The sequence below is a fragment of the Streptopelia decaocto genome, assembly GCF_964273445.1.
Source record: "Streptopelia decaocto genome assembly, chromosome: Z".
Classification (NCBI taxonomy): Eukaryota; Metazoa; Chordata; class Aves; order Columbiformes; family Columbidae; genus Streptopelia; species Streptopelia decaocto.
Genome location: NC_138657.1, coordinates 81,562,895 through 81,699,891, shown reverse-complemented (window position 1 = coordinate 81,699,891; position 136,997 = coordinate 81,562,895). Strand labels below are relative to the sequence as shown.

Below are 136,997 nucleotides of genomic sequence, written 5' to 3'. Positions count from 1 at the left end.
TCCCGTCCCCAGCGCAGGACGGGTGGGTTTCGGTCCGGAAGCGCTGGAGCTGTGTGCTGCGGCTCTGGCGGGAGCTGGAGGCCGGGGATCGATGCTCCTGCTCTGGCGGGGGACACGGGGAGGCGCGTGCTGAGAGCGGCAAAGGCATCGTCTGCCTCTCGCGGCTCCTTCCCTCTCCCGCTCTGAAATTGGACAGAAACCGATCGATTTTTCACTCTTTTCGGGGTGAGGGGAAATTGCAGGAGGAAGATGACTTGAAAGGCTGAGATGGATGGGAGCAGCCGGAGCTCGTCCTCCGTGGGGGAGACGGCAGCGGCGCTGGAGCCAGCTCTGCGTCCTGCAGCGGGCGTGCGGCTCCGGCTCGGGGGCGCTGGGGCTCCGCTCCTGCGGGAGCTGCGCGGTTCACAACCCTGGGCCAGCGAAGAGTCACGAATGGTAACCGACTTAAAGTGCCCGTGGGGCTGTCTGGGGAAGGGGGTGACTGTGCCCGGTCCCCTGGCTGTCCCCCGAAGGGGCAGTGTCTGTGACCAGGCTGTGACCCCAGCAGCGAGGGGACAGCGCCAGGCTTTGGTAAGGACTTGTTGTGGGGGGCAGCACCACCCCCACCGAGCAGACGGGGCCATTGTGACCCTGTGCCAGCTCCTTCTGTCCTCTCCTGCTGGACAGGACGTAGTGGTAAATTATAATGTGAAGAAATACTGAGCTTAATGTCCTGCTCAGGTGACGACGGGGAGGAGCAGGGCTGATGGTCATCAGTCACCAGGTCCCCTGAAGCCGGGGTAGTTGCTGAAGGCATTAAAGATAGAGGAGCCGGGGAGGACGGAGGAGGCCATAGGGGACAGGGATGAGGTTTAACACACGGGCTGTGTCAGGAAGGCTCTCTGTCCTGTCCTGTCCCGTCCTGTCCTGCCCCGGCTGGCAGGGCAATGACAGCCCCTGCGGCTCCTGATGAAGGAGGGACGAGCTCTCCCTGGAGTTAGAGCTGGATTTACTCGCTGGACTTAGAGCTTCGAGGGCGGCTGCTGGGGCCAGGGGAGCCCCGGTGGAGCGTGTCCCCGGGGTGTCCCCAGCATGCTGCCCAGCGCCACCGCTGCGCTGCTGCTGAGGGGAGGGATGAGCTCTCCCTTGCCGAGCAGTTATAAATTCCCAGCTTAGCAGGTTTCAAGCTGATTGCCTTTCCTCGCAGTGTCTCTCTGTAAATGAGGCTTTTCACAGATGACAGATAGAGCTGCTCCGTCGGAGCATAAATCCTCCCCAGCCCCGAGAGCCGCCGCAGCCCGTTTAACAGCCCGGCTCCCAGCCAGCGCGAGTCCCGCTCCTCGGGGTGACACAGCTCTGCCATGGCAGCTCCTCACCAGTTAGCGCTGTCTGCACCACGGGCCGCCCCGCAGTCCCTGCTCCGCACTGAGCCGGGTACCAGCCCCACACCCCAGCAAACCTGTGCCAGGGTCTGTCCCTCTCTGCTCCAGCCAACCTGGTGCCAACCACCACCGAGGGACGAGGGGCGGGGTCCCTTCCACCCGCAGCCTGAAACGGGGGTTCCCTTGTCTGTCAGGTTTTGCAGTAATTAGCGCTGAGGGCCATCTACCCCCATTAGCGACCTCCTGCGCAGCACCAAACCCTCCATCGCTGTTTAGGTTCTCCAGCTCGTCTCCACCACGCTCCCTCGCCGCAGGGCTGCGGGGACGGGGACACCAGGCGGCTGCCCCCGCAGACCCCGACCCTCTGCCTTCCTGACACAGCCCGCGTGTTAAACCTCATCCCTGTCCCCTATGGCCTCCTCCGTCCTCCCCGGCTCCTCTATTTTTAATGCCTTCAGCAACTACCCCGGCTTCAGGGGACCTGGTGACTAATGACCATCGGCCCTGCTCCTCCCCATCGTCACCTGAGCAGGACATCAAGCTCAGTATTTCTTTGCATTATAATTTACTACTATAATTTATACAAGTTTCATCTTCTATTTATTGTTTAAGCATCTTTCCCCCAGAGGATCTCAGGGTAGTTTAAGTCTCATGGCCCATTTTTGCAGGCTTTTGGGGAGCTTTCTCCACGTTATTGGCTTTATTTATTATCTTTGGTTCTCCTATTGGTGCACACAGATTTTTCCCAGGATTTCAAACCCAAGTGCTGGAGGAGGAACCTCCAGTGTAAGTACCAAGGTCACCTCGTTCAGCACAGGTACAGCCCGGACAGGGTGGTCCATATGCACCCATCACCTATAGGTACACGGATCGGGGGTGATGCTACCGGGGTGCGGTCTGGAGCAATCGGTCTTCTGCAGGACTGTGCCACATGTAAAGTTTGCAAAGGGAGCCAAACATTCACAAAATCAGCCCCATGTTCCAAGGGGAGCGGGTTAGGAACCCGTTTGCGAGTGAGCCGCATTCCTGCTGCGGCCGGAGCCACAGCCCGGCGCTCATTACTCTGCTCCCAGATGAACAGTAAGTCTCTGGAACAGTACTTACAGCCTGTAATAATATTACTGCTCGGTCTGCTACATGGTCCCTCAGTCATTTTTTCAATTAAAAAAGGACCAATGCTCTATTAACCTTTTGCCTGCTACTCCATTCTTCATACAGCCGCTGGCCCGAGATTGCGAGCCATGTATTAAAAAAGGCATATATTACTGTAAACCATCTCCAAGTTTTCTGTCGTTAGAAAGATGAAGTATCATATTTTCATTTAAAAATACGAGACAGTTTATCAAATTCACAACCTCTGAACTGGCAGGGAAATCTCTTTGTTAGCGGGTGCGCAGCGCCTTGCACCCCGGGGCTCGGGACGCTCGGCCCCGCTGCTGACAGCCCTTCTGCCGCCCATAGACGAGTCTGCCTGCACAGTCCTTTGGCACGAGATGTCAGCAGCTTTAGCAAACGCTATAAATAAATATGCCTCTGTCCATCACGCTGGTGTGCGGGTCCCAGGAAGGCTGGCTGCTAGGACCTGCGGTTCCCGGCTGTCCCACGGCAGCGTGCCCGGCGGCCCAGCCCGCCCCTTCCCCACAGCCCTTCCTCGCACCGCCGAGGCTGGACAACCTCGTTTCGCTCAGGATTTCACGAGGGGTTTGGGAGGCAGAGTCTGGCACACAGCCCTGGGGATGGCGCTGCTGTCCCCACGGCCGCGGGACCCCATGTCCCCACCGCCACGGCCAGCGCTGCCGAGCACCCAGCCTGGCCGGGCTGCCAAGCGCTGCTCTGAATTTTGGTTCCAGGTTGATTTGTTGCTTTTATTCCTTCTCCCAAGGCACCAGCTACCGGCTGTGACTACAGACACCCGTTAGACAACTGCTGGTATATAAGCATCCCAAACACAGCCTGGCTGATCTATCACCCCTGGGCAGCAGCGGGTGCAGCCGCAGGGCGATCTCCCGGCACAGTGCACGCAGGGGAAGGGCACACGTACAGACATACAACACATATGTAGCACGCGTAGGAGACCGGCCGCACCATACACGATGGTTCTCACTGCCCTGGCCCCGCTCACTGTCCCCCGGGACGTCCTGGTTTGGGGACACGCTGCCTGTCCCACTCATCCCAAGGTTGTCTTTGGTTGTTTTATACTTTTCATGGCATCTACAGTAAAGTACAAAAATTACCTGTGAAACTTTGAAGACCTTTCCCGCTGTTGACACAGGGAATGTGTAACAGTGCAAATTCCTGATCTGGGCTTTTTCTTTTTGCTGACACTGCTACATCTGCCTTTCCACCCTGTGTTTTAGGGCCTCTCCTCTTTGTTGCCATAAATCTGTGCTGGCCTCCTCCATGCTGACTTGCGGCGTGAAGCCATAAACACATTTCAAACAGTGTCACTGGGCTGGCGTGGGGCTGTGCTGACGGGCACGGGCTGTGCCCCAGCCCTGCCGCGGGGCTGCGGTTTGCCCGGAGCAAACCCCATTTCCCAGGACATTCCCAGGTTTGTTCCCTGCACCGACCCACAGCCAGGGCCCTCTTTAGTCCGGCATTTGAGATGAAGTGACCCCTTGCTGCTTTATGTCCCCATTCTCTCCAGTCCTCTCTCAGGGCTGCCCTTGCCACTGGGCTGGCGCTGGTGCTGGGCGAGCGATGCACACTGCGGCCATGGCGACGGTTCGGCTTTTGGGCAGAAACATCATGGCAAGTCCCAGTTTCAACTGAATGGACCACAAGAGCTTTAGGTGGCCCAGCCACGCTTTCCCCTCGTGTTCCCAGGGACAACGCGCGGAGCCAGGAGAGCAGAGAAAGGATGTGGTTTATCTCACGATAATCAATGAAGCCCCCATGAGCTAACACACTGGGTCACGGCAAACACGCGGGCACGGTGCTGGCGCACGTGTGTCCCTCCCGGGGCTGCCGGGATGGTGGTCAGGCTCTGCCCTGGAACACCAACACCAGGATGACGGGTCAGGTTCTGCCCGGGAACAGAAACACCAGGACGACGGGTCTGACCGCGCTGCGGATGCCGTGGCACCGCCATCGAACGTGCCGGTTCGGTCCCCGCTCCCACCGCTGCCTGCCGGGCTGGGCAGCCTCTGCAAAGCCCCCGAGCCCGTGGCACCGCCATCGAACGTGCCGGTTTCGTCCCCGCTCCCACCGCTGCCTGCCGGGCTGGGCAGCCCCTGCAAAGCCCCCGAGCCCGGGGAACCGCTCAGAGCCGGGACGCGGTGCCGGCTGGAGCCAGCGCTCGGCAGTGTCAGTCCTTGCTGTTCCCAGCTCTCACGTGAAATGAGAACAGGGGTTTATTTTCAAGCTCTGGGGCTGCTCCTGCGCACCCCCTGCCCCGTCTGCCTCTTACGGCAAAGACACCAAAAGCGTTTGTGCATCAAGCTGACGTGCTGGGCAGCGACCAGCTCCTCTTACCAGGGTCTGCTCTTAAATAAGTCTGTACTAGTGAGACCCAGACGCTGCAGTTTGATTTCCAGGATTCACAAATAATGGTGTACAATATATTGTTGGCTAGAAATTACCTGAAGCTCAGCCCTTCTGAGATCGCTCTGCTGTACAGAAAATAGACCCTGCTGCAATCAATAGGCTTTCCATGCTCGCTGACTGTCCGCTGCCCATTAGTTTACTGGGTTTATTTTGCTTACAGTCCCAGCTGCATCAATATAAGCATTGCAACTGTTTCTGGGTTTAATTGTGGTAGCAGTGAGCAGGGTGGCGTGGGTTGTTGTTTTAAGCTCTAACCCTTCCCCTGCAAGGTTTCAGGCCCTCCGTGTAGAGACAGGGGCAGCAGGAGGCAGATGGAGAAACGCGCTCCCCGAGCAGCATCACCTCCGTTTCGGGCAGTTCCTACACATGTCTGCTTCCCAAGGATGCATGAAACTATTCAGATTAAATGGAAGTCAAACCAGTCAATCCTGTGCACCATATATCGGGAGATAACTCAATATGAATGTTGCTATCGAGCTTTTATCCTACAATGCTGCATTGAAGTTCATAGATTGTTCGTTTATGAAAGGTCTTTGAATTTCATTCATTAATCCCACGTCGTGCCTAACGGCTCGTGCCTGCGTGGAAGGTCCGTGGGGAAGGGCACGCAGCCTGCCAGGAGGTACCAAAGCTCCTGCTCCCTCGGGTGGTTTGTCCCCATGCCTTTACTCCATTTGGGGCCCTTTTGCTTCAAGCAGCTTACCTCAGGCTGAAGTTGTGCTGTTATTCCGTCGCTATTTCCAGCAGAAGTCCCCATGTTCTGTAATCAGGGCATCTTTCAGCGTCTCCTTGACAAGCTCAACACACCGGGCTCTTTTAGTTGGCTTCTGTGCGGTGTATTTTTGGCTTGCAAGTAATTTTTATGGCTATTTTCTGTTCCGTCCCCACTTTCTCAACATCCTTTGGAGCCCTGAGTACCGCAACAGGCTGCAGCCCTGCAATATCTGTCTACAAGTGCCCCATGCTGAGATAGAGCTGCTCGCCTCCTCCTCACCCACCGTGTTCGCATTTACCTGGGGCTTCCATTAGTCCATTTTCCCACAGCAGCTTTTGGGGCATCATGTGCCATTATTTATTTGAGGATAAACACCTAAAAGCTGGATGTTTTTCAGAGCCGTTGCTCCCCAGAGCCGCCTCCCCTCCAGGTCCTCCGCTCCAGACGATGCTGAAGTGCGCTGGGCCCAGCGACCTTGCCGTGGTGGTTCTGCACACAGGGCAGTGGCTGCTGGGGCACATCATAAAGGTTTAACGGCACATAACACGGGTGGGCAGCCTCTTGTCGCTGCCCCAATGTCACTGTCCCCCCACGGGCTGGTCACCTCTCTTCATTTCTCCCCTTCTCTCTAACCATCAGATGGCTGGCGGTGAAGATCAATGTGCCTGAAGGAAATTTTATTTACTTTTTCTCCTGCGCAGGGAGACACTGTAGCCAATATCCCTGGCAATAAATTGAATTCAGGTGCTTGCAAGAGCTAACAGTGCTCAGGAGAGGAGCGGCTCACACAGCGAGCGTTCAAAGGGCTCCTTTTCACCTCCTCCATTTGGCAGGGATGCTCGGCTCTCCCCCGCCGAGCAGCTGCGGTACCCAGGGATGCTCGGCTCTCCCCCGCCCAGCAGCTGCGGTACCCAGGGATGCTCGGCTCTCCCCCGCCCAGCAGCTGCGGTACCCAGGGATGCTCGGCTCTCCCCCGCCCAGCAGCTGCGGTACCCAGGGATGCTCGGCTCTCCCCCGCCCAGCAGCTGCGGTACCCAGGGATGCTCGGCTCTCCCCAGCCCAGCAGCTGCGGTACCCAGGGACGCTCAGCTCTCCCGTCCTGCATCTCAGACACCACCTGGCCCGATCAGGCTCCATTTCCCAATTTTAGTCCTATTCCCCATCTCCCTCATAATCTCCTCTCTCTCCAAGGGTTTGCATGGATTAGCAGGACCCTTCATATTAGCTGTAAACCTCCTCGATCCCCAAATGACTCCGCTAATGGGACCGAACCCACCTTTGCAAGCTGGCTGTGTACCTTTTGTGTCTCAGGTTGACGTCCCTGGCTGTGCCCAGGCCGTGCGGACCCTGGGCTGCCCCTCCTACGCTGATATCCCTCCTTTTACCTCCTCGCCCCCAGATTTATTATTTTACAGCGATTGTGTTGAATTGCATTTGAAATCAATTAGCACAGGTACTCAAAGATGAATGTTCGTGCTCTGAAAAAAGGTGATGAAAACATACCATTTAAATAGAAATCAATTTCCCTTTCATGTATTTCTTCCTAGCTGCTGCCCGAAATTAATAGTTTGTAGATATTTGTGTGCAAAGAGGAGACTCTCCCCTCGTAAAGCACGTCCCTGTGCCCCCGCAGCCGTCCCCGCAGCCGTCCCCTTCGCACGCGGCGCACGAGGCTCCTGTTTTGCTGGGCCGGAGCCGCTGTAATCGCCTCCTCCCTCCTCATATTTGAGTGACATCACTAGCCATTTCTCCGTGGGAAACTATTTAATTCGAGCAATAATAAACACAGGAACTGCAGCAAATGAACTCCAGGCAGCTCCAGTACTTGCCGTTACCCGGTGGGCTTGATCTTTATCATAAACCTCCATGTACCAATTAGACTAACAATGAGCAGAGCGCCCAAAAGGAGAACAAGAGAGGGATTAAGCGGTTGTCCCTCTGGATCTTGGGGACAGCGCCAATCTTCCCAGGCACGCAGGCATCACCGCGCCTCGCCAGAGCCCCGCTGTGGCCCGGCACCCCAAAAACAAGTGGCAAAGGTCCACCTCGGTTCCAAGCCGCGATGGAGCCAGCGATTGGCACTGTTTGCCAGCGTCACCGCCTGCTGGGACGCTGCATCTCCAGCCCCGTTCCTGCGCTCGGGATGGAGGGCACGGTGATCAGCAGCGCCCTGAAACTCAACCCTGCCCTTCCCGAGGACCTGTTCCCTCACCCCTGGCTCTTAGTGACAAGGCTCTTTCTAAACTGCTCGTCCACTGGAGGACCAATATTTTAATACCGTAATCATTTCATTTATTATCGTCTTTAGTCTACAAAATCTAATCCCCAAATTTAAGCGAGCATCTGTCCTCTTCATTCACCGCAGAGGCATCAAATTATCGTTCAGCCCCTCTGTTATGTCCTGATCCCTTCGATCTGGTTTTCTATCAGTGTTATTATTAATCTCCTCCAATCATTTCCTCACCATCTGTTTTACAGCGGGAGTCCCGTGCTCAGCCCGGCTCCGGCGAAGGACCGTGAACCGGGACTCCCCGCTCTAATCCCGACGGTGAAAATGAGGCACTCGGTGACGCTGCCCGAGCCTGTCCCTTGACCTCCTTGTCACCCAGATGGAGCGGCGTGGAACTAGGACAGCAGGAAAGCCGAGGTGCTGCAGCGCTGCTGATGACTTGCCGGGAAGATTTAGGTTAATTTTCTGGGACATGCAAGCCAGAAACACCATCTCTAGGCACTGCTGCTTTAACCCGAGCTGTGTGTATCATGTAACGAAAATAAACAAGTTGTCACACTTGCACCCATGTGATGTGGTGGGCTCAGCGCTGCGCTTCCCCACACGCCGCAGTGGGGGGCACAGCTCGTGGGCAGGGCTGGGGGACACGACGGTCACAGGTGCCCGCGGGACCCCAAACCTCGGAGGCTGTGTCCCCTTCACTGCCAGGGCAGCAGCAGCACGGGCCGGTTGCTGGTTTGGGACAGGGACACGTTCCCTGAGCGCGTCTGTGTCCTCAGGGCTGGGCCAGCCTGCGGGTGTCCCGGGGCCACCTCCCCTTGGGTCAGGAGCCCAGGGGACCAGCAGCCGGGGCTCAGGGGTGCTGGGTGCACTGTGGAGACATTGCGGTTCGTGCCCTCATTTAAATCTGGGCCGTTTTCTGACCGTGCCTGCGCTTTCTCTGCGAGAAAACAGCTCTTCGGTTCAGACCCCTGGTTGCATCAGTCAGGAATGAAAACTGTTCGTAGTTCTCTTGCTGGTCTTCAGGTATTGATCATCTTCTCCATTTTCCTCACTCTCAGCTCTGTTCCTGACGCTGCCTATTTTTGGTTGATGCTTCTTGCCAGCAGCTCCTTCTGAAGCTGTTCCCAGGCTCTGCTTTGCCTCCCACAGCTCTGCAGCCCCGCACCGCCCTTCCCGGGGCTCGCTGTCCCTGTGCAGCCCCAGCTCTGGGGCTGCCCCTGTCCCTCGGGGCTGTCCCCCTTCCTCGGGGCTGTCCCTGTCCCTCGGGTCTGTCCCCCTTCCTCGGGGCTGTCCCTGTCCCTCGGGGCTGTCCCCCTTCCTCGGGGCTGTCCCTGTCCCTCGGGGCTGTCCCTGTCCCTCAGGTCTGTCCCCCTTCCTCGTGGCTGTCCCTGTCCCTCAGGGCTGTCCCCCTTCCTCGTGGCTGTCCCTGTCCCTCAGGGCTGTCCCCCTTCCTCGGGGCTGTCCCTGTCCCTCGGGTCTGTCCCCCTTCCTCGGGGCTGTCCCTGTCCCTCAGGGCTGTCCCCCTTCCTCGGGGCTGTCCCTGTCCCTCGGGGCTGTCCCTGTCCCTCGGGTCTGTCCCCCTTCCTCGGGGCTGTCCCTGTCCCTCGGGGCTGTCCCCCTTCCTCGGGGCTGCCTCTGTCCCCCGGGTCTGTCCCCCTTCTTTGGGGCTGCCCCTGTCCCTCGGGGCTGCCCCTGTCCCTCGGGTCTGTCCCCCTTCCTCGGGGCTGCCCCTGTCCCCCGGGTCTGTCCCCCTTCCTCAGGTCTGTCCCCCTTCCTCAGGTCTGTCCCTGTCCCTCGGGGCTGTCCCCCTTCCTCGGGGCTGTCCCTGTCCCTCAGGTCTGTCCCTGTCCCTCGGGGCTGTCCCTGTCCCTCAGGTCTGTCCCTGTCCCCCGGGGCTGTCCCTGTCCCTCAGGTCTGTCCCTGTCCCCCGGGGCTGTCCCTGTCCCTCGGGGCTGTCCCTGTCCCTCAGGTCTGTCCCTGTCCCTCGGGGCTGTCCCTGTCCCTCAGGTCTGTCCCTGTCCCTCGGGGCTGTCCCCCTTCCTCGGGGCTGTCTGTCCCTGTCCCCCGGGGCTGTCCCTGTCCCCCGGGGCTGTCCCTGTCCCTCGGGGCTGTCTATCCCTGTCCCCCAGGTCTGTCCCTGACCCCCGGGGCTGTCCCTGTCCCTCGGGGCTGTCCCCCTTCCTCGGGGCTGTCTGTCCCTGTCCCCCAGGTCTGTCCCTGTCCCCCGGGGCTGTCCCTGTCCCTCGGGGCTGTCCCCGGCCGTGCTGGGAGCGGCAGGCGGGTTGTGCTGCTGCCTGGCGTTCGTCACTGCACAGAGCACACCTGCGAACAGCCTTTCGCATTGCCATCCACTCATCCCCTAACTCCTCTGTCTTGCTGCTACTTGGATCTGCATTCCCTTCTTATTTTCAGACACAGATGTTTGTAAAAAGCATAGATTTTACCTTGGACTTCCATGTGGACCGGTAGTCACTGGTGGGCACGGGTAGGGCTGCAGAACTGAGTTATTAAACCTTTCTGTGCCCATGGTGCCACGTCCAAGGATAATTCTGGGTAATCACCTGGGTTATGTTTGTCTGTAGGGGTGTAAGTGGCAAACTGGTACCAAACCTCTGCTCATCTTCCATCCCTTGTGCTGCGAGTGTGCTTGATGCGTTTGTTTTCCCGTGACTGTAATCTCCTTTTTGATCTCCTAATTTTTCCTTCTCTTCCCTGTGTTATTTGTTTCCATCTTTGGCTGAGCACAGACTGGCAGCCTCAGAAATCAATTCAGCGCTGGAGTTTCAGTCTCGGCAGAGCTATATGGGGAAGGCCTGCCACCTTCCCGGGACGGCCGCTGACAGGAGATAAATCATCGCGCGGTTTTTGCCAACATGCCATATTTCACACTCATAATCAGTCCGCTATCACCCTTAGGTTCCCTTTAGCAGTGCGCGATCTCCTTCCAACTCTGCGTGATTTATGTTCCCAGGTACCGACACCAATTGTACATTTCTAATCCTCTCCTGTACAATTTCTCTTTGCTGCATTTCCTTAATTACCCTCTTTCTGACCTTCCTTTGCCTTCCCTACTCCTCCTCCCAGCTCGCTCTTGGCCTTCCTTGCCCTCCCTTGACTCCTTCCCTGCATTTAGAATCACAGATGGTTTGGGTTGGAGGGTCCTTACAGCTCCCCCAGTGCCCCCCCTGCCATGACAGGGACATCTTCACCAGCTCAGGTTGCTCAGAGCCCGTCCAGCCTGGCCTGGGGTGTCTCAGGGATGCTTCATCCACCTCCTCTCTGGGAACCTGGGCCAGGCTCTCAGCACCCTCAGGGCAACAATTCCTTCCTCCACAGCCACCCCAGCTGGGCTGGGAGCGGGAAAAGCACAACACAACTTTAAGGAATCACTGGAACATCTTCTTCATAATTAATAAATGACAAATGTTACTGCAGCTAATCAATAAAGTTGTTAGAGGGAATTGATCGGAGGGGGAACTCTTTTTGTGGGTACAATTTTTCACCTATTCAGAACAAAAAGCTCCCTGGGGTGCCATCAAACAGATCGGCGCTTGGGAGCCCGACCCAAACAGGGGAAAAATAGAAAGGCGATTCATTAAAACCTGCGAGAGCGACGTCCCCGAGAGGCGCAGGGGGCACGGAGCCAGGCGGGCACTGTGCGGGTGTCCCAAGCCAGAGGAGGCAGCGGGTGCCGGGCGGGGGACAGGGGTGGGGGCGGTCCCGGGAAGGACCGCGCACCCTTGGGTGCCGCCGGAGCCGTCACCCGGCACGGCCACGTCCCCAGCACATGTCACAGGGTCTGTCCTGCTCTGCTCGGCAGGAAATAACCCGGGAGTTTATAGGGTGCTAATGAGCATCAAAACCCCCTTGGGACTGACACTTGACATGCAAGTATTTGCCTTGGGAAATGTAATGTAAAGATCTAGTGAGGCTGGAGGGTTTTTTTTACTGAAGTGTTTTGATTATTTCTCCTCTTGGAAAACCTGTGTTTGGGTCACTCCAAAACACCAATCTATTTGCGGGTCAGCGTTTTAGGCCTTGTTTTTGCTCTTGGCGAGGGCAGATGCTCCCTGACTGCACACACGGCAGCTCCTGCTCACACTCGCGCATCCCCCTCCTGCTCCGGAACGGCGCGTGAACACGGGGCTGCTCACACCCGCCACAGCCTGGGCGCCAGCCTCCGCAGTTTCACCCTTCCTGACCTATCCGCTCAGTTGGCACCCGCTTTTCCTGGGCTTAGGTTTTCTTCGTTTTATACACAGAGCAACGCAGAGCTAGAAGAAAGGTGAAGAATTAAAAGAAATGTTTGGTTTAAGCTTTACCGTGATACCAGGACTGTGCGATGAACGCTGTGATCGAGTTGTGAGAGTCCCTGGGCAGCGGATGCGGTGCCGGTCCCTGTTCCATAGGGATGCGGTGCTGGTCCTTGGTCTGCAGGGATGCGGTGCCGGTCCCCGTTCCATAGGGATGCGGTGCTGGTCCTTGTTCCGCAGGGATGCAGTGCCGGTCCCTGTTCCACAGGGATGCGGTGCTGGTCCTTGTTCCGCAGGGATGCAGTGCCGGTCCCTGTGCCATAGGGATGCGGTGCCGGTCCCTGTTCCGCAGGGATGCGGTGCTGGTTCTTGGTCTGCAGGGATGCAGTGCCGGTCCCTGTTCCACAGGGATGCGGTGCTGGTCCTTGTTCCGCAGGGATGCGGTGCCGGTCCCTGTGCCATAGGGATGCGGTGCCGGTCCCTGTTCCGCAGGGATGCGGTGCCGGTCCTTGTTCCGCAGGGATGCGGTGCCGGTCCCTGTTCCGCAGGGATGCGGTGCCGGTCCCTGTTCCGCAGGGATGCGGTGCTGGCCCTTGGTCTGCAGGGATGTGGTGCTGGTCCTTGGTCTGCAGGGATGCGGTGCCGGTCCCTGTTCCATAGGGATGCGGTGCTGGTTCTTGGTCTGCAGGGATGCGGTGCCGGTCCCTGTTCCACAGGGATGCGGTGCTGGTTCTTGGTCTGCAGGGATGCGGTGCCGGTCCCTGTGCCATAGGGATGCGGTGCCGGTCCCTGTTCCGCAGGGATGCGGTGCCGGTCCCTGGGAGGGGACACTCCTGCCAATGTCCCTGCTCCGGTCCTCACCTCGAGCGGCAGGGGCTGAGCAGCACCTTGGCAGACCTCGCATCAACCTGGGGGGATCAATGAACAATTAATTACTGTCATCAGGCAGGACTCTGCTCGGGGAAGACGGCACGCTTTTATTTATCAGTTACTAATTAGTAGCTCCTGCCTGGCTGGCAGCTGTCTGTCAGCCAGGAGGAGAGCGGTGGCGGGGCTGGCGCGGGGTCGCTTTCTTAGTGGTAATTAAGGATGGATAAACTTGTTTGGAAAAGGCTGGAAGCCTGAACTACAGCTGGGAGGTAGGAAAAAGATCCGAACAATTAAGAGCCAGATCTTTAAAAGAGCTTTTAGCTGTCAAAGCCGCCAGCGTTTCGCTTGGGTTAAGTTCCCAGCTCCTGCAGGAGCACGGAGATCCCAGCCCCGGATGAATGGTTCAGATGTGCGTTGGCTCAGGAACAAGGTGGTTCCTTCACGCCCACTCGCCGCCTCCTTTCCTGGAGGGGGCTGCCCCCCGCATCCTGCTGGGATGGCACCCTGTCCCAGCCCCGGCGGCTGGGGACCCATGTTTCTTGTAGAGGAGAATAACCTCACCGAGGTGTTTTTCCCTTTCATAGCATCAGGAATGATCACTGTTTAATCATCTCCTTCTGCTGTTGGAAAACCAAGTCCTGACCTCGCCCGTCTCAAGGAAGAGGCGCTTTAACTCGGACTTTGCTAAATCCTCTGGCCCCACATCAGGTCGGTTGTTGATGGTGACAAGTAGTTTATCAGCCGCGGGGAACTGACCCCAAACCAGGGGTGAACCAGACACGAACCAGCATCTTGTCCCCTCGGTGGTGTTGCTGTCCCCGGCCGCGGCAGCAGGACCGGCTGCCGGGCTTCCCAGGACACTAAGTTATTGTTTGTAATTAACTCGATCAAGCAAAACTCCTATAAATCAATCATGGCTTAGCTAATAAATAAATCTTAGATCAATTGCTACCTGCAAAACGTGTAGACAAGGGTCAGTATCTCTGATTTACCACTTCCCTTGTGCTGCATTGGAAGATCAAAGATTAATGCCAGGAGGGACATGGGCGATCTGAATGCAATGCATTATTTAAAACTTCAGAGATAATAAAATTTTTGAGGAGACTGGCCTATTAGTTCAGCGTTCATATTGACATTTCTCCCACTGTATTAGGGGCTTTGTTAATGATTTTATATTCCCCCTGGCTCTCCACTCATTTTTCTTTGTCCTTTTGTCATTTTAGCGTGTTCCCGCAGCGACACCCACGTGGCCGAGCTCCCACGGCGCCCCGGCTCTGCTCCGGATGCCCTGCTGCCCTGTCCCAGCACCACACGTGCCTTTGCTAGCGCCAGGCCCGTGGTTCTTAATCCGAGGACTAGTTCCAGGAAGCTGGCGGTGCCGTAATGCGCCGCCGCCCCCGGGGACCCGCCGGGGCTGCCGGCTCTGGCGCTGCGGCAGAGCAGCGGGGCTGGCTCCAGGGCAGGGAGGATGCTGCTGGGCGTCAGGTGGAGAGGAAACCGGCCAGAGGTGCCTCGTTAGCTCATTAATTGGCTAATTGTGGGGTGTTTGGTACAGCCCAGAAGATTTCCTGGCAATGGAGGAGGTGGAGGGAGCAGCCCGGCTGTGATGAGTGAGGTCCCATGTGCCCGTGGGAGGTGGCGCCTGTGCTGGGAAGATCTGACGAGGCGGTGTCCCCCAGGAAAGGGAAAGGCCCCGTCCCAAACGCACCTTGTTGCAGGGACGGGTCCGCGGGTGGTCCCCGATGCCACCGGCTCCGCGGTGCCCACAAACGCAGGGCTGCTCTCTGCTTCCCGCAGCCGGCACGGCCAGGCGTCCCGGCAGCCTCGGGGAGGACCTGTGCAAACGTGAGCATGGTAAGAAACGCCGTGGAGAGGCGGGAGCGCCCGAGGAGCGCGCTGTGGGCAGGCCCTTCACACACGGTTTTCTGCTGAACCCCTCTGAGGGTCTGAACTCCCTCCCTCCGGCATCACCCCAGACACAACCCCGGCACAGCAGCGAAGCGACGCAGCCGAAGCCCGAGCGGCTTTGGGAAGGATGCGCTGGGGACACGTCCAGAGCACGGGTGATGCTCCCTGGGGACACGTCCCCGCCCTGGCCAGCCGGGGGTGCCGCGGGAGGCCGGGTCGGTGGCACACAGGCACGGCACCGGGATGGCATCGGCACACAGCGGAGCGCAGGAGCAGCGGCCGCCGTTATCCCCCCTCCAAACAATGCAGCCCTGGCTCATATATTTTTCATCCCAGTTGAGGGTACAGTGTCAGCCGATGACCTTTGTCACACCCCAGCGCTTTCTGGGATGTAAATTAGGGGCTTTTTTTCCCCATCTGGGCAGATAAGACGGACTCTTACTTGTACGTCTTGGAAGCAGATATTTATTGTAAGCCCACTGCTATTCTCAGCAGGTGGACAAAGATAATACTGTCATTATGTGCTCAGAAAATGCTTTGTAAAATTTGGTAAAGTATGCAGCGGGCTCTGGAGCAGATAACATCTGCCTTAAAGGACTGTGCTGCTGTAAACAGGGTTTAGAAAAATAGCACCCACTGCTTCTCCACAGGAGTATTGATTTTTGGTGTTGGAAAGGGTCAAATTCAAATTGCTGGCACAAAGAGCGGCTGCATCTCCTCAACTGTGTGTCTTTTAACAAAGAACAAAGTCAGGCGGCGGAGGGAGGGCGGCGAGGCGGCTGCACGCCAGCGCGCCTTTCCCACGGGAGCCGCCAGCTGCTGCCCGCGGTGGCACGCGGGGGACACGAGCGGGGACAGCGCTGCCGGGGGTCCCGAGCGCCCCAGCCCTGGCCCGGCCCAGCGTCCCGCCGGGACAGCCGGCCGTGGCACACGGGCTTTCCCAGCCCCGGCAGAGCCAGAGCCGCGCCAGCCTCAGGTTCTCCAGCTCCAGAATGGGCTGGAAACCCCTCCTGAGGTGGGCTGTGGGGCACCGGGCGCGTCTGTCGCTGCAGCCAAGGAGGAGGGAGATGTCCCCAGCCGCACCACGCCTGGCAGACAGCTGGGAACGGTGACATTTCACAGCTTAACTGCGAGGAGTCAAGGGTAAAGGGTTTTCCCTTTCTCTGCGGGTCGAGGAGAGCTGGAAGTGTCTGTGTCAGCACTGGAGAGCCTGGGCGAGCTGCTCAGCGGCTGGGAGAGGGTGAAAACCTGCCCGGAAGGAGACTGCACGCTGCTCTGGGCAGCCTGGGCCAGGCTCCGGCACCTCCCGGCAAAGGAGTTTCTGCTCATGTTCAGATGGACCCTCCTGTGTTTCAGTCTGTGCCCGCTGCCCCTCACCCTGGCGCTGGGCATCCCTGAACAGGGTCTGGTCCATCCTGACACCCACCCTGGAGCCCTTTATCAGCACCAGTACGGTGCAGCTCAGCTGCTCCTCCCCAGCTGGCAGCCAAGCGCCGCGCCGGTGCCACGGCCGCAGCGCCGCGAGCGGACGGAGCTCGGGCTGCGGGTCCTGCAGCTCTCACAGCACCATGTCAGCCCTGCGCATCCAGCGCTGGAGCTGCCGTCCCACAGGAGCGCCTTGGAAAGGGCTCCCAGACGCAGCCTAACGGGAAGCAATAGCCTCCGCAGCAGAAATAAAACGCAGAGTGGCACATGCAAAGGCTAATGTTTAAAGTAAAGAACTTTACCCGAAGAGCATGTGGCAGATCCAAATCCCCTTCATCCAAACGTCATTATTTATTAATATTCACATTGTACATACTGGTGATTTGTAAGAGAGACACAATCGATTGCTCCCTCTCATAAAGCACAAAAAAAGGAAACCTGCTATGCAGGGTTAGGCTGGAAAGTGGAGGAGAAATGGCAAAGGGAGCTTGCAACCCACGTACCGAAAACTGAAAGTGACACGCAGATTTTCTGCAAAAGACAAAATGTCAACGATGACTGGTGCTTGTAAACATTAAACAAATGAAAACCCAACAACAAAGCACACCGAAACCAGCAACACACCCGGCACTGCTGCTCTAAGCCTGCGCTCAAATCCAGCCCACAAACACCCCTGGGATGTCCCCGTCTCCTCAGGGCAGCACAGGCAGCTCCCGGGGCCACATCCTGCCCAGGGCTGCGGGGCAGCTCCCGGGGCCACATCCTGCCCAGGGCTGCGGGGCAGCTCCTGGGGCCACATCCTGCCCAGGGCTGCGGGGCAGCTCCTCGGCAACCTGTGCCGCCGCACCGCCAGGCACGGCGCCGCAGGACAGACAGACGCGGGTGCCACTGCACCGCCAGGCACGGCACCGCAGGACAGACAGACGCGGGTGCCACTGCACCGCCAGGCACGGCACCGCAGGACAGACAGACGCGGGTGCCACTGCACCGCCAGGCACGGCACCGCAGGACAGACAGACGCGGGTGCCACTGCACCACCAGACACAGCACCACAGGACAGACAGACACGGGCACCACAGGACAGACAGAGGCAGGATCGCTGCACCAGGGTACCTCAGCATCACAGGCATCAGGTACCACAGCACTGCCATACTTGGGTACCACAGCATCACCAGACTCAGGTACCACAGCACTGCCATACCCAGGTACCACAGCATCACCAGACTCAGGTACCACAGCGCTGCCATACCTGGGTACCGCAGCATCACCAGACTCAGGTACCACAGCACTGCCATACCTGGGTACCGCAGCATCACCAGGCTCAGGTACCACAGCACTGCCATACCCGGGTACCACAGCATCACAGGCATCAGGTACCACAGCACTGCCATACTTGGGTACCACAGCATCACCAGACTCAGGTACCACAGCACTGCCATACTTGGGTACCACAGCATCACCAGACTCAGGTACCACAGCCCTGCCATACTTGGGTACCACAGCATCACCAGACTCAGGTACCACAGCCCTGCCATACCCGGGTACCACAGCATCACCAGACTCAGGTACCACAGCGCTGCCATACCCGGTTACCACAGCATCGCCAGACTCAGGTACCACAGCGCTGCCATACCTGGGTACCGCAGCATCACCAGACTCAGGTACCACAGCACTGCCATACCTGGGTACCACAGCATCACCAGACTCAGGTACCACAGCACTGCCATACCTGGGTACTGCAGCATCACCAGACTCAGGTACCACAGCACTGCCATACCTGGGTACTGCAGCATCACCAGACTCAGGTACCACAGCGCTGCCATACCTGGGTACTGCAGCATTGCCAGACTCAGCACCGCGCCACCATACCCGGTACCACCACCTCATGCACTCGGGTACCCGGCATCGCAGCGGTGTATGTGCCACAGCAGCGGTTTGATGGCAGCCCCTGCGCAGCCTCCTGGGACCCCTCGCAGACAGAATCATGTCACCTCTCTGGGGTGCCCCTGTGTCCCCCAGCCCCGCTGGGCTCAGGAGGGCACGAGCAGCAATACAAATGGTGGAGAATCACTGAGCACGAATGAGGCGGCTGCATCTAGCGAAGGTGCAGGAAATGCATGACTGAGGGGCCCATTGTCACCCCGTGGCCGGAAGCCCGTGCGGCACACAGGGTGCCGCAGCTCGAGCCGCACGCGCGGGCAGGGCACCGTGTCCTTGTGCCACTGTCCCGGCGGCGCAGGCTGGGCCGGCGCAGCTCCCGCTCTGCCGGAGAGCCGGAGCGCGGCTCTGCGGTTACTGCAGGAAGGAGCTGCTGTCTTCTGAGGGGAACAAATGAACGTCTTTCCCACTCAATTAAATGTAACTCAGGGCACTGGAAAAGAAAATGGACTTCCATTTATGGCTTTGGGATGGCAGGAGGGCAAGTGTTTGGTAACAAAATCGTGACGGGAGCCCATTTGAGCAGCGAGTTGTTTGTTTAGCGCATCGATTGGCTTTTATCGTGCAAGTAATTAACACGCATTACTCAAACTCCACATTTTTCTACAGCGGGCTGCTTCATATGATATTTTCAAGCGATGCATGTTAGCGGCTGGCAGCACAAGCCAAGAGCCGGAGGAAAATAGTGGTGAGAAGAGCCCAGCGCACGGCTGCCTGCACCCCCTGCTCCTGCCTGCACCCCTGCCTGCACCCTGCCTGCTCCTGCCTGCACCCCTGCCTGCACCCCTGCCTGCACCCCTGCTCCTGCCTGCACCCCTGCCTGCACCCCCTGCTCCTGCCTGCACCCCTGCCTGCACCCCTGCTCCTGCCTGCACCCCTGCCTGCTCCTGCCTGCACCCTGCCTGCTCCCCTGCTCCTGCCTGCACCCCTGCTCCTGCCTGCACCCCTGCTCCTGCCTGCACCCCCTGCTCCTGCCTGCACCCCCTGCCTGCACCCCTGCCTGCACCCCCTGCTCCTGCCTGCACCCCTGTTCCTGCCTGCACCCCCTGCCTGCACCCCCTGCTCCTGCCTGCACCCCTGCCTGCACCCCCTGCTCCTGCCTGCTCCTGCCCAGAGAAGGGCAACCGTTCCCCTTCCGAAAGCGAACCCCAGGCAGGTCGCCCCAAATCCCGCCACCGCTGCCGTGACAAGCGGGTTTAAGCCATTTAAAAACTCCATCTCCCCGCTCATTATTATGCGGACCAATATTTCATTCATCGGGAATCCACGGCAGAATTTTAATGCGAGAAGCTCCCTGCTCTGTTTCTCTTCCCCTGAAGAAAAATAGCTTAATTTCTCCAGTTTGATAGATTTTCCTGATCCTTCAAAAGGTAGAAAAAGACTCTTGAAAATCGGTCGTTGAACTATCCACAGGCATTTTATAATGGCCGTAAATAGGCCTATACTGAATAGCTCTCCAGGCATCAAGTTGAATGGTGTCCTTGACACTGTTATTATTATCCCCACTGAAAAAAAAAGAGACGAGAAAAGGCAAAGGCAGTCGGTGAGCCCCTGCACCGGCGGGCTGCGCGGCTCCGGCTGCCAGACGCTGGCACAGCCCAGCTCCGCGCGCCGAACATCGGCCCCAGAGATGGGCAATCCCTGCCACTCCTCACTTCCCCCAATTGTCATCAATTTCATGGAATTTCATGCATTAAAAAAAAAAAAAAAAATAAAAAAAAATCAATGCACGTGAGAAATTTTGCAAAGTCCAGAGCAAATGAAATATAAGGGGGAGAGGTTGGGGGTACTTCATTTTCTGTCTTTGGCCATTTGTCCATCCAAATCCCCGGCTGGCTTCCGTGGGAGAATACGTTTCATCACGTCTCGTGCTATCGCGCCGTGTCGCTCTCCGCTGACGAACAGCGCCTGGGCTCCGGCTCCGGGGGTTATTCGTTGGGAACCATCTCAGAGCACTGCAGCGCATCTCCGCACTGAGCAGCTGCAAGAGCTTTCCAGCTGTAAAACCCATCTTGGCCTCCGCCACACCGTCTTTTCCCCGGAACCTGTCCTTTTAACCTCAGCTCTCCTGGGATTAAGTCTCATGTCATGAGAGACCCTGCGGAAAAGCCCGAGGTTAATCACTAAGAGCTATTTTCTCAGAATAAACAAGGTGCTTTCATTTCTTGAAAGCCACTCTGATTTTTCCAGCCCACTCATAAGGCAAAAATAGCGTGCCCTAATAATGTCACCGCGCACGTACAGATGGCTCTGGATTGGAAACGAGCGCAGCGCCCGGCGCCCCCTCCCCAGAGCCCCCAGGCTCGTCCTCCGGAGCCAGGGGGCCCTGCGGATGGACACAGGGATCCCAGCTCAGCTGGGCTCAGCTCAGCCAGGCTCAGCTCAGCCAGGCGCCCAAAGCCGCTCCCCCGACGCAGCCGGTCGCTGCGGGTTGTCCCACTCGGGTCCAGGCTGAGCGCTTCAGGGCTTTGTCTCCGGAGGGTGGGAAACACAAGGTGCCTGTGACGCGTCCCCAGGACCCAGCCTGCTCCCCCGTTCCCGCCTCCCTGCCACGCTGCCTTGGCCCACGAAGCCGTGCCGGGAGGCACGGTTATCCGCCCGAGAACCAACGGCAGCGCAGGGTTCTCTGGATCTGTTTTGTGCATCATCTCCACCTCCCGCCCATCCCGTTTTAGCCCTGGCCGAACGCTGGAGCCAGCGGCGAGCACGAGGCGCAGGCTCCGAGCCCCACGGCGCCGCCAGCGCTGCCGCAGCCCGCGGCACCTCGGGCCGCCTCGTGCTTCTCCATGCAAACTGCTCCGAAGCAAAACAAGAGAGCAAACACAAATCAGCTCAATCGTCCTAGAATATGACAGGTTGACTCGTGACCCGGCCCATCTGGTAGGTGACAACGCCGTTTGCATCCCATTAAAGCGGATGACTCGTGCGCTGCTCGCGGCCAGCAGAGGTTCCTCCCGGGGACAGCTCTGAGTGGCGGCGCTTCCCTCATGGCACAACCCACCGCCACATCCCGCTGCCCACCGACCTGCGGGCGGCTGTCACCGCAGAGCGGTTCGTCCGCAGCCCCCCAACGCCAGCGGATTGTTCCGTGGCCTTCGCTGTCCCCAGCGCGGCCACCACACCACACCGCGCCGCCACCCCCACCGCGCCCCGCACTGCAGCCACGTCCCTGCACGCTCCGTCCTGCTCATTTACCATTCGAGATCCACGGTAAAATTCACTTTGTTTTTAGATCCCAGGTGCGTTAGGAACTTGTGAAGGTTCCTTGGTTAGACGAGGTCAGCTCTGAACAGGCTGCCCCACCGCAAATCACAGATTTTCCACAGGCTAGTTGGAAACCATTAACTAGCAGAACCCGACAAATCAAAGTCGCTTGGTGCCGTGCCAGCTTGGCAGAGCAGCCGCCCTTCCCGTCAGCGACAGCTGCTAATTGCTCCCGGTTCATTAGGGAGTGCCGGGCTCCGGCGCTGCCGTTCCTGGAAGTTTCCCCTCCCCTGAGCCACGTTTGCCCATCCATCCATCCATCCATCCATCCATCCATCCATCCATCAGCCCCCTTGCTCGTCCTTGTCCCCCGAGGGGCACTGGGACACGTGGCTGCGTCGCCCCCACGGACCCCTCGGAAGCGGCCGTGGGCCAGGACCCCAGGGCATGGTGCCACCAGCCCTGCCGGAGCAGACGGCATTTGGTCCTGGGTTTAAACCCAGGAGGATTTAGATTAACCCAGAAAGAGGAGAATGGAGAGCCCTCAATTGGGGCGTTAAGCTCCGAATGACAAACTTCAGGCGACAAAGGGCCGGGCGATGGCGCTTTGCCCCAGGCGGGTGTCCCTGCGCCGTCCCCCCCACCCAGCACACATACAGCCAGAGACAAGCAGAGCAGCTTGCTGACCCGGCTTTACCGCGCGGTGTCATTCCACCCCCCCACACCAAATCTGGGCCCAGATTTGGCAGCTACCTACTTGACATATGACTGGGAACTGAATTTTCAGCTGTGTCAATCCTCTGCCTTGCTGGGAAACCTCATATCCCAAAATAAAAATCTATATTTAATACCCTCAGCACATCCAATAGTTACATAATTCACATCTATTAGCTAAGTACAGTAATGAGCGCTCTACATCTTTAAAACACCAGTTAATTGTCTCCCTCAGAAGAACAGCCAGAAAAGGCACAAAATGAATCCCACAAAACCACATCTGACAAGTTTAAAAATCTATTTTCCTACAAGGAAACGTAGGAAGGGCAGGTGATTAATGGGAGACCATGAAGAAAAGGTTTTATCCAGCAGATTAATTTCTGTGTGTGTTTAAATCCTTCCCGGAGTTGGAGAAGATGCTCAGAGGCGAAGCCACAGGGGCTCCCAGGGGCCGAACAGGCAGATGTCCTGTCCGCTTCACATCCTGCCAGCTCCATCACCACCACCCTGCCCGCTCCATCACCACCATCTTGCCTGCTCCATCAGCATCATCCTGTTTGCTCCATCAGCATCATCCTGTCCGCTTCACATCCTGCCCGCTCCATCACCACCATCCTGCCCGCTCCATCACCACCATCCTACTCGCTCCCCATCCTGCCTGCTCCATCACCATCACATCCTGCCTGCTCCATCACCATCACATCCTGCCCGCTCCATTGCCCTGCACTTCTCCACGTATTTTCCCCTGCAGAGACAAAAAATGAGAGCAGGAGAATAAATGTGGCCTATACGGAGGGCAATCATTTAAAGCTTTCATGTTTAGGGAGCAATTAATTATCCAAACTCCCAGTTTTGGAGAAGAAGATATTTAATCTCTTTTAATCCCCCGTGGCCCGGACCTCTGACCTGAAAACGGTGGCCTTGGGCATCCCGCGCTGCCTCCCCCGGGATGGCTGCTTTGCAGACAAGAATCTAGAAAAACACACTCAGATTTTAGGCTCATCTCTTTTAACAGGCGGCACTACCTGTGCTGACACCGGCCTTACCTGTGGGCTGATGCGTGAACATGAATCGCTGTACGTAGCCAAAGCATCTTCTGCAGGAAACGCGACACGGGGATCCAGGCGAGGAAAAGGGAACACTGAGCGCCGCTCTCGTTTAACTCCCCCGGGAACCACGGGGTGGACACCGACCGTGGCCGCGGGAGCTCTCGGCAGCCGACCCGTGGATCAATGCCGCTCAGTGTCACCCTCGCTCTTGTAGAGGACGCGGACGCGTTCACTGCGTTTGCTTTAAAACAAACCCATGCTGGGGAAACAACACCTCCAGCCCACCTCCATCCCACCTCCCTCCCTGCCGAGATTTATTTCTGGAAGCAATTTAATGGTTTGCTGATAACTTTGATTGGTTTCGTGTCGCGTTGGCTTTTAATCTCTGCTCTGCTCCGTTCCTTAAACCGGCTGCGCGATGGAGGGACGCTGGCGCAGCCCGCGGCTGTGCCAGTGCAGATGGCTCGTGCCGGCTGCCCCGTGACCGCGGCACTGACCTCGACACCGCTCTGTGGGCATCCCAGCACGGTGAGCCCTTGGACACACGCACGGCTGAACATCAGCACGGGCTGGAAAGAGTTTGGAAGGATGGATTTGGGGTGCAGGATGCCCCTGTGCCCCTGGGACAATCCCCTGCACCCATGGGGCCACCGAGCAGCCCCTGGGCAAGGGCACCGCGCTGCTATGGCTCCACCGGGACCCCGGCACAGCGCATCCTTCACACCCAAAGCGAGTTTCCTTCTGATGCAGCAAATGGCCCCATCCTTGACAAACGCAGCAGGAGAGGAAAGAAAACCCAGGGCACACCGACGGTTCCCTTCCCCGCAGGGCAGACGCGGATTTCAATCGGTGAGACTGAGGCGAGCGCTCCTGGCTGCGGGGATGGAGGAGCCGCCAGCCCGGCTCCCCGCCAGCACCCGCTCCAGCGCCCCGCGCTCGCCCCCGCATCCCGCAGCCGCGGCAAACGCTCTTCGCCAGTGTCCCCTCGACTGCGCCAACAACCCGGCTGCGTTTTCCAGAACAACAGCCATTTGCTGAAATGACTCTGCCTGGCCCAAGCGTTTTGGCAGAGCTTGCGGAGACCCAGCTGCCCGCTCTCATCAGAAACCATCACTGGCGTTGGAAGCGCGGCTCGCTGAGCGCAGGAAACGGCTCGGCACGGCACGGCTCGGCACAGCACGGCTCGGCACGGCCCACGGCGCTGGGACGCGTGTTGGGCCCAGGGCTGTCTGGTGAGAGGAAACACTCCTGTAACACCACTCAGCCCCGGCCGCACTCGCTTCGCCCACGCAGGAAGATCCACCTCAGGGGAACAAGCGCAGCAGCTTCTCCCCGCGGCCAGTGCCACCGGTGTCCCCAGGACAGCGGTCACGGGAGGGCGGCAGCGCGCGGTGACACCGCCAGCGCCGCAGGGACACGCGCCTGCAAGATGTGCAAATTCCACCACCAGTTTTGTGACAAAACCAGCAGTTTTCTTTCTCTGTATTCTCAACTTGGAGTAGCTCTACAGGAGCAAATACGTGTCTCTTCCAAGCTCGTTCCTTCAGTAAATACACACCTAACCTTCCCCCCATTTTAAGCTACTCCAGTCCTTGCAAAGAGGTTTCCAATCTACAGAAATCAATCAAAATCATATATTCTAAATGTAACAACCAACAATGATCTTCCCGTAGATGTCATTCCACCTTCATTTTAAAACCAAAACTCAACATTCAAAAGCTATGCTGCTGCAGCACAAAGTTTCACCTTTTAATTTTTCATACGGGATTAATTTTTAATTTGCAGACATCAGAGCCAGAGGGAAGTTCCCCAGGAGCCCTCCTGTTCAAAGAGCACTGCAGGCAGCTATTGCCACCGAGAGGCAGCGGATCAGCTGAAGGCTCTCATGCACCTTTTCTTACTGAAATTTTTTGTTCAGACAAAAGCGCTATCGCTGGGGCACGTTCGGTGTTTGCTAGAAGGGGCGCGGAGCCGGGCGGAGCCGGGCAGAGCCGTAGGGGAACAGCAGGACGCCGTCCCCCGGAGCCCCGCGGACCGTGCAAAGGGGCAGAGCTGCCGCCGCAGCCGCGCGGGTGCCGCTCAGCGGATGGATTCTGCTCAGCGGATGGATTCTGCTCAGCGGATGGATTCTGCTCAGCGGATGGATTCTGCTCTGGGTTCTCCTGCACCCTGGTTGCTCGTGAAGTTCCCACAGCATCCAGAGGACAACGTACCTTTTGGTCCCCTCTGGTTTCTGCTGCTCGTGCATCCGCTGTGCCACCAACATCCCGCTTGTCCTTCGTCCTCCAGCCGCAGAGAGTCATGTCCCCCGTCCCCCAGGGTTATGCTGCTCGGCTTTACGTGACACTTTTGGTACTGGGATCAGCATTAAACAAACCAGGGCAGCGTCCCAGCCGCACACGCTGATCTACATTGTGTTCCTCAAGCAAAACTGCCCTCCGTGTGGCTTCACACCTCCTGGCCAAAGTCTGGTTTGATGTCCAGCGCCAGCCAGTGCGGTGTGAAGCCAAGGAGACAAGCTGCTCCAGCACACCCCGCACTCCCCCATTGCACCCCGAGCTTCTCCATCACACCCCGAGCTGCCCCATTGCACCCTGAGCTTCTCCATCACACCACGAGCTGCCCCATTGCACCCCGAGCTTCTCCATCACACCCCGAGCTGCCCCATTGCACCCTGAGCTTCTCCATCACACCACGAGCTGCCCCATTGCACCCCGAGCTTCTCCATCACACCCTGAGCTCCATTGCACCCCAAGCACCCCCACTGCACCCTGGAGCTTCTCCATCACACCCCGAGCTCCCCCATTGCACCCTGAGCTTCTCCATCACATCCTGAGCTCCACTGCATCCCAAACTTCTCCATCACACCCAAGTTCCATTGCACCCCAAGCTTCTCCGTGGCACCCCAAGCACCTCCATGGCACCCCTGGCCCCGTTGCCCTAAACGGCAGGCGCAGGTGCCGCAGCGCGGGCGCCCGGTGTGCGCTGGGGCCGCAGCGCTGGGTCGTTCCACGCAGAACTCGAGTGCACAGCCAGATATTCAATTACCAAAAAATGATGCTGCAGAAATGAAAAAAATATTGATCTTTTCGCATCAAAATGTAATCATGCCAAATCAAAAACAATTAATGTCCTTGAATGCAGATACATGGCAGGAAATTGGAACATACTTTTTATAGGTAAATTGCTTAACATATAATCCAGGCTTTAGTATATTTTCATTTCTATTAAATGAAGAGCCGGTGGTGAACACCGAGCTCGCTGCATTTCACCATCTCTCTGCACAAATCAAAGCAGTTTATATTTTGCGAAGTAAACAGCAAACCAGCACATCTAATTTTTGAAATTCTTCTGGCTTTTCCTTCTGACCTTTGGTATTTGTCCGTATCGATGCTCTCGCTGAGCCATTGCACAAAAACACCTTGAAGTGTCAAGCTTTAAAAATGAGTCTTCTTTCCTGCTTCTCCCGTGCAGCCTGGATTATCTCGGCCTTGTCAAAACACATTCTCTAGTTAGAGGTTGGACATATTTCCCTGCTGGCTCCCCGGTATTGATCGCGCAGGCCGGGCTGCGCTGCCGCAGGGAGGGAGGACGGTGCCGGCGCTGCCCCCGCCTGCCCGCCCAGCGCCCCGCGACACCGACCCGCACACCGGGCTCTCCTGCTCTCACACCCATTGCCAAATGGAAAGGAAGAAGCTTCTGAAATGGTGGAAACAGTGCAGCTCATGGGCCAGGAAATCAGCGGGAAATCAGTGACACGCTGTCGGGCTGAGGCCACCGCACCAACGCTCTGCAACGCGGCTCCGGTTGATTGCACGAGCGTATTTACACCGGGAGGTTTAATTCACAGAGAGGATGGGGAGCGGATTTGTCAAGAAGCTGCTGGAGAGGCCGACACGTGAACCATTCACATATGTGGGGACTTCAGTCATCACAACGTTGTCACATGGGTGCCTCATCATGTCACCTTTTGCTTGTAAACTGCCAATGAAGCCACATAGGTCTCCACGTCTACAAGGACAAGCCCAAACGCAGTCGATAGAACACTAAAGGTGACACTGGGTGACAACACGGTGCTGGGCTGGGCTCAGCAGAGCTGCCCTGGCTGGGCTGGGCTCAACGGGGTGCAAGCAGTGGGGCGGGACAGGGACACGGTGCGGACATGGCGGGACAGGGACACGGTGGGGACACGGGGGGACAGGGACACCAGTGTCCCCCACCAGGACTGCGGGGAACGGACCTGGTTCCACTCCGCGCCCCAAGCAGCATGTGTGGGATCCCAGCTGCATTTCGTTTGGAAAATGAACACACACATATAAGATGTACCGTACACATACAAGATGTACCCGGGCCGCGGGTACAAGAGGATCCCGGGCCGCGGCAGCCGCGGTACAGGTACCTCGGCACCGCTCCAGCCCCGCACTGACCACCACAGCGTCTCGGTCCGCGGATTAAAGGTCTCTCTTAACCTTCTTTTTAATTTGTTTTTAATCTGCAGGGTTACATACACATCTGTATAAACACAATGGACATGCACGTTGCGTTAGTTCACTTAGAAAAGACCCTGATACTCTACTACAGAGTTCTCCACCAGACACCACATTCCCGCCGGAGAAGAGATTAAACTCGATGGCAGTTTGTGTTAAACATTCCTAATGGTCTTCATTTCTTGCTTTTTCTATATATAGATTTATTATTTTTAAACAGCAAGCAGATATGTATCTCTGGACTGTCAATCTCACCTCCATGTACAGTGTACTACACAGACACCTAAAAAAATCCATGTTTTTTATATTTAGAAGCCATTTTTAAAATTCATTTATTCCTTTCTGGGGAAGGGAGGATTCCACAAGTACCATTTGCACTCTATTATGTAAAGACAGCCGCCCTCGGTGAGCTTTTCAGACAAAAACAGCAAAGAAAAAGCTATACAAACATATACATCAATATGTTTAAATAAAATAGTATTTTATAGATTTTTTTCTTTCCTGTGAGCATAAAGCAGCACACTTGCACACTATTAAATATTTCACAGAATTAGATATGTGAGAAGAGGGAACCACAGACAGCTACCGTTGCACAGGAAGAACACGTACCAATACACCCACTCAATAACTCACCTCTCGCCGTTTTTCCAGCCAGAAGGCTCCCCACCGCCCCGCACGGCCCGGCACAAACGGCGGCGGCTTCAGGAAGAAAATGCTTTTTATCATTTTTTTCTTTTTTTAAATAAATACCTGCATTGGTAAAGAAAAACACCCTTATATATAAATACTCCTTTTTTCAAGTTTGCTATTCCACCTTCAAGAGATTTTTTGTTATGTACACGAGGACTGTTTCTTGCAGACGACAGCAAACAGTGACTGGGCACGGCAGCGCTTCCCGTCCTCGGAAACTGAAGCTTTGGGTGAGAACCCCGGCACGGAGCCCCCGCGCACCCCGAGGCTCCGCGGCCCCGCTGCTTCCGCGCTCACTGCAGACAGTACATGTAAACACCAGCTGTTTGGTAAACACTGAGATTCTGCGAGTGTCCAAGGAAATGTGTGGTTAGGAGGGCAGCGGCGGAACCCGCATCCAGCGAGGGGCTGGATTCGGCCGCTGGCACAGCCAGGGTGATCCCAAGGATGCCGCCACGGTGACACCGGTCCCGCTGCTCCGTGCCGCGCAGGAGCTGTCCCCAGCGCCATCCCCACCCTCCCGCTGCAAGGGAACCGCCGGTGTCAGCGCGGGCATGGCGAGGAGCGCCGCGGCACCAAGGGGGCCCTAGACCATGAAGCGGTGCTCCTTGCCGTCATGCTCCATGAGGATGATGAGGGGTTCCCCTAGACCATGAAGCAGTGCTCCTTGAGGATGATGAGGGGTTCCCCTAGACCATGAAGCGGTGCTCCTTGAGGATGATGAGGGGTTCCCCTAGACCATGAAGCGGTGCTCCTTGCCGTCGTGCGCCATGAGGATGACGTTGCGGTTGGAGGTCCAGATGAGCCGCGCCAGGCGCAGCGCGTTGTGGGAGCCCGGCGAGGCCGGCTGCACCGGCGGCACCTGGTAGGTCTTGATGCAGCGGAGCTGGGGCGCGGAGTTGAGCATGCCGATGCTCCCCAGGAGGGACGTGTTCATCTGCAGGGACAGCACCGTCAGCCCCCGCCCGGAGCCTCCCGGACCCCAGTGTCCCCTCGCCGCCCCAAACCGCGCCCATCGACGTTTGCTCGAGCTGGGCCAGCCGTGCTGTTTAATGCCCCGTTGGTGGGTAACGGCCACGATGCACAACCAGGCACACGGGAAGCCCTGACCGGCTCCGTGCGCTCACCTTACTGCGCCGCTTGGGGAGTTTTTAAAGGCATGCTGAGCATAAGCGTACGCGCTCAGAATTTCAGGAAAAACTGTGAAATATTAATGAGGTTGTATTTACGCTAGACTGGCATTTATCAGAATCACAAACACACTAGATGTGCAGAACAAAGAGCAGTCGTGGTGGGTACGAACAGGAAAGCCCAGCAGCGGGAGCTTCTCCTTGCCCGGTGGCTGAAGGGCCGATGAGCAGGGATCTCCTGAGCCCGGCTCGTTGTGAAGCAGCCCCGGCACCGCTGCTGCACCCCGTGCAGCTCCGCGACTCGACACATGCATCCTCTGATGTGCCCCAGCGGGAGACACAAACCCTGCCCTCCCGCAGCTCCAGCGCCCCGGGAGCCTCGGCGGAGCGGGGCCGCTCCCGGCGCCGCGGCTGCTGCCACGTCCTGCATTCCCATCAGGACAAAGTACAAGCCATTCCTTTTTCGCGGCTCTTGTCGGCAGCCGCGCGGTGTCAGAGGGTGTAAATCACGGCATCTCTAGCAGGGAGCGTGCGAGCACCACTGACATTTTCACAATTTAAATCATCTTGAGTAATAACCCTTTTAAGATGACTAATGCTACTGATTTTCCTGCATTAATAATAGTGCCAAATAGAACACAGAAGGGAAAAATCACTAGTGCACGAGGTCACATTTTAAAGCTAAATGTGTAAGAATATTTAACTCTTTATGTAAAAGCCGCTTTAGCGTGCACGTTTACACACCTGGAGGAGCGCGGCAGATCACGATTTACAAGTCACGCCCGACTTTTTTCCTGCCAATTGTGAAAGATCTGGTCTGACTGCTTCCCAGATTCTCCCTGAGCACTTAAATGGAACAAACACAGCTGATGGATGAAGATTCCTGCTCTTCTCATTTACCGTCTCAGAAAGCGCACAGTACAGTGATGGGTAATCATTTACTAATTTTTTATGGCACCTGTAGAAATACTGAATGACACAGAAACTGGGGAAGCATGTTAAAGAGCGTATCTGGTACCTATGGGTATAACTGAGTTGTGTTCTATACTCTGATTACTGTAAGACTCAAAGATTTCGATAGCGCACGTTGCTTGATCACATCGGTTGCTTCCAAATAACAAATTAAGTCTAAAGCCATTTGAAGGAAGAAAAAACTCCTGCTTAGAGGATACAGACAGCAGCCTACAGCTGACAAAAAGCATTTGTACCGACGTGAGGTTGCCAAGAAAAAGATCGCTCACGTTTTAAAGAAAACAAACCACCAGATAGCTCACAAAATGGTGGCCTGACTGGTTCAGACTCAGCGTCTGCACCTCGGGTTCCCCGCTGCCGGCGTCTCCTCGCGCGCAGCCCGTCCCAGCGGTCAGGGGCTGGCCAGGCCGCGCCTTACCTGCCAGAAGCAGAGGTGGCTGTCCGAGTTGGAGTAGGTGGCGAGGTAGCGGCCGTCGGGGGCGAACGCCACGGCCGTGATGGGGCCCTTGTGCCCGTGGATGGTCTGGGGAGGGAACAGGAACAGAGCGGTCACCACGCGGCCCCGCCACGGCACAGCACAGTCACCACAACACACGAGCGCGGGGACTTCTAGAACCCTCATCCTAAGAGTTCTAATAGCTGCTTAGTCAGTAAAACGGAATTAAATCGTCACAGGAACACAATTCCTGCCAAACTCAGCTTTTACACCAAAGCGGTTTGTCAGGTACATGCACATACTCTCAGCAACACCCGGCTGTGGCAGCAGAGCAGCCCCGCTGCGCCCATCGCCGGCACGGCCGAACATGGAGACCGCTCGGAACTGCAGCTAGAGCTGGCCCGATAGACTAAGAACCCCTTAATATACTCATTTCTTCTTTATCATGTAAAAGGCATGTGAGCTCCAACCTGCCCCCGTAATGTAATCACCACAACATGGGAAGAAAGTTTGAAAAGGCAATTAATTAGGTGATCCCATGCTTGGACCCATCAAACTCTTTAGCACTTAACAAGCAAGTAATACTTGTCAATAAAATATGTTTTGGTAATACAAAGGTAGAAAAATCAATAGTACTAGCACACTTGTTGCTCTTTTTACTACTGAAAATGTGTTCTAATAAGTACAATCCTTAAGGGAATTAATCTGCTTTGTTATTTAAAGGAAGTGCTTCTCTAATTGATGCTAATCCTTTCAAGCCAAGATTTATTTTTCAGCGCACTACGTAAACAGGCGCTTCACAACGCTCATCTCCTGTTTCCAAGGCCAGCGGGTAAGCCTAACAAAACCAAATTATTGCTGCTCATTCCAAATACTCTGCTTGCACCCAGGCGTTTGGTGCTGGGGCTCCTGGACACTGCGTTAATGAACCGCAGCACTAACGAGCCGGCAGAGAACACGCGGCCAAACGTGCTTTCTGTAGGATGGCTTTCGCCTTGCTGCCCCCAGTTCTCCGGCTCCGAAGCGGCTCCGTTAGCACGCGATGGGAAGGACGCGCAGATCCCGGAGTCTGGGTGGTGGAGCGCGGGAGCGGCTGCAGCCGCGGCAGCGCCGGCGCAGCCCCCGCGTCCTGAGCCCGGCGTCCCCTGAACTCCACACCCAACCGCTAAAGGTGACCCAAGAAATAAACGCTGCATCACCGCGGCAATTCCGTTTGCAGAAACGAACTGAAACGCATACTTTAAACTGATAAATAACCTATGCACTCCTATTGAGACATACTAATACTTTACTGACTTTATTATTTGACGTTTATCTCCCCGATAACCCCGCTCGCCGCCACCGCTTAGGGCTTCACTACAGCTTACAAAGGTTAGAACAAGACTACAAGAACGTGGGCAAAGAGAACTTGCAACGAGTGAGAGAGACCTGAGTCAATCCCAAGCCAGGGCCACCCTACCAGCACACAGCCTGCTGTAAATTAACGAGCTAAAACTTCAGGACAAGGAAGAACATCTACACCCGCACTATGCCTTATTTCCCCTTGACAAGTTTCAACTTTTTCAAGCCGCGTTTGGCCTAATTCAAATGCCACGTATATATTTCAAAAGAGAGAAGGATTTTAGGATGCCGGCTCACCTGAAACAAATGACCAAGAGCATCCCAAGCAGAAGACGTGAGATGTCCAGGGTGCACCGGCACACTGAGCTCCGCACCTGTTCCAGAAGCTTCCCCATGGCTGCAGAATTACCAGTGGTGCTTTTGGGCGCGGGTGCGTTATTTCTGGCTCAGACGGTGCCCGGCTTCTGCGGGGCTTTGTCAACCAAGGCCACACTTGCAGATGGAGCGGCCACAGCTCTGCCGCACGCACAACTGCTTTCCAATTCACCGCGAAACATCAATTATCTTTATCAAATAACAGTATCTCATCTCAGTCCATTATCAAGATGGAGTCTTATTTTAGCCGGACTGCAGCCCTATCTGTATATCAAGGCTGGCCGCAGTGCCAGAGTGAGTGAAAGGCTGCGAAATAATCAATAATCATCATCAAATTGTGGTCGACAGGTTGCGAGGATGGAAGTTTTTGATGCAACCTCCCCTTTCAGCGCGGTGACAGAGCTCGCCCTCCGCGGCGCAGGGACGCGGCACCGGGGGGACGGCGCCCCGGCCTCCGCAAAGCCCTGCGGGTGCGGGCAGCGCCGGGATCCCGGAGAGAAGCGCACTCGGTGTCCAGCTGCACCACGGAAAGGGCAGCGAGAACGGACGCAAACGGGAACACCACAGGCCGCCAGCAATGTGTCTATTTAAACACAGCCAGCTTTCTGCTGGCCAGGATAAAAGTGGGATGAGATCCCCCACATAAAGGAAAAAAAAGCATAAAAACATACATTAGGCTAATCGCGGAGCAGCCTTTCTATTCAAGCTGTTAGCTTTATTCAGCGCTTTTCTTAGGATAATTTATTTTTGAAATAGAACTAAGGCACAGAACGAGGGTGCAGGCGTTTTGTGCCGGGTTTTCGTTTCTGAGCATGGCGTGAGCGACCTGCAGCCAGAACATGGGCGGCCCAGCCACACGCCGCCCTTCCCGATCCTCCCGAAACAGAAACCCCAGCAAATCTGCCACGGTCACATGGACCAGCAAGTTATTGTCTAAACGCCAAACCTGGCCCTTTCCTGCACCAATTCTGTTATGTCGTGTTGCCCATGTCGAGATCTCAGTCTTGACCTCTGAGATGCACACGGAGACACTGGAGGATTAAAATGATAATTCGTGTCTATTTCCTGGCAAAACTAGAAGTGATGTGCAAGATTAAAGACTGATTTCTACCGACTACCAGCTATTTTCAGAATCCGGCTTAAAACTGCTGCATTTCCTCTTCAGGCAAAAGAATAAATTGCAACAAAACCATTTGCTTTTCCAAACCAAAAATTCCTCCCCAAAGAAAGGTGCATTTCATATGAACTTGATGCTAGTGAAATGTTTACACAAATATAATACCAACGCTGTCAGTGTGAACCCAAACTGCTCCAGAGCCTTCCTCCCCACAATCTCCTCCAACACATGGATAATTAATAGGAAATTATAACGTGAAGAATTTGAAACCACCTGGTAACCTATTAGCTAAAAACAAAGCAGCCCAAAAAATACTGAATACATGATTTGATAGAAAAGGGAAAAAGAGAGAACACCTAACCTCTCCCTAAAAATGAGGTTAAAAAAAACCCCACAATGTATTTGGAATTCTCAAAATACAATTAAAAAAGGCTGTAATTTTAAGTCCGATTTAAAGTTTTAACAATTAACTGAAATCCCAAACCCATGACATAAGAAATTTCCTTGAAAGTGAGATTTAATGTAGAACGGTCTAGCAATTGTAAATATTCACATTGCAGTTAATAACCTCTCTTTTAAACCACGAGGAAGAAGCGCGTGTTAACAGGCACATCCGTACAACGCGACAACGCGGGCCAAGAGCACGGCACAAACGCACGGAACTTGGGCGCCAGGTACCATCTTCCCGGCTGTATTAATAACTGACACCTTGTTAAATAAGAGATACTAATACTGTAAATTTTACTGGAAAAAGCCTGTCATCTCTAAATGTTGATTTATGGTTTGTTAAGAAAGGTGATCCCTGGCATCCATCATTCTATTAATCATTCGGTGTCATTTTCCAGGCCGTACATACAACCACCTTTCTTGAAAGCAACATAGGAATGTGCCAGAAGGAAAAAAACCCCACACAGAAAATGGTTTTGTTCCTTATCAACGCAGTTCAAACGCCTCCCTGTTTTTTGTTCAAGCGGATCACTAGCACCCTGCGTCACCTGCAGTGTGGAAATCAAGCAACCATGCTCAGAGCATGGCTGAGAGACCAAACCCAACGTGTGAGCCTCAGCGCAGTGGAACGGCGCCGTAACGCGCCGGGGTGAGGTCCCACATCGGATTGCCATGAATTATTCAACGCCACCATCCCCAAACAAAAGCAGCCTCTTCCTTTAGCATTTCTGCTGTTTTCCTCAGCCACCTCCAGCGCGGTGAGACTCCAACAGCCAGAACCACAGCGGTGTGGGGAGAGATCCGTGTCCCAACTCACGCTCGACCCAAACGTACCAGGGCAACTCATGCATTTTGATAACCATGGTGAAAGGCTCTAACTTCTGAACAAAAGCACATTAAAAATGGTCAGCTTTCTCCCATTTCAAAACTTTCTTCTACACAATCCTGAGTTATTTCACGTCTTCTGAGCAGCCTGAAATCTGCCGCTGTGAGAAATAGAACTTAGAAGATCAGATTTGGAACAAGAAACCTGTATCCAATAGATGGCGTTGCCCCCTAATAGTCATGTACCCGGCACGCTCCTAATTTTTAGATCTTATGAATAATAAGACGTGCAAAGGAGCCTGCCCTAATTATTGCAGGAGCCCCAAAGTGTATATCCATATTCAGCAGTTTTTATAGTTCATTAATAAATCACGATCCAAGTGACTAAAGCTCAAACAAGACAGAGCAGCCCATACTTCCTACTTGCCTGCATTATATAGCTATTGATAAAAGAAATCTGGCCATTTTAGCTTGCAGAGGACATCTGTCTAAGCAAAATCTGCCAGAACATGCCATTCAATGGTGTCAGGTACCAGCTTTGGGAAGGAAAGCCCAGAATTTGGGCAGAGCCGTGCTCACCCCAGCGGGCGGTTCTGCCGGCCAAGTTCTGCGGATCCGCAGCACGAAACGCCACCTGCCCTCCAACGCACAGAGCTGGTGAGGACTAACGGTAGCGCCTCTTAGACACAACTAAAATGTACAGCTACACACACAACACAATAAGGCTGATCCAAAACACAGATATTGTATCCGAGCTTCACATAAAGACCAGTGAAATTCACGGAGCTGATCATGTAGTACAAGGAGTAAAGAATATTACCAGAGAACTTTTCTGAAGAGATAGGGCAAATACTTTGTCGTGTAAACATTTTTAACTCCAGGTGCTCGTTTCAACATTACCTGTAAGTATATGTTCTCCTAGGGCACTGGTGACCCGTAAGAAAACGTGTATCTTATTTAACGTCAGAAAAGCGTAAGTACCTCAAACATAAGCATCGTGGCATCTTGTAGGGAAGAGTTTTAGGAAAAAGCCCAAACTGCCTGTGGATTTTCTGTTAGGTAAGTGCACTGCTACAACCACTAACTTCTACAAATCGTGTGTTTCAGAGCAGGGCTTCACCCAACCGCAGGTGTTGGTCACCAGCCCACCCTGGGAATGAGGACAGGAGGGCTCTGTACCGAACCGTGGAGCCCCGCGGCGCTGCCCCGGCGTCGCGGCTGCTTTACCTGGCACTTGCCGGTGCGGATGTCGTAGAGCGCCACGGAGCCGTGCCGCGCTCCCACCGCGATCCGGTGGCTGCGCTCGTAGTAGCTCACCATGTAGAACCTGCGTGGGATGAGAGCGAGTGACAGGTGAGACCTGGGTGTTCGCATCCATCTGCAACGCCATCGCGTCATTAGTGCTGGAGCGGAGTTTGATTGAAAAATCCATCCGCTGCCAGTTTCCATACGCGGCATCCAGCAAAGCCAGCTGATGTTTGATACATTCTGCAGAATCACGTCACATTTATTTATTTCTATTACACAGTGCTGAACTCTTCCGATGAGTCTGGGAATGACGCAATGACCGCCGGGTCCCCCCGTGTCCCCGTGCCTGTCCTGTGGACGGGGAACACAACAATGCTGGATGGCAAACGTTAAACCAGGCAATCCTGACACCCTGAATGACTGCAAAGCACCTTTCCTTGAAAATCAAATGAGAAAGAAAGAGAGAAAGCATAGGGAAAAATATGCAACCTCATACATGCTTGTTTGGCATGGGGGGGCGCAAAATGAAAATTTACCCAGCACTCCCTTATCTAATAACATCCTGCAGGTGAAAAGGAACTGGGAAGTATGTGATAGTCCTTAACATTCAGGCACCAGTTTGAACTCCAACAACAGCAAAATCCAAGGGATTTCTACACCGTGAAACACAGGAGAGTCCAAGTAAAGGAGAGCAGCAGGTCCTGCAGGAGGTCAGCAAACAGCACCCCTCGCTCCTCACTGCCTTCCGACGCCCGGCGGGACACGGCGCTGGCTCCGGATTGCTCTTGGAAGGAAGGATCCACCAGACCACACAACAACAGAGGGTTCGGGGAAAAAAGCTTAAAGGAAACAGCTGGTTTTGGGTTCCATTTTCTAAAAAAATTAATTACTCCTTAAACTGACATCCAGTTGTCAGCTCTTTAGCCTCATTCTTTATGTTAAACGTTCATTACAAAGAGCCCGTTGATTAACATCATGGCTTAATTAAATCTTAGTTTCAAATTTCAGTATCTTGCAATAGCCAGAGGGGTTGTGGATTACACTTCTGACACGCTTGAGGATTATTTCACATCTCATTATTTTGCCTTTCCACGCAGTGAGGCGCTGGGCGCCCCGAGCGTCACCACAAGAGCTGACGGACCCGATCCCTCCAGCTTCACCCTCCAAACCCTGGGAACAGCCAACCTCAGCCCGGCAGAGACAGCGCTGGGCTATTCAAAGAGTTACCATCGGCATTATGGCAAAGTGCTTCCACTTGGAATCTCTCCAGAGACTCAACTGTTCGCTGAAATCCAATGAAAATTTCCATTGGGCTGAAGGAGCACATTGGTGGGGTGCTGTATCATTTTTACAATGGCTATAACTATGTAGAATAGGAAATATTACTAGTAATCTAACAAAATTTTAAGAGAAGGTTTCACTATAAAAATACAACAGGAATAAGGAGATTTTTGCATTAATTCCCACTTAGCCTCGCATTTCTCTTTTAAGGTAAGCCTTTTAAAGTACCGGGAAGAAGGAAGATTACCTCTATCAGTGGACTACCTGTCAACAAGATCATTCTTCTTTTTTTGAAACTATTAAATATTTTAATAGCTTATTAAATTAAAAGGTAACAGTTGACAGATGATTATTGTAATTTATTGGTTGTACAACTTTAATAGTATAACTGGGATATTTATCACGGTCTAAAGATACTGTAAGTGTTCCCATTTTATAAATCACATTTTACTACTTGAAGTCCCGTTTTCAGAGGGCGGCAGAACGAGCCCAGGACAAAGACAAGGGCTGATGCTGAAATCCCCCTGCGGGTCAGCAAGGGACAGTGGCTCCGGGGCCACTCGTGCCTTTGGGCGCCCGGTGAGCCACCGGGTCACCGGCAGCACCAGCACCAGGCGGCACCGCGCTCCCCGGCCCCAAGATTCTGGGCAAATTCCTGTTTGTTACCTTCCCGAGCTGCCTCTCACCACAAACGGAGGATTTTGAACGCTGCCTGAGCCGTTTCCACGGGTCGGGATGTGCGGGGCAGCTCCACACAACCAGCAGCGCTCGTACGCTTTGCAGGGGAAAGCATCGTCTAAGAGACTGTTGCGCGCTTGAGAATGAAACACATCCTGCTGGTGGCCCAGCGGCCTTCCTCACAGTTGTCTCACCTGCAGATGGCTGGAAAGCATTCCTGAAGACCCTTCTTCTTCACCAAAGACCCTTCCAGGCAATACATGATGATATCCATCACCTTGGAAACAAAAAGTTAAAGTCATTTGATATATGGGATTTTATGTTTCATAAGACAAGTTCTAACTGGCAAAAATAGAGCATTTCCATGCCTGACTGCATCTTTGATATCCAACTTTCAAATATAATTGAGATAAAACAAATGAGAACTGTCTTGCACGTAAGAGTTTACACCAGCGATGTTACTGGTAACCGGAACCATTCAGAGCACCCATGAACAGTTATAAACCAACAAATCAGCAGTAAACATCAGTGACGGAGCTCTATAAGCAGCTCTGGTTTGAAAAAGGCCTCTGGGCATCAGTATCAACATTACAAATCTGTTACATCATTTGTACCACTCCTCAACAGCATCCATCAGCACCAATGAATGTGCCAGATCAACCACGCGCAGGATCCCCAGTGACACAAGCACCCCCGACCTCCAGCAAGTCCTCTTGCTTGGGGTTTTGCCCCAACAATGCAATTTAATGCCATTTAAATGCAATTTTAGCATTTAGAGTTCAAAAATGAGCTGGGCAGTATAAAACAAACCCTCCTTGTGCACAGCAAGGTTTGCGGTCCACACAAAAGGGAACTCCAGAAGCCAGCGAAGGCCCAGCAGGGCCGGCAGCGCAGCCTCACCTCCACCAGCAGGTCCACCACGTCGGTCGGCATCTTCTCGATGAGGATCTCGATGACCCGGAGGATCTCCCCCTTCGCCCGCGCCAGGGTGGTGGTGTGGATGTTCTGCTGGGACTGCGTGTTGGCGGCCAGGGCCGTGTGTCTGTGCACCTGCGGACAGCGCTCACGGTCAGGTCTGCACCGTGCAGGATGCTCTGCTTCACCTGGACATCTGGGGATTGTCCCTCATCATCAGCGGAGCCACTAATGGTTACCCTTGGCAGAGTTTGCAAGCTAGGCCTTACTTGCTTTATATCATTCTGAGTCTCACAAAACTAAAGGCCAAGGTAAGGGAATGTCTGGGTCTTGACGACATCTTTCCGCATGCTTGTACATCTTCCCTTAGGTATTAGATGGCTGCTTCATAACAGGCTTTTCTTGGCTGAACATTGCCCACCCTATCGCTTTGGCTCAGCCCAAGGCTGGACCTGGGCTCAGGCTCAGCCAGACTGTGCCCAGCCCACACCAACCCCCGGGGCTCTGCCCCACTCCATTTTAACTCATATTTAACGTGGTCCTGTCTGCATCGCCCAGAAAAAGCAGGATCTTACACACCCTATTGGAAGTTTCTATAATCAGCGTCCAATGATTAAGCCAGACACAAGTCATGGGACTGCTAAATACATCTCAAATGCTGGGTGATTCGGCCACCTGCAGGAACACGAACGTCCCGCTTTCCGGGAGGGGCGGGAGGGGGCGCGGGTCCCGGGTCACCCACCTCCTTGGCGATGGTGGTGATGAAGGCGGGCGGGCGGGCCGTGGCGATGAGCGACAGCGCGTGCCGCGCCGAGCGCGCCGAGTCGGCCGCCGGGCTCAGGGGCAGCCCCATTGTGATGCTAAACGGGCGCCGGACAAAGCGGCAGAGAGAAAAGGAGCATTAGAAATATGGAGTGAAAAGATTAGAAACAGCTTATAATGTCAGTTCAAGGTCAACGGGAGCACTCAAACAGTTAGAATATAATGGACTTCCAACAATGAGCGGTGATTAGGAGTCAGGGTGTTCTATCATCAAATACAAAATCGAATAATCAACCATGAAGATTGAAAACAGTATGCGCATCTGTCTAAAGTGTTAGAAAGGCCTTGTTAACAAATTATCTGTATGTGCTGAATACGTATAACCCAACTGAGGACAAGGCAAACGCGGAACGTCTTCCCGAGAATTTACAGTTTCTTCTTTCACAATGTTTTAAGCACAGGCTGCAAACATCCCCTGCTCATGGTAATTGTCCTGAACTGAGCTCGGCACCGGTCACTGGGGAGAAGAGCTGCCGGCAGAACTGCCACCACCGGACCCACGTGGGCTGATTCGCTCTCCTGCGTGAGCCGGCGGCAGCGGCACCAGGTGACAGAGCCGTGCCCTGTGCCGCCCAAACACCGACATCAGCCACGTGCTCGTTAGAATCTCTAACGCTGAGTTTGAACCACTAACTGGCGGCCCCACGAGCTGTAAGGGAGCTGCTCACAGCACCAGCGCCTGTGAACGCAAAGTGTTCACAACAGCAAAGCTCTTCGCTCCAAAGCCTCAGAGGCTCCTCAAGACTCTGTTAAAGCAGGAGGCTGCAAGCAAGCTACGTAGCAGGCAAAGCTCGCAAAAGAAAAGCACAGTCGTGGAGAAGAGCAGAATCATTCTGCGCTTCTATCTCTGGCATCTCTATGTGCTTCTATTATAAATAGGTAACCCTGGTTTATCAGATTCATTTGCGCTGAGAACAGAGTCAGACACAACCTGCTCTGAAAAGAAATGAGGGAAAGGAGACATTGCCACATCTTTGGGGTGATTTCGATCACAACACACATCGTCTGCTCCAAGCCAACGAGGCGCCGTCACCGTTTCCATCTGGTCTCGGCACAGGGCCCAGCTGAGCGCCAGACCTGCAGGACCCGGGGCGGCCAGGAACAGACCGGTTCATCGGTCCCAGCTCCAAAAACACTGGAGCTAATCTGCTCATTCACCTTGCAGCATTAACATCCCAGAGCTGCTCTTCTTCTGGGCACCCTCCCTTCCGAGACGCGCCCCACCTTCCCCAGGCCCCAGTCCCCACAGCTGGAGGGTTTGGGAACCCATACACTGTTCAGATCATATCTTCAACTAAATATACATTCTCTTAATAGATAACTTGGTTATATGTGTAGCGCAATTTATCACAACCAGATGTCCCTATATAAAAGTAAAGTTTTCCACTAAACACAAAACTAAAGAGATTTAGCCTATTTCAGTACACACATATATAAACATGTAGATCAATCAGAATGCAATTTGCTAATTTGGGTATATTATATCATAATCTATATCAAACTATAGCTTGTAATTCAATGAGCAAAACAACAGACAGCAATGATCCCTATTGTCATCGTGCCAAGAAATGCAAGTCCAATAAAAGCTAGAAAACCCCTCTGAACCGAGGGGCTCCACTGTGCTGGGGGCACCAGGGTGAACCGGGGCAGGGAGCGCTTATACATACTGAGCTTTGGGAAACACCTCAGATATCTAGTTAATTCAGAAGGGAAAAAGAAAACCATGGCTGGTTTTTTGGTCAATAAACGTGATTTTTTGTTTGAAAAAGCAGCAGCTTGACATAAAGCTCTTTCCTACCGCACCCCCAGCAGGAGGGGAGCGGGGGGCAGGTGTTTGTGTGCGGGGGACACGCTGAACCCCCCCGCGCCGCAGCGGCGCCCAACGGGCCGCTTTCAATCTACATCTCGTTATGGATTAATAAGCAAACCCTTTCTCGCTCCTTGTGCCATTTCTCAGGATGGAAATGGCGCTGGGCTCCTGGAGGCCGCGCGCTGACGCGGACGAGCCGCGCTGAGCCGTGACAGCCGGGCCGGCACCGCGGGAGGGAAACAGCGCGGCTGCTCCCGCGCACCCCAAAACCCACTCAAGTCCACGCAAACAACCACCTTCATCCGGCTCCTACAAACGGGTGACATTCGGGCCTCACACCAAAACTCATGGATGCTCCACAAAAACGCTGCTCGTGTCCTGCCAGGTTGCACACATTAAAAAAACCCCAAACAATAATAGTCAAGAATCCCATTATCGTAACACCAAATGCATTAAGAGACAGGATTTTACCTCTATTGCAAAGGCACCGTAATGACCTCACTGAAGCATTTAGCCATAATTATTGGATTTAACCATAATAATCTGCTGGCACGATTGATAGCACATTGCATTATCAAGTGTAAAAATTTGCCTACATGTTTGTGTACATATAACTAAAAGTTGTACAATAATAGTAATTTCTAAGAAACTAAACAAATACACACTTAGAGTTCCACGCACCAAAAAAAAGTATTCCATTTTTTCCGTGTATTTTACGTCAAAGTGTCAGACTTCCTTATGAAATCTGCTCCTTCCTCCAACCCCAATTACAAATCCCTAATTGAAAGAAGATTTTATTTCAAAGAGGTTAGAACGGAGGTACAAGGCAGCATACCATATAAATCTTGATTCAGGACACCTTACTAAGCTGTTCTCTGACCCCAGAGACAGGCTGTGCTCTGCTGAGTTTATCATGTCTGAGCAATCCTTAGGTCTACAGGTTACCTTGGTGCTATGAACAGCGACGCTGTTGAGAAAACAACCACCTTTTCAAAGGGCACTTTCCAAAACAATTCACATCCTAAGAGCTTGAGCTTGTAAAACCGGGGGGAAAAAGAATCCATGTATTCAGACACGCTGGTGGAAATACCTTCTGAAAAGACTGTTTGACAACAGAGAAAGGGTACAACATCGTATAGAATCACAGGGTGTTTTGGAAGGGGCCTTTGGAGGTCACCCCGTCCAAGCCCTGCCGTGGGCAGGGACGCCTTCACCCAGCGCAGCCTGCGGGACACACTGATGGATTTTAGATAGAAAACGTTTAACTCGCTTCTCAGAATAACTGGCACTACGACGGGAAGCCGAGCGCCACGTACCCCCGGCGCAGAGGGGGGGACGCGGCGTCAGGGGGTGCCAGCGGCGCGGTATCACCGGCGTGGCCAGACCCTCTCCTTTCCTCGCTGGAAATGGTGAGTTGAAAGGCCCCACTGGAAACCGGAGCCACTCCACATCCCACCCGGGGCAGGATCCCACCCGCAGCCGCGGGGCTGGTTTGGGGGCGAGCACCCGACACCTACTTGGCCAGCTGCTTCTCGGCGTCGGCGCAGAGCTCCAGCAGCCCCATGAGCACGGCCGACACGTCCATGTAGGGCTCCCAGACGGTGAAGCCGCGGCCGATGAGGTCGATGGCGGTCCTGCGCACCGTGCTGTGCGCCGGCAGCTTGGCGCTGGGCGGCTGCAGCAGCAGGAACGTCAGCGCCTTGCCTGCGGAGGGAGAGAACCGCTCAGCGCCACGCCGGCACCCTCTGCTCACGCGGCCCCGCAACGGCAACCGCGGGCGCCCAACCAACGCACCGCGGCGATGCTGGCTGCCCCGAGCCTGAAACCTAGTGTTGGCAATACAAAATAAATAGTACCAGATGCAGTTTTGGGAAAAATACACAAAGTTTACATACCTACTGTTGCCTGCAAAAGACAGAATAAATCAACACAGAAACAAAGTCCTCCCTTCGACAGACGCTTACTGAGAAAATCCTGAAAATCTGTAATGTTAGCAGAAACATTCAGAAAAAACCAAATAATTTTGAAAGAATTTCTAATAAAATCAAGCTTAAAAGATTAAACTTGAGAAAATACTAGTTAAAATAAACCATGGTGAGATTACAGGCTTTTTAGTTGGTATCTCAGCTCCTGCTGGATCTGCTCAGCTGAGACGCGGTGAAAACCAGGCACCGAACTCACCAAAACTCCACCAGAACAACGGCTCCCTTCCACATGTGCTGCATGCACTGAAGGAATGTGATTAATCATTTCATTTAGGAGACTATTTTTTTTTGTAATTTCATATCTATAAACGCAAAGGAGGGCTAAACCAAGCAACGCTCCCAGATAATTTATCATAATCCCTACATAATCATTTGTTACCTCTTCATAACGCTCATTCAGCTCGCTATGGTGGCAAAGACAGCCTGGTAACAGGTTCTTCTCCAGCTTTCAGAACCAGGCTCTGAGCTGCTCGTTTTGTGTATTAAATAAACCACCTGTGGTGTGACGCTCAGCAAAGCCAACAGACACTTCTCCAGTCCAGTCCAGTCCAGTCCAGTCCCACCAGCCCCACACGTCTAACAAAAGAACGGAAAGATCCTTCTTGAAGCGGACACCAGGCCACGAAGCTCTGATTTACGTGTATTTCGTGTCTCAAACATCAGTATCTTTTTGGAAATCGTGCTGACTCAAACGTGAGGGCAGAGAAATCCGCCCCTTGTCCCAGGGATCTCCGGGCATCACTCCCGCTGCAAACGCAGCTCAGGACAGGAGGGACGAGCCCACGTCCCTCTGCCGCCCGCTCCTCAGCCTCCACATCTTTGTTTAAGCTTTGACTTGGCTTAAATGAACGAATTAATATTGACAAAAACATCAACTAAGCTAATGAGTTGTTAGTTAAGGCAATAAACATGTCACATTAGAGTCGGCGCAGTAAAGAGGTAATTAGCCCGGAGCGGCTCTGCCGGGGGCACCGGGGCGAGCAGGACAGCGTCACCGGCGCGGTGCCACCGGTGCGGTGCGGCACCCGAGCAGGGCCAGCGCCTGGCTGAACTGCTGGAAATCCACACAACACCCTTAAACCAAGAGATCCGCCCCAGTGAAAACGGAGCTGTGCTGATCTACACGCGCCTTCTGCTAACGACAGCCATTAGGAAACCCAGTGACAGAATATTATACAGAACAGAATAAAGCGCCCTTCTTTAAAAATTAGGCTGCGACTTACAAGATGGAGTCACTTCAAGCAGTAACTCAGCAGAAATGCAGCTCAGGAGATGAAATACCTATATAACAAAGCTCTACATGCAGCAAACATGGTGCAGTTAAACACCTGCCTGCTTTTCCAGGGGTTTGCTGAACACATCGAGGTTTGAGTCTTTGCTCCTTATGGCACCTTCATTAATGAAGACGTGACATGAATCCTAAAGCTCACCAGTTATTTCCGATGCATGCAGCCCCTGGGTTTCCACGATGCCTTTCCTTGCTGAGTCTCCAGAGCTGTGACCACATTACATCAGTCAGCATTGTTATCCCCGATTTGCCCAGAGATTGAAAAAATTACATAATTTGCTGAGGCAAATCAATAGCACAGGCACGAAGGAGACACTGGTAACTCCGACTCGGGCCTCACAATGAGCCACAGGATCCAGTTCCAGCTAAATACAAATGATGGCCTCGGGAATATGAGTTAGCTTCCTTTGCATCTCGTTCTGGTTTTGTACGAGGTGCAGAAGGGCTGCTCTCATTTCCAGCCCGCCCTCTCGATTAAACCAAATTGTCACCCCTTCGGAGGGATATTTTCCTGCTTTGACAATATCTGTGTGACATGCCAAGAAAAATACAGAAATATAAATGTGGAGAGTGGGTTAAAATCCACATCCCTTCGGCCCTCCCTGCTGTGAGTGGATTTTGATTGCGTACCTTCTCTCATCTTTCAGACAGGTATCAAAGCAGGGACATCCTTAGGCCTACATTAAAAATAAATAGTTGCATTATTGCAGAATTTGTTCTAAAGACTTCATGATGAAATGATTTCTTTTCAGTCACACTCAATGCCCCATTTAGTAGATGTGTTTACAGAATTCATGTTCATGTTGGCCTTTAAAAATCTCAGTGTCAAAATGGTATGAAGTGAACTTCCCTTCACTCTGGTCTCTTCGAGCCATTTAAACGTCGTCCTGGTGACAGACCCAACGCCTGCAGCTCAGCCCGTTCCAGCATCGACACGAACAACGTGTGAACTCACTTTCAAAAGTACGGCCTCAGAGTGTATTAAGCAGCAAAGCAGCCATCAGGCACAACAGCAGTGAGATCGTATCCTATTCAAAGTAAGAAACCTCAGAAATGTCGTTTAATCTGCAGGGGAACACTCCCTCCATGTTAACGATGCACGTCACTTCTGGAAACGTAACGAGAGGTTTAATAGGTCAGAATGCTCAATGTGGGTGCAGTGAATTGCCAGCGCTTCTGTTAAACACCATAGCACACAGTGCTTTTCCAGTGGAGAATATCCGTGGGGGGCCAAACGCTGCCCCTGCATCGGGTATGGTTCTGGAAGACTTGGCATCCTTCAGGAGGAAGGAGACAGAGGAAAAAGCAGAAAATCTTTCTAAGAGCTGGTTTCCCAGCCTTTTTGGTCTAACCCCGGCCTAGTTAAACCCACCTACCAGTGCCATTTCTCTTCCTCTCCAAACCTGCAGTGGGGGAATCAAATGTGAAAGCAAGATCAATTCTGTTCCAAGACACTAAATGAGGTTTAGATCAGACTTGTTTCAATTTATGGAGAGAGCCCAACTATGCTGCCTTCAATGCCGTCTTCCTCCAACTCTGAAATTACATTACAGAGCTATAGAAAGAGTACACTACCATTATTTTAATCCAAAATTTGTTTACAATCTAGCATGAAGGAGAAAGCCAATATGACTCAGGTCATAACTGTGCATTAAACTTTGTATTTTCATTCCTGTTAATTGCATAATTCCATTAAACCACGCTATTTATTTTAATCTAAATTATGTAATGTTTTCTAAGGAAAGCTATTTCCATAGAAGTGATCATTTCATAGGAAGTAGCTGTTTTTTCCATCCCAGTACTGACCACACTCTATGTTAATCTTGGAAGTTTTCTCCTGTTGCCCATAATTGTAACGAATCTCCTCAAGCAGTTGGGCCAACTCGTGACCTACACGACAGTGGAAGGTGCACAATATCCACGAAATAAGCCAAGTCACCACAATAACTTGAAGGAGTCAGGGTCACAACTTCACCTGCTCTATAATTTTACCATTGTTCTCCATAGCAATTTATTCCAAGCAGCTGTGACCTGTTATCTCAGATTTGATACTTGTCACACATGTTTGGGTTGATTCCGTGCTCTCACGTTATGATGTTTCACAAAGATGAATGCAAATGCTTATAAAACAAAGAAATGTGAAGTTAACAAGGGATGTATGTATCTAAACTGGTGTCCTGAATTTCCCAGCATGCTGACAAACGCTGATCCAACAGCAGCGATGTGAAGCCAGCCCGACGAGCAGCTCGCTCTGCTCGCGGCCTCCCGGAGCGGTCACACCAGCTACGCGCTGTCACCGCAGCACGGGATCCAGCGGACCTGGGCAGGTCTCTGCGGCAGCGATGTGACCCAGCGCGGCGAGCGGCTCGCTCTGCTCGCGGCCTCCCGGAGCGGTCACACCAGCTACGCGCTGTCACCGCAGCACGGGATCCAGCAGACCTGGGCAGGTCTCTGCGGCAGCGATGTGACCCAGCGCGGCGAGCGGCTCGCTCTGCTCGCGGCCTCCCGGAGCGGTCACACCAGCTACGCGCTGTCACCGCGCTGTCGTGGCGTTGGTTTTGTCCGAATTCAGTTACGGAGCCGGCGGCTGCTCCGGTGCTCAGCTGGCTCATCGCTGCTGTGAGCACTGGGCCGTGCTGACTGCTGCCCATGGGCACGCATGACCAGCAGCAGCCGCCTTCCTCCTCCTCCTCCTCGCAGCGCTTGTCGCAGCACACAACTAATGCACCTAAAGACACTTAGAAGGGGTTTCAAGGCAGCTGATGGAGTCAAATCCCACATTCATCAAGAATCTCAGGTCTACCCCATGTTAAATTCTATTTTCAGATGAAATATATTTGGGATACTGTAATGCTGGAAACCCCAGTTTAACAGAAGGCATGAAATACCTGACTTTACACCCCACATCATTCTGTGCTTGCGTATGCTTTGTGTGCCTGCGTATGTGTAAAAATGGACTGCAAAGCCACAGCGCAACCTCTCTAACATACAGACACAGCTCCAGCAGCAACAGGATCACGGGATCCCAGGTCTAAGGGACCGCGAGGATCCCCCTCCAGCCTTTCTTGGCTCAAGAAAGGTGTCACGTCTTACAGACACGGCTCAGCGATGGGGAAAGTATCTGAACAGCAGCAACCTCACAATTACACAGACAGGTATATTTATTTCTGTGCGGGAATTTCAGCTGCTCGCCCTCCTGCCAGCAGGCAGGAAGGTCAGCCGCTAGCAATTTGGGACATCATAATCAAAGAGTGACAAATGGCACCACAAGTCCGCGTTCGGAACCCAACCCGGCTGTTCATTAACCCGCGGACCTGGAGCCGCTGCCACGGACCGTGCGACCTGAAACCCCACAACGCGCTTTGCGAGGAGGTTATGCACGTGTAGCCTGAAAAACAGTATCAGTAACTCAGTACCATGAACATGCTGTCGTGTTTGACACTGACTGAGTTAAAGGGCAAAACACTTACCATTAATAACTATACTGATGGCAGATGCTTTGAAAAATATACTGCATTAACAACAGAATCAAGTATTTTCATATTCAGGACAGAACAGTCGTTCAGATTTATCAGCCCATTAACTTTATAAACACAGCATTAGCTGCAGTTTAAGTGTGATGTGGTGCATCTGTAATGAGAAATTCTTCGGGTGGCGTTTTATAATTAAATATCTCATGAACTATTTGTAAGGTCAACAGAGATTAACGCAGGATGGCAGGCGAGGTCACCACGGGGATTTCTAGAGAATTCCACCCTCTCAAAAAGGGTCACGATTATTATTTTCTTAATTACAGTAAGAAACCACAGGCGCAATTTTTACAGCAAAAACTCTGCGTGTGTTAACAGTGTAAATGAAGGAATTCATTTTGACAACCGGTAACTTATTCGAGTGCTGCTGAGTCCCACCATGGCTGCCATGCTATGGCCAGGCTGCACCTACCAACTGTTAAGCGGTCACTGGCACACAGAACAACTGCACCCATTTTACCGTGGGGTCTCCAAGTTTTAACATACCAATGTAAGTCTGAGCGTGCACTAAGAATGTTGCTTTTTCTTGCTTGAAGAACTGAATTTAGAATAGAATCATTTTGGTTGGAAGAGACCTAAATGCACCTGGCTCTGATTTTCCATCAGACAGCCTGCACACTTCCCTGCACCCTTATTGTCAGTACGGTTTTCTACAGCTCCGCATCCCGAAAGCTCTGTGTGCGAATCCGTGACCTGGGCAGCGCTCAGCCCTGCGGGAACGACTCCACCGGGAGCAGGAGCCGCACGTGCTGAGCGTGCAGGGGAGCCCAGGGCAGACGCGTCCCACCCTGCCCGAGCCCCGGGGCTACTCACACGTGTGCCTCGCCAGGGAGTAATTGGAGCCGCCGCTGGTCAGGCCGAAGCCCTCGGGAATCTGGCTGGAGCTCCGCGGCCGCGTGAGCAGCTTGGGCGGCTCGATCTCGGCCCCGAACTCGGCGCCGATCACGCCCAGCAGGACGATGGCCGTCGCCTGCTTGCGCCGCTCCTCGTACGACGTCGACATCTTCTTCATCTGGGGGAGGCCGGACAGACAACCTGCCACGAAAAGGAAGAAACGTGAGGAAAAAGCAAAAGCAGGGGTTCCCATTAATATTGCAAACAACGTTGTGTTTCCCAGTAAAATAAGAGAGGTTTCCATTTAACTTAAATCACATCTTCAGGACCGTTACTGCCCTTACCTGGATTTTTGGCTGGTGAAGATGATTCCATTTTACTTTTCAAAACCTACAGCGCATGACAAAAGTCTAAACACCAGCTATTTCCAGGCTTGTCTCCAATGAAACCCACCCTCCAAAAACCATCAGGATATCACCGGAAAAGAGAGCCACCAGAGAACTGCCTCATTTATATTTTAGATCCACAGAATCCTGCACTGCACGTCTGCCTCCGCTCCCTCTGCTCCCGCGGCTGGGCAGGAATGGTGCAGAACCCACCGAGAAGGGAACCAGATTCAGAACCTGGCTCTGAAAGCCCTCCCAGTGCAGGGGACGCGCTGCGCAGGGACAGCGACGTGCGGCCGCGGCAAGGGGAACGACGGCCGGCTCAACAATGGCGGGGGAGGAAAGAAAGGAGAGGAGAAAATCAATAGTAACTGCCTGGAGAGAAAGAAAGATGAAAATGGGCTGTAACAGACAAAGCCAAACGTGTAACAGCTTTAATCGGTTAGCGACGGCTCAGCCCAGTCCCGCCATCTGCACACAGCGGCTCCTCGTTACCGTTCGCACATGGGCCCCGCGCCGTCCCCACGGGGCACCGGGGGCCCCGCACGCCCCATCCGGGGTGTCCCCACCCAGGGCCACCGCCAGGATCCGGAGGGAAACCGGAGCCGACTCCCCAGCTCCAGCGCCCGGACGCGGAGGAGACAGCTCTTGAGGAGCCAAACAATCAGTTCCAACCTGACCACGGTAGGAAACGTGCTTAGAGGGTTTCCTGAGCGATGTGGTGTGACAGTGTCTATCCTGCCCCCTGCTGTAACGTGGCATTTTCTGCCTCAAAAAACACCCAAATAAAACCAAGAAACTATAAAAACACCAAACCAAACCAACACCAACCCTCTCCCCAGTAACATCCCTTCCCAAAACCTCCACGTGACAGAGAAAAAACCCTCTAAATATTTTTGCCCTCCATCCCTTTTATTTTTTAATTACTAGCAGAAACATAGAGTTAATTGCAATGATTTCCTACAAATAAACTGACAGCCAGTTGGGAGATGTTCAAATGAAATAACGCCTATAGAAGCAGTCCTTCCCACACTTCCATTTGTCTCAGGAAAATGCGGTATTTTCTCAGCGCGACGTGCCTCCGTTTAATCATGCTAAAGGGTGACACACAGATCCATTTTCTTGACAGGACGGTTGATCACCCTATCACAGGGAGAAAATTAATAACCTCAAATAGCTCTATGTGGAAAACAGAAGCTGCCCTGCTGAAAGGACAAAAACCTCCTGCATTTCAGCTGTAAAAATAACACAGTTCCCGCCGCACGCACCCAAGAGAAACCGCGGCGGCCACCTTCCATAGTCCAAAATACCCCCATCTGTGAGAATTACACGTGCACAACCGCTGAGAGGAGCCACCCCCACAGATACAGCAGGAAGCCTATTTAGGAAGCATTTAAAACACAGGTAAAATCTTTCTGAAGTTTAAATTGTTTAAAAGGCTGTGAGGTATTGATCACTTCATTTAAAAAACAGAGTGCAGCCACGAGGTCAGGCTAAACCTAACAGTTTGAAGCACTTTACTAAATAACTCTAAAGATCGCGTTAATTGGCTTTGCACAGTTCCTGGGTAAAATTAATTTTATCCTAGCTTACAATAAAAGGATTAAAAGACCAATGAAGTTGTGCGGGTTTAAGTGGAGCGGGGATCAATGGATTTGAGCGCGGGCTGAGCGGCTGCGGCCGGGCTGGATCTGCTCGCTCCTGGGACACCGACTCCTGCGCTTCAGCCCCTTCCTCTCTCTCTCAGGTCTCACAAAACACACAGTTCAATCCAGAGAGTCCTCGGTCCTTCCAGGCGACGCCAGGGAGGACACGAACACCCAAAACGGGCTGAGACAACTTATCGGCAACAACCGCTCACCCTGGGATCTGTCAGCGTTCCTCTGCGCTGGAGGGACACGGTGAAAGAACGCACAGGAGCTATGGAGAGAGCTCTGCTTCATCTTGGCTGGCAACAATCGACAATACTTCATGTCAAGTGTACCGTTTTCTTACACTAAATACAGTCACATAAAGCTGCTTTGCTGGTCACCTAGAGAGGAAACAGCAGAAACCTTTCAGAAAACTGTACGCTAAACACGCCTAGAGAAATACCTTTCCCTTTAATAGCTCAGGGTTCTTAAACCAGTCAAAGCCATGCTGCGTGTCTGCCTACAATTCTAGTTTTTAAGCTACCTACGGAAGAACAATTAGAGTCATTTCAGCGCCTCCTGAAAGCTCACAAGAAATCTGAACCAAAAAATATGATGAGGAAATAACACCAGAAAGCGATCGGGAGAAAAGCGCAGAACGGCTGCTGGTTGCTGCAGAGGCAGCTCCCTCCTCCGGCGCCGCCGGGAAGGGCTGCGGACGCGCTGGGGACACGCTGGGGACACGCAGCCATGCCCACGGCTCTCCAAGGAGCTCCTCGCAATATAGCGCTACACAAATATTCAGTGGCCCCACACAGTTTAGCTTAGTTCACAAAGTTTTTTCTTTGGAGCATCTTATTTCTATTTTCAGTCTTTTCTTCATTGATAGTGAAATAATACCTGTGAATACGGAAACCTGACGTGTTCCCGAAGCTGTGACCCTCACCCTTACAAACCAGAGCCACTCCATAGGCTTCAACAGACCTGAGATCCACACAATCTAGTTCGTAATAAATCTTGTTACTGTTCCTATAATTGAGACAAGAACTAAAACCAAACTGCGCTGCAGCTTTACCAGATATAGTTGAAATACGCACGGTTGGAATGACACCTATGCAATAACAGAAGCAAAGGCATTTTAGTGTCATAGCAATTAGTATTTTTCAATGAAATCTGTTTTCCAAAGGTATCTGCTAAAGCACTGTCAGCCAGGGAAGGGGCCACACGAGAACCAACACGTTCTATGAAAACTTCCTGCACGTGTCTATTGTTCTCACTGATGAGGTACAGACACTTGAAAATAGAGATATGTATGTGTTTAGATAGCCAAAAAGGGCTTGGTAAAACCCCTTGAAAACGGATTTAGGTAAGGATGAGCGGAAGAACTGCTCTGGAATAAAACCAAAGGCTGTTTTCTGGGGGCTGGTTTTGTTTTCCTCCCTATTGGCACGCCAAGCTGATTTTTTGGATAACATCTGTCCTGCTATTTTCTTTTTGTGTCCGCACAAAGTATTTGAAAATGGCCCACGTCATTTTCGTACCGTCTCACAGGAACCGTCCAGCAGGCAGGGCTGTGTGCTGAGGGCAGGACACGCGCTGCTCCGCTTTGGCACAATATTCCCAGTGATGCCCGCAATGCGGCTGCAGACGGGAGACCCAGGAACCCCTCATGGTGAACAATGGCACTGAGCAGGTAAGCACTGAATACTGTTTTTAGAGATGGTTGGAGCCACAAAAAGATTTACAGAAAATGAAAGAAGGTTCACCTTTGTTAAGCGTTTCCTGCAAGGCCTTGTCTCAAACCAAAGGTCTGAGCACAGGGAGGTTGGAGCCCCCAGATCATCCTCACCATACGCTGTGAAACACGCTGCTGAAAAACCCAACATGCTTGTTCATTAGAAATGGTCACTTTCAGGCTAACAAACCCTGTCGGGAACCCGTTCGCCTCCAAGCCAAGCGCTACAGAGCAGCTCCCGGCAGCCCAAGGGTTAAGCGCTGATTTTCTGCTGTGGAGGTGGTGCTATTTTAAGCCAATGGTGTGTTTAAATGCAGCCCCACGCCATTGATCCAGCTGCTCTGCTCAAGGTGAGACCAAATCAACCTGTTGGGAGCTCTGAGCAGCAGGCCTGGTGGTGCTCAGCGTCCCCAGCCCCGCGCCCGCGCTAAACCAGCAGCGCATCGCACCGGAACCAGCCCAAAGCCCGGCTCAGCCCAAAGCCCCGCTTAAACCTACCCATGGATTATACGTATTAGCTCCTTTTATGCAGTTACACACTGGCCTCGCCGCAACTTTTCTGCAGGAGGAAACACTGATGTGAGCGCCAATTAGTACCTTCTAACGAGGCGATATGAAGCCAGCAGCAAACTGATTCGGTGTCCACAACCGCGGGTCAGTCACCGTCTGTACGGACTGAAAACCCCCGCACCTTTAACAGCTACACCTGAAGCAAGTCAAGCAACACCACAGTTGATTTTGGAGCACACCGAGAGCTTTCCCTGCTTTCTCTCACCAAGAAACAGCCCTTTTTCAGGGGTGCTCAAAGAGTCAAAAAGCAAGCGTACTAGAAGTATCTAATCAACTAAAGCCTGATGAATGCAAATATAAGGTATTATTTTCAACAGCATTTAACAAGCTGTTCACAAGAGATAAATGTATTGTTGAGTTCTGGATCTCTCTAGACATAGGTAAGACTTCAGGAACACCAGAACAGATCTGGACTTCACGTTCTAACGTATGATTACTATTTTATTGAAAGGAACGTTAAGAGTAAAACTATTTTACATGATAACCATTTTGAAACCTAACGGCAACTTTTCTGACGCTTTATGAAAAGATGTTGCTCCTATCGGAAATCAATAGGAAGGCTGAAGAAATTAGATAGCTGTGATTTGCCAGGAAATCAATAAGAAATAGAGCGATATTAGAATCCACGTTCTTTCACTTCTACATATTAAAATTCGACCCGCAGGTGAACAAAACTTCACGAATTTATGGGTGACGTGACGTGAGGTGCCATTGTATTTTTCTGAGGTACCTATCGTACCATGTCTGACAATGTAAGGTATTTTGCTTTTAACATCTTCCTGATTTTGACAGATTAAAATACACTCCTGCTGCTTAAAGATGTTATTTGAAGTGACTGAATACCTGTTCACCAACACGCTGTGGCACAGCAAATCCCCGCTGACTGTCTATTTGCGGGTGTCTCCTCTTGTCAGTTTGCACCAGCCATCCCGGGGGGTGTTTCAGGTGCAAAGGCACCGAACCTGCCTGCGGGGACACCCCGAAATGTCAACGGACAAAGGGAAGCTCCCAGCAGCCCTCAGCACGGGAGTCCACGGACACGGCCAGACACAGCCCAGGGTTCATTTGTTGCTTGTTTAGCAACACGAGAGCCCTTAGACCAGTATTCTTTGATAGGCACACACATGCTGTTCAAGCTGTAGCAGACCTCACCTCGCAGGGGGATCACCCGAGCCCGCGATCCCGGGGGTTCCCGACGCGGGGACGTGGGCCACACTCACACACCACGCTCCCTTTGCCTTTCAGTCAATTAAGCTTTAAGCTGTCAGCAAACAAGACTTTTAAGTTAATTTTGAATGGCCACAAATCAAGCTGAAGGTTGTGAAAGGGCACGCTCGCATGCCGGCATGAAAAAGGCACTTTAATTGCCTCTGAATAGCTATTATATGCTGCAATTTGCCTATTGAATCTTAGATGATCTATTTATTTAGCAAAGTGCAAAGACTGGTAAAAGAATTAAGTGCGTCAACTTTAATCACCTTCTCTCTTGCGTAAGTAGGTAACATTCAAGTTTTTGCGTATAAGAAGCACAATTGGAACGATAATGTTTTAGCGCAGTTCAATACGGTTGCATTGTATTTTATTTTTGAATGGTTACAGCTGTCCAAACTACAGCTGGAGTGTGGAACAAGTCATTTCCAGTGCTATAAGGTATCTCTGTTTTTTTAATCACAAATAATTGGCTGATTAACAATTCCTGCAGTTCCTAAAGCACCCGCAGCTTCACTGAGTGGTGAGATGCTCCATACCCACACAGCAAAGTCTGCCCACGTTTGGGTCTTTTAATAAGCTATATGTAATTATTAATTAAAACGGGGCTTGACGTTTTAAACCTTATTTAACATCTATGGCACTTTTCAGCAGCAAGTCTAAAACTGTAAATTAAACAAGCGCAGAGGTTTCAGGTCTTTGCTCTCCATCAGCACTTCACTGCTGGGGAACCAGTGTCACCCAGACACCTCGGCAATAGCACCGCCAGCGCACAACTGTTATTACTCCTGTCACTGCAGGAAATTCATATTCTGCAGTGAAGTTACCGGATTACAGGTGGAAAAGACCTTACTTGTTGCATAAAGCAGACAGCGATCTCGAACCACAGGTGCCCAGTAAACTTACACAACAAAAGCCTTCCCAGATTTCAGAAGTTAGTTCCAACACTAAGGGAAATCTTAAAGAACTCATAGGTTATATTTACTAATATCCTGGTCATCAATTACATGTTCTGTGTAATAGTAAATAGCACAAGATATTTGCAATCTCCACACGGAGAGCCCAGGAAACCCCACGCTGCAGCCTCTCTAACGGCACCGAGCGAGGACGAGCAGGCAGAAGGGAACAATTAAGGTATGAACAGTTTTCTAAGACAAAGAGAACTCACTTTTCCCATTCAGCGGGATTTCTGAGAGCAGCTGTGGCACAAAGGGAGGGGGCAGCGCTGGAAGCGGACATCTGCCACCACCCACAGCACACACCGACCTCCGCGTGCACATGGATAATAACAACATCACCTAAGAACTACTTTAAAACTACTTCAAATGGATGCTACTGGAATCAGCAAGTCTAGACAGCGCAGGTAAAGTAAGAAGTGCTCAAAAGATGAGAAAATGCCGGCATTTGAAAAGGCCTGCGGATGCGTTGCAGGCGGCGCTGCAGCCCAGCAGCTGCATCACTTCCTTGAAGTTCTTCATTTCCAAACCAGCTCCACAGAGTAAACGCGGTGGATTTTTAAAGCCGGTGTATTTATGCAGCTCTGTCACCATAGATCTGTTGGAGACAGCGCCGTGCTGCAGCGCTGCCGCCCCCGCCTGTTGTGTGCTCAGCCACGGCCTTGCCTCACTGCCCTAACATGAAACTTAGGTGCTGTCTTGGGTCCTAAAATTACACAGAGATTACAAGATCTAAAAAAAAGAAAAAGAAAAGCCAATCGCAATGAATCGTAAAATGCTGACCGCTAAAGCCAGTAGATTTCATGTCCCGCTCGGAAAAAATGCTGTTCTCCATATATGGATTATTTCAGCGAAATATTTGCTCTATTTTAGTTATCCGGAGATGCCGCTCAGGCCCTATGGGCGGCAATAAATACGGCTACTCCATCGCGATACCGCTCTTGTATTATTTTCAGTGCATTTGAGGACACGGCGCGTGTTTCTCAGCACTGCAGAGGCACCGCGGTGCGTTCCTGAGGCACCTTCAGCCCTCGGTGCTTTCCAGCCGGCTCAGCTAAGGCGCTTTCCTCTCTAAACGGGCTGCCGGGAAAGCGAGCTGTTGAAACATGATTTGGGTAAAGAAAGCATTTGGTGAATCTCTCCGGAGCACCGCACAGCAGTGCTGCCCTGTGCAGGCAGCCCGTCAATGCTGCCCTTAGCAGGACCACCGCACAAAGAAGCTGCGTCGTCCTTTTAAAACAGGGTTATGGTTCATTTGTATCAAAACTCTTCTCTGTATTCTACCAGCAGTAATTCTGTCTCAGGCAACTTCCACCAGAGACTTGACCCGAAACTAGAGCTGCCGCACAAACTGTCTGAGGTCAACAGAAAGAACCAGTTTTCTGTTGGACTTCCCAAAAAGCTGCACAAAGCCTCGTCCATAAGAAGATGGTTTTCACGATCTATAATCTGCAGTACGCTATACCAAAATACTGCGGTCGTTCTGATTCCAAGGATATTGATATTTAGCATATAGGTATTTTGCTTACGACACTGTGTAAAGAAGCATGAAAAAAGATCAAAAGATAACGGCTTATAATTAAAATGCCTATTTTGTATGGTCTGTCACTTCAGAACATGCCCTTGTCTGTGCTCACCTGCGGCGGTGCCGTCCCAGCCCATCCAGAGCCGGTGTTCCTGTGCTGGTGCTCACCTGCGGCGGTGCCATCCCAGCCCATCCAAACCCTTGGTTCCTGTGCTGCTGCTCACCTACGTACGGTGGTGTCATCCCAGCCCATCCAGAGCCGGTGTTCCCGCACCGGTGCTCACCTGCGGCGGTGCCGTCCCAGCCCATCCAGAGCCGGTGTTCCCGCGCCGGTGCTCACCTGCGGCGGTGCCGTCCCAGCCCATCCAGAGCCGGTGTTCCCGCACCGGTGCTCACCTGCGGCGGTGCCGTCCCAGCCCATCCAGAGCCGGTGTTCCCGCGCCGGTGCTCACCTGCGGCGGTGCCGTCCCAGCCCATCCAGAGCCGGTGTTCCCGCGCCGGTGCTCACCTGCGGCGGTGCCGTCCCAGCCCATCCAGAGCCGGTGTTCCCGCACCGGTGCTCACCTGCGGCGGTGCCGTCCCAGCCCATCCAGAGCCGGTGTTCCTGTGCTGGTGCTCACCTGCGGCGGTGCCGTCCCAGCCCATCCAAACCCTTGGTTCCTGTGCTGCTGCTCACCTACGTACGGTGGTGTCATCCCAGCCCATCCAGAGCCGGTGTTCCCACACCGGTGCTCACCTGCGGCGGTGCCGTCCCAGCCCATCCAGAGCCGGTGTTCCCGCGCCGGTGCTCACCTGCGGCGGTGCCGTCCCAGCCCATCCAGAGCCGGTGTTCCCGCGCCGGTGCTCACCTGCGGCGATGTCGTCGTCGGCCAGGTCGTGCTCCTCCTCCTGCGCCTTGGCCTCGGCGCCCAGCGTGTCCTGGCTGGCGCTCGCGGGCTGCACGGCCTCCGTGGGCACCCCCGCTGAAACAACCAGACACCGCTACAGTCAGTGAACAACACCCTCAGAGCAGCAAAAGAAAATTGTCTTGTGCTACTGTGAACCATGCAGTGCAACCCCACAAAACAGATAAAGCAAAGAGCAACCGTCTTCCCGTTTCCCTTCATACTGTACACACAAACTTATCCTTTAAAAGTCCTTTCCACACTGTAAATAGCTCTCGGGTTTTATTCTTTTTCTGACATCTTCCAGCAGCATTAAAAATATTAGATACGCATATTACACACTAACAACTGTATACACTGGTATTAGAAACTTACACCTTTATTACAATTTAATATTTACTGCAGCACCCTAAGCTTGTTATTCATTTGATACACTGAAACGCTGCAGCACAAAATTATTTGCCTTATCCCTTTCTGCTCTTTTAAGTCAAACCTTGCATGAGCAAGATGATCAACCACCAACATAAACAGCAAGGTCTTTGGGGTCCAATCAAACTACCTTTAATTCAATGAGATCTTCCATTTTAATTGATGGAAGTTTTACTCAATTAACCTAGCTCTAAGTAAAACTTTCTAACAGAAATATAAGCCTACCAGAAATACATTCATAATACTGAAACCAGCACATTCGTTATGACAGACTTTTCATGTCTATTTTGCTTTCCAGTGATAACGTGAATGACGACCTGAAGCAGTCTAAAGAGCCAGGGTTTAAGGCTGTTTATCTAAATGCCTTTAACGGTTCGGCAGCGCGGAGCGGCGCGGTGTTTCTGGCACACGGAGGTGCGGGGGCAGACCCGCAGGGACCGGCATTCATTCCCCCCACGCCGCGGCCATCGATCTGACCCGCCGGCTCCAGCGCAGCCCGCGCACAAAGGCCGGGCCCGGAGACCCTCTGCCCTTCCATTAAAGCCACAGTGGCCATTTTTCTACCTGCAGCAGCGTCACAAATTTGAGAACGTGTCTGTTCCTCATTCCAGAGCCAGCACCCCGCGTGTGCCATGTCCCACCACACAGCCCAACCCAACCAACGTTCACGCTGACCGAGGTAAAAGACACTAAATAGAAGCATGATATTCAGCAAAGAAATCCCTGGGAAAAGAGAATTTAATTTGCAGAATCCATTTGATGCTGAAGATGGTCCCTGCTCTTTAAACTCAGTAGGTAGGGAAGGGCAGCTGCATTTTCCCTTTCTGACGTCACCTGAAAACACGTCCCCGTGGCAAACGCCCCAGGACTATCAGCATCTCAGAAACAATGGTGTGCTGTGAAAATGAGGGGCAGACAAGGCCAGGGCAAATATTTACAGTCGAATGACATAATCTTGGTAGCTGCAAGATGAAGCTTTGGAAGCTTAACTGTTCTCCCTGCTGCGGGAGCCCGAAAACCACCCGGCCCTGCAGCATCTCGGTGAGGTTTAACTCACAGCACCGCGGGGTCGACAGGCTGACACGCCAGTTTGGGACTGCAGGGCCCAGCCAAAGCCCAGATTCTCGCTCCCCGCACATGACGATGTGAAGCTCGGGGCAACGTGTCCGTGCAGGAGCCGCCTGTGTGCTGGAGACCAAAGGGGAAAGAGCCTCTGCCCCGTTAGTGATCACCGCTTGTTTTAATCAAAACAAACCTGTTAATGGGTAAGGGAAACACTCCACGTCATGCACGTGAGAACTACTGCAGAGTAACAACATATGCTGCTATTAACTTCTGCCCCTGCATCCAGAGGCAAAACAGAGGGAAGTGGAGGATGAAGGAATCAAAGCAATATTTATCCTTCATATTTCTTCTCCTTTTGTGGTATAAAACTACCCTGCTCGGAAGTTCATAAATAATTCTTCTCCCCTTCAATTCCTCCCCAGACCTTTTTAAAATCCGTCTTGCAATGTAACCAATATGCACACTTTACTGACAGCAGCACCTTTGGAGCTCCTTCTTTTGTTTCTCATATCATCATCATTATTCTTCAGGGTGTCGGCATCTTTACATCCATTCATACGGACAATAAGACTATTAACTGCCTCCTCAGCCCTGTCATTCAGGAGAACCAAACTCTAACCTTCATTCACATAGTTTATTTATATTAACTGTGTTGAAAACTAACTCTAGTTTGCTAGTCGTGAGCTGTTTGACAGGTAGCAGCTACTCCCGAGAGTAAAGGGCAACTCTAGTTTATTCTACAAACTGAGCCTGGCTGACCTCAGAATCAATTACAACCGACCCGAACACCCAAAAGGGCCCGCACACCCGCCAAGGTGAACGGCAGCTCCGTGCCGGTGCACACACCGCACTCACCGTGCGGCGCACACCCACCGTGCGGCACCGTCCCCGACCGCGCACACGCTACCAGCCACACGCTGCCATCAGCAATAGCTCCATCTCACCAGCAAATCCTCAACATCGCTTTAAATCACTGCTTCCGTGTCATTTACACATTCCATTTAGATTTAATAACATTATTACGCATCTCTCAAAAATCAATTGGTGTTTAATAGAGGTCTTTCTCTGAACAGAAACCACACTCGTCGGTGGAAAGAGAATCTCATCTTCAAGAAAGATGAACACCTACAACTTAGAAGCAAATGTTCTCATCCATGAAAGCATGAATTTTTACCGGTTTGTTATGTCAGGCAGATGCTTTTGGACATTATTCTATAAAGGCAAGTTTCTAGCTGGATAATTGACTGAAGTATCTCATGATGCTGACAGATCTTCCAAGAACAAACTCTTAGAGGCTGTACAACCTCTGCTTTAATAGCAATTAATAAAACGAAAACGCTTTGGAGAAAAATACAGCAGCTTAGTGGTCAGCAGCTATTTAATGTATTAATATCTGGTAAGCAGTGGCTACAAACGCCAGCCCAGGCAGGAGCTGTATCCAGTGCTGCACAGATGCTGAGGGACACACACGGCACCAGCTCCTTCCAGAGGCCTTTCACACTCCTGGGGTGCCGAAGGATCCTTTATAACAATTCCTGTAATCTAACTAGACATTATTTGAAAAGCAACGTCAGTGTTTGCCCACCAGTACCTTGTAATGTTATCGGCCCTTTTCACAGCAGGTTTCTTCCCTGAAAACTCCAAAGCACAGCCCAGCCCCGCGATGGCAGGGATGGTTTGCAAGAGTCTCCGGTCCCGAGTGGTCCATTTACCTAACCAACATCAGTGACTTCATGATTGTGAAATTACTTGGAAAACGTCAAGAAACTTTTCTATGTAACCTTAGATTTTTTCCCCTAGATTGCAGCACTGCTCATGAGTGTACAATTAGTTTTCTAATTTTTTTTCAATTCTAGTAAGCGAGTTATTTAGCGGTTTACCAGGGCGTTACTTACGCGATATGACGCTGTCGATGTACTGCGGTAAGTAGGGCGCCCAGGCGTCGATGGTCTCCTTGCGGCCCGCCTGCTCGATGCGCCGCAGCTCGGCCAGCAGCAAGGCCTGCGCCGCCTCCCGCACCTGCAACGCAACCCAGCTCAGACACAGACACGCTCAGAAACACGGCAGTTCTAGTCTAAAACATTCAACATGCAAGGAAGTGAGCGATAAAAACACTTGTGGCCACATGGAATATAAACACACTCCGCTGATGCATAAGGATATGCGGTACCGGACTCGTGCTGCTCACACGTTGCAATGAGCTCACAGCAGTTCCCCCATCTGAGCGCACATCCCTCCCGCACAGGACCCCCCGTGTCCCCGTCACCCAAACACCCGCTGGCAAACCTTCTACCGGCTCCTGCAGAGACGCTCCAAAATGGAAAGCGACTCAGCAGCCTCTTGAAAAATAGGGGTAAGGCTTTTTTAATTCTAATAAGATTCTTAATGGAATCGCCGTAGTTTTTAATTTCTGAAAATACGTACAGTGTCCAGAAAGTGGAAAAAAAAAGTATTTAAATGTGATAATTTCTTCAACATTTTGACAGGTTAACTGGAAAATTAACTTACTGAATCTGATATAAAAGCTGCAGGAGCATGTGCTGGAAAATGTTTGTTGTTTTATATTAAGGGTGTCCTGGTTTTGTTAAAAACAAGTTTCTCTTTTAGCGAATTTGCATGTTGGCTTATTAAATGCGCTCTGCTGAAGGCCAGATACATGTTTTGGCAGACATAGCAGTGGAATGCGAGGTCATTGATAAGGATGGATGCACATCTCGCAAGAGGGACAGTGAGAAACAGGGGACCAGACACCGACCAACTGAGTAAAACATCCCATTGAGGTGAATACTTCATACAAAAGTGGGAGATCACGAGGACCTCGTCCCTTTTCCTTATGGCCGACTTTAGGAGTCGTCCCTGCGAACTGAGGCCGGTGACAGACTGAATCCAGCTCCGGGTGGCTGCAGAGTCCAGTCCAGGACTTCGGGTGCCGGCTCTGCAGTCACTGAGACTTTCAACATCGGTTTTGTATATTTTGTATTATTTTCTCTATTTAACACCTTTAATTTTTCCAACTCTCTTCTCTCTGTCCTCCCTTCCCTCCCAATCACCTGTCCTGAGTGGGAAGGGGGGAGCTGGAGGGGGAGAGGGGGTTAGCAGCGCAGCTGCCAGGGTTTCTTGTCCCCCCGCGCACAGGGAAGGCGCGGCGCTCACCTCGAGGCAGCGGTCCTGCCAGCGGCGCGCCAGCATCTCCAGCAGCGGCGGGCGGAACTTGTCGAGCCCCAGCAGGTCGGGCAGCATCACGCAGTGCATGGCGGCCAGCTGGCTCCAGCCTGCGACGAGGGACACGGTCAGCGGGCACCGCCGGCACAGCGGGCACCGCCGGCACAGCGGGCACCGCCGGCACGGGGGCAGGAGCGGGAGGGGAAAGCCGCGCCGGCGCCACAGCAGAGCACCCCAATGGTTCCTCTGCCGCGGGCTGCCCGTCCTTGTGGTGCAGGAGCCGGTTCACACGCTCGGCTGGTTAACTTGCACACTTATGAACACACTCAACATACGCACTAAATACAACAAAGAGCCCCTACAAGTATTATGGCCATTTTTTCCCAAAAGCCTAAGCCGTGGTTCTGAGTTCAGGATTTAGATGCCCAGTTCAAACCACAATTATTGTTACTTATTGTGACATTTAATGTCCTACATGCAAGTGTGATATAATTCTATTACAGGAAACTTTGCATATGAATTACCACACAGGGCTTTCTGTCCCATTTGAAAGGTACACAAATCTATACAATCATGTTTCTCTTCCCATCTAAACTGCCCTTCACCAGGCGTGTTTGTGCTACAAACCTGCAATGTTTCACAGCCAAACCCGTGGTGAGAAGCACATTGAACTCAAACAACACAGCTGGCAAAGGTGCTTGGAAAGTACTCTATGCAAAAGCATTCTTTAGTATTATGCTGCTTTACACTGACTTGAGAAACTGGAGAAATACTTCAGGTGAGCATATAGATCTATATTATTAGATTGTCACCAATACTGAGCATAAAAATCTAAATATTTTAGCTAATAAAGCTCTTCATGGTGCTACAAAGAAATCATTATGTCAATTTTCTTTAAAGAAAAATGGATTCTAAAGAAGAATTTCCAAGTCGAGAGAGCAGTGTTTCTACTCCTAGAGATGCACGAAAGCAGGAATTTACAGCTTAGTAGGAAGGGTATAAAAATTGTGATTTAAAGCAGCTTGCCTCCAGGGATACAAGGGGGGGTGGGTGGTTTGTTTGGCTTTTTTTCGGTGCCAATCTTTTGGGCAGAAAGACTTTCTTCAAAATGTACCTAAATATTTATTAGAAAAAAATCTCATCCCCAACAGCAGACCCAGGTGAATAAACACGAGGTTTCATCAGCACCAAACGTGACAAGCAGTCAGTTTGAGGGTCCACGGGGACATCCCGCACGCCCCCACGGTGGCTCCTCCCGGTCAGAGAGCAGCAAACCCAACCCGAGCCCACTCCAGGCAGCCCACGGCACGGAGCCGCTCGCCCCGAACCCACTCCAGGCAGCCCACGGCACGGAGCCGCTCGCCCCGAGCCCACTCCAGGCAGCCCACGGCACGGAGCCGCTCGCCCCGAACCCACTCCAGGCAGCCCACGGCACGGAGCCGCTCGCCCCGAACCCACTCCAGGCAGCCCACGGCACGGAGCCGCTCGCCCCGAACCCACTCCAGGCAGCCCACGGCACGGAGCCACTCGCCCCGAACCCACTCCAGGCAGCCCACGGCACGGAGCCGCTCGCCCCGCTAGCGCTGCCAAAAGGGCTCCACCATCAGCTCCTCCACAACAAAACCCTACCTACAGCAAATCAAAGCCATAACAATGATAAGGGACATTAGTTGAAAGTAAAAGACAAAATAGATAGAAAAGTGAGGAAAGAATACCTTCATTGACTAAGAAACAGGTATGTAAAGGAGGAGCAGTGTCAGAGCCAGAGGGCCCAGCTTCAGTGCTGGAGGGAACAGCAGGAGCGACTTGCAGAGGAAAGAAGAAGAAATAAAGAGAAAAACAAAAAGGAAAGTGAGGAGAGCAGCTTCTGAACAACAGATTAGTATCACTGAAGAATGAAGAACAAAGCTGGAGGAAACTGTGATAATATTAACTTAAAAAAACCTCTAGGATTTACAAGAAGTGCGATGCCAGTGAGAAGAAGACATGCAGCTGCAGAGAAACACACACACCAAGTCGCAGCTCTGCAAACAAAGCCACCACAGACGTGTCTTCAGATCGCTAGATTGGGACTGACAGCACGGTTCACCAGGAATTTAAAACAGGAGTTTTCCTGCTGCTTCTTGTGCTTCTTTAGACAGATGTGGAATTTGCACTAGTGGTTAAACCCCCCGAAATAACCCCTTTGCAACCTGGGCCACCCGCCTGCCACTCGAAAGCGTTACAGCAGGTGTTACCGATGGCTAGCTGTAACATACGTTCATTTGTGTCCCCAGCCAAATGACTTTAACCCCAAGCACGGCAAGGACTAAGAACTGCAGGCAGAAGCAGGCAGGGCACAGCGCGTCGGAGCACAGGGGGGCAAACAGGAGAGCCCAGCTCGGCCCGGTGCTCACAACACCAACCCTGGCCCGTATTGTACGGGCTGCAGCGTTTCTTGGTGCAAACGTCGTTTAAAAGCAGTTCTAAACATTATACTTCCACTAACATTATCACATGAAAAGATGTGCAGACCTTATGGCACACACATGCCACAACCCGGGGTCAACGCAGAGATTTAGGGGTCACTATCCAACACTTCCTTCCTATAGAGAAATTACCATATGTCATGCACAAGCATCTTCAAATTAGTGCCGCTCTTTTATTCCGTTGCAGAACAACAATGGGCCGGAGCTGCCGACCCGATGCAGCATTGTCTCGGAATGGTCTGTTTGCTTTCCCCGCAGTGAACTCCCTTTGTCCCGGGGACATCTGCATCACAACCGCTGTTCCCACCGCGTCCCAGGGCACGTGCGGCCCAGGGACAGCGGCCGTGCCCTTGGGGGCGGCACGGCCTCCCTTCAGGACACGCGTTCACTAAGCTGCTCGCTTTATGAAATAACCTGTTTGTAAAAGCACAACCCGCTCCGTACCAAAAGCGAAGCCTTGCTCTGAAGCTTTTCTCTGGTTTTGTTGCAGTTCTCAGCTCTCCCGCAAGGTCAGGGCTCATCCGGGACACACACGGGTCACACCGACCCACAGCAAGGGTGGCACCACATGCATTAATTGTCTCGCTAATTGACTTTTAAGAAGACTAGCACTAGAAATGTCTGAGTAGCAAGATGCCGCCGTGGTGCACAGGGGATGCAAAGGTGGGACATGGGCAAACACCTTCCCCAGAGCGGGCACCACGGGCCACCGGCCGTACTGAACGTGACAGTTTAGGAACAGGAGCGTTTGTATATGTTTTTGATAGCACACTGACTTTCATTTTGTTAACTGCCTCTCCTAAAGTTATATATATAATTCTACCAGGTCACTGAAGTATGTCTGTCCCCCAAATTAGCAAAGCTATGCAAAAGAGAAATGACTGCGGGCCATTTGGGAAAGGAAAAACCAGAATGGAACAACATCTTTAAAAACAAAACACAGACCATCTCTGTGACAAATGTGTCTTTTCTCCCATTGAATTTGCCATAGAGACACTATCTCCGAGAAACCCTGACCTTCCGAATAATTATCTTTCCAGGAGGAAAAGTAAACAGCTATAAAACAAAGAAACAAACAAAAACCCCCACAAAACCAAAAGAGCCACAGATGTCAAGTCAAGAGTCCCGATTTCCTTTTCAATTTACGCATTAGTCGCTGCCTGCTGGTTCTCTGTTTACGTAGCGCCCTCGAGCCTCAGATAGCAGCTCTGCCCTTTCTGGCACGCAAGTGAAGCAAAGCACAGGGCCGATGTAAAAGTCACCTGCTGTGCTTCCTCGCTCTGGAACACAACAGCGGTGGCACCCCGCAAAGGCACAAGGCAGCCAGAGAAGCCTGCAGTGGCACCCGCCGCCACCCGCATTACTGCACGGGACGACAGCACCACTCGTGTTCAAATAGCTTCTTCCCCTTTCATAAAAAGGAGAGGAAGTGTATACATACCACGTAGATGTGTTTTCCTTAATGCTGTAGCTTATAACATACATAAACACTTTGTTTGTAAAAATGCTTTGTCAGGGAATGACTTCATGACAGTATCAGCATCTTAGATTCATTCTTAAAAAGACCTTAATCATTAACATTTTTACCTAGAATGTTACAATTCTTTTTCTTCCCATATAGAAGCTGGCAATATTTTAATCATTTGATAGTAAGGTGATAACTACAGTGTTAAGAGCTGAAGTGACATCAAATTGTTCCAAAGCAAGTGATTTCTTACCTTGCTTGATTTGTCCTTGGGCCGCAGGACTGGAAACGGAAGGGGGCAGCTTCGCTCTGGACATCTCGGGGGTGCCTGGCCTAGGAGGCCTGAGCACAAACGGTACGTGAAGGAAGGAGGAAGGGAAACACAGAAAAACATCATTTGCTGGAGATACTATGACTAAAACTTCAAAAAGCAACCCTACAAAAACTGTCAGTTTGACAGGGAAAAAAATAGTATTGTTTACAGTTCCTTAGTAAGCTTATTTTTGGTCATTAAAAGTTCATCTGCTTGTTTTGATTTATTTAGAATCTGGCCTCATTATAAAAACCCTTTGGAAACAATAAGCACTAAAAAGGAGGATAAAAATAGCCTCTCAGTGGTGCGTATGTTAATACAACTCTACATTCTACTAACATTGTAACTTAAGTAACTCCATTCAAAGCAATACAGTTAGGCATAAGAAAATACTACATTAGGGAAAGATATATGCTCATGTCCATCTAGGTCCCCGGGTTGTCACAGCCATTCAAAACACCAAACCCCCAGTAAAATTAAACAAAAGCCAAGGCTGTATTGCAACAGAGCTCAAGGGAAGCTGTCCCGCCGGAGCGCTCGCGGTACCTGCTGGGCCCCTTCTTCATGTGGTCCCCGATGAAGGTGGCGTTGGTCATGCTCATCAGCGTGTTGGCCAGCGAGATGACGGAGAGCAGGTGCTGGGTGGTGACGGCGCGGGACACGCCGTACGTACCCTTGCCCAGCCCCTCGGTGAGGGACGCCTTGCGCCCCCCCTCCGCCCCGCACGAGGGCTGCCCCACCGGCTGGTTGTACCCCGGCAGCATCAGGGACATGTGGCCTCCCCGGGACAGCAGCCCGAAGGACACTGAGCAGTGCGGCTTCAGCATCCCGAGGCGATCGAGGCAAAGCTCATCCAGAACAGAGTTGAGGCCCCAGGCATGAAGACAGGACATAAAAAGCTTCGCTGTATCCATGGTCAGGTTATACTCTAATAAAGTTAACGGTTTAGATTTGCTGGAGCGATATTCTGGGTCACCGTCTTCTCTCCTCTGTCTTATCGACTCTTCATCCTCATCCTCATCATCAAGAAGATGCTCTTTGATGTTCTCTTTGATGGTTTCCTTGACCTGCTGGAAGAGGACGGCTGCTCGCTTGCCGGTCAGGAAGGAGCCTCCTTTGTCGGAGGCTCCGGCCGCCTTCTGCAGGCTCTCCGGAGCCGTGAGCGCCGTGTTGGGTCTGGAGGCCTCCTCGGTCAGCAGCTGGATGATCAGGGCTTCCACGTCGAAGAACAGCACGTGGATATCTGGGTCCGTCAGGTTGGTCTTTATAGCTTGGACCATCAGGGAGTTATGGGAGTATTTAGGTAAATTCCCCTGAAAAGTCAAAGAAAAAATTTAAATTTCAATTGCGTCACTTTCTTAACACTCTTCACTAAGTTAATTAACAAATTAAGCTGTAGATAATCAAAGTTTAGAAAAGTCACATGATAAAATACGTTATGACAAACGTGATAGAACAGCAGTGACGCCCTCCGCACCGCAGTCCCTCGCACCTGCACGCTGTATTGGACTAGCTTGGCTTGGGATATGGGCCATATTGTACTCTAGTTGCTCTCAGAACAAGAAAATATTTCTCAAACCGTAATTAATTTTCAGCACTGAAGTTACTTTGGTTCCATTTATATCTATTTACACACATATTTCAGTAATACTTTTTCTGAACTGTCACACAGCAACAATTACCAAAATAAAAGCAAACCAAGCTCTAGCTCCACCTTCAGCAAGATGTGCAGGAACAGATAACAGACGTCCAGCATGGGGAAGAGGAAAACCAGCTCAACGCTCATGCCGGTCCTCAGAGGCAGAACGACGTGAAAGAGGGGATTTGCTTGCGATGAATACGGATCACATGCAGACGGACAGGGTTCCCTGTCTGCTCACCCATGTTACAGACCAGCAGAACACGTACAATGGAGCAAAGACCTCAGGCTCTAAGAAATGCTGCTAAACCCAGATTTGAACTAAACTGAACCGGAAGACCCACAGCAGAACGCACACTGAAGTGGGAGGTGGCATCATGAGCAGTACCAAACTGGGGAACAATGTTCAGAGACACGTGGAAGTGATTGTGTTGGCTGACATTAAGATATATTATTACCCATCTAGAAAGAGGTCAGCTTATCTGATGCACAAGTTCTGTCCTTACTGACCCTAGAGAAAGATGGTGAAGGCAGTAGAGCTGTGAAGAGGAACTTCAAAGTCAGACTCCAGTAAGAAAACCACAACCACTAACAGCACGGAACAGAAAGCACTAAGTGAAACGTGGTTTTGCAGTGTAGCTCTGGATAACACCGCCTGCGTTAGGAACTGCACCACGAGGCTGAAGAAGGCTCAGTTTTTCTTCAAGGCCGGTGAACTCCTCGGACTGAGCCAGGCCAGGCGAAGCTCGCTCAGATAAGAACCCTTCAGTTACAACCATGAAGACTTCCCATATTTAATGCAATTATTGATAGAAATAAACGTTTCGGGTGCTGCATCAACACCAGACAAGCCAAAAGCCCACTTGCCTTGTCGGAGGCCTCGGAGGCGAGCAGGTTGGTGGCCAGCGTCTGCAGCTTCTGGTGCGCCACGTTCTTGAGCGCGGCCAGGCTGCGGCGCGTCATGGCCTGCTTCAGGTTGACGGCGGGGTGGCTCAGCGCGTCCACGGCCGCCGGCACCGCCTCGTCGCAGGCGTTCAGGATCTCCACCGCCGTGATGCCCATCACGCACCTGTCCAGCGCTCCTAGCGGGGCGGGAAGAGCGACGGTCAGCACACACTGCTCCGGATGGCCAAAGTATCACTGCTACAACAACGGGTGAAAATGATTTACGCCCTGCGTCCTGTGATGTAAAAGTTTCTGTTGTGTTAACAGCGATTTTTAGAACTAATGTTCCTAAAGGGATGCAGTTTTCCTACATTTCCATTAAGCTACAGTGCGCTTAAGGAAAAAACAAATTAACAAGAATGAAGACAAGTTTAAAAAACCCACAGCGTGACTGCGTGCTGCCCGGAGCGAAGGCTGCGGCCACCAGTTCTACTGGAACGCTGTTCTCAGTCACTGGGAATTCCCTAACCCACCACCTACCTGTGCGGATTAAATTCCCCACAGCTTTCTCAGGTTCCTCTTTGCTTCCTAGAGCTTCAATTAAAAAAAATTCTCATCTAGTTTTCACAGGAAGCTGAAAATAACATTCAGACATTACTGCAGGTTTGTGGGTTTGGTTTTCTCTCTCTTATGTGAGTTAGGAGTAATAAGGAAATTGCATACACATATATTTTGATGCATTTTTTCCTCGCTTTCTCCCTTTCAAATATCACAAAATTTTCTACAAAGCTGTTTCTATTCAACGCCTTGTTGCCTGTTCCATTAAGGCTCATTTTTAGTTTCTTCCAAACTAAGCATCAGTCCCTTGAAAACACAAAAGCACCAAAACAAACAGCAAAACCCAACAGACAGACACCTTCTTCCCTCTGCAGACCAGAGACTCCCGCAGAGCGGAGCTGCTGCCCTTCCCGCAGGCGCTGGGGCCAGTGGCCACGGAAGGCCGGGCACCTACACACCGCGGCCACCACGGCAGCCAACGCTGCGCCTGCTCCAGATAACCAGCACCCGCAGGGGAGCCGCCACAGCACGCTGCGCCCGTCCAAAACCAAACCAGCTCCTCCAAACTCTGAAATCTGTATTGAACCAAAGCTTACACAATTACACTTTCTGCAGAAATGCTAAGTTTCTGAATATAAATGTATAAAAACATTTAACTCTTCTCTCAGACACAACTTAGAGAAAACTGTAACCTAATACACACGTATATGGAACTGTTTACTGGATGCCTTTGAAGCGAGCCTCACCAGTATCCATCTGCCAGACGTACACGGACCCATCGGAACAGCCCACCACCAGGTAGTCGTCAGAAGGTCTCCACTTGATCACCTGGATGGGGAAAAGGTGGCGGGACGCCAGCATGATGCATTTCTTCTCCCGCAGGCTGAGCAGACCCACCGAGTGGTCGCTGGCGACAGAGCAGATGCAGTGCTGGACTCTCGCCTAAAAAGAGAAAAATAAAGAGAAACCTTAATCATCGTGCTGACAGGTTGTGTATAACAATTCCTTCTTCACTGCGCCAAGCGTGGCAACCAACAACCTATTTATAGATAAAATACAGGCACACAAGTCTATGGCTAAACTTGCTAGAAACAGAATTGCACTTGTGGCAATTCTCTTAAATCCAATCTCTTGCACATCATGAGGAGCAAACAGGTATTAGAACCATTTTGTCGGGCAAAAAAGAAATAATTACTGTTTCCAAGCAAATCAGTGTTATTTTGTTAACTAAATTCTACCCACTCATGCAAGTTACAGCAGACTAAAGTGCCTTTAACCCCCTTGCCTGGCCTAGCTATGGTTCAATATCCAGGTTGTCCACTATTTTTAACCCTTTATGTATCTAAAACATGATGCAAACAAAACCATGATTAACAGAACAACTGAATTCTTTTTAAGTGTCTGCAATGTTATACATGGGGTCAGTGCTAGATTGTCAGTATTTCACATGATATTCACTTTCTCAAGAGGGATTTGAGGAGCTGCACCAGTTACAGAAAGCGTGAGACAGGTTATCAGACGTATGATGGCAAACTTACGCTACAGTTTTCTGGTGGAACTAGAAGCTGTGTAATTTCTCCACCATGCACACAGAAGATATGTTTCATCTCGCCAGAAAATATATCCCATATGATGACTGAGAAATCCACACCACCTGAGATCAAATACCTTTGATCATAACGAGAGGAAACCTGATGAGGATACAGTAAACATGTAATTTTGTTTCGATGGCCGCGGAGGGTCCGGTGAGGTGGCCAACCTGAGAAATGGGGTGAGGGGCAAGAGGGAGAGAGAGAGGGGAGGAAAGAGAGAGAGGAAAATGTAATTCAACAGGACACTTAACAGGCTGGGTTTTTCTGGACATGGACTGTTAGGCACCTGGGGGTTGTGTATAATAGTGTAATGACATCAAATCTAAACTGGACAATAGTTTTTGTGAACACAGAGCAATAATGGCAAGTATGTTCACTGAGATCAAATAAATTAGTTAAATCACTCTCATCCTAACCTTCTGTCTCTTACAGAAGGTGCTTAGATAGCAAATTTGGGCCCAGTAAATTAATTCCCAGAACTGAGCACTCTGTACTGCACGATGCAGTTCAATGTCCTTCCTCTGCGTGACTACAGCTTCCAGTGAGCACAGCAGACCGTACACACAGAGCACAGAGCCACTTCTGCATTTCTACAAAAGGACATCACCAGTGATTATTTGCAGAAAAACGCAACAACTTTGAGGCAATTCAGGATAAAAAAAAATCCAACACTCATTCTTGTATAGTTAATGGAATCATCAAATAGCAGGTTGGAAGGGATCACAATACTCATCTGGTCTTTGCCCTCCTTGGCAAAAGGTTATATAGAATAAATCAGTTATAGAAAGGAAACACTACAACCGACAGCTCTATATGTAACTGACAAGTTCAGACGTGTTTATAGACAAGTATTTCCATGTCTTTTCTGTTTATCAACATTTGTAAAATCAAACCCCAAATATTTGTTCTGAAAGTACAATCACAGAAGTATGAAAACAGCATTATCTGGGACCAAAACACACACCAGCAGGCCACCGCATGTCACCCAGCACGCTCCCCAGCGCACAGGGGAACCCTGCTGGACCTTCCCACCGCGGGCGCAGCTGCCGTGCCCAGAGCAGCTCCGGGAGGGACACAGGACGTGAGCTGCTCCTAACTGCGATGTACACGGGACGTGAGCTGATCCTAACCGCGATGTACATGGGACGTGAGCTGCTCCTAACCGCGGTGTACATGGGACGTGAGCTGCTCCTAACTGCAGTGTACATGGGACGTGAGCTGCTCCTAACTGCAGTGTACATGGGACGTGAGCTGCTCCTAACCGCGGTGTACATGGTGCATGGCATGGGCTGTGGTCTTACATCTGGGCAGGAACAGCCCCAGGTTCCAGTATAAGTTGGGAAATGACCTGTTGGAGAGCAGCGCAGGGGAAAGGGACCTGGGGGTCCTGGGGCCAGCAGGGTGACCATGAGCCAGCACTGGGCCCTTGTGGCCAGGAAGCCAATGGGACCTGGGGTGGGTTAGAAGGGGGTGGTCAGTAGGTCAGAGAGGTTCTCCTGCCCCTCTGCTCTGCCCTGGGGAGACCACACCTGGAATCTTGTGTCCAGTTGTGGCCCCTCAGTTCCAGCAGGACAGGGAACTGCTGGAGAGAGTCCAGCGCAGCCACCAAGATGCTGAAGGGAGTGGAGCATCTCCCGTGTGAGGAAAGGCTGAGGGAGCTGGGGCTCTGGAGCTGGACAAGAGGACACTGAGGGGGGACTCATTCCTGGGGATCAATATGGAAAGGGGGAGTGTCAGGAGGATGGAGCCAGGCTCTTCTCAGTGACAACCAGTGACAGGACAAGGGGCAATGGGTGCAAACTGGAACACAGGAGGTTTCACTTAAACATGAGAAGAAACTTGTTCCCAGTGAACATGCCAGAGCCTGGCCCAGGCTGCCCAGGGGGGTTGTGGAGTCTCCTTCTGTGCAGACATTCCAACCCGCCTGGACACCTTCCTGTGTAACCTCAGCTGGGTGTTCCTGCTCCATGGGGGGATTGCACTGGATGAGCTTTCCGGGTCCCTCCCAACCCCTGGCATGCTGTGCTTTCCAAAGGGACCCACGCACCTCTCCTGAGCATGTGCTCCCCCTGCAGCAGCTGCACGATGGCCGTCTGCGTGGCGGGCACGATGACGATGCTGCCGTCCTCGCGGCCGCACACCAGGCGCCCGTGCGCGGGGATGTACACGCTGGCCGTCACCCGCAGCGGCTCGCTCGCGCTCGGCACCACGCTCAGCTGGTCGATTATCCCCGCGGGCCGAGGACTGAGCTTATCAAAGGCTTCCTGCAGGGACACTGAGGTCGTTGTTGGCAGTCCTGTTCAAAAAGGGAACAAAAATTGAAGAAGGGGTGAGGTGGGATGATTTAAAACAGTAATAATAAAAGATATGAAGAACAGAAATGAGGAATGCTTTTCTGAGAAGATCTCAAAGCTCAAATGCACCATGTCACAACACTTTGAACAAAGCAAAAGGTACATACTGGAGATTAATCTACTGTGTAACATGGAAAAAACATGTCAGAGCTGGAAAAGTAGAGGATTGAAGCTATAAAGGGAAGTTCTGCCCGCAGACAGCAATGACCACAGCTAGTATTCAGAATAAAGCAGTTAAAACTTAGTACCTAAAAAACAGAGTAAATTAAGATTTTGCTCATGTAGGAAAACATGAAGTTACCATAACTCTTACAGGTAGCTAGCAATTAAAGAAACCTTAGCTTCGTGGATGTGTAGGAAAAGCAGCAGAGCTTCACCCAGCCGCAAAGAGCAGCCAGAACAGAGCCGCCCATGGCCAGGCGCGGGAGGAGGCTGTTTGGGCTGTACCTTTGGCGCTGCCCGGCTGCTCCGGGGCCTCCGGCACGCTCCAGATGCACAGCCTGCCCGAGGAGTCGCCCTGGATCAACAGCTTGTAGGAAAACTGCCCGTGGCCACAGAAGAACCGAGTCACTGGAGGACAAATCAGTAGCTGGGAAAAGAAAAAAGTAAATGAACAACTTCAGAACACATGCAAACCATGTACTATCCTCAAAATGTACTTTCCCCACATAATGCACTGCACCTTTTCAAAGCAGGACAAAAACTACCTACTTTATGCTTTACTTTTCTTGAAGCAGAAATAAGAAATACAGCAATACAAATCAGGAGAAACTGTGGTTAGTCACAAAACAAGCCACAGGTTTAGGGGAGAGAAACAAAGATTTCTGCATATATTTGGGTTTATTCTAAATATGGTCATATTTCTAATACTTTATGTGTGTGTATATTCTAAAACTGTTAACATTCTAACTGCAAGGTGAGCTGAAGTTACACTGCTCAGTGAGGAATGTGGTCTGCAACAGAAGCACAAAAGGTTTAACATACATATATGTATAGGAACTGAAGATTCATTTGAGCAGAGCCCGAGCTCTGCATTCATGTGAAAACCGACAAGAACCAAACCAAACGGCAGGGAAACCGCCTCTTTCTGCTTTCTCTAGGGAAAGAAGAAATCCCCAAGGTCTACTCTGAAAAGAATAACTAGGCACAATGTAAGCGCGTTTCAGTTCTCCACAAGAGAAACGCAGTCCATAAAAGCAACGCCAAAGAAATGCATTTTACCTGTTTATGTGCTCTGTCCAGCACACTGTAGAGTAACGGCGGAATTGCATTTTCTACTGCTTTCCCCACGTCTCTGCGAAACGAATCACTGGCTGGCAGGCAGCTGGGGCGAAGAACAAACCCCCCCGGTTACGGGAGTGTGGTTAGGACATCGCTAACTAAACCAGACTGAGCAAAACCAACCCCCCAGCCCTTAACCAGGACACTTTTTCAATCGATAATACAGTGCCTAGGTTTTTTATTTTACTTTTGTCATTCTGCATTTATTTAACCTCTTCAATCCCTAACTTCAAATTAATTTCATCTTTTCACATTTAGGTGCACAAACTCAGCTGGTCGTAACTTCCCTTAATGGGCTGAAAGAGCACTCTGGTACAGTAATACAATCACCACTTAGTCCATATAGTAAAATCTTATTTCTTCCTTATTTGGACCTGGTTGAGGAAATATTTAAGTGCATCTGTTCCCATCACACAGCTCCAGCAGGACGCGGGAAAGACTTAGCAAAGAGATGAGAAAGCAGTGAAGGAATCCTGCTCGAGGAGATCCACATTACCGAGCATTGCTGCAGCGTCACAGGGGGCACGCGCTTGAAAATGTGCTCATGGGACACTGGTGTCTGCAACATTCATGGGATTTTGTAACCAAATAAAAGCCACATACTCAATATTTCTTCAAAGCTGCTCATGTCTTTGTCCCAGAAAATAAGTTACCTGGCTGGTAATTTATAGATGAAGCTTTGTCCATCTTCAGTCCATACAATCACTTTATCAGCTGACACGAAGTCACCACCAGTCCAGGTCTGATCGTTTTCACTCGGGACGGAACACAAGAGGGAATAATCTCCCGCATCAAAAACCTGAAAAGAAACAGAAAAGGCTGCTGTGATTAACCATCTACCCACTAAATGGCCAGAGACGGGCTAATTTCAGTGTCAATATAGCCACGTCAAAGGACCTGGAGCCTCTTGATGTAAATGTCCTACTGGGCACGTATGGAAATGGGGCTCTGCAGCAGAGCTCGGCCTCACCCGCCAGTACTTGGAGCACACCACGAGCAGCGAGCGCTGCGTGAACGCGCACAGGGAAACGCTCTGGCAGTTCTGGCAGTAGATCGGTTTGGACTCCTCTTCAAATACTGGTGTTGTATCCTGAAAAAGCCAGCAAACCAAATCAACGTTGAATTATAAGCCTGCAATTAAACAGAGAGACATTAGCTTCTGCAATCTCATCTTCAAAAAAAGCATTTCTTGATGGTTTTCAATTTGCTCAAGTCATGAGCTTGTCAATGTTCCTGCAAATTCTCCCTGGATAAGCATGTTTTATTTTGGCAGTTCTGTGGGTATAGCATCTCTGCACAGCAGCGTTCCTGGGATGCAGGCTCCGTACAAGGTGCAGTGCCACTAGAGCACCTTGTTTCTGGAGGCAGGCGGGAAGAGCTGGCTCGCCAGGCCACTGCGGCACCAGCAGGGACTCCGGTGTCCCAGATCCCAACTCCTCGCTCTGTCACAGATCTCCGCAGCACGACAGGATTTTCCTGAAGTATTAGTTCCTCATCTTCAGGACGGGGAACAAGCGTTGTGTCCTGCACAGAACCATTCCAGCGCTCAGACAGCACCCAGCACCCGAGACCCAGCCCAACGCGCAGGTGGAGACCAGAGCACAAGGAAACACCAGCTCATCGCTTTTCTTGCTCAAACTGAACTTAGAGCCATGACAGCGAGCACACGATGAAAAAGGGACTATGCCATTTCATAAGCCACCAGATGGCCAACCTCTGAGGACAAACCAAACCCTCGTAGCAGTTCTTATTCTATGATTCCTCATAAGAAGATCTGCAAGAGCATGAGGCATCCTCCTTTGCCACCTGAGTCTAACAAATCCCCCACCTGGACGGACTAGCGGCGCCTATTTAGCATCAGCACCCGCAGTGATCACCTTGATCCCAGCAGTGAGCTGGAACCAAGCGGAGTCAGCTCACCTTTCCTTCTTTCTGGGCTCCCCACACCCCAAACAGACTGAACTGGGATAGGCTCCCGTTTAGTCCTGGCTTTGCGCTGCTCAGTTTCACAACAGCCGCTCTCCACAGCTCAGAGCTGCGTCTCCAGTGTAACCGTGAAGTGACGTGAGCTAAACCACAGCGAGCTGCAACAGGGCTTCCACACAGGCAGCACAGCTCCTCTAAGGCTTTCTTCATTAGTGCACAGGAAGGCAGGAACTGCCGAATAACACAGAGCTGTAGATAAGCCCTAATAAGGAAGATTCCAAACCCCTCTATTCTCCGCTCAGCAAGCCCTTCAGGCATCCCCACCTCACTTGTGATCTTTCTCAAAGACAAGACTGCAGATACACAGATACCTTTAAGAGCACAAGAAACACAGCTGCAGAACGTCATCTTACAAAAGGAGTATTGTGATAAAGTCCTTTCTGTAATGCCACCACCACATTAAAAGACACTTCCTATGCAGTACAGGGCAAGCTTTAACTCTGTGACTTATGCCTTGTATCTACTATGCAGGGTAAACATGTATTTATTAGCATCATCTCTTTCAACTAATGAGCTCTTATAGCGCAAGCTCTTGCACGTAGCAGTTTTGCCTGTCCTGAAGTTCTGCATGCGATACAGCATCCCTATCGGTTTGGAAAGTTAAACACTACAGTAACAACCTGTGTTACTAATTCCCTTTGGAACTCAGAACTCCTGTGAAATGTAGCACAAGATGACTTCACAAAACAACAGGACTTTCAAAGCAGGGAAAGAGAAAAATATTTATATGTTAACAAGAATATTTGTTTATTAACACAAAACACTACATGGTACAAATAAAAAAATAGATTTGTAGAAAGTGGAGATGATCTTATACTTAATTTTGAAATAAGTTCTCAGTGTTGAACATGAAAAAAGATTAGGAGTTCTGCTGGTAACCTGAAGAATCAAAGCAAATTTGAGGAAGCTGATTTTCAAATAGCAAAGAGGAAAAAATATAACATCATTAGGTGCTGGAAGAACAAGAAAGAGCATCACTGAAAGTTCTGCTTTTATCAGAACAGGCAGTACCATTAATTCAGAAGCTTTTACCTGCATGCGACTGACTTCGGAGGTGATGATCCACACTTTGAGGATGCCAGTCACCGAAACCGCCACAACCGTGTCCTCTGGGGAGAAACACACGTTGGCTGGTGAGGACACGAGAACAGACACTCCAGTTTCTCCCCGAGTCCTTGGGAAAGCTGACAATGTCCCTCTTACAAAGGCAAAGCCATAACAAAAGCAACAAAAATAATTACCTTGCGTCCTCTCGGATCGAATGATAGTCATGGAGCTGATCCAGTCGGGAGATATCTTTGATAACAACGAGTAGAGAACTTCAAGGCTGGTGGCATCCACAACTAGAATTTCCGGATAATGCCCGTGGCACAACAGCCTCCCCTCGCGCTGAGTCCCAACGGTAAACTCATAGAACTGCGAGGATATTAACAAAATACAGAAGTTATACTCCACGAGATATCGATTCCTTTGTTTTTAATCAAAGCCACAATGTCATAGGTACGTTCTGGTGATGCCGCGCGGCTGGGGAGGCTTTGCCAGGCCCCCGTCCCGCACACCTGCTCCCAGCAGCGCCCCCACCTCCCAACCTCATCCGCATGCTCCCACCTCCGCAAACATGCTCCTTTCCTCCTCTCTTGCCAGCTTCTGTCATTTGTTACGATGCATTTTTCCAAATGCTGAAGCACAGCACATATTTCAAGCTCTGATGGTAGGGTGTAAGCTATTTATGAGATACTTCAGTATGCACACAGTGTCACCTCGCGTTGGTAGCTGCTGTGCAGCTGTCCCTGCGCCGCCGCACAGAACGGGAGCTCCGCGGCTCACACCAGCGCTCACCTGGATGCCCGTGTGGGTACAGGCCAGCTTGGTGAACTCTATGCACCTCCCGTCATTCACGTCCCACAGACACATCTCCCTGAAACACAGAAGGCAGATTAAAACTACATGGAAAATATTTCAGTCTTCCAAGGATGTGCAGATCATTTACCCTGGGAGAAACTTTGCCATTTGAACCATTTGTCAGTGACTACATGAATTGTATTTAGGAAAAGGAAACTCAAAATCAACTTGAATTTCCAGCCCTTCTATCCCAACCTACACAGTCTCTTCTTCCCCACAAAGATAAAGGGCAACAAGTGAAATGCCAAGGTTCATCACCAACGATCAATATTAAGTAGACACAAGTACATAACTGAGCATTTCTCGCTTCTCTCACAAGCGTTTCAAGTCATTCTGTAGTTCTGCTGCCTGAGTTGGGAGGTGCTGAGCGGGCTCAGGAGCAGAGCGCATCACCTCTGCCATCCACCCCATTTACAGCGTTACCCTTCAAACTTCCTTAACAGCTCATTAGAACAGACTCTGTCAGCTGCTTCTCACCTTCTTGCCCCTTTTACATCAGATACATAACTCAACAGTGAAAACACATTTTGGAAAAGATTACTTAGTACTGAAATCAGTACGAGGTGGAAATGCTGAGTTTTGACACATTCTACTCTCAACTTCCACTTTAAAAGGTTGTTCAGGCATATTGTTCCCCACCTTTTCCAGACAAGAACAACTTCATTTTAACTGGATACATAACAGACATATACCTGGCCAGATACATTTATACAGGCAGAGGTTAAAAAATTTCTTCCTCAATCAGAATTGATCAAATTTGCCTTATCCTGGAGGTCCGACCTTCAGTAAACAGCCTTTTAAAAACACAGCAAATGAACAGAAAAACCCAAACTCCAAGTCCTTTTTCCTTTTATAGGCCTGTTTTGCACAGCAGAGAAGTCTGTCATTCAAGCAGCAAGTTGCACACACGCCTGGGAAAGCCAGGCTGGAGGGCAGGCGGATGCTCTGGGAAGGAACAGCTCTGCAGACACAAGCAGCCGCCCCCTCCTGCAGCCCACGGCACACGAACAGCCGCCCCCTCCTGCAGCCCACGGCACACGAGCAGCCGCCCTCTCCTGCAGCCCACGGCACACGAGCAGCCGCCCCCTCCTGCAGCCCACGGCACACGAACAGCCGCCCCCTCCTGCAGCCCACGGCACACGAGCAGCCGCCCCCTCCTGCAGCCCACGGCAGCACCAACAGCCGCCCCCTCCTGCAGCCCACGGCACACGAGCAGCCGCCCCCTCCTGCAGCCCACGGCACACGAGCAGCCGCCCCCTCCTGCAGCCCACGGCACACGAGCAGCCGCCCCCTCCTGCAGCCCACGGCACACGAGCAGCCGCCCCCTCCTGCAGCCCACAGCACACGAGCAGCCGCCCTCTCCTGCAGCCCACGGCAGCACCAACAGCCGCCCTCTCCTGCAGCCCACGGCACACGAGCAGCCGCCCTCTCCTGCAGCCCACGGCACACGAGCAGCCGCGCAGGGGCCGCGCGCAGGCCCTCACCCGCTCTCCGAGGCGCTGACCATGTACTGCTTGTCGCTGGAGGCAGAGGCCCTGGACAGACACGTGATGGAGGCCGTGTGCCCGAACAGCAGAGCTCTGGGGTTGATCTGCAACGGGGAAACCAAACGGGAGGTGAGGACAGGCACGGGAACTGAACCGGAACACGCACAGTCCAGATCTTCACTTGATGTACCAGATAAATACAAGTGTTGATATACACACACACAATTAGATACATAACCTTGAAAGAGTTTGCACAGCATGCTGCTGTAGTACATGAAAAAAGAGTTTCTACCTATTCCTGTGAAGTAAATCTGTAGAAAAAAAAGCATTTTGCAAACTCATATATGGGTAATTTCAATCATGGGTTGAATTTGGCCCAGCTTGAATGAAAAAATTGTGTTCTACTGCAACAGTAGTTTCCCCCCATCAAGTATAGTTCACAACCCTATATATTCATAAGTAAGTTTATATAAAGCCTACGCAGAGATTAAAGATAAAAAACTGCCCTTTTTATTTGTCCTTTCTAGAAAGAACCAGTTGCTCTCTCATATTCTTTCTTTTTAAATATTCCAGACATAAACATAATTTGTGGGGGTAACTCACAGACATAACGATTTTTTGGTATTCAGCATAAACTTTTCCTGAAGCAGGCTTTTCATTTATGTATTTGACAAGAAAGGACTGGTTTGCTATTTGTACCAAGGCAAACTACACGATCACAAAATAGGCACTTGCAGATTTCAACTCTAGGGCAGCCGCTGGCATAAAACAACGATCATCAAGCGCTGTCTGTGCCACTGGCCTTTCTTCTCTTCCAGGCCTCGGGGTTGAATAAAACAGCAATGTGAAAAAGTTCCCCAAGCACAGCCTGCTGAGCAGGGGAATCTGTTTGCACAAAACAGTATCAAGCAGCTTAAGTTTAAAGTTACAACTAGTTTAGAGCAGCTCCAGAAAAGAGGAAATAATTACTTAAACTTCATTGCTGCAGTAATTTAAAAAGCAAAAGGGTCTCTTCCTGCAAGGAAAGCTCCAGGGCGGGCAGCAGCGTCGCTGTGGGTATCACGGGAGGGAACACAAGGGAGCGGGACGCAGACAGAGCCGCACGGCAGAGTGGATCCTGTGGTACCGCAGAATAACATCACAGCGGTTTAAACAAAGGCAGACGAGGAGGACAGGGACGCCAGCCTTACCTCCAGGTGCAGCGAGAGGCCCCAGAACAGAGCGCCATAGCACAGAATAACATCCCAGCAGGTTAAACAAAGGCAGACGAGGACGGGGACGCCAGCCTTACCTCCAGGTGCAGCGAGAGGTCCCAGAGGCAGATCTGTCCGTCGTGGCAGCCGGTGACGATGACGGGCGGCTGGTCCATGAGCAGCAGGGAGGAGATGCAGTGGGTGGGCGCGCGGCGGCCCCACAGCACGATGGGCAGCACCAGGCTGTTCCCCGCCATGGCGCCGCCGCGCCTGCGGGAGGGACGAGCACCGGTCACACCACAGAGCCCGCGCTTAACGCGTCCCGATCCTCACTAACTCACACTGACTCTGGAATGACTCTGTACACATCACACACAGCAGCGCACAGCCGCCTCTCCTCAGGAGCGCCTGCATCTTCAGACACGGGTTAAACAACATCCTCCAAACAGCCACTCGGAAAACACAGTGAACGTGGGAGGATTACAGCATCACCATTTGGATTTCTTGCACGTTTTGCAAAAGATGCTTTTCCAAGTGGCATTTCCCTACACATACAGGCAGCACATTGCACCTCCCTATGTGCACAGGCGCTTCTGCCAAAAATCACTCTTAGTAATTGTAATAAATGGCTGGAGTCCCAGGCTGCGGCAGCTATGACATGCCCAACAGAGTTCATCCCCATCACAACCGAATCAAAAAGCAGCTGTGGAGCTTTCTGGAGCCACCTGTGCGCTGGTCAGAGCGCCGCTGTCACCCCAGCGTCACGCTGACACGGCTCCTTCAAACCCACAGCTACACTGGAATATCTGGTGCCCGCGGTAGGTGACAACAGGGGAAACGTTTCCAAGGTCAACACCGCTCCTGGATTCGTCCTCTGGCAGCTCGTTCCCCCTCACACCCCGCTGAAGAGGCTGACTACGCAAATAAGAGCTCATTAGAAACACCAGTAGCCTAAATTAAAGATGTACATTAGTTGGGAACCTCTCCATTTCTGGTTTCTAGGCCCTGGTGGTAAACATTTTCAAAGCGTCACCTCCCTCAAATCAGCACAGAAGGAAAGACTCTTTCAAAGAGTCAAGGTGTACTGACACCAAGGAACTGTGGATCAGCCAGCCCCGCCGCATTGGCTTGGACTGAGCCGCTCTGCGGCTGGGAAGCGGATCAGGTGTATTCTGCATTTCATAAAGAAAAACGCTGATTTTTAAGCTCTATTTCTACTGTACTAGTGGTAAGTTTATACAAGACATACCTAGGATCCATTCCAGTTCCCACTGCTCTCAGAAACAACTGAAAAGTGGCCTGCGTGGCCGTCCGGCACAGCAAACACATCCCTGATGCATTCTCATGTGTCTCCTGTTCCGCGCCCCAAGGGCTGCGAGCCGCTCTGCTCTGCCTCCGGAAAACCGGGAGCTACGGAACCCTACTGCTTGGAGCACTTGTGATAAATGACTGCGGGAAACCCTTGTGCTGCAGAAATAAACGCTCCCAACGTACAATATCACGGAGGTTTATGTTCTGAAGTTCCCAGGCTCAAAACAGAACAGAATTTCTCGTTTAGAGAAGGAGTAGAAACACAAACACAAGCAGAATTCAAAGAAAGATTTTTAAATGCATGTTGTTCTGTCCTTCTACAGACAGACACCTATTCTTCTTCTGCTTGCCCGACACAGCAATACTTGCATTTGTTCAGACCTATGTAAGCCTATTTTACAGCGCTACAGAAGAGGGGAATTGTGCATGATGAGCAAAGGAAAACAAAGGTGATCGTGAGCCTGAGCCCAGCGATGCAAACGGAGGAAACTCCGCAGATGTTGCTCGCGCCAGCCATGGACCTGACCCTTCCTCATCCTGTGTCACCCCGGCGGGGACGCCCACGCTTCAACAAGTGCTTCAGCATCACAAATACCTTCTATTGCAAAACACTATGCACAGCTCAACGTAAATTCACGTCACCTTTCATCTATATAAAGGTTACAGTGCAATTTCTACAAGAAAGGAGTTGTTTGTTGATTTGGCCAAGCGCTGCCTGCAGCCCCAGTGCAAAGCACCTGTGCAGCCAGGAGAATCCAACACCACAATGTACACCGACAAACGGGACAGGACGGCGGCAGGAGCAGAATAATGAATAACTAAGTATGGCAAGTGATGAAACAGCTCCTGAGGCCTCTGAGCAGCAAAGGACACACTGCGCTTCTTCACGGATCCGTTACACAAAACCCGCTACTTCACTTACTGCAAAGTGCCATTTTAGGCCAGCTCTTTTCTTGCATCTGATTAGACTATCTTGATTAACAACTACTTCTTTGGAGTTGTTATTTAATGGAAAAGTATAAAACAAGGCCATCAAGCACTTAGCCCAGTGCGGCCCAGCCTGGCACGAGCAGGGTACAACCCGCCGGGCCACGCAGCGCTCCTGGTTATGCAACGGCAGATCAATTGTCCTGTCTGGACGACCACGCTGCAGAACGGCACAATAATTACAAAATGCTAACGAATACACTGACCTTACTAAGAGCTACAATTCTAAAAATACTTGATTTAGAGTGAAATAACCATACAATAGAGTGAAAACCAGAAATAAAGTGTTAAGATGTAATAGAAGGAAACGTAATCATAAACGATAACAAAGATCACCAAAGCAAACAAACAAAAGCACTCATTTAACTCTTTTACCACCCGGTTTTTGTGATGAAATAAAACAAAACGCTGCTGAGTGACATAAACACCTCTCCCCATTCCTTCCCCCCCGTGCTGCCCCAGGCCAGGGACCAACGTCAGGACTTGCAGGAGCGAGATGCCAACGGCTGCACTTGGCAACGAACACAGGAGCTGCACCCGCACAGCCAGCCCGTGCGCCGCCAAACTGCAACGCTACAAACCCTCCGCGGAGCTTCCAAAGCAACGTACAGGATATCAACACAGACTGAGGTATCAGCACATACACATATTTAGATTTTCCATGCAGCAAAATGCAAGAGAAAGCACTGAAAACATGAACAGCAAAATACTAAAGGCTCACATGTATTCACAATTCAACACTTTCATCTAAGCGAAGCAGAATTCTTAGAACATTTACTACCAACCCTTGGGGGAGAGAGAGAGTAAAAAGGAAAAACTACCTCTTTCCGTCTAGTTTTTTATTATGGTACCGCAACAACTTCATTAAAACCTTCATTTTCAGAAAATACCACAAGCTCATTTTATCAGCTGCAGAATTCAGTCCACAAAGAGCAGCCCTTTGCTGTCACCAGCAAACTCCAAATACCCCCCCGCAAAACCCAAACCTCGCTGGCCGTAAACAATCGATACTTCATTTTTACATCAATGATGACAAACTACGGTAGCGAACAGACACTGTCCCATTGACAAACAGGCAAAAAGGCAGCGAATCGTTACCAATGAAATGCCACCTTTGAGTTATTTATACCGGCCGAGAAAACTCTGGCTTTGCAGAAAAGGGAACTGAAGGTGGAACTGGGAAACGGAGCCATCACGCTGAGCTCCTCGTGCTAAGGACCCCTCTGTCTTCACCGGGACCGCCAGGCTTTTCTCCACCACTCCCACAAGCACCGCCATCCCGGTTTCTTTGCCCCAAACAGAATGAGTGTGTGGTTTTGTGTGGTTTTGTAGATAGGGGGGTGTGTATATTTATTTGTGTATAAAGGCATAACTGTATCTATTTGCCAGACACAGACATCTCAGTTATGTTCTTTGTATTTAAAGTGATACCTCAGACTAACAGATGATCCAAAAAAACTACAGCTAACATGCTAATCTGGTAGAATAGCCAAGTGACTCTTCCTGCACTGCTAAGGCTGCATTTGGGCAAATTTCATAATCTGGGATAAATTCCTATTTGAGTAAAGCTATTAAACTGATTTCTCAAGTACAAGATACTAAGTACTGAATCAGAGCCTCACATAAACACCTTGATCAAGCCATAGCCCTCTAAACACCACCGAGCCCCTCCGGGACTAGTAAGCTATGGCAAATCCCAGCTCACTCACTGAACCGAACCACAACCAGACGCCAGTAACTTCAAGGCCCAGTGCGCTGGTGCAGTTACACGCAGAGGCACGGACAGCGCCGAGTCAGCACTGGTCACTGTTCCACCCGCTCAGGTGGGACGGGCAGGGTACAGAGACAAAGGCAGATTCACGGCCTTATGACTATTGCTCCTGTCCCAGCCACGGCACCCGCTGCTCCTCTGCCTCCTCCGGCACACAGAGGAAACCCAGCAGACCTCACATCAGAGCGACAGCGAAGCGCAAAGATCCCGCACACACCCACAGGAGGATTCAGAGCTTTATCAGAGGGGCTGTCACCTTCTGCCGCAACTCACACCTGCAAACTAACTCCCGTGTTTTAAAAAGCACTTGGCGCTCCTGCTTGTCCGGTTTTTGCATATACTTTTATCTTTCAAAGTGACAGCAAGACCAGAAAAAAACCACCCACAAGCCTTGCTCCACCTGTACACAAACTGTTTGTGGAACAGGAACATTTCACTGGCCATTTCCTCAGCTTGTCCCCCAACTGCCAGCCATGATGGGAAGCCCCAAGTTATATACCCTGAACCTGCACCCAGAATAAGGATTGTTACAGCCAGAAAAAGGCCCCGAACAGAATTACCATGGGGTGGGAAGCCAGCAGTGACTTCCCCATGCACAGGGACGCTCTGCAGCACCGCGGGGAGGGCTGGGAATGAAGCCTCCTTGGGGGAAAATACAAAGGTAGGTACAGCTGCCTTGGGTTGAACGGAGCACAGCAAAAGCCAGGAAGGGCTCTTTCCAAACACATTTGCTTCAATTAAAGCACACACATATAAAGAATTCATCTCAGGATATGTGTGGACATTAGAAGAATTGGCCAAAAAAATAAATCCATGAATTGACTGTTTCTTTATCATATATGCTCTCAGTATGTAACAGCTCCAAAACGAACCATTACACACTGCCAAATGAACATCTGCTTTTAAACAAATGTAACTGTGCTCGTGTTCAAACAAAGCAATTCAGAAAGGTTAAGAATAAATCATTCCTCTCCCTATCAATGTTTACCACATGTTAATGCCATTTTTCCGTATTTTCAGCAGAATTTAAATGATGTTATTATTCAGCTTTGCCCCCAGTAAGTACAGAGATGGCTGCCATCCCTGACACCGGGACCAGCCTCCTAAGTGGATTGCGTATTTTCAAATGAACAGCAATTTTTATGCCTAATATTTTTCACGCATATGGAATCTCTCATTCAAAAAGACATTAGTTAAGCATTGTAACACGCCTCCTAAAACCATTTACATAAAGACAATCGTGCATTTACGGTGAAGGCTCATTTCTGTTACATCATGGCTTGCATTTGAATAATCCAATGCATTTTATAAAAATGTGATGATTTTAAATTTAATTACAAGTTACCTTTTCCCGTTTTACGCTTGGGGATGGAGCAAAGGGATTAATGAGCTGTGCGGGGAGCTGATGATCCCTCCGTACCCGAGAGGCACAAGGGCCCCAGTTCCCCAAACGCAGCAGCCCTAATGTTACCGCTGGGAACATCCACACTGACCACACCAACCCCGCTCATTAAAGCTCAGCCCCACACCCCCGCAGGACAGAACTAACCTGCTGCTGTGCACTCGGTCTGGACTGTCCCACTGCACTGAGGCTCACGTGAAGTGGGCAGGTGATTTCAGTCCAGGTGACAACGACTAACGAGCCAGCCCATCGTTCTAGTTAGGCTGATTGGGGATTAACAAACCAGCGGCATCTGGCCACCTTTTATCTCCACGTTCTTTTGTTGATTCAAAACGCATCACCTGAAGCCTTCTTTGCTTCTCCTCTAAACCAGGAGCTTCTCCACACCTTCAGCTAGCATCTCTACATCTCTTTAAATGGATTTATGCATAACAGCCATGTCCAACCTGCAGTGCTACAGCACAGAACCTCTGTGTTTCAGCGCAGTGCTTGTTGCAGGGCTCCCTGCCCTGAGCTGACCATTATGTCTGCAGGAATCTACATAAAACGACTGTAAACATTGCTGTCGAACCTTCCCAAAGCACTCAAGATCAAAACCAAAGTCAACAAACACAAACTTGTGTTCCAAACCAGAAACAGACAAGTAACCAGTTAGGACGCAAGTTCTTCCTTAACCTTCAGCTGGCAGTAACAACAGGGACAGCCCAGTGACACATCGCTGCGTGTCCCTTGCTACGGCTGAGCAAGTAACTACAAACAGCTCGTTTTCAAGTATTTAACAATATGAACATAACGTGGGTTATCCCCCAAAAACACAACTACTTCTATATGAAGAAGGTTATGAAACCAGAAAGAATAAGAAATAATAATTTAGGGCTCTAAATCCTTCATTACAGTTGATACCTTTGAAAGCCATTTGCAGGTTTGGCTGGCTCTTCACTCGATGACACATTAAACCCGCATGTTTTTCCAGTTTAAGCCTGTCACGATCACATGGACAGTTATCACAAGCAAACCACATCACACCCCCAGCTACTGTCACAGAAAAAGGGAACAGGCTGGAGAAGCCACGACATAATGAGGATTTGGCAATGAAAGAAATCCAGGTCTCTCCGCAGGCCTGTTTGTGTAGGGTCAGTAACTCCGTTAGCGGGGAAAGGGCTCCGGTCAGTGAGCAGGCCCCCCTGCCCCAGAGCAGCCGGCGGGCACTCACCTGTCCCACGGGCGGCGCGGAGGGTCCCGGTGCGCACGGCCCCCGCCCGGTGCGTGACCAGCTGACACCGCCGGCTGCCGCGACTGTCGCAAAGCCCCCGGCCGGCGTGACTGACGGCAGGCAGAGGCGTCACCATGGCAACCGCGCGGCACTGGGGAGGCGGCGGTGACGGGGCCGCGAAGGGACACGCGGAACAGCCTTGTGCTGCCCGCCCCGGGCCCGCGGCCGCGGGCCCGGGGCGGGCAGCACAAGGCTGTTCCGCCGCCGTGGGGATGACAGTGCAGAACCTTCCAGGTGAAATAAAGCAGAGTGACCTACCTGAGCCGGGTTTGCTCCCAGGGCGGTGTCAGCGGACCGTGCTGAGGAGATAGAATAGGTTGCTAACTCTATTGCTTTAGCAAAAACACCGTTTCTACTGCTGGCGTTTTGTCTGTGCAAACAAATGGCTTAGTGACATAGAATCCGCGCAGCCACCGCCTGCCCTACACCAAAATGGCGCTACGCGCCGCGCTTGCCCCTGACTAAAATGGCTTCCGCTCTGGCGGTGGCTCCGCCCCCTCGCTCTCTGCCCGCTCTCAAAATGGCGGGGGCCGGGCCGCCCGCCCCGCCCTCAAGATGTCTGCCGGCGGGCGCGCCTGCGCCGCGCGGTGCATGCCGGGCCGTGCATGCCGGCCGCCGCTTCCCGCCGTGACGCTGCAGTCGCCAGGCCGGCCCCGCGCCCGCCGCCCGCCGAGGATGGTGGGCGTGAAGGTGATCGCCAACGACACCGAGTTCCAGCCCGAGCTCAGCGCCGCCGGCTCCCGCCTGGCCGTGGTCAAGTTCACCATGCGGGGGTGAGTGAGGCCGGGGTGTGGGCTCCCGGGGCCCTGGCGGTGAGCGCGGGCGGCCCGGGCGGTGGCCGCCGCTCCGCTGTGTCCCCAGCCCCGTCCCCACGGGCTCGGCCCCGCTGCGGGGCGGCGCTGGGCCTGACCCGGCCGGGCCGGGGCTGCGGGGCCTCGGGGGTTCCGCTGGTTGTATGTGGCTCTGGGGCGAGCTTTCCGAGTTGGGCAGTGCAGCTTGGGGACAGAGTGCTGTATTATTTAGTCATTGACCAGCTGCTGTGGGTAAGTGCTGCGAACTGTTGTTTTTTTAGCACTAGTGACACCCTTTGTTAGTAGCGTGTAAGTATAGTCATAGTACCAGAATGGTGTTTTTTTTTTTTTTTCTGGTGTTAAATCTGCCGGTTTGCAGCTGAGCCAGCTGCCCTGTCCCTGGAGTGCTAAGCCTGGCTCTGGGCTCAGCCCCCGCTGGCCCGGGGCCGGTCTGCAGGCCGGGTGTTTGCAGACCCTGCACCTCGCTCCGTGCCTGCTGAGAACGGCTTTTCCTCCGTGAAACCTCACTGCGTCCTCATCCTTTCTGCCCAGGGCACACCCGTGTGCTTCTGCTGCTACTCAAGAGCAGTGTGGAGTGTAACGGGGGTGAATTGGTGGCCAAAGGCGAGCCTGACAATTCTGTTAGTCACAGTGATTTGCAGAATTAGGGAGAATAGTGGTAGCGCTGGGGGTCCTGGCCTTCAAAGTGCACCTGTCAAAGCCCTGGCTTTAATGCCAGTGATCTTCATCTTTATCTTTCCACTCTGTATTTAAAGGTACAGTTGAACCATTCCACTTCTAATGGCTGTTTGGAGCTCAAGAGAATTCAGGTCTAATGTTCTGAAAGGTGTTATGTTCAGGTAGAAGAGGCGGCAAGAACCGCCAGCTGTGCGCCAAATGGGTGCTGACAAAAGCATCGCTACCCACGTCTGAGATCTGGTCACTCCTGTTTGGTTCTGGGCTTGGGCTTCTCCCTAAGTCAGTGACTTTCATGCCGTGCTGCAGCGGTGCCGGTGAGCCCTGTGGTGCCGAGTACTCGTGTGCCCAGGATGTGTCCTGGCTGCTGACAGCCCGGTATTTAGGTTCCCGTTGGTTTAATGACTTGGTGGCTCAGGATATAAATCCCTATGCGTTGGCCTTGCTGCGCCGCTGCGGATCCAGACCCGGGACGTCAGGAAAGCTGGAGCAGGTCTGGTCTTGCTGCCCTTCTTGGCACGCTGGCATTGACAGAGCTCTCTGCTTTAGATGCGGCCTGTGTTATGTGCTGTTGGAAGGAGTTTCCATGGGGGTTTTTTGCTGTTTCATTTCTTAATTGCTGCTTTCACAGCGAACTGAGTTGTGAGAATAGTCCTTTGCGGGATGGTTGTGTCTGTACACTTCATCTGTGCCAGCAGAGGTATAATAATTAACAAGTCCGTATTTCCAGCCAGGTTGACACAGTGAAGTCAGCAGAAGGCAGGTCTGTTCGGCCAGGGCCAAATGAAAGTCTGGTACTAACTGGTTACACTTGTAGTAAGTGAGATTTAACGAGTAAGGATTTTATCACTCCTGGCAAAGGTTTGATACATTACTACTGTTAAATATTTCAAATCACACATAGAGATTTTACTGTGGACATTATTTTCTCACAGGTGATAAGTGGAGTGCTGGTACTAGTGTTCTGCTAAGAGCTTTTTTGCTGTTACAGGAAAAGCAGGCGACTCTTGGCCCTCCCTTATGTCACTGCAGTTAGCAGGACTTTGGCTTGTGGTAAAACAGGCTGGAGTTAAACCCATTAGCTGGAAAATATGAAGTTGGTATTAATTAATAGGCGAAGCTAATCATGTGACATTGAAACTGTCTGAGGAAGTGGGACTTAACACTAGGTGATGTGTTTCTAAATGTCACTCTTAATTGTATCACCAGGATTGCTCACCATCTGTCAGCCAGGTAGGAAGGTTATTTTTACATGTACCAAGGATATCGGTAAGAACGTGAACGTGCTAATTCTATTTGGGGCTGATGTTTTTCAAGAAAAGTTGCAGTGAACTCAAAGTGCTTGTTTTTTTGTTTGTTTTCACAGCTGTGGCCCTTGTTTAAGGATAGCCCCAGCTTTCAATGCGCTGAGCAACAAGTATCCCCAGGCAACTTTTTTGGAAGTAGACGTACATCAGTGCCAGGTTGGTAGTCAAACCCACATTTTCGGTTACAAGAGAAGGAGCAGACAACGGAGTGAATGGGAAACTGAAGGAAAAGCGTTCAGCCCGTTGTCTCCTGTGGCTGTTGACACGTTTGGTGAATCACAAATAGCCATACTGTGAAGTTCTCCAAACTGGGAACAGGCACAAGATGTGAACAAATACCACTTGGATTTAGAAAAGTATTCTCGTAGCTACCACTGTGACATCCTTCACTCGGGCTTGAACGGTTCCCGCTGCTCGTGCTATTTACATAATACTGCTAAGTGTGAACGATTCAGTGTGGATTAAAGAGTAAGCCTTCCCAAACAGATATTGATGTCATTCTTGAGCACAGTGAAGAATGCAATAAACTGATATGATTAGTGGGAGCAGATTCCACTCAAGTGATACTCAGCTGTTTTCAACAGACAACAGTGGTGCAGGTGAGCTATTGATTGACTTAAGGGTCGTTAACAAAAATCAACAATGGTATGTTGAAAGGAAGTGTCTTGAGTTACTACAAATTATAATGGAGATGAATATGAAAGTGGGAGCAGTGTTTGCAAATGACACTAAATTATGGAAAGGTTTGGAAAAACTACCGTGGGTGCATAACAGTGACGGTGTGAAGTCCATTCAGAGAATGCCCAGATCCATAACCATTGGGGAGGATCTGAAGAAATTAAATGAATTTAAAGTTGTTGTCAGAGTTGAAGCTCTTTATAAAATAAGAACTATTGTCTCTGATGTTTGAGGTGATGGAGCTTGATGGGTATCTGGTATGTGCCTTCGTACCTAGGTAAGCAAGCTCATTTTTCCTGTCTGATGTTGGTAATACTCTGTCAGGTAACACCTGTAACCGATTTCTGCGTTCCAGGGAACGGCAGCCACCAATAATATATCGGCAACACCAACATTTCTGTTTTTCCGAAACAAAGTGCGAATCGACCAATACCAAGGAGCAGATGCTGTGGGTTTAGAAGAGAAAATCAAACAGCACCTGGAAAATGACCCTGGAAACAATGAAGATACAGATATTCCCAAAGGATATGTATGTATCTCTTTAGATTGATCCATTGTTTGTTTGCATAACACAAATGTTTAAAAAGTATCTCTTGCTTTTTAAACATACTTTTAGTCAAATAATACTGCTTTAGGCAAAACCGCAGGTTCCCTGTGGCTTTAAGAAGGTAATTTGCCTGGGCTTCCTTTTTTCAGACCAAATTCATTAAAATGTACGTATTCAGTAACTGTCTTCCCCAAATGTTTTTTAAAGCATAAAAATGTCCATGGGAAAAGACTGTCAAAAATGTTGAAAAGTTGCTCTGGTTGTTCCCTTGGCTTTTCACGTTTGGACTGTCCTACGACTGTACACAGATGTTGAATTTGCGCTGTTGTGGTGTGATATTCAATAGGCTGTCTTCAGGCCTTAACAAACATATGAAATAGGTGATTTTCAGCCTGGCCCATTGTGTGCCAGTTGGACTTGGTTTGCTGCAGCTGCAGGTAGAAACTTCTGGTTATCTGGGAAGGGATACAGGTGATTCTGGCTCTGCAGTAAAACCGCCTGTTAAATGGCTGAGGTGTGGAGCATGGATAGCGCTCTGTGTTCATTCCAGAGTGTGTATTTAGAGCTTTTAGTTGGACTCTTTACAAAAGAGCTGAGCAATAAAACAACTAATTCATGGTGAATTGTGTTTTCAGTTCTGTGTTTTTAACAAGGTGTATGGAGAAAGGAGCAGGGAAAGGTTTCGTAAAGTTAATTGGTATACAGTGCGGAAAAAGATGTAACATAAGGCTAGCTTTGCATATAGAGCCGGTAGGAGCTGTAGTGGTGATCTGTTAACTGGTTCTGCAATATGTAGTAGATTTTTGGGGAGGCCCGTTTGTGTTCGGTTTAGGGTTCTTTTGGTGAAGCTGGTGACAGCTCCAGCCTGGTGGCAGTGTCTGTGTTGTGCTGTGGCTTCACGGCGCTGTGGTCTCGTTATCTAAAGGGCATCTGAAAATCCGCCCTGAGCCCCATTTGTTATTCTCGGAACAGCAAGCGTGTGTTGCAGGGGTGGGGATGTGGAATGGAGGGGAAAATGTCATTCGGTTGTGAACAGGACACATTGAGTACTACAGCGTTCGTAGCTTTTGTTCGTAATACCTTGTGAGATAAACCCCTGAGGTTTTCTGAGTGTCTTGTTATTTTAATCTGTTGAATGAAGAATTTCATTCATTCCGATGCTTACTAATCCCAGAGGAGCTGATGGCACACTTGTCACGCACTCAGCGACGCTCTTGCCTTTCCTTTCAGATGGATTTAATGCCATTTATCAATAAAGCCGGCTGTGAATGTCTTAATGAGAGTGATGAGCACGGATTTGATAATTGTTTACGTAAAGACTCTACCTACTTGGAATCAGACTGTGACGAGCAGGTACAGTAGATATTTTTCAGTGACGTTTTCAACGATGGTCTGTTCTGCAGGCATTTTTTGAAGAACTTGTCTGCTTTATATCATTATGGCAGTGTCAGAAAGACTGGGAGATGGTAGTAGGATATAAGTAAAATTAGTATACAAAGGTGGTTGTAGCCTTTCCAGTTTCACATCCCTTTATGTATGGAAAAGATTCTGAGCTGAGCAGCACTTGCTGATATGTTAAAGTGACAAACGAGTGTATGTGTGGAATATAGCTGAGGTAATACTTGATTTCAAAGCTCAGACTCGTTTCTAGTTAATTATTGTGCTGTGTTTGGTTTTAAGCATGGAGAAGACAGCATTTAACAGCAACTCTTTTCTCCACAGCTGCTTATTACCGTCGCTTTTAGCCAACCTGTCAAGCTTTATTCTATGAAACTTCAGGGGCCAGATAACGGTGAGTGAAGTGTCTGTTCAGTCATATTTTGAGACTAAAGCTTTGCCTGCATTTAGCTGAATTTTCTAAACGTGACACTGTCCCTGGAACCTTCTGAGAACCCCACAATAGCTTCAGCAAGTTTGTTGTAAATGAACATCCTGCATGGGTATTTGTATGGCACAAATATGAGTAGTTACTCTTGTTCCCTATGCTGCAAAGAGAAACTTTCATTTGCTCTAGGAATTAATGTGGGAGCTACTGAAAGGCATAGCTTTGTTTTTCTGGTAACTCCGTTTACATTATAAAGTTCCATGAAGTGTTCAGTGTCATGACAGCAAGACTGTTACTCGTAGGGGTTTTATTGGATGTTTTGTGTGGAGTTGCCTGTGACGCGGGTGAGCAGCACAGCTTGGGCTGTGTTCACTGGCCGGGGCGGCGCCGGGGGATCCGCAGGGCACGTACCGGAGCTGTCGGAACTCGGGCTTTCCCCGAGCAGGACCTGGAGGCTGTGATGAGCGAGGGCTTCTCAACCAGCGGTTTGAAAATCTACTGAAACACTGGAATACCGCTCCTGTATTTTAACACAGGGCAAGGTCCAAAGTACGTAAAAATCTTCATCAACCTTCCTCGATCTATGGATTTTGAAGAAGCAGAAAGAAGTGAGCCCACTCAAGCCCTGGAGCTGACAGCAGATGATATCAAAGAAGATGGTATTATCCAGCTGCGCTATGTGAAATTCCAGAACGTGAACAGCGTCACTGTAAGTACCAGCCCTGCCCTGAGGGCTCAGAACTTCGGGGCTTTGGAAGCTGTGCGTGTGGGGTTTGAACCAACTACCAGGAAAGATGAGCATTCTGTATGATCGTTGCTTCAAGTAAGAGGATTGTAGCTTCTCTAAAGGTTGCAGAGACCTTAATAATTGGAAAAAGTGTTGGTTAGTTCAAAAATCTTGGGCACCTAATGTTCATATGTATTAATTCAAGGATGGACAGTTTACCTTAATTCCTGTGTTTGGGTTTTTTCCTTCAGTTGTTTGTCCAGTCCAATCATGGTGACGAAGAGACAACAAGAATTACATACTTCACCTTTATTGGAACTCCAGTCCAAGCAACAAATATGAACGACTTCAAGCGAGTGAGTCCTTTCTTCACAGCACTTCTGAATGTTTTAAAATCTGCTCAAAAACGGGTTGGCAGAACACATGCACTTGGCTGGTAGTACAGCTCCACAACTTAAGGTGGTTTTGGCATCCAAAAGAAAACGTGTAGCTTCATCCTACAGCTCTTTGGTCTTACTTACAAGTGTTTGTTCATCAGCTTTGTCAAAATAACTGCTAAGAATGTACGTATGGAAACTTGAGGGACTGTCCGGTTGTATATGCTATAGCCAGTGTTGGGTTTTTGACAGCTGTGGGGTTTATGCCTTGATTTTGAAACTTGCTTTCTGATGGGGTTTGCGAAGTGGAGAAGCAGTTGCACGTACAAACTAAACAGGCTTCTTGGGACTGACTTGACTCCTACCTTGAAGGGTTTTATTCCCCAGGCAACATTAAGCTTGAGATCTGGTCACAAGATGCCTGTCACATTAAACATCTGCTTTTTAAAGAGGAAATGAAGGAGGAAACAACTTGCTACAATATGATTTTAGACACACCAGTGCTGAACAACAGGGCACTCGCAATTGGTGATTTTTCTTCTTTCGAGAATGTGAAATGGGTTTGAAAAGACTGAAACTTTACCACTACTTAGAGGTTTTTCACAATGTAGTTAGGTCTTTTTAAAGTAAAGCGCTTAGTAGCCTTTGTAAAAGGGCAAATGCTGCTGTCACACCTGCCTACGGACTCGCGTGGAGGTGACCAGTGACACTGAAATGCCACAGAATTTGTAATGTCAGAAGGTTAAAAACACCAACGCTCACCCCCATGTCGTCTACTTGCTACATGTAAAACTTAACATCTTTGCAGGTAATAATTAGGTTAATAAGTAGACGTTTAACAGGTTTTGCTGCTTTTCGATGACACTTGAAGTCTTTGAAAAAGTCATTCTCGTGTCCTGAAGTTAACTAGATATCAATTTTAGACCTTCCTAACATAGCACTTCCAGTTCTCCCCAAACTTGAAATATGTTAATTGATTTACAGTCTGCCTACCTTTTTTGTTTGATACAGCTCTTTTGCGCTGAGCTGTGCAGTGAACGTGGTTAATCTGCAGTGCTTCCTGGTGCTGTTGGGAGGGGGGCAGGACTGGCTCGGGATTTGTTCTGTCTCACTTTCGGTTCTCTGTGGACTCTGCACGTTAGTTTTGCTTTCCAAAGTACTGGGAGTTTATTAGCTGATCTTCCCGGGCTATGGAATTGTGGAACTGGAATTGTTTGGCTTGGAAAAGACCTTCAGTATTGTGTAGTCCAGCCGTTAACCAAGGAAGTGGCTAATCCTGTCTCAATTCAGATCCTCGTTGATGCTACATGTAAATTCCCGTTTGCTTCCTGAATGTGTAGTTTTAGTATTAGGCTGTTGAAATATTCCATAGTAACAAATGGGATGTGTAGTCTGACAGAGCTGCAGTGCTCCTAGGAATTTTAATTTTGGTTTCCTCTCTTCCAGTGATCCTGTCAGCTATGAAACCTTAATATAGTGTTGGGCACTAATTATATTTAGGTTTGTAGATTAACTGGGAAACCTTATTGTTCTTTTCATCTCCTCGAGTAGTTACCCACACTACTCACTGCTTTCATCTGTCTCACTCCCTCGCCTCAGTCTGTCTCTGCTGTTCACGTTGCTCTTCTAATTACGATAGAAATAGTGTTGCAATGTGATTAGGCAGGTGGAGTCCGGTCGCAGCTGGGCCCCTCCAGCGGTGGGGGCTCTGCCGCGTCCCTGCGGGCTGTGCCGCCGATTCACGGCTCGCACGCTGAAAAATTCTTTGCATGTAGTTGGTGGTGCTGGATTGAGTGAGTAAAGCTATAAAAGCTGCTTTCAAACCTGTTTTAATATGTTGTGTGTATCCTGTGTGTAACTTTGATCCTCTGGGAGGAGAGCAGGCTTTGGAGTGGTGGAAAAGGGGGACGCCAAGGGGAGAATTCCCGCTTAGAACGGCCCGCGGTGCGGGGACTGAAGCACCGGCAGGAGTGGGGACAGACGGGGTTTTGCCCATTCCGGCAGAGGGCTAGGATGAATGTTCCATTCCTATACATATCCAGTATATTCCAAAATTCTTGATTTAAAGGCGTGTTTGTTTTTAAAATGTCTTTAACGCTAGAAGAGTTCGTGCTGCTGTTTCTTGGCTGCGCAGGCTCTGACTTAGGGCATAGCTGGTCATGCAGACACCCCCAGTCGAGGCTGTTTGGGCTGCAGCAGCTGGTGCTGGAGAGGCGCTGCCGCTCGGCCTCGGGGCTCTGGGAGCCGGCTCAGGGTGTCAGGGTGCTGGGGGGTTACTCTGGATTGGTAAGTTAGCGCTGGGTTCCTGTGACTTGTGGTGAACTCGAGCCGTGCTTCTGTGTGTGGGGAGGCCTGCAGCCACCGTGTCCAGGTACTTCTGCTTGCTTTCTGGTGTGAATGAACCAAGCGCACAGCTGCTCAGGGTTGAGGCTGCGGGGTGCTCTGTCCCCTCCTGCAGGAAGCCTTGCTGTCTGCTCAGAACTGCTCATTTGCACTACATGCTGCTGCTTTTTTTTCTTGTAACGTTTTGTTTGTTTGTTTTTCAGCTTAACTTCCCATTTCTAAAGAACTAAAAAGGCAGAAGAAATTAAACAGTAATACTAAGGTTGAAGTGGTCTTGCAGTGCTCCCTTGCTCCCTCTGCTCATCTCGCGTCTCTCACCCTTCCCAGCACCCAGCACTGCCGCGGTAGCCGCCTTCTCCGCACCTCCTGCCGTCAGGAAGAGCCTTCTCCACCTTCTGACTCGACTCATCTTTCCCCTCCGCTCCCAGTCTTACCTTAAACACTTCTCTTTACCTCTCACTCTTAACCAAATCCCTTCCCACTGTTATCTTGAACTTGACATTTAAAGGCAAACCATGCAGTACTTTAAAAAATAGCTGGTGAGTTTGTACGTGTGTGGCGTGGGCAGGGCTCTCCAGCATCCCGCCAATCTTAGTTGCTCAAGCTCTTTCTTTATATCTTAAACACCACCACGTCTGCTCTGGAAGGTTCAGTCGCAGAGTGTCTCCAGTGCTGCTCTGGTACCGGGCCCTGGGCTTGGTTTGTGTGTCGTGGTTGAGCTCTGGGCCGGTGTGTGGGTTGGCGAGCAGCCTGCTCCGGAGCCGCGTCCTGCTCCGGAGCCGCAGCCTGCGCGTGGGGTGGCCGTGGCTTCCGCAGCGGGAGGAGGCGGCTCTGCTGGGACAGGAGCAGTGAACTGCTTGGTCTCTGCTTACGTGTCCCGCTTGCTCTTGGGAAGTGGGGTGGTCAGAGATGGGTTTCTTTGAGCTGTGATCACAGAATATCCATAGCGGTGTGATTCATTTTCACAGATAATACACATGGGCCAGTTGTCCCTTTCTGCCTCAGACTGGTACAGCAATATTTTCATGTTCCACACTTGCTAACACCTAATCTTTTAACTGTGTTTTTTCTTTCTTTTTGGCTTAATCTGTGTGTGAACACAGTTTAGTGCTTTGGAAACACACAACAAATAAATATTGCTTCTTGACAAGTTTAACTTTTTTTTTTTAACTTCATTAATTGGATCTTAATGCAAGTGTTTGGGCTTCCAATTTTTATTCTTCTTGCCTCACATTGTGGGTTTGGAATTTTCCTGACCTGAAGCATTAGCTTGAATTTACAGCTTGGAAAATGTTCCTGGTCAAGGGTTCCTTGTAGGTGAAATGGTCTTTAAAAGTACTTTTTGTGGTTAGATCTCACTCACTTTGTGACGCTGATAACTCAGCTGACCCAGAGCTGCTGCGTAGGGAAAAATGTGGTGAAGTTTGACAAGAAATGCAGCAAGGGGAAGGATGAGAAGATGAGGAAGGGCGGTTTGGTTTTCTGTCACTACTGACTGCGTGAGTCTTGTGTGGTTTATTGTCGCTTAACTGCAGAGGTGGTTAATACCGAACGCACTTTTGCTATAGGAGTCAATTGGTTAGAACACAGGGAAGGTTTTACCCCTTTGTTTTCAGCGTTATTACGAGCACTACAGGGAAATTGTTTGCAGCAGCCCCGGGACGCGGGGACAAATCCTGATCTGACGAGGAGCAGCTGAAAATCAGGTGGCCCCGGGATTTCTGCGTAGGTTTGAACCCCGTGACAGGGGAGGTGTTCTCAGTGAGGTGCATAGCAAGGGTGCCGAGGGAAGCGAGCACACCTCTGTTTGAGCACCCAGGGGTTCTCTTCCCCCTGTCATATTTTGTACAGTGTATGAAGGTTGGATGCTTGGTGTATAGCACATTAAGCATGGTCTGTTCTGTTGCAGTTCCTGTCTCCTAACTCTTCTCCAGATGGGACCGATGCTTTGCTGTCCCTATGGGGACTAAACAAAGTTTGTCGTGCATCCCTCTTAACGGTTCAGAGGGACCCAGGCTTTGCCAGCGCTACAGTAACGCATGCTTGGGTGCATTCACCTCCTTGACAATTCGGTTGCACTTGCTTATTTTGAGACTTGCCTTAAAAACTCCGTGGCAGGACTGTTTTCAGTTCAGCAGCGTTTCTGTGTTTCTCTCTTATCAGGTAGTTGGCAAAAAGGGCGAGAGCCACTAGGACGCAGCAGACACTGGACGGAAGGAAGGAAGGAAGGAAGGCCTTATCGCAATCAGATCTCCTCTTACCTACAGCTCCTGGATAATTGCTTGACCATAACCAGAGACTGTCAGTCTGTTTCATTTAATGCCATTACCAATAAATCATTGCTTTTGTTGAGACAGTTTCCCTAGCGTGTTTCTGTTGTAATCCTCATACATGTATTTGTAAATAAAATGCGTTACTTTTGCCAAGTTTAATATTGCTACTCTAGTAACTGTGGCTCTTCCTTTGTTCGTTCAAACCTCAGAGCTCGACTGGCTCGTCTGTAGAAACAGAAGACATAATGCAGCTCGCATTTGTTCAGAGAGTTTAAGGTGTGGGCTGTAAGTAAAACGTGCCGTTCAGAGGCCGTCTGAGAACCCCGGCTGCTCGGGGTCAGACCGAGTGACCCTGGGCCGTTGTTCTCACAAACAGACACTGCTGGGCAGGGGAATCTTCACCTGCTCCGAAGTTCCCGTGTCCTTCCCGCCTCGAAGGGCGCGGGCGGAGGCGTTTCAGTCGCTTCCCCTGGGCGTGCAGGTCGGTCACGAGCTGTTCAGCACCGACAACTGACTCTTGTGCAAGTGTTTGCTGCTTTAATATTATTAGAAAATACTGACCTTGCTTTTTGGGTGGACTCAAGCGAGCTGTGCAGCTATGGGGCTACAGATGTTTGTGCACCCCACCTTAACAGAAATTCGTTATTTCTTTTATTGGGTTATTTCCTTCTCTCTGGATCTTGATAAGGAAATGTTTCTTGTGAATATTAAACATCTTAATTAGAATTCCTATACTGCTTTGGTAAATTTTCTTGGAAGTGTGCCCTAAGCGATGTTAATAAATCGGGCATTGATCAGCACTGTATACATATAATATTGTATAAATTCCCAGTAAAACTTGTTAAGTGTTTTAATTGGCATAATTAATTTCTTTGTAAAGTTAAATTTGTTACATTTCTAATTACCATAAATCCCACTAAGGCTTAAATCCTGTCCTAATTGGCATTCCTTCCTTGAACACAGTGGGGTGGTTCTGCTCTGGCTTGGCTGATCTGTGTGTTAATACCAAGTAATGTGTCTCTGTTAGCGCAGATATTTTCTCCAAACGGGAAACTGGGGGTTGTCTGGAAGAAGAGTCTTTGTGAGCGGCGCTTTCCTGTTCCGTGTCCCGGGATGCCCGTCTGTACCTGCACCTGTACCTGCACCTGCACCTGTACCTGTACCCGTACCTGTCTGCGGTGGAAGGCGGCCATGGGCACGTGGCGTCTCCCGCTTCCTTCATGGGCCGTAAGGCACGGAACACTCTGTATATAGAGAATCATTTTAAAATAGAATGGAGGACAACATCAACAACTGTTCTCTTTATAATTTTGTATACTAATTATCTTTTGGGTTATTAAGTGCCTCATCTTAAGTATTGCTTACCTCATAATATTTATACCTGAGAGATTTGATAGCCTGGTGGTTCTCATGTTTGTAAAAGATTAGTCAAGTTTCTATTGTGTTTTTTTGGTTGCATGGTGCGTACCTTCCATAACGATGTACAGAGAGCCCAATAAATGTTTCGAGGTGACTCAGGTGTCTCGCTGAGTGGCACATGGGGCAGAGCTGTGCTCGAGCAGCCGAGGCTCCTGAGCCGGAGCCGCCGTGTGCTGGCGGCGCTGGGTTCTGTGGGTGAGCGCTGCTGCGCTGCAGGCTGGTGGGAAAGTCACGCTGAGGATTTGGTCCGATGGGTAACGGAGCCGGAGTCTGAAGAGAGGGACCTGCAAAGCGGAGGCTGTGGAGCTGACGTTCTCACCAGCCCGGGCTCCAGGTGAGTGTGGTTCCCCGTCCTCGGGGTCACTCATTCCCCGCTCCCTTCGGAACCTTCTGTACATCCCGGGGCTGTGTTCCCGTGGGACAGGAGAGTGAAAGAAGCTGTGGGACCGCTCAGGACTCTTGCTGAGGTGAGTGGGGTGTGTGTGCAGGACGATTTCTGCCCTGGGTGTGCCAGCGAGCTCAGCCCAGCCCAGGGAGCAGCTGTGTCTGCGCCCCCCAGCTCCTGCCGCTCTGTGCCCCTCAGCTCCTGCCGCTCTGCGCCCCCCAGCTCCTGCCGCTCTGCGCCCCCCAGCTCCTGCCGCTCTGCGCCCCCCAGCTGCTGCCGCTCTGCGCCCCCCAGCTGCTGCCGCTCTGCGCCCCCCAGCTCCTGCCGCTCTGCGCCCCCCAGCTCCTGCCGCTCTGCGCCCCCCAGCTCCTGCCGCTCTGCGCCCCCCAGCTCCTGCCGCTCTGCGCCCCCCCGCTCCTGCTGCTCTGTGCCCAGCAAAGCTTGGGCTCTTGGGCTTCCAGGGAAGTGCTGAAAAGCTGCAGGTGATCTGTGGGTGCACGTGTGTTTTACAGCAACGCCCCGGTTCAGCCGGTAGGTTAAACAGCAGTTCTGTTACTTGTGGGCTGAGACTGTTAAAGCGGTGTTACCGGTGCTGTGTTGGCTGGCATTGACTGTACTCTTGGCTATCTTTTGCCAGTCTTCAGGCTGGGTGAATAGTGGTTTTCCTACCGCTGAGTGCTGCACCTTTTTCAGAATGGCTGCCCTTATTTACATGAAGAGGCAGGTTTTAGTTTTCCTATTGGAAAGACCTGCAGGAGCGGGTTATGCCGCTCGGGGCCAGCAGGTGGCGCTGCCGGCCCGGCGGAGCGCGCCCGGCCGAGGGGGCGGGGCCGGCGCCCGCGGGACACGCGTGTGAGTGTCGCGGGTGCGGGGGCCGTGCGGGGGGTTCCGGCTGTGCCGGGTGGATTTGTTCCGAACAGACAGTAAAACCCCGACTCCCGCAGCGCCGAGCGGCGCCGGGGCGGACGCGCGTCCCGCGTGGGGTCCCATGGCGGCGCTGGCGTGGGCAGGTCGGTGTGTCCTGCCTCGTCCGGGGCTGCCGGGCGGGCTGAGGGCGCTGCCGGCGGTCAGCGCGGCAGGAGTCAGCAGGCGAGAACGAACAGTCAGGGAATGGTTAAGGGTACAGGTTGCCACGTGGCCAAAAAACCCACAGCACAGCGTTGGGAAGGCTTAGGGGATTGATTGAAGTCTGGTTAACTGGGTTACCTTAAAGTGTGTAACCTGAATCTTCCATGTTCCAAAACCTTGCAAGTGTAAAACTTACCGTACAGTTTGTCTCCTCTCGCGTTGTGTTTTGCGGTGGTTTGTTCCCTTTCCCCGCCACCTCCTGTGGCTGGATGGGCACACTTCAAACATTAAAACGAGAAGCCCCACGCGTGTCCTGTGAGTCGCTGGACACTGCAATGAGCTGATGCGATGAGCTGATGCGACGTGCCATCCGAACCCAGCGCCGCCGGGGCCGCTGCTTGCGGACCCACCTCTTGCTGGAAACGCTGCTCGTTTTCTCCTGCCGGGATCTGCGATTGCTGCTCTGCCAGGTATCTGCCAACATGCTCTTTCCATCTTTTTCATCGATTTTCAGAGTGCTGCAGGATGCCGAAGGGCAGAGAAAAACACCCCGCGTTTAGTAGCAGCGGGGTTTGGCTGCGTTTAACTTAGAGAGGCCTGAGTTTTAATCCAGCAGGAGGCATCACAATTAATCCTTCCTGTGGCGTCCACCAGGACAGCTTGAGGAACTTCAGCAGGTGCGTCCGGCCGCGTGTTTGCAGCCGCCGCTCGGTGAAACGGGGGGGACGCCGGGACCCTCCCCATCAGGTACCCGTCTTCTCACCGACACCCGCTCATCAATGAGATCTGACCACTGCTTAATCAGTACCTGATCACCTTACGGACATTATTTGCACTGGATGCGGGCACCGTGGGGGTGTGTACATGTATTGATGCAAAGTGCACAACTAGTGCCACAAAAGTTGCCTCAATTGAAAAATTATTATGTTCAAGATTTAATTTGTATAGGCAATAAGAATCACCTTCCGTTCCCCGCAGTCTGTTGGAAAGAAAGTGAACCCCATCTGGGGTGGGATTTGGTAACGTGGCCGGAAAGCCCAGGTCCCATTTAAGCCCCGAGAACTCTGTCCTGAGCCGTGGGTTGTTCATGGGGCTCAGCAAATGTATTAATGGGTCCGGCACCCATTGGTGTGCGCGGCGCGGTGTGCGACTGGAGTGCGCTGACACAGAGGGTTAATATTATCAAATACATACTGCCGAGCCCTAAACCGTGGGTGTCCTGGTTAGATGCTCAGTCAGCCCCACTGGACCCACGTTTTACCCGGTTCCCCGGTGCGAGGGGCAGCTTTGGGGTCCCTCCGTGTGCGCCCCAAACGCAGAACTGCGAGAGCTCGCAGGGCTCAGGGCTCTGCTCTCACAAATGGCTGATGGTTGCTCTTCTGGACGCTCATTTCATACAATTAACCTAACGCATCTTGAGGGAAATGAGCACGTGCAGATGCTGTCATTTATCACAGTTATTTGAGGAGCCCTAATCCGGCACGTCGTGGAGTTCTCCACGTGCAATCACGTGCTGTGGGAGCGTCTCTGCCCGTGGCAGCATCGTGGACTTTGGGTGCTCAGGGGGACATGGAGACACGGGGACAGTGGGGGTCATGGGGACAGCAGGGACACAGGGACAGCGGGGGAATGGGGACAGCAGGGGACATGGAGACACGGGGCCAGCGGGGGACACAGGGACAGTGGGGGACATGGAGACACAGGGACAACGGGGGACACAGGGCCAGCGGGGGACACGGGGACAGCAGGGGACACGGAGACACGTGTGTCCCCGCGGGGCCGAGCCGTGAATTGGTGTGAGAGCCGGGCAGGTCCCGCGCGGTTTGCAGGTTCCGCAGTGCTGTGAGCCCGGGGCAAAACCTGCCCACGTTCCCTGTGAATCAACAACTGCAGGGAGAAGAGCTTAAACCATCAAAATGTTCCTCTGTGAACCCTGTAGCGCTGAATTTGGATTTTTGACTTTTAGGAAAAAAAAAATGGTTTATAATTAAATATGTCTTTAAAAGCTGCTGGTTGGAAAAAGCTGAAAAAATCAGTTTTCCCTAAAAGAAACAGATTTTCCCCTAGATAAAGAACTCATGATAACGAGCTGAATGGTTAAAACTATTATCCCCCAGAAATTCCCTGAGCAAAGCGCAGCAGTTAAATCTGATGGAAAAGAACGAATTTGAACAATTTTTCATTGGAAAATATACTTTTGATGAAACTGGAATGGTTTAGAGGAACATTGCGCTTTTCATAAAACTTTCAGGGGAAGAATTTCGAAAGGATTCCTGAACGACACGGGAAGCTACCTTTCCAACTGATTTAAGACGGCAGAAGTAGCTGTTTGCCTTTAAGGCCATCTCATAATTACGTGTTTAACTGATCCACGCTCCAGAACCTTTTAGTGGGAACTTTTCATCCTGCTCCGTTCAGAACAGAAATGCCGTTCTTTGGAGGATGTTACAATTATGGCTATTAGTGCACTGTGTCGCTTACATAACAACTCATGGTTGTGTTGTGTTCACGATATATGTGAGGATGATGAGGGTCGCGTTCTCTCCTTGCAGAACCGGGAGCAGCGGTGGCTGAGGAGGAGCAGGAGGAAGCTCCTGGCACGGGGCAGAGAGCAGGAGGAGGAGGATGCAGCGGGGCCTGGGGAGGGTGGGCGAGGGGCTGCACGGAGCAGCGATAATTACGTGCGAGCACATATGTGGAATATTTTCTGAAGTGCTTGAACCCGGGGAAAGTTTTTCCTGAAGGGGTTGGTGCGAAATCAAAGACAAGGGGGGACTCACAAATTTGGGATTAATTTGTGGTGTATTTTGAGAGCTGGCGAGACCCGTTTGGGGCCGTGAAGCGTGAGTGTGCTGAGCCCGTGTTTCTGAGAGCTGGCCCTCGGTCCGGCCTTGCGGGCTCAGCGCTGCTCCAGCACCCCGGCCATTTCACACGGGACGTGCCTATAGACCTGGTCCCTCTGCGCTGGGCTGCTCCGCTGCGTCTCCAACACCAGGTTTTACCAGCCATCCGCAGGACTCGGTTGTCACGAGGGTTGCTTTCTAATAATTAGCTTTTATTAACGAGTGAGAGTAGGTCTCTGGATAACTTGGCGCGAGAGGAAGCTGGAGGTGCTGTGCCTCGCTGAATCGCTGCTCGTCGCTTTGTAACGCTGATGGGAAAAGGGAGAGAAATGGTGATGGCGTTTTTGTGAAATTCCACCCGTTTATGGCCATATGAAATTAAAGCTTTTATACACTTAGAAGCTCCAAAGGGAACAAACGTGTTTTCCCCACTGAAGTCTGCTTAAAGCATATAACAAATGCGATTGCACAGCTCGATATTTCACCGAAAACAATATGCTCTACCATTTTAATTTTCCTGTACAAAATTGTTCTTCATATGAATTCATGTTGCATTATTTTCCGATTCCAACTAAATTAGAACTATATAGATATAAATGATATACATTACATTTATTATACAACATCTAGGTAAAGATGAACTAATTCCTCAGCCATACCTCAGCTTTCTTATCAGTTATCTCTGTGGCGTTTTTGCTTTTGTGCAAAGTCCTGCAGTTGAAGGATTATTTGACTGTATTTGTAACTATTGCAGCATTAATTGCATTTCTGTGGAAGAATTAGTACTGGTTTTTCATAAGAAATATGGAAAGCAGGGAGGAAGGAGGTGTGGCAGGTTTTAATTTGGGGGGGACGGTGCCAGGATGTGGGGTGACGGTACCGGGATGCGATGGGGATGCTGCTGGGGTGTGGGGTGACAGTGCTGGGGTGTGATGGGGATGGTGCCGGGATGTGGGGGCCGGTGATGGGGATGGTGCTGGGATGGGGGGGGCCGGTGATGGGGATGGTGCCGGGATGTGGGGGCCGGTGATGGGGATGGTGCCGGGGTGTGATGGGGATGGTGCTGGGATGGGGGGGACCGGTGATGGGGATGGTGCCGGGATGTGGGGGCCGGTGATGGGCATGGTGCTGGGATGGGGGGGGCCGGTGATGGGGATGGTGCCGGGATGTGGGGGGCCGGTGCCGGGGTGTGATGGGGATGGTGCCGGGATGTGGGGGGCCGGTGATGGGGATGGTGCTGGGATGGTGGGGGCCGGTGATGGGGATGGTGCCGGGATGTGGGGGGCCAGTGATGGGGATGGTGCTGGGATGTGGGGGGCCGGTGCTGGGGATGGTGCCGGGATGTGGGGGCCGGTGCCGGGGTGTGATGGGGATGGTGCCGGGATGTGGGGGCCGGTGATGGGGATGGTGGGGGCCGGTGATGGGGTGTGATGGGGATGGTGCCGGGATGTGGGGGACTGGTGATGGGGATGGTGCCGGGGTGTGATGGGGATGGTGCTGGGATGGGGGGGACCGGTGATGGGGATGGTGCCGGGATGTGGGGGGCCGGTGCCGGGGTGTGATGGGGATGGTGCCGGGATGTGGGGGCCGGTGCTGGGGATGGTGCTGGGATGTGGGGGCTGGTGACGGGGTGTGCTGGGAATGGTGCCGGGATGTGGGGGCCGCTGATGGGCATGGTGCCGGGATGTGGGGGCCGGTGCTGGGGATGGTGCTGGGATGTGGGGGCTGGTGCTGGGCTGTGATGGGGATGGTGCCGGGATGTGGGGGCCGGTGCTGGGGATGGTGCTGGGATGTGGGGGCTGGTGCTGGGGATGGTGCCGGGATGTGGGGGCCGGTGCCGGGGTGCAGCGCAGCCGCGGGGGCAGCGGGGGGGGCAGCATCTTGCGGGCGCGCTGCCCGAAGCGGCTGGGGGCCAGGCTGTCATCTCCATCACCGGGAAATTGGTCTTTTGGTGTAATTTTCCTCCAGTAATTAGTCTCTCTGTGATTTTTAGATTCTGTGTCATGTTGTGCATGCAACGTGTTTGACAGCATACCTGCCGGGGAAAATATCTGCTGCGACGGGTAAGGAAGCATCATTTTTTATGGAAGACATCAGAAAGTGGAGTGCCGAACTTGGGCACGGCTGGGGGCACGGCGCCTCTCCCTGGCGGGGAGGGCTCTACCGGGCCAGCGGGCGTGCGGCAAACCGCGCTGTCCTGCCCGCTCCTCGGCCGTTTGACGGCTGCTCCGGGGTGCGGGTGGGACAGTGACAGTGCAGTGGCGCGGTGTGGCACCCACCGGAACGGCTCAGGCCTCTTCTGGTAAAGGGACGCGGCAGTAGATACCCCAGGCTGCTTTGACGTGATTCAGGGGAAGTCAAAGTACCGTGTGCGTTAGGGCTTGCAGGGTGCTATGGCATTTTTAACACCCACACGTTTGTAGGAATTGTGACTAAATGTGTTTTCCAGCAGGAACAGAGGTACAAACAGGTATTTGCAGAGTGGCAGGTGTGCTAACGTGCTTGGCCAAGCGGACGCGCAGGTGCCGTGAGCGCGGGCCGGGCTTTGCTGCGCCGAGCGCCGTGTGTGGAGCGCGGGGGTCCCGGGCTCGGCAGGATTCGGGGGGTTCCTGGGGATGCTTTCCCCGTGTGTCAGCGGATGGTACCTGCACAGAAACCCGCGGCATCCTCTGGCTCCCGGCGGGAGGTTTGCGAAAGCGTCTTGTCTCCTGGCTGGAAGCGCGGGGAGGTACCGGGGTGTGCCAGTGAGCAGGAAAAGCGCCTCACCCTCCTCTGCCTTTACATTGCGCCTTTTTTAGCCATAATTAGAAGAACTGATTTTCAGAGTGAGTTTATCGTGGAAATGACTAATGTCTGCACCACGTGAAAGGGATGGTAACACAAATGGCAATAAACAAATTGCGTGGGGCAGGTGGCAAGTCGTGACGTTAGGGCTAATAGCGGTGTGGCTGTGGCACCTGCCCGTGCCACCCTTGTTAGGCTAGTGACGTACCAGCAGATTATTATTGTTGTTGTTGTTATTATTATGATTATTGGTCCCGGTTCCCGCTGGGGAGCCGAGGTGAAGCCTGTGCGGTTGGAAACCGGGGAGTGAGTTTCTGTGCCCCTGTGTGGGGACAGAGGGTGTCCCTGGCACCGCAGCCCCGTGTGCCCCCCAGTGCAGGGGAGGGTGTCCCTGGCACCGCAGCCCCGTGTGCCCCCCAGTGCAGGGGAGGGTGTCCCTGGCACCGCAGCCCCGTGTGCCGCCCAGCGCAGGTAGCGGTGCCCGCGGCAGCGTGTCAGCGCCTCGCCTGCCGGGCAGTGCCTCAGTTTACCCCGGGGGCCGTGCGGTCCCTCCGCGGGTCGGGTGTCCCAGCCGTGCCCCGTCCCCGTGCCGGGAGCGCGGTCCCCGCTGCGGTCCCGCCATCCTGCCCGCGCTGCCATCGCTAAGCAACGGCGGGGAAATATGGCCCGGTGGCTGCTGCTCCCGGAGACACCTCCCACCGTGTTCTTTCCTGTGCCACCGCACAGTGTGGCGGATAAAAAGCCCGTTTTCTATCTTTGGGTGCCAGCGCACATTGTAGCCATTGGTGCGGGGACAGGAAATCCATTGGCAAAGGGTAAATGAGTGACACTGGGACCCGGAGTGGCTGCTGTACCGAGACACCGCTACCCATCTCGGGCCGGGTGCTGCCGAGCAAAGTCCCTAAAGTTGGGGCTTTTTCACATCAGAACTTCAAGCTGATCAAAGAAACAAACACTTTTAATGAAACATATGCAAGATACTTAGAAGGAGAAGATTCACAATGCATCTGCTGCGGGACCAGAAGGCTTATCAGAAGTGTGAAGTGGGAGGAGAAAAATTACTCGTGTATGATGCCAGGGAAGATTACAGCAATATTAAGCAGAAGGAACGTAAACACGTGGAGCTGGTGCTGGCTGGCGCGCGGCTCGCCCGGCACAAAGAGCCGCCGCGCGTGGTGTGGCGTGGCGTGGCGTGGCGTGGTGTGGCATGGCGTGGTGTGGCATGGCGTGGCAGCTGAGGATGCTCTGGGCCCTCGCGTGCAAAGTCAACGTGCGGGGATGGGTGCGGGAATGGGTGCGGGGATGGGTGCAGGATGGGTGCGGGGATGGGTGCAGGGATCGGTGCGGGGATGGGTGCAGGATGGATGCAGGATGGGTGCGGGGATGGGTATGGGAATGGGTGCAGGATGGGTGCGGGGATGGGTGCAGGATGGGTGCGGGGATGGGTGCAGGATGGGTGCGGGGATGGGTGCAGGATGGGTGCAGGAATGGGTGCGGGGATGGGTGCAGGATGGGTGCAGGATGGGTGCGGGGATGGGTGCGGGGATGGGTGCAGGATGGGTGAAGGGATGGGTGCGGGATGGGTGCGGGATGGGTGCGGGGATGAGTGCGGGGATGGGTGCGGGGATGGGTGCGGGGAGGGGTGCGGGAATGGGTGCAGGAATGGGTGCGGGAATGGGTGCGGGGATGAGTGCGGGGATGGATGCGGGGAGGGGTGCGGGGATGAGTGCGGGGATGGGTGCGGGAATGGGTGCGGGGATGGGTGCGGGAATGGGTGCGGGGATGGGTGCGGGAATGGGTGCGGGGATGAGTGCGGGGATGGATGCGGGGAGGGGTGCGGGGATGAGTGCGGGGATGGGTGCGGGGATGGGTGCGGGGATGGGTGCGGGAATGGGTGCGGGGATGGGTGCGGGAATGGGTGCGGGGATGAGTGCGGGGATGGGTGCGGGGATGGGTGCGGGGATGGGTGCGGGATGGGTGCGGGATGGGTGCGGGATGGGTGCGGGAGGGGTGCGGGGATGGGTGCGGGGATGGGTGCGGGGATGGGTGCGGGATGGGTGCGGGATGGGTGCGGGAGGGGTGCGGGGATGGGTGCGGGGATGGGTGCGGGGATGGGTGCGGGGATGGGTGCGGGGAGGGGTGCGGGAATGGGTGCGGGGATGGGTGCAGGATGGGTGAAGGGATGGGTGCGGGGATGGGTGAGGGAATGGGTGCGGGAATGGGTGTGGGGATGAGTGCGGGAATGGGTGCGGGGAGGGGTGCAGGCTCAGGGCGCCCCCACCGCAGCCCAGCACCCTGCAGAGCCCCCACCCCGGGGCGCCGGGGGGCGGGCGCAGCCAGCGGCAGCAGCGCGCAGAGCCAGGACTTGCTGCAGTGCCCATGCATGGGCATTTCCTCATGAAACAAACACTTCACCCTAATATTTGTTTTCTTGCAACCTGTCTTATTGAAAACATAAATACTGTGGAAAATGCGTAATTTCTGGTTTGTTATCAGCAGGAATATCACGTAATTATTTGTGTTCCACCTTCAGGAGCGTGCAGACATATGGCTTATCTATCTCAGCCCCTGGCCCAATTCTGCTCTCCCCAGCCCTCGCAGCCCGGTGCGCTCGGCGAGGCTGCGCACCCGTGGCTGGCAGCGGGATCTGCAGCTCTTATTTCTTGATAAGTTGAGTATTTTCCATTTGCAAAGCTGCCTTCCCGTGGGGTCCCCGGTCTGCAGGTCCTGCCCCACACGGCTGAGCTGCCGCGTGCTGCTCGCCGCGCACCGGGAGTGACCCTCGCAATCCAATGATAACTCCGTTTAGTCTCTTCTTCTAAATATTTACGTGCTGACCGAGCAGTTTGATAAATCTTGTCGGCAGCATTGTAATTGACCAGCACCCTTGCTCAGGACTGCCGTGTCTCTGTTGTTTCCCATCTCTTCTGCTGACTCCGGCTCAGGAGAACGCACAGGTCCGCAGGGACGCCCGGGTCCCGCTGCCAGGCCCGTTTTGCCTGGGGTCACAAGGCACAGAGACCCACCGGCATCTGCTCCGGCAGCTTCTGTGCCGCTCCTGACCTTTCGGTGGCAGCTGCCGGGCTGCTGCTGGCCCCGGGGACGCCGGAGCCCCCGCGGATGCCGGAGCCCCCGCCGCGCGGTGTCCCCGGCTCCCGGCCGGAGGGCGAGAGGAAGCAGCAGCAGCCTCTGAAACGCGGCGGTGCCGCCATCACAGCCACCGGCACCTCTTCCCAAGACTGGTGATGCTCCCTGGCCTTTTGTGGCCACGGCTGCCCACCGGGGCAGGGGAGGATGGAATGGCAGCGGACAGAAGGAATGGAAAGGAATGGAATAGAATGTTTTCAGCTGCAAGGGCCCTACAGCAATCACCTAGTCCAACTGTCCCACCTCGCTGGGGAGCCAGCCCGGCTAAGGCAGGTCGCTTTGCAGCTTGCAGCGGCTGTTAAAGCAAGCTGGAAGCGAAAATGAATGAAGGCATGCAAACAGAACTCTTTCCAAAACACCCGTGCTCAAGTGGGGCTTTTTTCTACCACTGTTTTTAAAAAAGCATCTGGCAAGCCTTTCTTCAAATTTATTTTAGCTAAACGCAAACAAACAACAGCTCTAATAAGCATAGTAGCATATTCATTAGCAGTTCTGGCTACAGCTTTTCAAGATAAGGTGAGGAAAAAGTTCTTTAATTTTATTTGGGAAAACATACGATCATTATGGAAGGGATTTTAATCTTAAATAGCAAGGAGTATAAATATATGTAAAGCATCTCACTTCAGACTGTTTTGGTCTACAGATTCAGAATAGCAGGAGCTCATGTTTATTGTTTCAATATCCATCAGTAAGTTCCCACTGAAGTGGGCAGCAGGAATATTCCAGGTTCCTTTTGGGGAGCGTTTTCTGTGTGTAACAGGCGCCTCAGCTGCAGCAGGACTCTGTGCTGACATCCGCAGTCTGAACCTGCTGCGGTCGCATGCAGCTGCATTTTGCTGTTGGAAAGTCCCCCTTCGGAAAGGACATTCCAGGGTTCATCCGCTTGGGAAGAGCTGGTGGGCACACAACTCGCTCGACGGTTTCTCAGCCGAGTCCCCGCTGCCCCGCGGAAACCCCACGACGGGGAATCGCCAGCACGTGCACGTACTGCAGAGAAATAACCAGAAAAGTGCGTTTGCAGCGGTATAAATGAGGCTCATTAGGAAGCAAGCGGAAAAGATGGGGCTGCTCGGAGCCCCCAGGACCGGGAGTTTCCCAGACCCGTTTAGCATTCAGCGCGCGCGGTTCCTCAGAAACCATTGCATCTTCGCAAGTGTTCCAGCGCGCACCTGCAGCCCACGATGGTCGTTCCAGGCGTCGACCGCGCGATGCCTTCCCCGAGCCATCGATAATCGCGTCGGGTTACTCGGGAGAAGCCGGTGTTGTTGTGCAAAGCTCAGATAGTAGCAGGTAATGAGTATTCCCATCTCAGCAGATTTCTAATGCAAACTCATACAGAGAAATATTACACATTAGCCTCCTTTAGAGGAAGCTCATTAAAATAGGAGTGTTTGCACTCCCACTGCTGTATGAAGATGTTGCATTTTTCAAATTTGATTCCTAAACCAATTAGTTTTCCATCCTACAAATGCCTTTTCTTTGCACGCCACACATTACAAAGGCGGAGTTGTCATTTCTTTAATGGGCATCGTTATTTGAGCTGAAGCGCTCGGTGCGGTGAGGCGGGCTGGTTGTGCGAGGTGGGCCCGCAGCTGGCGTTCGGCGGGGGCAGCGCTTCGCTGCGCACCCCAACTCCAGAGCCAGGGTCCCCCCGCGTTCACACTGCGCATCGCGTGCTTTGGCGGGGGCAGCGCTTCGCTGCGCACCCCAACTCCAGAGCCAGGGTCCCCCCGCGTTCACACTGCGCATCGCGTGCTTTGGCGGGGGCAGCGCTTCATTGCGCACCCCAACTCCAGAGACAGGGTCCCCCCGCGTTCACACTGCGCATCGCGTGCTTTGGCGGGGGCAGCGCTTCGCTGCGCACCCCAACTCCAGAGACAGGGTCCCCCCGTGTTCACACTGCGCATCGCGTGCTTTGGCGGGGGCAGCGCTTCGCTGCGCACCCCAACTCCAGAGCCAGGGTCCCCCCGCGTTCACACTGCGCATCGCAGCCCGGGCTGCGGCGTCGCGAGCCAGCGTGAAATCCTGCTCCTCTTCACGTTGCAGAAAGCTGGGGACGTTTGGAAGACGTACACAAGGAATCTGTTAAATTGCATTTGCATTGAATTAACGTGGGTGGTCCCCACGTTATCGAACATCTAAAGGAGCAGGGAAAATGTATAGTGTAAGCGATGTAATATCACGTCTAGGCTGGCAGTGACCTGTTTAGCTGATGTCAAGATGCTTTCCTTCAGGAGGGCCCGTTCGTTATTGCTCCCAGGGAAGCTGTCCAGGCTCCGGACCCGGCTCGATGGGTGTTCTGGGCGTTGCGCAATGTGTGGGGTGCGCGCCGCTCCGCGGTTACCGGAGCTCGTGACTAAGAGCCACCAGACGCACGGAACACCAGCCCCGCTTTGGGAAGGAACAATGGGAAACGCTCTTCGTTTCTGCAGCAGAACGGGGCTGTTGCCACGTGGTCGCTCCCGAGCAGCAACAATCATTCTCTTGATGTTTGTCCGCGTTTAGTGCAGCTTTGTAAAAAGTCAGCGCCTGATAGACTAAATCATTGAAATGAAGACAGTGAGCCAAATTCAGCTTTCATTTACTGCCCTCAGGAGAGATGACCAGAATGTCATTAATAAAGTAAACAGCAGTAGGTGGCTTATGAGTAAAAGACATTAATTCCTGAAAGCAGGGCACACATGGCATGGTGTACGTTGGCCAATAGTTTAAAAATAAGTACGTCTGAGTTGTTTATACAAATGTGGCTAGACTTTGGCTTTATCCGAACTGATCAGATCTGTCGTGAAAACCAATCTCCACTCTGATGTCCATGCGGTCTGCTGGTTCCCTGACCTATATCCTCGGCTCGCGGTGCGCGGGCAGCGACGGGGCGCAGCGCTGCTGCCTCGCGCCCCACAGCACAGACAGCCTGTTTGCAGGGGACTGCTTGCCATTAGGTGTAAGAAACTTGGAAACTAGGTGTAAATAAGATATAGGTCATTAAAGTACTGTACTGTGATGGTAAAGAGCCTATAGGTTCCCGTAATGAAGTGGGTCCGTGTAGGCGGGGGTGCTGGCAGCCTGGCTGTCCCCGCAGCCACCAGGGGGGGCATTTCTGGAGCAAGCCAAGAGGTGCTGTTTGCATTATTATTGCTCTTATTTATTAACTCCCACGCGCACGATAACCCCGCACAAGGCGTTAGTTTGCAACCAGCAGCGCTCCTTGGCCGTGAGGCTCTATGTCTCGTTCGGTGCGCTCCGAGGTCGGGTGGCGGCGAGCTCCCCGCGCCGAGCCGCGGCGGTCGGCTCTCATTTCGGGAGGAGTCCTCTCCAGGAACGGGAGTGCTGAAGGTTATTGCAATAAGAAATGAGTTGGCAGCGCAATTTATACAAGGCACTAACGTCCTTTCTTACAGAGCGCTGTTTAATTCCTTGTAAAGCCCGGGCTCGCGGCTCCCGCGCGGCTCTGCCGAGAGGCGGCACAACCAGGAGCTCGTGTGCTTCATTTCTTGTTGTCCAAACAGCTGTTCCTGATCGTCCTCCCTGCAGGTATCTGTTTGGGGATTAGTAATGCTTCGTGTGCTCGTACATCACAAGAAGTGGATGTGTAATTACATTAAACATGCTTCATCTCCTTGGACTCACTTATCCCGAATTGCTGATATTGGCTCAACTCAATGGATTTTCTTCATAGAGTCTTGTATTTCAGTTTTAATTCAAAGCTCTGAGTGTCGCGGACAAGTGAAATATCAGAAATCAGCAAATCTTTGCAAAACAGGACAGTTAACAGCCCTGGCCGCTCGGGTCAGATGTGCCTGGCCGGTGTCACCGACACTGCATTACTTAAGAATATATATATGTATTGTTCTGTATCCAATATTTGGCTGCCATATGGAGTCTGAGCCTGGAAAGGTTTCCAGCAGGACATGAGCGGCCCCTCTGGTTCTGAGGCGCTGCCTGTGACAGCAGCGACCTGGACCCGAGGCTTCGGGCGTTTCCCTTGTCCAGGATGGGAAACACAAACCTCCCTGATGGCTACGGATAAGAAATAAGGGAGGGCAATCATGCAGAAGTCAGTAATAAGGGCTAAAAAAGAGCGTAAAAGCTCCCGTAGGAGGTGTGACCCACTCGGTGCCCTGCAGCTGGGCTCTGGCACAGGAGGTGCTCACAGTCACAGGAGTCGCTGTGGATGGTAGAAAAGGAGCCTCGCTGCACCTCGGTGCTGGCCGGGAACCTCAGGTCAAACCAAGCGCATTTCTGACCGTCCCGGGCAGCCCTGCGAAGGGCGGCGGAGGGCAGCGGCGTTTCAGGGCGCCCGGGTTCGCGCAGCGTCTCTGAGCGCACATCTGCAGCGCTGCGACGGGAACTCGAGTCACACTTAGATGCCCGATGCATTTTTCATTTTCCTCGGGGGTCTAATCAGAAAAATCTCTGATTGAAATAGATGAAGACAGTCACTCCGCTCTTTATTACAGGGAAAAAAAATGAAAAGGGAAAGACGACAGGCATGAAAACTTTAAATGAGAACCTCGTGCCCCTGGAGTGATTCGCATCTCTGTGTGTTTTGATCCCCCTGTAGCTGCGCAGAAAAATCCATCAAGATTTAGTGTACTCCCAAACACCACCCCCTTCGCACTCCCCTTTCATGACTGAGTCTCCTTGATTAAATCATGTTTATTTTACTTTATCTCAGTCTTAGGAAACCACAGATTTGCCTACATCAGAGTCGTAAGCAGACGGAAACAAAGCAGTCCCAGAGCTGGGGAGCTGCCCCGAGACTCTCTGAGGTTTTGGCAGGGAAGATGCTGGTGCCAGCGCCAGGATGGATCCCTGGGTGCGGGTGGGCACACGCAGCACCGTGCGACCCCGTGGCTGCTCCGCTCTGGGCTGGGGACAACATCTGGCGAGTCCCGTACCCACAGCTGGCGCCCGGTGCTCTGTGCACCCCAGCTAACTGAAATCGGGGGAAAAAGGGATTTTCATTCTGCAGCAGCACCCTTCCTGCGATGTGCCCGTCCTGTCCCCCACCCCTCGCAACACCCCGCGCCGCGTCCCCCGGGAAAGCGAGCAGGAGAATGCCAAGCGCCCCGCAGCCCCAGCGCCCCGTGGCCGCCATTCAGCTCTTGCAAAACCATGGCTGGGACTGCGGCGGCGTTTCCTCCCTTTTCCCCTGGAAGCACTTGCTTCGTGGCTCTCACACGTCTCCCCGGCGTGGGGAAGCGGCTTCCTGCGGGCTCCCCCGCATCCTGGCCCGCGCCCGCGGGGCCGCCGCAGCGGCGCAGGAGAGCTGCTGTCCTCATGTGCTTTCTCATTCCCATCGCATGCGCTGTAGCGCGGGCAGGGGCGGTTCCCCCGCGGGGCCGGCACAGGGACACCCCAAATCCAGCGCTGGGGACACGGCTGCGCGCTCACCCAGCCCTTCGATCCACAGACCAAAGAGCCGTGAGTTCATGACACACATGCATTGTGCTGCAGTTTCCATGCTACTTACATCTACCCGCTGACATCGGAGATTTTTTCCACTCAGCTCTATGCTGCAAAAATAATAATTTTTTAAAAATTCCTTCAACCTGGATATAAGGACACTGAAAATTGGAGATGGATATTCTTGCTCTCTTAGTTGTGTTTAGCTGTAAGGCAACAATCCTTTTTTCCCGCAGGAGGAGGATCTGCAGCTAGCCGTGCCTGAGCACTGCGTGCCGGGCTGGGGCTGTGCTTCGACGTGTTGCTTTCGCACCCTCGCTCACCCCTTTTTTGGGTGGTAACTTCCTGGCCACCGCGCGCGATGGAGCCGCAGGGCTGGAGGGAAGTTCACGCTGAGCCCAAACCAGCGCGGCTTAACAGACTTACAGGCCTCGCATCTCCCTTCGGAGGGAGATTAGAGCGCGTTTCTCCTCCAGATTCGCCCCAGAAGAAGCGAACTTGGTTAATCTCGTTCAGGGCCTTGTTATCCTCTTTGCCGAGACTCATCCCATTGAAGGCGAAGCCTCCGCGGAGGTTTCCCAGGGATCCCAAGGCGGAGGTTGCGCTGCTGCTCACACAATCTGAATTTAGGGAAAGGTGCTGACTGTTGCTGCATGGTTTTATTAATGAATATTTTAGGATGAATATTAATTGTGCTCCCACTAATATTCATCCTAACCAATGGTCCAGAAGCTGTAACAGAGCAGCGAGCCCGCGTGCGGCTGGGACACCTCTCCACGGCTCAGGCTCTGCTCTGATGGAAACCTTCCCATGATCCAGCAGCACTTCCCTTGGATGACGGAGAAGGTAGATGGCTAATTGGCTAATTCCTTTTCTTTTTCTCTTTTTGTCAAGTAAGAACAGAAGAGCAGAGCAAAGTGAGGAAGAAAGGGAAGATGTAATAAGACATACTTTCATGTAGTTGTAGTTAAAGAATCACAGAATACGTTTCTTCCGCCTTCTGCAAAGCCGCGCAGCATTTCAAAAGCACCCGCACATTCAAACGGACGGGAATGCCGTGGTTCATACCTCTCTCCCATTGATCTCTAATTCTGCCATTATCCAATGAAAAATACCAATAGCAATAAACCAGAGAACTAGATGTGCCACAGACAATCTTCAAACGGGTGGCTCGGTGAGGGAGAGGAGGAAAGGAAGCACTTAAATCTCTCATCAGATGTTCCGAAAATTATTTCAGCTGCTAAAAATGCTAAACAAATTTTTATTTCAAAGGAGACGTTCCAAAATCCTCCCCTTTGATAATTGCTTTTTTCTTAAACCATCTGTCGTGTATTTGGTGTCAGTCCCGGGGGCCGGTGCCCCCTCCCTGAGCGCGGGTGGGCGCAGCCCCAGGGGGGCTTTGGGACCAGCCCGTCCCGCATCCCAGCGGCAGGAGCCTGCGACACCGGCTCAGCCTCGCGCGGGCGCCGCTCCTGCTGCTGCGGGAACCTCGCTCTGCTCTCCTGCCATCTTACACTTTATATATTTTAAATCAATTTTTATTATTTATTGTGGTTCACCTAGGTTATGGTTTAAACCCTGCTTCCCAACCTTGCAGAGCCCTTGAAGGATCATGCTTGGCCCTTTATTTTCACTTACTGGTAAGCTCAGTCAGAACGCTGGCCTCTGTGCCATTCGGTGCACTGCCCTGCTGAGGCTGTGCAGGGGCACCGGGCGGCATCGCTGCGGTGCGAGGACGGGCAGAGGCGCTTGCTGAGCGCCCGGTTCCCAGCCAAGGACAGAGCAGGGGTGCAGTGCTGCCTGCTGGGACATCCTCCACCCGTCACCGCAAAACAGCCGTGCCGGGGGCCCGCGGGACTCGGGGCAGGAAAGGGGCACGGGGGGCAGCGCAGCCACTTCCCCCAGGATGGACGGGATGGGAGAGATGGATGGGATGGACAGGACAGGAGAGGGTGGATGGGATGGGACCAGATGGGGTGGATGGGATGGGGCAGAAGGGACAGGACAGACAGGATGGGATGGGATTGGATTGGATGGGGTGGGATGGGTTGGATGGGACAGGAGAGGGTGGACGAGATGGGACTGGATGAGGTGGATGGGATGGGGCAGAAGGGACAGGACGGACGGGATGGGATGGGATGGGATTGGATGGGATAGGATGGGACAGGATGGGTGGGGTGGCGTGGGAGGGATGGGATGGGATGGGATGGCATGGCATGGCATGGCATGGCATGGCATGGCATGGCATGGACAGGATGGGATGAGACAGGATAGGATGGATGGGATGGGGTGGGATGGGATGGGATGGGATGGGATGGCATGATATGGCATGGGATGGCATGGGATCGCATGGGATGGCATGGGATGGCATGGGATCGCATGGACGGGATGGGATGGACGGGATGGGACGGGACGGACAGGCTGCTGTGACGGCAGGCTCCTGCTCCCCAGCGAGACTGTCAGCGGTGGCTTCTGTCACTGACAGCTCGACGCTTGCTCAGTCAAGTGGGTTTTTTCCAAAACAACGTTGTGAGAAGGTTTCAGATTTGCAAAAACGCTTTCAATTTGGTGATGTTGTTGGAAAAATATTTGCTTCCAAATCAGCGTGCAGTGTAAAACAGAAGGGCTTAATGCTTGGTGCTTTGCATTACATGCTTTGCTAAGGAATGAGTGCAGCTCCGGCAGCCTTTTCCCACTGCTGGGGAAGCTGAACGCTCGCTGCGGAAAACAGGATGTTATTGCCTGACTTAATTTTCTTATGGGGTTAGGATTTCAAATATCACTCGAAAATACCAAAGCTTGTGCTATTCATTGACAGATTGATGGCCCACACTGTGATTTGTAATACTTTGCTGAACATCTTGAAATACTTATGTCATGACTGAGGTAAGGTTTGAAAAAAACACTTGCTTATTTTGTTACACTTTTGTAAATGTTATGGTTTGTGCTGATATTAGCGTGTTGCAAACCCAAACAGCGCTGTGCTCAGCTGTGCGTCTCCTCTTGCTGCTCGGGGACGTGGCGCTTGATTCCACGTGAGCCCCGTGGGGCTGGTCCCGCACCCCCAGGATGTGACCCTGGGCTCAACGACCCCCACGCAGGAACACCCACCACCCACGGGCTCCTGCTCCCAAACCCACGTGCAATATCCACCACAGCACAATGAGCGGTGAAGAGGTGCAGCCTGGGGGCAGCGCTTGGCTGGCAGTGGGGCAGGGGTTTATAGGACATGGGGCCACGGCTGCTGTTCCCACTCAGCACGGCTGGTTCTTGCCCTGGGGGCTCCTCCACACTGTGTCGGGGTGGGGATGCTCCCATGGGGGAAGACGTGGTGGGGATGCTCCGTGGGATGCTCCTGTGGGCGGCTGTGGTGACGATGCTCTCGTGGGGTGGGGATGCTCCCGTGGGCTGGGGATGCTCCCATGGGTGGCTGTGGTGACGATGCTCTCGTGGGGTGGGGATGCTCCCGTGGGGTGGGGATGCTCCCATGGGCGGCTGTGGTGACGATGCTCTCGTGGGGTGGGGATGCTCCCGCGGGCTGGGGATGCTCCTGCGGGCTGGGGATGCTCCGGCGGGCTGGGGATGCTCCCGCGGGCTGGGGATGCTCCCATGCGGTGGGGATGCTCCTGTGGGGGTCCCTCTGTCCCCGCAGCGGTGCTCCTTGCTGGGTGCTCACGCCCCGAAGCAGCTGGCAGAACTGGTGCTGGGGCTGTGCTAGAAAGCTGATTTATCATTATTCTCAGCTCTGACACATTTTGCTTGGCTAGATACGCTGTGGTCCTTTTTTAAGTTAGACTTCTGAAATCTGATGATCCTAAGGGTCTCTTTTGACATTATAGCAACATTTTAAATGAATTTGCAGGAGAATACACAAGAGAGATAAAAGTCAGGTTACTGCAGCGTGTGCTGAGCCATCTGACTGCGGGCAGGGCGGCTCTGGTGGCCGCAGCTGCCAGAGGCCCCAGACTGATCCAGCTGGGGGCTCCCCCCGTCACTGACCCCACATCTTCCTGGGGTGCTGGGACACCCTGCGCATCTTCACAGGGTGCTGGGACACACTGCGCATCTTCATAGGGTGCTGGGACACACTGCGCATCTTCCCGGGGTGCTGGGACACACCGTGCATCTTCCCGGGGTGCTGGGACACACTGCGCATCTTCCTGGGGTGCTGGGACACCCTGCGCATCTTCACAGGGTGCTGGGACACACTGCGCATCTTTATAGGGTGCTGGGACACCCTGCGCATCTTCACAGGGTGCTGGGACACACTGCGCATCTTTATAGGGTGCTGGGACACCCTGCGCATCTTCACAGGGTGCTGGGACACACTGCGCATCTTTATAGGGTGCTGGGACACACTGCACATCTTCACAGGGTGCTGGGACACACTGCGCATCTTCACGTCTCGCTGGCTCGCGGGTGCCAGCAGTTGCAGCTCATCTGTTGGCAGTTGGCGATGTGCTGAGAAAATGTAGCTGTGGGATTAAAAAAAAAAAAGGCTATAGGGTGACCAGATGTTCTGGGCATCAAAGCAGAGCAGTCTGAGGGAGGGGAGCGAGGTGTCTCCTCCGAAATCGCGGTCAGTTCTGGGGCTGTGTCTGTCAGCGCGCTCGGTCCTGCGGGCAGGTGTGTCGCCCGGAGGCTGCAGAAGGCGTCTTTCCCAAAGACGGGATGTTTCTGCATCTCTGTCTCCATCTGACCCCTGGCAATAAGCCGGACCTACATGAACTCTGCTTTTCAGTGGGCATCCTCGGCTGCCTGTCAGCCTCTCCTGAGGGACGGACACAGGACGGCCCCAAAGCTGCGCGCCCCTGCGTGGCAGGATGGTGGCAACGCTGTTTTCCTGGGTACGTGCACTAAGCGTTTTAAAAGGTGCTTGATCCCGGTGGGGGGCGCTGCGCTCACTGGTTTGGGGTCCATGCGATCATCTATGGAGCCGGTTGCCCCGTTTCCCTCCTGCCCTGCCTGCAGACGCCCTTGGGCAGGAACATCCCTCTTGCTCCTCTGGTTCCTGGCTGTTTTGCTGTATGTGACAAGAGCCAGGGCTGAGCTGGGCTTTATCCTCACACAGGGTTTAACCTCATTAGCTGTTGCTCAGATTTAAGCTCAGCAAGTTATGTGGGTTTTGGGGACAGCAGCCCAGTGGCTCCTGGACACCAAAACCAGCAGAGAAACTGTCCTGATGGACCAGTTTAGTTTCTCACCAGGGGCGGTGAGAAAACTGGTCCCCTGGAAATGCTGCTGCAGATACAGGGAAAAAGATTAAGTTTTCTTACACCTTCCTCTCTATGATTCTGTGACAGTGGGACAAATCCCCACCAGTTTCTCCAAGCGGTTCCCAGCCCAGCAGTTACACTTCACATCTCTCTCCTTCCTTTTCTCCCATTCCCAAATCATCTGGAATTTTGCCGCTTGGCCCCTTCTGTTCACATTTCCAGCCATTCTTCTCAAACCATGTGCAGGGGTTGGTCTGCAAGAGCAGAGCCTTGCGTGACTCCTGGAACAGCAGCGAGCCCAGAGCAGGAGGAAACGCGGCTTGGGAATGAGTCGTTCCCCCTTCAGATGAATGCAAATCAGGGAGCCTGAAGAATAGTGGGAAATCAAGGGAAGTGAAGTCCTGGAAACCATTACCTCCTGCTGGTAGTTTAGGACTGTACAAGAGCCAAGTCCACAGACATCAAAGTGTTTACAAATTAAACTAAAGTCAGCTCTCATGGTGCTGTAGGAAATGGGATGAGCTGATGGAGACCCAATGTGGGTTTCTCCGTAATAGAAGAAAATCAACGCGAGAGGGAATTTTATCATATGAAATCGCTGTGTGCAGCTGACACTAAATTTCAGCGGTTGTTATAAAAATGACCTTTCAAACCGGTACCAGCGTTGCAGTGTCTTCCCAGCGCTCGCCTTCGGGCCCAGGGGGCGGGTTGTGTCTGCACGAAAATGTGTCTGGAAACACGACCTCCCTTCCCTGCTTTTGGTTGTCTCCTCATTTCTGGCCACTGTGGTCTGTTTGCAAAGCCAAAGGGAAGTTCATGCTTGAAGGTTTTCAACAGCCAGGTTACCAAGCTCTTGAAGTATTGATAACCAAAATTCCTGAATCCTGCGCGGCTCAAAGACAAAAGTGACGGGGATAACAGAGAGACAACTCTTGGTGACCTCAATTTCTGACACTTACTAGAAATGAGCGAATTGTTTTCTAGGACTTATGTTTATGAGAGAAGTGTCCCCTGCCACATAAAGAAATGGATATGTGTGCACAAATATACCTGTGCAAACGTTCGGATAGCCAGCAGATGAAGTCAGCCCCGCTTCCCTTGCGGCAGCGGAGGGAAGATGCGCTCACCCCACGAGCGTCCCCGGCAGCCCTGCAGAAAGCACAGCGAGATTACAGCCTCGACAGCGCCAGTCGCAGGGACATTATCCACAAAGCATGTAATCCTATCCAAACCTCCGACAACAGTTTCACAGTACGCCAGAATTTTTTTAGGACATTTTCTATTTTCATCCCGTGATCCCATGTAATACATAGTCTTGGCATTTCTTATCACTTCCAACCATGCATTTCTCAATTTTTTTTATGTTTGTTCCAAATTTCAGTGCTGTGCATCCTTTTTGCCTTAGACCAAAAGCATATCGCACATTCTCATCATTTTAATTAAACTAGGGCCAATCCAGGGCAAATGTTTGATTTTGACTCAAAAGGTGCATGCAAATCACAAATTCCATTTGATTCAAAATGGAAAAGGCTCCCTGCGACATCCTTACTGTATCTGGAATTAAGCAGGCTGCCAAATTCATGGCTGCGCAGCACTTTAAAAAGTGCCTGTGTTTTTGAAATGAAAAAACGAATCCATACATTAAATGTGGCTGTGCATGCATTGTTTTAAAGAGCCACAGCGAATGCTGCAGTATACAACTCAGATCTTTCCACTCGAGGCAAGCGCCGTTTGCATTCATCGACTCTGAAGCAGCGGAGCCCTGGGTGTGGGGACGGGCTGCAGTTTGCGTTGTGTCTGCTGGAGCAGTTTCCTGGCGTGTGGGTGATCCCGCAATGAGCCGCTGTTGCAGACGCCCTCGCCGGGGCAGCCGCGGGGACGGTGCCACAAGGGCATGGACGCTCATGGTCCTGCGGGGCCGGGACGGCTTCTGCCCCGGGGAAATCCGCGTGTTTCTGAGGACAGAGCCGGGAGCATTGACAGCACAGAGCTGTGCTCTGCAGCTTTGCAGTCCCGGCTCGCCCTCCTCTGCCCGGTTTGCTGCAGACGTGGCGCCGGGTACCACACATACGGTGCTGCGGGAGGAGGGGATGGATGCTCTTGGCATGAGGGAACATGCCAGCACCCCCAGAGACACAACCCAGCAGCACTGCAGGCTCGGCCCTGCTCGGCGCCACCGCCGATGGTTGTTGGGTGGTGTCGGAAAGGCCCGAAGCCCCTGGCTGCGTCGTCTGCTGGACGTGGCCTCTCCGCCCTGGGAACGCATGGCTTGTTCTCGGAGAGGTCACCGTTATCACGAAGCTGTCCCGGCTTCCTGTTTCCCAGTGCTGACGGACAGCAGTTTGGGATCACTTCTTGGTTTTGATCCGTGGAGAGTTCCCTGCGGTGACTTTTTCCGTCGCGTTGCGGGTCCAGCTGAGCCCCGTGGGGAGCAGCGCGTGTCCTGGAGCGTGTCCAGGAGCCGAGCGGGGCCGGAGCTCAGCGTCCTGGGGCAATGCCCAGAAAGCCGGGAAATGCCCCAGAGGAGTGATCGGGAGGGCCCTCCTGGTCCCGTCAGCCAGGGGCACCGTCCTCCTCCTCCTCCCCGGCTGCTTTGCAGGTCCTCATTTTCCTTCCCCGCCTGTTTTCCACAGGACCTTGTTTCTTTTTCCCAGAGAAACTGTATTTGAGTTATTTATTGATAGTGCATTTTCACATGAAAAAAATCTACAGGGCTGTAATTTGGATGTAATGTTCCCCAAAAGCCATTCAGGCAAAATTTCTTTTTAACTGTGGCTAATTACGTCTACTCTGTTGCTCAATACCAAAAATAAGAGCATCCGACGTAATGTTTATTATTGCTCTCACAAAGGGGAAAAATCATAAATTCTTTCTAATGGGATCTTTAATAATAAAAAAGAACATAATCATTACTATCAAAAGATGCATGGCTTCCATGGGGTTTATTTACCAGCATTTTGTCTGATTAAATCTCTGTTACGCTCACAGCATTAATTATTGGAGACTAATTAGGCAAAATTGCAATGTAAACCCTAACAAAAGCAGTCTCTCAAACCCCAAACTCAGCTCGCCGCCCCCTCCCAGCGAGGTGAACTTTTTGCTTGCAGCAAACAGCAGATTTTGCTCGTTCGTCCGTGCGTCACGAGTGTCCCGCGGGTCCCGGGCGGGCGGCGCGTCCCCGCCGGGCGGGTTGGTGGCCCGGCCGCCCGTTGCCCTGCCAGCGTTCGGCTGGGCTGCTGGCGGGGCAGGTTGTTGTGCAGCCCTGCCAGGAGCCGTGCGCGGCTCTGCTCTCCTTCGTGGATCCTCCGAGTGCTCTGGTTTGTGTTCCTCGTCCCCTTGCGGGTGCCCGGCTGCAGCGCGACCCTTCTCGCTGCAGCGATCCCCCGCGCACCAGCTGCTTGCTCAGCAAAACAAGGACACAAATCCTTCTGCTCCCCAAGGGGCAACTGTCCTGGGGTCCAACCTTTCTCTGGATGTCTGAAACAGAGTGAATTTCTGCTCACCTGCAGTTTTTCAGGAGTGCGGAAGGAGAGATTAGGCAGTGCCTCGCTGAGCCTCAGCTCAATGTGCTCCGTCAACTCCCTTGCTCTGTGCTGGGGATAAAAACCACGTAAATGCAGTGCTGCTTTTTTGAATGCATTTACTTCATGTTCAGTATCTCTAATTTGGGCTGGCAGTTGTATGAACCTATATCTCGAAGCATCTCAGGGCTCCTTACAAGCAGTGTGCAGAGATCAGTGCAATCAACACCCGAGCGCGGGTGGCGCCGAACAGAAAGATCTTTAATCCAACCGTGCTCCAGGAGCTCTGCACGTCTTCGTGCCCCATCTCTGCCCAGACTGAACCCCCCGCCTGTTTCCGTGGCTCCCCGAGGCCCTTCGGCAGCCCCGCGCTGCTGTCCCAGGTCCCCACGGGGCTGTGCCCCGTCCCTGGGGCTCCGCCGGCCCCCTGTGCCCCACACTGCACCCCCTGTGCCTTCGCTTTGCCTGCAGCGGGGTGACACTGTGCACTCAGCCCAGACACAACCCAGATTGCTTTCCTTGGAAAGACTCCCTTGTAGAATGTTTTCCTAAACAAAAATAATAATTACTGAAGCCATGTCCTTTCTGGTTTCCCAGGGAGGCGCATCTGTAGGTTTTTTGGTTTGGTTCGGTTTGGTTTGAAGTGCTTAACGTTTTTCCCCGCCACCCGTAATCACGAATATCGCACAGAGGCATCTTCAGCGCAGCGCGCCGCAGCCTCCTCAGCATCGCAGCCACGGCTGCTTCTTCACGTTTATTTCACTGGGCTTTCCATATCAATTCCATCTCATCTGGCTAAAAATAAACGTGGAAAGTGGGATTTCTGTGCCTATCTCAGGCTGACGCAGCTGCCGAGCAGATGTAGCTGCTTTCCAGTTTTCCTGTTTGTGAAATGGGTGCAGCTAAATCCGTCTGGAGCATAATTATTCGCATCCATGACAGACGATGCTGTAAAGGATGTGGCACCTACGGCTCCGTATGCGTTTTCACACGCTGTTCCTTGATGCACAGGCTCATATTTTTGCAGGTTGAAGGCCAAGAACACTGGAGTTACTTTTTACAGGAAATAAGTTGCAGGAGTGTAAAGAGTAAGCCCGTTTTACAGTTGCTGGAGATCCAGCCTTGTATGTTGCTTATTTTTTCAGGAAGTAACATTCATTCATTAGCTTTTCAATTTACTTATTATTTGGATAATGCTAATGCATTTTGAAAGGCTTTCTCAATTTCCATGGTTTAGATGGAAACAAACTGTTCGGTATCAGAATAAGCCCTTGTTGCACGCAGGAACGCGATTTCTGTGCTAATAGATCTTTCCGACACCTTTTTCCAAGTTCAAGCCGCTTTGGTCAGTGTGGCCGTGGCTGCTGGGGAACGGACGGGCGGCTGTTGTGCTGAACTCCGAGCGCGGGGTCCTGAGCTCCCCTGTGTGCACCCTGCGCTATTTCACAGGGCAGAGGACATGGGAGGTGTTTTCTTTACACAGGCAATAAATGGAAATGGTGAGATTTATGCCCAAGCCCACAGGAAAGGTGCAGCTGGCCCCGCTTTGGTCACAGACGCTGTTGAAGCACATTAGAGCGCAGTTACCACCTCACCTGCCTAACCCCCCAGGCAACCGGCATCGGAAGCAGTTCACCCCGTTTCGATACCTCCAAAGGCGGTGGGTATCGGAGCCTGATTTCTGGCCGGGGAGAAGCAGCGATAGTGCAGAGGCCAGTTCGAGGTCTGCTCGGTGTGAGCCGAACTGGGGTGCTGCAGATCCTCCAGCTCACCCCTGCGTCTGCTGCAGCTCAGCACCCACCAGAACAGCTCGCAAAAGGTTTCTAATTGTTCTTTTCCTGTGCATGTGCAAAGGCGTAACACGTTTTTGGGTTTTGCCATGTTTTCGCCCTCCGGGTGCTGAGCAAAGCTGCTGCACCCCCAGCTCATGGTCAACGTGAGACCCCAAGCAGAGGTGGAATAAGGACAGCATCAAGAGAAATAACATTGCGCAACAGCTACACATCATGGATGGTAAGGACCGAGGGCAGCCAATAATTATTGCACAGCTTTATTGGTAGCTAATTAAAAATAGATCCAAAGATGTCATGTAACCATTACTGTGGTTTGTGGCCACGCTTTGCTCTGCTGGCCTCTCTGTCCCTCTGGTCACGCAGACACGCCGTTCATTGCTCGTGGAACCGCTCCGTCCCCACAGGCCAATTAGGCAGAGCCGCCTCCTGGAGGGCCGTGCGGAGCCGCACGTCTGGGCGGCAATCGGGGCAAGGCAGCGCTTCTGCCGCTCGCTTCTCGTCTTCCCCGTGGATTTCCTGGGAGGGTTTTGCCCTGTGAATTATGTTTTGAACCTTTTAATTTATGCGGAGAAGATGATTCCGTGAAAGATAATATTGTGAAATTATCTGCAGTTATTACTGTAACAGTGGAATGGTGATCTTAATAATGACACTACTAAAGCGAGCACTTCATGAGAGGAGGGCGACTCTGGCTCTAATGACGCCCTTTGATACACTGCGTCTGTGATCTGCTAATTGCACCCTCGGAATCAAGGGCCGCTTCACTGGCCACAAACCCGGAGCATCGCGAGATCATGAGCTCCCCAGGAGCAGGAAGTTTGGATGGTGGAGCCGTCTCCTCCCTGATCCCACTGGCATGTGTTACACGGCACCAGGACAGAGCAGGCGTTCTGTGCCAGCTGCCGTGTGCCGCTGGTCTCTTCTCTGCACCGAACACACTGTTCGCAGGGGTGTGTTTTAAAAAATATTTGGGAACGGTAATTAAGCGGAGAACGGGATAAACAGAGCAGCGGAAGTTCTACTCCAGCCATCCATTCGCTGGAGCTCCGTGTTACCCCTTGCTGAGTTACATCAACATCTCCGCTGCATTTTTCATCGTTACCTAAGGAGATGAATGGCTTTTGGGTGCCAGTGCGATTTTACAAGTCCGGTCTGCCCTTAGTGTGCATTCTGGTTGAGAAACTCCCCAGGCAGGGAGGACGGAGCTCTTGGAGGAGCTCGAGCCGGGCAGGTTCCAGCTCACCATGTCAGATGAGTGGCAGGACTCCGGGAGAACCTCCCGGGATCCGCATACCAGCAATTGCTGAGATAATCTGGTCCCCAAAGCTGTTCGGATCATATGCATTAAGCACATCAAATAACAAAAGACAAGTTAGTGGGGAGCTGGAGCTCGGAGCTGAGCTCCCCGCTGCTGCGGAGGAAACCCCGTCTGCGCGTCCGCTCCCTTATCCCCGAGAGCCTGGCCAGCAAAGCTCGTCCCAGGGATGCACATCCCGGGATAAAAACCCTCACGAAACATGGGTTTGAAAACTCTGAGAGCTCGCAAGGGAAACAAATAGACCCGCAGAATGGTTTTACAGAATCCTCAGCAACAAACATAAATCAATGCATTTGACGCAATCCATTTGAGTCTCTCAGAAATACAGAACGAATTGTGGCGTATAAAAGGGCAGAAGGCCCAAAAACAGCTCAGCAAAGGGACTCAGGCTTAACCTGCTAGGTTGGTTGTTCCGTGGTGGTTTCTAACTCACTGGTATGAGTGTGTTATGGATCTTACAGACGTGTTTTATACAGATATTTGCATTACGTAGCTGTGTGTGTGCACAGAGGGAGAGGATCTGTTATGGTTAAGGTGATTATTTTAGCACTGTCATCCTGCACGCCTGGCTGATGTGCATATTTGAGATGGATGTTGATACTATTGGTTTCCTCTTCTGATCTTTGAGCCTTTTGCTTCTGATAACAAAACGTAGACCGATCCACAAGGAATTATTTGAGTGATTTTCCTAAGACCACCCGGTTCTTTCCATTGTAGGATATAGATGAGGATTTCTACACACTGTCAGCAGTGTATAATCCGCCTTCTCTAACCTGTCTGGCAACTCCTATTGCAGTGTGCTGCGAACAGGGAGAAGTGTGTGGAGTCAGCAGCAACCGCGAGTGTGCAACGTGCAAAAAGAAACCGGCAACAGGGAGAGGAGAGAGGTTTAAAACTCGATGGTGAGGCTCCAGGAGAGCAGCGCTCGGCCAGGCAGCCCCGCTCTGCCCGTCCCGCGTGGGGAGGTGACGGTGACAGGGGGCTGTGGCGGTGCCATGGGAGGTGGCAGTGCCATGGGAGGTGGCAGTGCCATGGGGGGTGGCAGTGCCATGGGGCTGTGGCGGTGCTGTGGGGCTGTGGCGGTGCTGTGGGGAGGTGGTGGTGCTGTGGGGCTATGATGGTGCCATGGATGGCTGCGGTGCTGTGGGGAGGTGATGGTGCTGTGGGGAGGTGATGGTGCCATGGGGAGGTGGTGGTGCCATGAGGCCATGGCGGTGCCATGGGGAGGTGGTGGTTCCTTGGGACTGTGGCAGTGCCATGGAGAGGTGGTGGTTCCATGGGGAGGTGGTGGTTCCATGGGGATGTGGTGGTGCCATGGGGATGTGGTGGTGCCATGAGGCTGTGGCGGAGCCGTGGGGAGGTGGCGGTGCCGTGGGGAGGTGGCGGAGCCGTGGGGAGGCGGTGGTGCCATGGGGAGGCGGTGGTGCCATGGGGAGGTGGCGGTGCCATGGGGATGTGGTGGTGCCATGAGGCTGTGGCGGAGCCGTGGGGAGGCGGTGGTGCCGTGGGGAGGTGGTGGTGCCGTGGGGAGGCGGTGGTGCCGTGGGGAGGCGGTGGTGCCGTGGGGAGGTGGTGGTGCCGTGGGGAGGCGGTGGTGCCGTGGGGAGGTGGGCGCCGCGTCCCGCCGGCTGCGTGAGGTGCGGCGCTGCTGCACGCACAGGCAGATTGCCCACCAGATGGTACAGCCTACTCTTGGAGAAATATTTGAAAGGGCAACAAAATACAGCAGGAGCCATTTGACAGTCCACATGGTTAGTGCAAAATTAGCCAAAATGAGTCCGCTGGCAGCACAGCCAGTGCTGAGCAAAGCTGGAGCTGCAGCCCAGGGAAGGCGCCCAAACCCTCGGAGGTTCAGGGGCTTGGAACACGACCTTTGACGGTCCCTTCCAACCCAAACCGCTCCGTGATTCCCTGGTTCGACAGAAGCGTTGTGCTCCTCTCTCACGTGGCCGCTGTCCCCCCAGCACTGCTCGTCTGCCGCGCCTGGGGCGCCTGGCTGCCTTTGACTGGGAGCACTGGTGAGTCTCGCTCCCGAATGTCACTGGTCACATCTGGACCACACAAGCTTAACCCAGTACCAAAAAACCATCAGACTTGTGCATCAGGTCAGTGGAGCTGGGAGAGGGACAGGACCTGCAGCCCCCAGGGGGTTCCTGCAGCCCCCATCCTCCAAACCAACGCACCCGTCCTGCGTCCCAAGGACAGGATGGGGACACACGCCGCCTCCCTGGCCGACACAGCCGTGCAGCCCCTGTCGGCACAGGGGGATCCTCCTGCAGAACAGAAAGGCAAGGAAGGAATTAGTGAGTGTCCTAATTAGAGCCCAGAGAGAGTCACTGCATTGCCACTGATTTAGGCAATTAAAGTCTCTGCCACCCCAAAGCTGACATCTTCAGGTGGCTCGTAACAAAAATTAATACCGCTGCTAACTGTGCACCTAGTCATGCTGTAAAGTAAATTAATTACTGCAACAGAACTAATAATAACAGTTCGGGCAGGATAGGAGCAATATTATGGTTTACCATCAGAGACTGTGCTGAGGCTTTTGCCTCTCTGCTGCCCATGAGTGCAACCCGGCAATTGCTGACTGTAACATTTCTATTGTATAGTTTATGCTAAATATGCATATCTTAATTGCATTAGTCAAAATAATTAGCTAATATATTTTTGCATAATGACGAGGTAAGCAAATATCACCATAGCTCAGTGCTTCTTGCATGAGTAAATTTGGAAAATTAATAGACTCCCAATTTCCTAATTATCTGTCTTTTATTCCAAACTCAAACAATGAAATGCTATTGCACACTCCTGGGCAGCTTGTAATTTAGTTTGCACCTTGAAGATTTAAAAGCACCTGTTTTCCTTTTCCCCGCTTTGAAGAGGGAAGGAGAACAACCGTTCCTCCCGCAAACCTGGTTCTCCTGGAACCTTTTCCTCCCCGCGGGCAGGACGGGGCTCAGGCACGAGGAGACTCGCCAGGCTCCCCCGGACTCCTCCACAGGCACCGGGCAGCTCATCCCTTCCCTCCCTGCAAAGAAACACAGTTTTCCCCACATTTTTTTTAGCAACATATTTTTTCTGCTAAACCTTCCTCATTCTTTCTCCCTGGAAAAAAGATTTCATTCTAAAACGCCGGAGCTGGGCAGCGTGAAAGGAGCCGGAGCTGCCCATTTAGCGGGCGTGCACTGCGTGGCTGGCATCGCGTTGCCTTGTTGCCACCTCTGCATGCACCGCAGTTGATGGGGTTCTCCGGGAAGAACAGGAAGATTGTGAAGCCTCCCTTCAAAATGACCGAAGCGTTCATCCGAAGGGAAGGAGGCTGCTGAGCTCATTTTATCTGTCTTCACCTCCAAAAGAATCCACGGCCCTTTCCGAACCAGCCGCGTTGTGGATTTGAAGGGGGCGCCGAGGTTTGCGGGCACCCCGCCAGTGGGTTTGCTTTGGAAGCGGGGCCGCTGCGGGCGTTCCATGCAGATGTCAGGATGTGCTGTGCACAGCGAGCCGCGACCACGGCGGCTTGACCCGCGTTTGGGATATCGCTGTCACTGCCTCGTGAAACTTGTGCAATATAAATGAACCAGCTGCTATTAGGAAAAGTGTGAAGATCTTTGTTTTCTGCGGGGTGGGGGAAGGGAAGGGGAGTAGGTGTGCTGCGAGGTTTGTCACACAAAGCCCAGGGATCCCGTGCTTGTGAATGTGGCGTTAGGAGAGTTTGGGATGACTTTTGTTGTTGTCTTTTGCTCTGCCATGTTGGGTGAAATCTGTAGCTCCCATCACTCCTATTTGCTGGGCAGCTCTTATTCAGGCTGGTGACACATCTGCCTTTTGGCAACGCTCTCTGCTGGGGATCCCGTGGGAGGTGGGACCGTCCCCGCCAGTCCTGCCCCTTTCCCGTGTGCTCGGGGGCCGCGATGGACCCGCTGGGATCCTCCTCCCCCTGCTCGTCACACGTGCCGCGCGAGGGCCACCAGGGCTGCGCGCCCAGCGCGTCCTCGCCCGGAGACGCGGGGCAGGGGGAACGAGTTAGAGACCCTCCGTGTAAACTTGTCAGTGTGTCCTTATAATGCCACTTCTGGTTCATTTCCTAATCTCTCTGCAGTCAGAATGGTGCGTTTCGGTGTCTACGGAAGCAGGCCATTGTCACCTCTTGATGTTAGGTGGCACCTCTGAGTTGCGCCTTCCATCTTCTCCTTCCCTTGCTGGGACTCCTCGGAAGGTTTTCTGGGCGATGCCCGCTGGGGGAGACGGGATGTGACACTTGCAGCCCTGTGTTTGCCCCCTCAGCTGGCATGGGAGCGATCTGAAGCCGTTTCCCTGTGACGCTCACCCCCAGCCCGCAGGACGAGCGGGGGTGACGCCGGAGCCGGTTTGTCCCGGGGACCCCCGTGTGCACCCGGTTCCGTCCCCACCCACAGCCAGTGCGCTGCTCGCACGTTCCAAACTCTGCTGTCAGCAATATCACAAGAGCCATTTCTTTATCAAAGGTCATTACCAATTATTTTGTAAAGAACTGACGCTTCAGTAATTACCTGATTTTATCTTTTTCTTTTTTTTTTTTTTAATGTAGGTCATTTATATTTCATTATTGTCATGTTATGGCCTATCTGCTTGCAAAGAGGCATATATTAAAACCAGCAACTTCGCCTTCGTGTCAGAATTATTGCCCTATATTTCATTTGCCATTTTATCTACTGTTCTGGAGAAGATCATAGCTTGTTAGTTAAGTGTGATATAAACTAACCCACAGACACGCAGGCGTGCTCGCTCCCGACCGTTCCACTCTGTATTCTGACTCTTCCCTCCCCACAGAGCAGCGAAGAATTTCCTGCCTGGTTATTTTAAACCCAGAGGCCGACGGCTGGTACCTGGTTTCCCACCACATCCTTCTCATGCAGCAACAGCAGCTCCCAAAGGAGCTTGTCCCAGTGCCGTCTTGCTAAAGGAGAAGCGCTCTGTCAGTTGTATCATAGGGCTTCAAGATAATTATTGCAGGACCCTATAAAATGTATTAAATCCATCCTTGCTAAATCCTAGAGGGCTGAGAGACTATTCTGCTCTTTATTGGATGGTTTTAGAGTTTATCCTGACCACCTCCTCACACACATAGGAATGAATAAGAAATGATTTTTGCAAACTAACTCATATCTTCTTTGGTCTGTTTTCATGACCAAAAACATTCTCCCAGTTAATGACAACTCAAAGCAAAACTCTGCTAGGAAGCTAATTCTGGAATGGGACTGTCTGGTGTTATCATTTATGTTTCCCCATTGCCGTAAGAGTATTTTAATGATGTCAATAATGTACATAGCATTTAATTATAAATCAGTTACCTGGCATAAGTAATTTCAGTGTCCTTTAACACACCGCTCTGAGCCATGAGCTGTCGGAGCGCGATGCTCCCGCCTGACCTCCCCCTTCCTCCGGCTGCATGCAAGGCAGGAACATTTAGGAGAGCTGGAAAATATATGTAATGGCTGCATCTTGCCAGATGTGTGAATGAAACCAGATGTGACAGCTGAGCTGAGAACAACTGCCGGTCGGTTCAGCCCGTTGGGCTGCGGAGGGAGGGTCAGCGCCAGCGCCGCTTCCTGCCCGGCCCGCAGGAGGAGCTGCCCAGGGGCTGGGGGGGCCCGTAAATCAGCAGCGCTGATCGCAGCATGTGGGGTGTTCCCATAAAAAAATGAACCGGAGAAATAAGCGGCGACCTGCCATGCCAGATAAGTTATGGCAGCCAGGCTGCGGGTGACGGATGCTGCAGCGCGAGCAGGAGATGCCAGAGCCCACATGGGCTCCGGGACAGGTGGCAACAGCTCCGGCGGCGCGAGACGGGAGAGACCTGCGGGAGCAGGGCAGGGAAAGGGAAAGACAAGGGTGGCTCCGTGCAGCCTGCGAGCGGGGATCGAGCGGTCGGTCTGTCTGTCCCCCACCCTGGGAGCAGGGACAGATCACTCTGTCTGTCCCCCACCCTGGGCGCAGCGTCGGAACGGTCTGTCTGTCTGTCCCCCACCCTGGGCGCAGGGACAGATCGCTCTGTCTGTCTGTCCCCCACCCTGGGCGCAGGGACAGATTGCTCTGTCTGTCTGTCCCCCATGCTGGGCGCAGGGACAGATCGCTTTGTCTGTCTGTCCCCCACGCTGGGTGCAGGGTCGGATCGGTCTGTCTGTCCCCCACGCTGGGTGCAGGGTCGGATCAGTCTGTCTGTCTGTTCCCACGCTGGGTGCAGGGTCGGATCGGTCTGTCTGTCTGTTCCCACGCTGGGTGCAGGGTCGGATCGGTCTGTCTGTCTGTCTGTCGCCCACCCTGGGAGCAGGGACAGATCGGTCTGTCTGTCCCCCACCCTGGGAGAGGAGCCGGGAGAGCATCCATCCTGCAGCGTGGCACAGGCAGAGGGACGAGGGTGCTGGTGCTGTTTCCACTGTGAAAGCCACAACCAGCACAAAAAACCCCTTGAAAAACTGCATACAAAACCTCTGTGCAGAGAGCAGCCGGACAGCGCTCGTCACTTATTGCACGGTCATACCTGTATTTGCAGGTACACGTGTATATATGCATAGAAATATGTATATATGGATTTAATATGTGTATACACACACACACATGCATTAGATGTAATAGGATCTACATGAGACATACATAAAATGAAAAGACACATGTAGACAACTGCACATGCACAGACCGGCTTAAATTAAAGCAGGACTATCCTAAGATCATCTTGCAAACTTTTTAAATAAGAAAGTAATTTCCTTACAAATGGAACCCTTGTTAGATAACTTTGCAGAGGAATTTACACAGTTTAATTAAAGAACCAGCTCTGCCTTGTCCTCCATGTCCGATGAAATAAGGCAAATAGTTTTAAAATATTACACTCAATTATACTTATAAATCTTGCACAGGTAATGAACATATTCTTTAGATTGCAGAAAGAGCTGGACACTTATCTTACTCTTTAAGATAAAATACCACATCCATATAATGCATTGCTAAGCTTTCTTTTACCATACACGTTGCCCAGAATCCCATTTTCTATTAAATAATAATCATTGTAATTAATAGACTAGTTATTTTATCTCCCTAATCTGGTTACAGTAATTTATCAAAGGTATGTAAATGAATGCGGAAAAAAAGGCAGTTCATTATTATTTTCTAAAGGGTACATGTCTCTCGCTGAAGCATGTAAAACGTAATTCTTTTGAACTTAATAAGATACTTGACTTGGCGTAATTCTGGGCAAGGAAATCCATTCAAGGCTTTACTTCTTTATGCCACGCTCGATTCGTTTCACTTGCCATTCGCTGGCCGTCCGGCACCCGCATGGAAGGGATCTGATGGATGATAGCGCCTGAGATAAGTGGCACTCCAACCAGCTCTAACTGTTGACGTAGGATGACATAACGTCCCCTCCAATTAATGACAAGGATATGAAACACCTGTATTTAGCAGAGCAGATGTTGCTTTTATGGTTAAACGCACACAGAAATTGACTTCTAAAGGACCAACGTTAACTTCTCCATTATTTGTTTCTCTATTTGTTGCACTGCGTTGTGAGCGGGATGGAAACGTCACCCCGCGTGCGAGGAAGGAAGAGCACGTGCTCTTCACGAGCAGGAACTGCAGCCCGTCCCAGCACCGTTTGGGGAGCACAGGGCTGTCTTTGCTGTTACGTGTCCCTAGAGGCCCCTCTCCCCAA

The 136,997-nt window shown here is 52.1% G+C and overlaps 2 protein-coding genes across 3 annotated transcripts; one reads left to right on the top strand and one right to left on the bottom strand.

Annotated features, from left to right (window-relative positions):
- Positions 1-27,686: 27,686 nt before the first annotated feature.
- WDR7 (WD repeat domain 7) lies at positions 27,687-89,403 on the bottom strand. Of its 2 annotated transcripts, XM_082075247.1 has the most exons (29): positions 88,787-88,859; positions 82,201-82,372; positions 80,907-81,013; positions 79,360-79,438; positions 78,762-78,936; positions 78,553-78,629; positions 76,505-76,624; positions 76,188-76,333; positions 75,475-75,577; positions 74,701-74,842; positions 73,947-74,195; positions 71,846-72,066; positions 71,054-71,249; positions 69,732-69,946; positions 67,772-68,538; positions 67,166-67,254; positions 64,695-64,784; positions 62,971-63,089; positions 61,713-61,836; positions 58,288-58,401; positions 49,407-49,628; positions 43,308-43,494; positions 39,901-40,018; positions 39,144-39,293; positions 38,438-38,520; positions 36,264-36,363; positions 30,914-31,018; positions 29,089-29,330; positions 27,687-29,000 (listed from the first exon to the last, which is right to left on the bottom strand). In XM_082075247.1, exons 2-28 carry the CDS (start codon positions 82,357-82,359, stop codon positions 29,127-29,129), a joined length of 4,461 nt encoding a protein of 1,486 aa, XP_081931373.1. In that variant the 5' UTR covers positions 82,360-82,372; positions 88,787-88,859; the 3' UTR covers positions 27,687-29,000; positions 29,089-29,126. The 2 variants fall into 2 exon arrangements, with proteins under 2 accessions (XP_081931373.1, XP_081931374.1); XM_082075248.1 differs by lacking the exons at positions 64,695-64,784; positions 88,787-88,859 and adding an exon at positions 89,105-89,403.
- Positions 89,404-89,415: 12 nt separating this feature from the next.
- On the top strand, positions 89,416-100,489 carry TXNL1 (thioredoxin like 1). The gene is made up of 8 exons (XM_082075249.1): positions 89,416-89,619; positions 91,700-91,796; positions 92,674-92,847; positions 94,096-94,218; positions 94,588-94,657; positions 95,227-95,399; positions 95,669-95,773; positions 100,301-100,489. The coding sequence occupies exons 1-8, from the start codon at positions 89,438-89,440 to the stop codon at positions 100,328-100,330; spliced, it is 954 nt and encodes a 317-aa protein (XP_081931375.1). The 5' UTR covers positions 89,416-89,437; the 3' UTR covers positions 100,331-100,489.
- The last annotated feature ends 36,508 nt before the right edge of the window (positions 100,490-136,997 follow it).

Excerpts from the sequence above, each read along its gene's own strand:
- WDR7 (XM_082075247.1), bottom strand. The coding sequence starts at position 82,359 with ATGGCGGGGAACAGCCTGGTGCTGCCCATCGTGCTGTGGGGCCGCCGC. Across the intron at positions 39,294-39,900 it reads TCACCACCATCGCCAAGGAG|GTGCACAGACACACGGCCCT; the intron begins GTGGGTGACCCG and ends CGCTGTCCGCAG. Across the intron at positions 36,364-38,437 it reads TGCTTTCCAGCCATCTGCAG|GTTCTACATGGTGAGCTACT; the intron begins GTGAGACAACTG and ends CATCCCACGCAG.
- TXNL1 (XM_082075249.1), top strand. The coding sequence starts at position 89,438 with ATGCCGGGCCGTGCATGCCGGCCGCCGCTTCCCGCCGTGACGCTGCAG. Across the intron at positions 92,848-94,095 it reads CAGATATTCCCAAAGGATAT|ATGGATTTAATGCCATTTAT; the intron begins GTATGTATCTCT and ends CTTTCCTTTCAG. Across the intron at positions 94,658-95,226 it reads ACTTCAGGGGCCAGATAACG|GGCAAGGTCCAAAGTACGTA; the intron begins GTGAGTGAAGTG and ends ATTTTAACACAG.